Source organism: Cannabis sativa, chromosome 6 (assembly GCF_029168945.1).
Source record: "Cannabis sativa cultivar Pink pepper isolate KNU-18-1 chromosome 6, ASM2916894v1, whole genome shotgun sequence".
Lineage (NCBI taxonomy): Eukaryota > Viridiplantae > Streptophyta > Magnoliopsida > Rosales > Cannabaceae > Cannabis > Cannabis sativa.
Window position 1 is genome coordinate 70,006,687 of NC_083606.1, and position 108,431 is coordinate 70,115,117.

At 34.2% G+C, this 108,431-nt stretch overlaps 4 protein-coding genes and 2 long non-coding RNA genes across 20 annotated transcripts; 5 read left to right on the top strand and 1 right to left on the bottom strand.

The window, feature by feature from the left end:
- The first annotated feature begins 28,708 nt into the window (after positions 1-28,708).
- On the top strand, positions 28,709-29,657 carry LOC133039516 (uncharacterized). Its single transcript, XM_061118415.1, has 3 exons — positions 28,709-29,007; positions 29,096-29,416; positions 29,523-29,657. Exons 1-3 carry the CDS (start codon positions 28,930-28,932, stop codon positions 29,631-29,633), a joined length of 510 nt encoding a protein of 169 aa, XP_060974398.1. The 5' UTR covers positions 28,709-28,929; the 3' UTR covers positions 29,634-29,657.
- Positions 29,658-48,447: 18,790 nt separating this feature from the next.
- Positions 48,448-54,251, top strand: LOC115694831 (transcription factor TFIIIB component B''). Of its 10 annotated transcripts, none has more exons than XM_061117543.1 (10): positions 48,448-48,542; positions 48,687-48,971; positions 49,050-49,116; positions 49,198-49,415; positions 49,498-49,564; positions 49,655-49,881; positions 49,976-50,027; positions 50,126-50,278; positions 50,405-50,481; positions 50,607-50,818. In XM_061117543.1, exons 3-10 carry the CDS (start codon positions 49,059-49,061, stop codon positions 50,670-50,672), a joined length of 918 nt encoding a protein of 305 aa, XP_060973526.1. In that variant the 5' UTR covers positions 48,448-48,542; positions 48,687-48,971; positions 49,050-49,058; the 3' UTR covers positions 50,673-50,818. The 10 variants fall into 10 exon arrangements, with proteins under 10 accessions (XP_060973526.1, XP_060973533.1, XP_060973530.1 ...); XM_061117550.1 differs by having other exon boundaries at positions 50,414-50,481; XM_061117547.1 differs by having other exon boundaries at positions 49,201-49,415.
- Positions 54,252-57,227: 2,976 nt separating this feature from the next.
- On the top strand, positions 57,228-63,024 carry LOC115694738 (phosphatidylinositol/phosphatidylcholine transfer protein SFH8). 4 transcript variants are annotated; one of them, XM_030621831.2, is made up of 15 exons: positions 57,228-57,515; positions 57,601-57,750; positions 58,284-58,587; positions 58,703-58,802; positions 58,886-59,152; positions 59,256-59,333; positions 59,463-59,564; positions 59,667-59,716; positions 59,865-59,964; positions 60,092-60,187; positions 60,292-60,405; positions 60,848-60,977; positions 61,625-62,028; positions 62,528-62,602; positions 62,747-63,024. In XM_030621831.2, exons 2-15 carry the CDS (start codon positions 57,717-57,719, stop codon positions 62,765-62,767), a joined length of 1,875 nt encoding a protein of 624 aa, XP_030477691.1. In that variant the 5' UTR covers positions 57,228-57,515; positions 57,601-57,716; the 3' UTR covers positions 62,768-63,024. The 4 variants fall into 4 exon arrangements, with proteins under 4 accessions (XP_030477691.1, XP_030477690.1, XP_030477689.1 ...); XM_030621830.2 differs by having other exon boundaries at positions 57,252-57,515; positions 60,289-60,405; XM_030621829.2 differs by having other exon boundaries at positions 57,252-57,515; positions 57,635-57,750; positions 60,289-60,405.
- Positions 63,025-63,161: 137 nt separating this feature from the next.
- Positions 63,162-68,623, bottom strand: LOC115694739 (phosphatidylinositol/phosphatidylcholine transfer protein SFH3). 2 transcript variants are annotated; one of them, XM_030621832.2, is made up of 15 exons: positions 68,306-68,623; positions 67,972-68,131; positions 67,046-67,295; positions 66,563-66,662; positions 66,198-66,464; positions 65,425-65,502; positions 65,233-65,334; positions 65,104-65,153; positions 64,912-65,011; positions 64,733-64,825; positions 64,396-64,500; positions 64,184-64,298; positions 63,713-64,095; positions 63,543-63,623; positions 63,162-63,435 (listed from the first exon to the last, which is right to left on the bottom strand). In XM_030621832.2, exons 2-15 carry the CDS (start codon positions 68,015-68,017, stop codon positions 63,418-63,420), a joined length of 1,788 nt encoding a protein of 595 aa, XP_030477692.2. In that variant the 5' UTR covers positions 68,018-68,131; positions 68,306-68,623; the 3' UTR covers positions 63,162-63,417. The 2 variants fall into 2 exon arrangements, with proteins under 2 accessions (XP_030477692.2, XP_030477693.2); XM_030621833.2 differs by having other exon boundaries at positions 63,162-63,456; positions 68,306-68,557.
- A 7,089-nt stretch (positions 68,624-75,712) lies between these two features.
- On the top strand, positions 75,713-78,282 carry LOC115695843 (uncharacterized). 2 transcript variants are annotated; one of them, XR_004007568.2, is made up of 2 exons: positions 75,713-76,306; positions 77,742-78,282. It is a non-coding gene; the product is annotated as an uncharacterized LOC115695843 (long non-coding RNA). The 2 variants fall into 2 exon arrangements; XR_004007569.2 differs by having other exon boundaries at positions 78,090-78,282.
- Positions 78,283-84,239: 5,957 nt separating this feature from the next.
- Positions 84,240-86,260, top strand: LOC133038907 (uncharacterized). Its single transcript, XR_009688501.1, has 2 exons — positions 84,240-84,692; positions 85,280-86,260. It is a non-coding gene; the product is annotated as an uncharacterized LOC133038907 (long non-coding RNA).
- The last annotated feature ends 22,171 nt before the right edge of the window (positions 86,261-108,431 follow it).

Here is a 108,431-nt window from a genome sequence, read left to right on the forward strand (position 1 = left end):
TACACTCTAGGGGTGTTCGCGGTGCGGATGGTACGGTTTTTGACCATTTTTCAAATCAACCCGCACATGTAGTTTTTCTAATTTCCCAAACTGCACCCGCACCGCAAAACTAAAAAATCGCGGAAATCGCACCGCAAAAAATAGTGCGGTGTGATGCGATTTTTGCAGTTTGGACTCTCACCAATAATTAAACTATCACAAATGCAACAAAGCTTGAGGACACACTTATTAAAAATACCATAAGGCTTGAAAATAAATATGAAAAAAAAATTAAGTTTCAATAATACAATAATTAGTGGACTTTGGGTTGAACATTCACATATTGGACCTAAATAAATATAAAAATTAGTATTTTTATAATGTGTGGTGCGGTTTGAACCGCATATTAACAATTCAAAACCGCACCGCACTGCACCGCGCGATTTAGAAACTGCGACTGCAACGTAAAAAATTTCAAACCGTATTTTTTTGCGGTATGATGCGGTACAGGCAGTTTAAGCGGTTTGCTGAACACCCCTAATACACTCATTTTCTCTTTAAGAATTTCTAGATCCAAATCCCCACTTAAGCCAACAACCTCCACCCTGCCCATAATAGAACCCCAATCGTCGACTACCACTAACCAATATGTCGTCGCAGACCCAAACCCCCAAAATGATTGGAGAAGTCCCAAGCCCCAAATAAAATAGCCGAACCCCCAAAACACTGGATTCAGACCCGAAAGAAGAAGATCAAACCACCACCCACTACTAGAGGTCACCAAATCTACACTCACAAAGTCGGACCACTCACAATAGATGGCCACCACCCATAACAGACCAACGCCGACCAACCCCAACTCCACAACCCATCGACCCTAGAAAATGACCTTAAGAACCAGGATCACCATCAGAGGAAAAGGAGAAAGCCAAACCACTCATAAAATTTCTCGACCAGAGCCACACCCAAAGCCAATAATGGCCTGGCTTGGGAGCCTTAGTCGGTGGAAAAGATAAATTTATAATAATCTTATATCTGCCAGGGGTGTTTTCATTAATACGTTTTTCAAACATTTTTAGTATACTTTAAGATTTTTTTTTATTTATGTATAAACTATAACTTTTTTCACAAAAATAAGTTCTCCACTAACAATATCACATTTTAAAAGACATTTCAAAATATATATTATTATTAAACATAATATTATATAATGACATTTACATAAATATTTTTATATATATAACTATAGAAATACAATTATATATATAACTACTATAACATAATAACATAGAAATATGATGAATCTTTTTTATTATCTTCTTTTTTTAAATAAAAACCCTTCATTATTTTGCCAATTAAATAGTAAGCTCGTGATCTCTTTGATCAATGATGATGATGATCACCTTAATTATGAGCATGTTTATCATTTTTATATTAATTAATGATGTGATCAATACTTGATTATGCACCTCATACACAAAACAAAATAAGAAATTGATGTGATCAATGCATGATCAAACACCTCGCAAATAACACAATGCAAAGAACTTGATTAAGACCAGAACTAGCAACTAAAATTAATCAATGCAATAGTGAACAAGAACAGTAAAACCAGTTGCAGAAAACCAGTAACAAGAACTTGAATATGGCAATAATGGACAATCAATTTTAACAGTAAGAGATTTAGAGAAGAGAGATCAAACACAATAGTTTACGAGGTTCGAACAAGTGATCTGTTGATCATTTGCCTACTCCTCGGCCAGAACAGCCCCAAAGGCTTTGAGTCTTTATTAATGCTAGATTGAGAGAGAATTACAAGTTGTTTTACAAAGTGTTCATGACACACATACACTCAAGAAGCCATGCTTCAATAACAACTCATCTCACACAAAATTTCTCTCTATGAAACACTGAACTAGCTCTCTCTAAGTTCCCATAAAACCACAACCCTTCAATGTTGCAGCAGATGGCTATTTATAGCCTTATCCTACAAGGTTCGATCCTAACTGTCATAACAGACGGTTAGGTAAAACCGTTATGTTTAGATGTGTAGGATTTAGACTTAGGTGATGTGTAATGACCGCTTTAGTAATGTGGATTAGAAAAGGCAATTAGCACTAATTTTTATTATTTTATTATTTTATTATTATTTGTGAATTAATTTTGAATGTGGACCCCAATATTTAGAAATAAATATTAGAGTTATAATTTCTCAATTCTGGAGATTTTATTAAACTCTAGGGGTATTATTTAGCTTATATGTGAAATATGTTAATTTTGTAATTTTTGCTCGGCGACAACGGAAAATGCGATGGATGGCTAGATAATCACATGAGTAAGTTTAGAACCCTATTTTATAGTGGGGAATATTTTAGAGAAAATTAATTATCGGGATTGAGCGGGGTTATAGATTTTGACCATTTTACCCCTAGCTTTAGAAATACCCTAGTTTTAAGTCTAAGGGCATTTTGGTCTTTTGTTTATGGTTGAGTGAGGTGGCTGCCCAAGTTATTGACACCTAGCACCTTAATTTTCAGCCAAGGATTAATCAATCCTTTTCCCAATTTGGAAAATCAAAGAAAAGAAAAGAAATTAAAAGAAAACATTTCCTCTTGAACTCTCTCTCTCTCTTTCTATTCAGCTGAGGCAATCAAGGATCAAACCAGAGTTTTTCCTTCCATTTTTGTGAATCTAAGCTAGGATTCAAAGTGGTTTTATCTAAGGTAAGCCCTAGAACTCTTGCTTATGTAATTTTTGAGCTTTTTACTTAGTTTGAGCATGTGATTTTGGGAGTAAGTGGCTGTTAGGTTTCAAAGTGTTTAAGGTTCGAATTTTAGGGTTTAGTTGAGTTGATTCTAAGTCCTAGCTGCTGGTTTTAATGGTGTAGAGGGTTTTTATGCAATTTTAGGTTTAAAGTTCAAAGCTTTACTCATTAATGGCAACTTGAGTTGTAATGGTTTATTCTGTGAATTACTGCCTGGAAATCATTGTGTATACATTGTATAGGTATACTGGAGAGTTTGGTAAAGTTTGGGATTGAATTGAATCAAGGGGGATAATTTTTTGGTTCCCAGCAGCAGAACCGGAATTCCGGTTCTGGGTGGTCTGTACCAACCGGTCGACCGGTTGGTGACCCAGAACCGGGATGACGGTTGGGAACCGGTCTACCTGTTGGGGGAATTTCCAGAACCCTAGTTTTGGCCAATTTTGAGTTATTTAGGGTATTGCCATGAAGTCTATCGATAGGGAAACTTTTAGTTTCAAGTTTTAAGTCCCGAAAAGTGATTTAGCGAGTCACTCATCTGTATTACTATTGTTGTGATTAGGGCATCCATCTAGCACGTGAATTCCGTTCAGGTCGGCCAACACACTTGAATTCGGAAAACAGGTAAGAACTGTGTATAATGTATGATGTGATTATCTGAATGTATGTATATGTGTTTATATATGCATGCTTGAATTATGTTAAACACTACCAACACTTGTATGAATAAGTTATAAAGTGTATTGGTACAGTGATTGTTGTTAATTTGAGTACGATACAGTGATACCAACACAGGCATAGGAAAATGCTAAGGTGTGTGGTACATCACTCAGTGTTACTCAGTGATCGGGATAAACCCTACCAACACTCGTACAGTGAGGTACGATGTGTATGTGGTATAGTGGTTGTACCCTGGTATTGAACGTTCATACTCATCTGTTAAGCTCTGTAAATAGGTGTATGGGCGCCTATTTACAGGTCGGAAATTATATGATATGTTATATGCATTTCTTACTGAGTCTGTTGACTCACAGTTTCTGCTTCCATGTGTAGGTAAAGGAAAGGCGAAGGCTGAACAGGAGTGAACCTGAGCTCGGGTGAGATTGTACATGTCAAGCAGCGCGACCTGGAGTGTTCGGTCTCGGGACATCTGGGAGTTGTATTTTGAAAGTCGCTGTGCGACCTGTAAATCTGTATATTTTGGATTGTATGCTTGAAAAGTAAAGTTTGTAAAGTTTTAAAAATCGGGATCCCGGCACTTGTAAATATTTTATTAAATTACAAAGTTTAGTATTTAATGCAAAAGTTTTAATTTGACACGTTTTTCGAGAAATTTCTTTGATTAGCAAAGATTGCATAATTATTGAAAAAGCACTGTAGCGTGCCTTAGCATTAGGGCGTTACATGATGTGTCATTCTTCTATTAGTGACCAACACAACAATTATCCACCTTGGTCATTAATAGAAAGAAAGATTTGATGATGCTTAGGGACTGAACTGGTCTTGAATCCTTACTCAGCAATTGAGGATGTTTAGCAAATCTAGGCAAAGCCTAAACTTGGCTAAACTAACATATTTTGTCATCATGTCAGCAGGGTTCTCCTTGGTTCCAATTTTCTTCACACAAACCTCCTTTTCAGCAATGATATCTCTGATGAAATGCAGCTTGATATCTATGTGTTTTGATCTTTCATGGAACATGGGGTTTTTCATCAAATACAGTGCACTTTGATTGTCACAGTGCACTGTTATACTTTCAGATTTGAACCCCAGTTCATGTGTGAATCCTTTGAGCCAAATAGCTTCCTTAATGGCTTCAGTAGCAACCATGTATTCTGCTTCAGTTGAAGACAAGGCCACAACCTTTTGCAAATTCGATTTCCAACTGATGCATCCACCTAGAACAGTGAAAGCATAACCAGTTATAGACCTTCTTGTGTCTACACTACCTGCATAATCAGAGTCAACATATCCATTTACTTCAATTCCTTCTTGAAACTTGTTATCATAGACAAGACCAATGTCCATAGATCCTTTTAGGTATCTGAGTATCCATTTTACTGCAGACCAATGTTCCTTTCCAGGGTCTGCTATGAATCTACTAACCATGCTGAGTGCATAGGCTAGATCAGGTCTAGTGCACACCATGTAGTACATCAAACTTCCAACACAAGATGCATAGGGCATGGAATCCATGTACATCTTGTCCTCCTCTGTTTTTGGTGACTGATTTTGAGTCAGTTTGAAATGCTGAGCCAGAGGAGTGCTAACAGATTTAGCCTCATTCATACAGAACTTGTCTATCAATTTCTGAATGTAACTCTTTTGAGATAGTGAAAGTCTTTCAGGTCTGGTTCTTTTGATGTCAATCCCAAGTATTCCCTTGGCTTCACCAAGGTCCTTCATTTCGAATTCATCACTTAGATTTTGCTTCAGCTTGTCAATGGCCTGTCTTTTCTCACCAATTATCAGTATGTCATCCACATACAACAATAACCAGATTGGTTCATTGTTGAAATAGACACATGGATCATAGTTGCTTCTGGTAAACCCAATGCTCATCATGAATTCATGAAATCTCAAGTTCCATTGCCTTGGAGCTTGCTTGAGACCATAAAGAGATTTCTGTAGAAGACAAACCTGATTTGGTTTGTTACTTTTGAATCCATCTGGTTCTTCCATGTAGATTTGTTCTTCAAGTTTGCCATGTAAGAATGCTGTCTTCACATCCATTTGGTCCATTTCTAGGTTGAACTTGGCTACTTTGGTCATCATTATCCTTATTGATGTCTGTCTGACCACAGGGGAAAAAATGTCATTGAAATCAATACCCTCTCTTTGATTGAAGCCCTTTGCAACTAACCTAGCCTTAAATCTGATTTCTTCACCTGGTAGACCTTCCTTTTCTCTAAAAATCCACTTGCAGCCTATCAATTTCTGCCCTGGTGGTCTTGTTACAGTTTTTCAGGTCTTGTTCTTGAGTAGAGAATTCATTTCTTCATTGATTGCAGCAAGCCATTTCCTTTTATTTCTTGAGTTGATAGCTTCCAGGTATGAACTAGGAGTAGTAGTATCAATTTCTTCTGGTGATGCAAGAGCAAAAGCTGTGCAATCAGCAAAGCCAAATCTTTCTGGTGGCTTGATTTGTCTTCTTTCTCTGTCTCTAACCAGCATGTATTCTTGTGAGTCATCAGGTAAGTTCTCTTCCCCAGTTGCATGTTCATCAATTTCTGAATGTGACTGTTCTTGAGTATCCACCTGATCTGTAGTGTCTTCATTTTCCCTGTTGCTTTGAATTTCTAATCCTGCTGTTTCTCTGTCAGTTTGTTTATGATTTGCAGCATCAGTTTTCATGGCCATTTCATGTTCTTTGAAAACTACATCCCTGCTGATAATGCATTTTCTGTGGCCATCTTCTAAACACCACAGTTTGTATCCTTTTACCCCTTCAGGGTAACCAAGGAACAAGCACTTGAGAGCTCTTGGCTCTAGTTTGTCTTGTCTGGTATGTGCAAAGGCTGTACAACCAAACACTTTGAGATGGTCAACACTTGGAACATGTCCAGTCCAGACTTCTTGTGGTGTTTTAAATTTCAGGGCTGTGGATGGACACCTATTAATTAGGTAGCAAGCAGTTTTTAATGCTTCTCCCCAAAATTTCTTGTCAAGTGCAGCACCCTTTAGCATGCACCTTACTCTTTCCAATAGAGTTCTATTCATCCTTTCAGCAAGTCCATTTTGCTGTGGATTCTTCACAACAGTTTTGTGTCTGTCAATCCCTTCTAATTGACAGAATCTATTGAACTCATCAGAATAGAACTCAAGTCCATTATCTGTTCTTAGTTTCTTTATTTTCCTTCCAGTTTGGTTTTCAATGAGCCTTTTCCAAGTGACAAAGGTATTAAAGGCCTCATTCTTGGTTTTGAGTAAGAAAACCCACACTTTTCTGGTATAGTCATCAACTATACTCATGAAATAACTTGCACCTCCTAGTGTTTGAGTTCTTGAAGCCCCCCAGAGATCAGAGTGTATGTAGTCTAGTTTGCCTTTTGTTGTGTGTTTTCCAGGTGAGAATTTTAACTTGCAACATTTGCCATACACACAGTCATCACAGAATTCCAGCTTTTCACCAAGTTTTCCCTTGAGAATACCTTGCTTTTCCAATTCACTCATGCCTCTTTCACTCACATGACCTAATCTTAGGTGCCATAACCTAGTGCTTTCCATGTCAGGCCCTTTAACTACCATGTCATTTTCACCAGTGATTGTCTTTCCCTTGAGATAATAAATCCCATTCTTAAGTTCCCCTTTCATGACAACTAAAGATCCTTTCATGACTTTGAAAGAACTATCAATCTTTATGGTATGACCCTTCTCAATCAATTCACCAATAGAAAGTAAATTTCTTTTTAAATCTGGTACATACCTGACTTCCTGTATGCTTCTCACTTGATCATCATGTAGTTTCAATCTCACTGTTCCAATTCCAGCAACCTTGCATGCTTTGTTGTCTCCTAACAAGACTGATCCACCATCTAATTTCTTGAAAGTTGTGAACAGATCTCTTCTTGGTGTCATGTGAAATGAACACCCTGAGTCAAGAATCCATGAATCACCTGATTCTTGGCAAGATACAACCAAGACATCAGCTGACTCATATCCATCAGTTGCCACACCAGCATCTCCTCTATCTTTACTCTTGTCTCTTTGAAGTTTAGCTTTGAGAGCCCTGCATTCATCCCTGAAATGTCCCTCTTTCTTACAGTAATAGCATTGTTTCCCTGCCTTTGAGTTAGGTTTTGACTTGTGTGATTGACTTGAACCCCTGTACTGTTTGTTTCTGTGATTGGATTTGTGAAATCCACCTTTGTTTTCTCTGGTTTCTGATCTACCTCTGACAAACAAACCTTCACCATAGCCATTTGACTTGTCTTCATTTCTTTTCTGAATTTCCTTGGAATTCAGTGCAGATTTCACTTCTATCATGGACAGAGATTCTTTTCCATAAAGAATTGTGTCCACAAAATGTTCATAACTCTTTGGTAGTGTGCTGAGCAACAGTATTCCTTGATCTTCATCTTCAATCTTGACACCAATATTACTTAGGTCCAAGATTATTCGATTGAACTCATCAAGATGCTTTCTTAAATCCTTTGATTCATCCATTCTCATAGTATACAGTTTCTTCTTCAGGTAGAGCTTGTTGGCCAGTGATTTCTTCAAGTAAATCGATGCCAACCTTTCCCATAACCCTACTGCAGTGTCCTCATTTGACACTTCTCTGAGAACTTCATCTCCCAGACTCAACAGAATGGCACTGTGTGCCTTGTTTTGAATTTCCTTAAGTTTCTTCTTGTCATCTCCTAGAGCAGCAAGCTCATCTCTATCAATTACCTCTGATATTCCTTGATGTACCAGAAATGCCTTCATTTTAATTCTCCATAGACCAAAGTCGTTTGTCCCATTGAATTTGTCAACTTCAAACCTGGTAGAAGCCATAGCAGATTAGTTCTTGGTTCTGTTCTTGAAGTTCTTGATGTCCTTGTTTCAGTTCTTTGATGATCCCTTTCGACTGAGCTCTGATACCATTTGATGTGATCAATGCATGATCAAACACCTCGCAAATAACACAATGCAAAGAACTTGATTAAGACCAGAACTAGCAACTAAAATTAATCAATGCAATAGTGAACAAGAACAGTAAAACCAGTTGCAGAAAACCAGTAACAAGAACTTGAATATGGCAATAATGGACAATCAATTTTAACAGTAAGAGATTTAGAGAAGAGAGATCAAACACAATAGATTTATGAGGTTCGAACAAGTGATCTGTTGATCATTTGCCTACTCCTCGGCCAGAACAGCCCCAAAGGCTTTGAGTCTTTATTAATGCTAGATTGAGAGAGAATTACAAGTTGTTTTACAAAGTGTTCATGACACACATACACTCAAGAAGCCATGCTTCAATAACAACTCATCTCACACAAAATTTCTCTCTATGAAACACTGAACTAGCTCTCTCTAAGTTCCCATAAAACCACCACCCTTCAATGTTGCAGCAGATGGCTATTTATAGCCTTATCCTACAAGGTTCGATCCTAACTGTCATAACAGACAGTTAGGTAAAACCGTTATGTTTAGATGTGTAGGATTTAGACTTAGGTGATGTGTCATTCTTCTATTAGTGACCAACACAACAGAAATCAATCAAGAATAAAGCTAACAAATTTATTTGCAACTTGAATTGATTCAAAAACCAGAGAACAAAAATGAATAAACCATCAACTATAAACCAGATATTAACAATGATTAATGAACAATTATAGACAAGAATATAGAGAGAAAGAATCAAACACAACCAGAATTATGAGGTTCGAACAAGTGATGATGAATCACTTGCCTACTCCTCGGCCAGAACAGCCCCAAAAGTTGAAATCTTTATTGAGCTAGAAGAGAGAATTACAATGTTGATACACAGTGCGTTCTTGACACAATCACTCAAGAAACATAGCTTCATTTACAATCAACTTCACTCAAAACTCTCTTTGTCTTGCACACTAAACTAGCTCTCAAAAATTTTTTGAAAAATTCTCCCAAGATTGCTACTGAAATTGCTGTAGCAATTGGCTATTTATAGCCTTGATGTAATAATCCGATCCTAACTATCATAACTGAGAGTTAGGTAAAACCGTTGGTGGTTATATGGGTTGAGCCAATGATGTCTATTTTCTCTATTAGTGACCAATCACAACAATTAAGAACATTAATGAGTTAGTACAACCGTATAAGGGCTTTTAAAATTCTTATATGACTTGTGATATTACACCATCTCTAATAAGTGGGGTACATTTTGAACTAAATTTGAGTCAAAAATGAGTCTATGATTTATTTGGTTTTATTTTATAATTATATTTTAATATACAATGTATAAATTAACCTAATAGAGTGAAAAAAAAAATCATTAATATATATTGAAAACAATCGTATTAATTAGCAACCCTTTCAACAACTCAATCTCATACAAAAATTATTTTAGCAACCTTTATAACAATCCAATCTTATATATCAACCACATGTTAGAATCTCTTACAACAATCATGTTAGCAACTCAATCTCATATATCAACCACATGTTAGCAACTCTTACAACAACTATGTTATCAATCCTTACACCAGCCCAATCTTTATAATTATGTTAGCAACCCAATATCATATAATAACTATGTTAGCAATTCTCATAGCATTTCAATCTAATACACCAACCATATTAGTAATATTTACAGCTACTCAATATTATACAAGACAACAATCTAAAACTATACAAGACAACAACATTTTAGCAATCCAATCTCATATATAGAAAACATGTTAGCAACTTAATTTCATACAACAACCACGTTAGTAACCCTTAAAGCAATCATGTTAGCAACCCTTATAACAACACAATCTTATAAAACAATATAAAAATTAACCCTTACAACAACCCAATCTTATACAATAAACGTGTTATCAACCTTTACAGCAACTCAATCTCATACAGAATTTGTGTTAACAACCCTTACAGTAATCTAACCTCATACAACAACTGTGATAGCAACCTTTACAGCAATCCATCATCAATTGTATGAGATTGAATTGCTAACATGATTATTGAAGGGTTACTATCATAGTTGATGCCAGGGTTGCTAATATGGTTGTTGTATGAGATTGAGTTGTTATAAAAGTTGATAACATGATTGTTATAACTGTTGCTAACTTGGTTGTGGTATAAGATTGATTTGCTAATATGGTTGTGATATGAGATTAGCTTACTAATATAATTGTTGTAAGGATTGTTAAACTAAATCGGTTGTTTTATGCGATTGAATTGTTGTAATGGTTGTTGCATGAGATTAAATTGTTATAAGAGTTATAAGAGTTGCTAACATGTTTGTCGTGTGAGCTTGAGTAACTAACATGATTGTTGTAAGAATTGCTAATATCAACTAATGATCTTTAGAGGAATATACAATATTTTATACATGTTTCCACATTAAATAGTGTAGTTATTATGAACAGATACAACCTTACTTATCAAATACTTACATTAATATAATCAATCTTAATAGTTATTAGAGCTAAAATATGTGATTATATATGATAATATAAAGTCATATTGGTTTCTTAAAATATCATCACTAAAAATCAAACTATGGCACCAACCAAAAAAGTCACAAACTAAAACATAACTCAAAATATTTGTCAGTAAATTGTAGTATAATCAATTAGTATAATAAAATAGTAAGAGATTTTCCTTTCTAAGAGCATCTCCAATAGTAGCATTTTTTAAAGGTGCTAAATATTTCTAGTAGATGATATAATATTTTATTTTATCTTTCTTTCAAATTATTTTGGCACTCTTACTTCTAAAAATACTCTAATGATATAACACCTTTCAAGAATATTATATTTATGATCTCACACATTATTGTATTATAAATCTTTTTTTTATTAAATTATTATATGTATTGCATCTTTAATTTTTATTTGAAAAATATAGCATCAATATCATTGTGTGGCATCAATATAAATTTCAAGAATAACATTCTTTTATCTTCAATAGTATAGCATCCCTATATTTTGTCACCTGAATTTTCTACCTCATCAAGCATTCTCCAAAATGCTTTTATTGGAGATGCTTTAAGAATCCTCAAAGCACATAAACTGATTACACTTAATAAAATGGAATTTTTTCTCATATAGCTTTATTTTGGAAAAACTTTACTTTTTTACTCTCATATAGGAAATTAAACAAAAAAGAAAAACTCAAAGTATTTTCAAAAATACGGGCTCTACAATGACCTTCCCAAAATAATTTTTTCAAATATTCTAGATCTGAAATTATCCTGAGCTCACCCAAACAATCCAAGATCTACTCCATAATCAATGTAGCTTCTCCAAACAACACCACCAACAATGTAGAAGTTTTTGCCGATCACCATGAATGCCGACGAGAAAGCTTTTACCGATAATTATGGACTCCAGCAAGAAGCTTTTTTCGATCAGCCATGGCAACACGACCAACAATAGAGATCTCCATGAAAAGTTGATAAAGAAGGTCACGATTGAGGCAAATCTCTAATTACTTGCAAAATTTTCTGGGTTTTTCTTAGTAAAAACAAATTTGATGTTGATTAATATGTTTGCTTTAATTATTTTTTAATCAGTTATTATTTAGTTGATTCACATATATTGGTGGTTTTCGTTCATATATTTTCGTATTTTCTGGTATTTTTTGAAAATCTGGAATGAAAACAGTGAATTGAAGTTTTTGGGCAGTATAATGAGAACAGTGAGTGCGTTTTAAAATTTCAAAATAAAACTATGTTGTTTTAACGTTGTTGTCATGTTTTTTTTTTGTTGTTGTCCATGATCATAAAATAAAAGATGTACAAAAAAAATACAATAACAATACAAAAATAATGAGAAAGTGATGTAATTTATTATTAAGAATAATAAATAATGAAACAAAGAAATAATTGTGTTGACCACAAGAGAAAAAGAAAAAAATATATTGTATCATAACATCTTGACTCATCCAATCTAAATATAATTGAATTATTTATTCAGTAGGATTAATCTTTCCATAATTTTCAACATTAAAAATAAAAACTGAAAAGATGAAAGTATAAACATAAATTTCAAAATATATATATAAAAAAAAGAATAAAAAAATTATTTTCATGTTGTTATGAAATTTCGTTTGCGTTGTTTTGAAATATCTTATCTTTAACTTGAAAATACTATGTTAAACCAAGTTATTTTCAAGTTGTAGTAAAGTTTGTTATGAGTTGTTTAATCAAAAAATACAAGCTACCGATATTTTAAATGTAATCCTTCATAACTAGGTTGTTATTTAATGTTTCTGAAGTAAATCAAAGTAAATTCATACTGAAAATTAGTTAATCTGAATAAATTGGTGCAAATAATTCACATTTAAAAAAAATAGTAATACATTTAAGGTCATTTCCTGATTACTGTCATGAATAGTTGTTTATACGTTGTTCTCATGTATTAAAATAGTTGCTTAACAATATTGAAAAATTGATACACTAGTTTCAGGTATGGAACCATTGCAAAATTTGGTACAGAGCAATGGTCATTGGGATAACAACAAGTACTATGTTGCTTACGAATCAATTGGATAAATAATATCAAGAGATTGCACCTTTGCTAAACTAGTGCGGATAATGATGAAGAAACTACAATGCAATCGTGAAATAATTCAAAAACAACTGAAATATCAACTAAAGGAAGGTTATCAACCACTCCAAATCAAGGATGACAAAAGTCTATTATTTTACATAAAGTTATTAACTAAGAAAATTGATTTCAAACGCTATCTATTGTGTGTGAACACATTCAACAATACAGAAACACAATCCTTTTTTGCAGCTACCAAAACAATAGTGAGCAACAATGTGATAATGGCAAAAAGTGACTGTAAAGCCCGCTTAGTTAATTTGGAAATTAGCAGTTATTTATGTTAATCAGGAAATTATTTATAGCTATTTAAATAATTTATCATTAATTTTCATGGAATTCAGATATGCATAATTATGTCATCAGCAGTTTTTATATTTCGCATTTCCGGTGTCCGGTATTTTGGAACGCGGCGTTTGGCTCAGTAGAAATCACAACTTAGTATGTTAGGATTTTGGGGACGGGTTTTAGACATTGGGAATGTCGGGAATGGCCGGGAATTTAGAATGTCCCAAAAATACCCCTTTAGTATGTTTTTAGTGATTTTATGGTGGAGGGGCAAAATGGCCTTTTTGCCCCATTAATGTTTTGTCTTATATGATTTATTAATGGAAAAAAAATAAGTGTTTATTTATTAAATGTTGGCTGAAATGGGTTAGTTAAATGGCATTTTCATTGTAAGTCTTTCATTTTTCAAACACTTAGAAAAAAAAAATTAGAAAATTTCAAAAGAAACTTTCTCTCTTTTCCTCTCATTTTCGGCTGGTGCATGGGACTCTAAGGGTTGGATTTTTGTTCAATTTTCAAGTGGATTCTCCTCCATTCAAAGCATTCTTCAAGCTAGGTTAGCTCCTCTTGTTTTTCCTTCTTTGAATTTATAAAAAAATGATGAAAAAATGGAGAAAATGCATGTTTTGTGGCTGTTCTTGTTGCTGTGTTTGAGTGTTATTTTCTGAGGTTCAAAGCATGATTAGTTGATGTTAAATGAGTTGTTGGAAGCATGAGTAGCTAGGTTGTTCAAGCTTTTAAATTATATGTGAAAATTGGTGATTTTGTGAGAAAATGCTATGTTTATGTTCTGTGTTGTTGCTGTTGTTCTTGTTAGTTTGCAGAGGCTATTTGATGCTTAGTTATGTTGTTTTATGCTAGTGGATTGCTTGTTTAGTTGGTTTTGCTCAAGCTTGAGTTTGGAACTCAAAGCTTGAGCTTCAATGGTGAATTTTGCATGTGGGATTTCTGGGTAGGTTTGATGCTCTAGAATTGTTATTTGGGACCTATAGAGGAGGTCTGGAAAGTTTGGGATCAATTGGGTTCGAATTGGTCAAGTTATGGGAATTTTTGGTTGCTGCCTGCGAGGAACCGGAATTCCGGTTGAGCATCCGGAATTCCGGATGGGGGTTCGTATTTTCCCGAAGCCGGAATTCCGGTTGGGCAACCGGACTTCCGGATGGGGGATTTTTCAGAACCCTAGTTTTCCTCGTTTTTGGGTTTTTAGGGGTATTGCCATGCTTTTTATCGATAGGGAAACTTTTAGTTTCAAGTTTTAGTCCCCGGGAAGTGATTTAGCATGTCGCTTATAGCGTTGTGATTTTTATGGTTTAGGAGCCGATGTCCGCCGTTCGGCTTCGTCGGGTTGACCCAAGACACACGAAATCGGAATCCAGGTAAGATTAGTATAACAGTGTGCATATGTAGAGTACATGTTTAGCGTGCATGTAGGAAGCCTGTTAGATTACATTAGATATGTATTTAGGCTTCGAACCACCCAACCCTGTCACGTCGGTACGAGCCGGAGTATGACCGAAGACGGAGTATGGCCAGGTTCGACCGATCAGCCGACACCGGTTGGTGGTTCGGTGCTATTGACCTATCCCGTCGGTACAGTGGAGTATGACCGAGCGGAGTATGACCGGTTCGACCGATCATGAGGATACTTGTCAATAGTACCGTCCCCTGAACGTTCAAAACTCAGTACCATGTTGGACATGGCAGTAGTGCTCAGTACCATGTTGGACATGGCAGTAGCGGGACTCAGTATCGTGTTGGACACGGCAGTCAGTTTTATGTATGATATTTTTATGCTTTTCTTACTGAGTCTGTCGACTCACAGTTTATGTTCATGTGTAGGTAAAGGCAAGGCAGTTGCTGATGGACCGTGAGCGAGCTTATGGGATTGTACATGTCGGGGCGGTTAGGCCTGGAGCGTACGATCCTCGGGACAGCTGGGCTGGGATTTTTGTAACGGTCATTAGATGACCTTATTTTGATGTAAAAGTTGAATAGTAAAAATGTTTGTAAATATTTTTATAAATCGGGATCCCGAGACTTTTTGATAAAATGGGTTATGAGTTTAATGAAAAAGCAAAATTTTAATTAATCACGTTTTTCCATAAACCTCGTTGATTAGCAACGAGCTGCACAGTACGTTTAAAAATCACGTAATACGCCTAAATTAGTTAGGGTGCTACAACTTGGTATCAGAGCCGCCAGGTTGTCTTCCGAAGATCGTCACGACATGTACAATCATCATCAGCAGTTAGCTCGGTTCACGGTTCAGTAAGCCTTTATTGCTTTAGTAGTTTAATTTATTCAGTTATGAAAAAGAAAAGCCTGTTAGGGAGCATGTTAGTAGCCTGATAGTAGAATAGGCGCATGTTTCATTTCTAATTTCCAAATTAAGCGGCATTAGTAAGCTCGCCTTGAATACGACCTGATATGCCAACTCTTGGTTTCGCAGGCGGTTCTAACTAGATGGACGCCAGGCGGACTACCAGGAGTCGAGGCAACTCAGTGGGGTCGAATCAGGGAGAGGGAGCTCGGTTTCCCCCACCTGCTAGGGGCCGAGGTAGAGGTCCCCGAGGCAGGGCTCGTGGTCGGGGTGATGAGAACCCGCCACAGGCTGCCCAGCTCCCCGGCCGATCGGGGAGCCCCGAATCCGGGAGTTGCGGTTTGCGGAAATGCAAGCCAGGATCGACGAGCAAGACCTCGAGATTCAGAGGTTGAGACAGCAGGGTGCTCCTGCAGCCCAGGTGCCGCAGTTCCGGTGGCACCGCCCTCGCCGCCTGTGCCGAGATGGTAGTGGCGGCCCATAGATTGGAGCCTTTGTATGAGAGGTTCCGGAAACAAGCACCTCCGTATTCTGGGAGGTCCGGATGTGTCGAAAGCCGAGCGGTGGCTTACGGTGATCACCGAATTCGAACTTTATGGGTGTCACCGCAACGACGCAGTGGTGTGCGCCACATTTCAGTTCCAGGAGGATGCCCTGGTATGGTGGGACATGGTGTCTCAGATTCACGATGTCACCACCATGACTTGGGAGAGGTTCCAGGAACTCTTCAACGCGAAGTACTACAACGAGGCGGTTAGAAGCGCCAAGAGAAAGGAATTCGTTCACCTGACCCAGCGGGAGAACATGAGTGTCACTGAGTATACTACTCAGTTTGACCGGTTGGCGAGGTTAGCCTCGGGAATCGTGCCGACCGACTTCAGCAGAAAGGAGAAGTATCTGGACGGGTTGCATCCCAAGATCAGGCATGACCTGATGATTACCACGGACGACAGCACCACCTACGCTCAGATGGTGGAGAAGGCACTGCGAGCTGAGGGCGCAGTGGGGTGCATGTCAGAATCAGCCAGTACTCCGGTTGGTGGCGGAGCTCCTACCCCTCCTGCATCAGGATTTAGCAGGGGGAGTAGTGGTTCGGCCATTGATCAGAGGAAGAGGGCACCCACTACTTCCGGCGGCTCGAGTCAGAACAAGAGGTTCCGGGGGAACCAGAACAGAGGGAGTCGTCCTGGTGGTAATGAGACTCGCTTCTCCTATCCCGAATGCCCTACCTGCAAGAGGCATCATCGGGGAGAGTGCAAGGGGCAGGGATGCTTTCATTGTGGCATGCCCGGACACTTCAAGAGGGAATGTCCCCAGCTCCGGCCAGAGGCACCGAGAGCTCCAGCGGTACCCACTCCAGACCGGGTATTCGCCATCACGCAGGCTGATGCAGATGCCAGCCCATCAGTTGTTACAGGTCAGATTCTTATTAACGACTCGCTTTATTCAGTGCTGTTTGATTCTGGGGCTACACGTTCTTATGTGGCGGCGAGAGTCTTTAGTAAGTTGGGTAGACCCTTTGATAGATATGAATCAGGGTTTGGAACCCTGTTACCTGGCGGAGAATTGGTTATCTCCAATAGGTGGATTAGGTCTATGCCGATCAGGATAGATGGTAGAGAGTTGAGCGCTGATCTGATAGAGATGAGCTTAGTCGAATTTGATATTATTTTAGGAATGGATTTCCTATCTAAGTATTCGGCGAGCATTGATTGCAAGAGGAAGATGGTGGTCTTCCAACCAGAAAGTGAAGAACCGTTCGTATTTGTGGGTTCGGTTCAGGGATCTCGGATCCCGGTGATCTCGGCTATGTCAGCGAGAGAATTATTGCACGGTGGGTGCTTAGGGTTTCTGGCCGTGGTGGTGGACACCACTCGGCCAGACACCATTCGGCCAGAGGACATCAGCGTGGTTCGGGAATTTTTGGACGTTTTTCCCGAAGAACTTCCAGGGTTACCACCTCAGCGGGAGATTGACTTCGTGATTGACTTGGCACCAGGGGTGGATCCGGTTTCTAAAGCCCCGTATAGGATGGCTCCAGCTGAACTTAAGGAATTGAAGATTCAGCTCCAAGGGTTGCTTGACCTAGGGTTCATTCGGCCCAGTGTGTCACCTTGGGGAGCCCCGGTTTTGTTCGTGAAGAAGAAGGATGGATCTATGAGGATGTGCATCGACTACAGAGAGTTGAACAAGCTGACGGTGAAGAACAAATATCCATTACCTAGGATCGATGACTTGTTCGATCAGCTTCAGGGGAAGACGGTCTTCTCTAAGATTGATCTCCGTTCGGGTTATCATCAGTTGAGGATCCGAGAGGAGGACATTCCAAAGACGGCTTTCCGCACTAGGTATGGACACTACGAGTTCCTGGTTATGTCATTCGGACTAACCAATGCTCCTGCAGCATTCATGGACCTGATGAACAGAGTATTCAAGGATTTCCTCGATATCTGCGTGATTGTGTTTATCGACGACATCCTCGTGTACTCTCAGTCAGAAGAGGAGCATGAGTTACATCTTCAGATGGTACTGCAACGACTTCGAGAACATAGACTCTACGCCAAGTTCAAGAAGTGTGAGTTCTGGTTGTCTCAGGTGTCCTTCCTAGGACACATAGTGGGTAAGGATGGGATCAAGGTGGATCCCGGGAAGATCGAATCCGTCAGGGATTGGCCGAGACCGAAGACAGTGACCGAGATCAGAAGCTTTTTGGGATTAGCTGGGTATTACCGTAGGTTCGTGGAGGGGTTCTCCAAAATTTCAATGCCCCTAACCGAGCTTACAAAGAAGAATCAGCGATTTATCTGGACAGATAAATGCGAAGCTAGTTTTCAGGAACTAAAACAGAGATTGATTACTGCACCGGTACTAGCTTTGCCTTCGGACAAGGAGAAGTTCGTGGTCTACTGTGACGCATCCAAACAGGGTTTGGGGTGCGTATTGATGCAAGCCGATCGGGTTATCGCTTATGCCTCCCGTCAGTTAAAGGACTATGAACAGCGATACCCGACTCATGACTTAGAATTGGCCGCAGTGGTTTTTGCACTGAAGATTTGGCGGCATTACTTGTATGGTGAGAAGTGCGAGATCTATACCGACCATAAGAGTCTCAAGTATTTCTTTACTCAGAAAGATTTGAACATGAGACAAAGGCGTTGGTTGGAGCTAGTGAAGGATTATGATTGTGAGATCCTTTATCATCCCGGGAAAGCCAATGTAGTGGCCGATGCCCTGAGCAGAAAGGGTCCCGGGCAGGTAGCTAGCATGGTTCAGATCTCACCTCAGCTAGCAGAGGATATGGTCAGGTCCAGCATTGAGTTTGTGGTAGGTCAGCTACACAACTTAACGCTGCAATCTGATCTGTTAGAAAGAATAAAAGTTGCTCAGACGACAGATCCGGAGTTAGTGAAGATCCGAGACGAGGTATTGGCTGGTCAAGCCAAAGACTTTTCAGTGACAGACAGTGGGATGCTTTTGTATAAAGCCAGGGTTTGCGTCCCGAACAGTGTGGACTTGAGGAACGAGATCTTTGAGGAGGCTCATTCTACTCCATATTCTCTACATCCCGGCACCACCAAGATGTACCAAGACTTGAAACCGTACTTCTGGTGGAACGATATGAAGAAGAATTTGGTAGAATTCGTATCGAGATGCCTCACATGTCAGCAGATCAAGGCTGAACATCAGAGACCAGCAGGGTTGTTGCAGCCTCTAACCCTACCAGAATGGAAATGGGAGGATATTACAATGGATTTTGTGGTCGGGTTACCTAGGACCACGGGTATGTATGACTCCATCTGGGTAGTGGTGGACCGATTTACGAAATCTGCTCATTTTCTGCCGGTCAGAACAACATTTACAGTGGATCAGTTGGCAGAGTTATATGTCAGGGAGATAGTGAGACTTCACGGGGTACCGAAGTCTATAGTTTCGGACAGGGATCCGAAATTCACCTCCAAATTTTGGCAGAGTTTGCAACGGGCAATGGGTACGAAGCTAAAATTCAGTACAGCATTCCATCCTCAGACAGATGGTCAGTCCGAAAGGACAATTCAGATATTGGAGGACATGCTGAGAGCCTGTGTTATGGACTTTGAGGGCTCATGGAATAAATACCTACCGTTAATAGAGTTTTCATACAACAACAGTTACCAGAGTACGATAGGGATGGCACCCTACGAACTGTTGTACGGTAGGAAATGTAGATCCCCTATCCACTGGGATGAGACAGGGGAGAGGAAATACCTAGGTCCAGAGTCAGTTCAGCGGACCAATGAGGCAATAGAAAAGATCAAAGCTAGAATGCTTGCCTCCCAGAGCGCATGGAAGAGTTACGCAGATCCGAAACGTAGGGATGTTGAGTTCCGAGTAGGGGACCATGTGTTTTTGCGAGTATCTCCGATGAAGGGGATTAAACGTTTCGGGAAAAGAGGCAAGTTATGCCCTAGATTTACAGGACCTTTCGAGATTCTCGAGAAGATAGGTCAAGTGGCATATCGGTTAGCATTGCCTCCAGCTTTATCAGCAGTGCACAACGTATTTCATGTCTCAATGTTGAGAAAATACGTTTCAGACCCCTCTCATATACTCAGTTATGAGAGCCTTCGGCTCGGTCGGATATGTCTTATGAGGAACGACGGTGCGGATCTGGATAGAAAGGATAAAGTCCTTCGGAATAAGACCATAGCGTTGGTCAAGGTTCTCTGGAGAAACGGTAAGGTGGAAGAAGCCACACAGGAGCTAGAATACGATATGCGAGCTCAATATCCGAGTTATTCGGAGTTAGATTTCGGGGACGAAATCCTTTTAAGGGGGGGATAGTTGTAAAGCCCGCTTAGTTAATTTGGAAATTAGCAGTTATTTATGTTAATCAGGAAATTATTTATAGCTATTTAAATAATTTATCATTAATTTTCATGGAATTCAGATATGCATAATTATGTCATCAGCAGTTTTTATATTTCGCATTTCCGGTGTCCGGTATTTTGGAACGCGGCGTTTGGCTCAGTAGAAATCACAACTTAGTATGTTAGGATTTTGGGGACGGGTTTTAGACATTGGGAATGTCGGGAATGGCCGGGAATTTAGAATGTCCCAAAAATACCCCTTTAGTATGTTTTTAGTGATTTTATGGTGGAGGGGCAAAATGGCCTTTTTGCCCCATTAATGTTTTGTCTTATATGATTTATTAATGGAAAAAAAAAATAAGTGTTTATTTATTAAATGTTGGCTGAAATGGGTTAGTTAAATGGCATTTTCATTGTAAGTCTTTCATTTTTCAAACACTTAGAAAAAAAAAATTAGAAAATTTCAAAAGAAACTTTCTCTCTTTTCCTCTCATTTTCGGCTGGTGCATGGGACTCTAAGGGTTGGATTTTTGTTCAATTTTCAAGTGGATTCTCCTCCATTCAAAGCATTCTTCAAGCTAGGTTAGCTCCTCTTGTTTTTCCTTCTTTGAATTTATAAAAAAATGATGAAAAAATGGAGAAAATGCATGTTTTGTGGCTGTTCTTGTTGCTGTGTTTGAGTGTTATTTTCTGAGGTTCAAAGCATGATTAGTTGATGTTAAATGAGTTGTTGGAAGCATGAGTAGCTAGGTTGTTCAAGCTTTTAAATTATATGTGAAAATTGGTGATTTTGTGAGAAAATGCTATGTTTATGTTCTGTGTTGTTGCTGTTGTTCTTGTTAGTTTGCAGAGGCTATTTGATGCTTAGTTATGTTGTTTTATGCTAGTGGATTGCTTGTTTAGTTGGTTTTGCTCAAGCTTGAGTTTGGAACTCAAAGCTTGAGCTTCAATGGTGAATTTTGCATGTGGGATTTCTGGGTAGGTTTGATGTCTAGAATTGTTATTTGGGACCTATAGAGGAGGTCTGGAAAGTTTGGGATCAATTGGGTTCGAATTGGTCAAGTTATGGGAATTTTTGGTTGCTGCCTGCGAGGAACCGGAATTCCGGTTGAGCATCCGGAATTCCGGATGGGGGTTCAGATTTTCCCAGAACCGGAATTCGGTTGGGCAACCGGACTTCGGATGGGGGATTTTTCAGAACCCTAGTTTTCCTCGTTTTTGGGTTTTTAGGGGTATTGCCATGCTTTTTATCGATAGGGAAACTTTTAGTTTCAAGTTTTAGTCCCCGGGAAGTGATTTAGCATGTCGCTTATAGCGTTGTGATTTTTATGGTTTAGGAGCCAGTAATCCGCCGTTCAGCTTCAGTTCCAGTCAGGTTGACCGGCACACCTGAAATCGGAATCCAGGTAAGATTAGTATAACAGTGTGCATATGTAGATTACATGTTTAGCGTGCATGTAGGAAGCCTGTTAGATTACATTAGATATGTATTTAGGCTTCGAACCACCCAACCCTGTCACGTCGGTACAGGCTGGAGTATGACCAGCAGCCGGAGTATGACCGGTTCGACCGATCAGCCGACAACCGGTTGGTGGTTCTCTTATTGACCTATCCCGTCGGTACAGGCTGGAGTATGACCAGCAGCCGGAGTATGACCGGTTCGACCGATCAGGAGGATACTTGTCAATAGTACCGTCCCCTGAACGTTCAAAACTCAGTACCATGTTGGACATGGCAGTAGTGCTCAGTACCATGTTGGACATGGCAGTAGCGGGACTCAGTATCGTGTTGGACACGGCAGTCAGTTTTATGTATGATATTTTTATGCTTTTCTTACTGAGTCTGTCGACTCACAGTTTATGTTCATGTGTAGGTAAAGGCAAGGCAGTTGCTGATGGACCGTGAGCGAGCTTATGGGATTGTACATGTCGGGGCGGTTAGGCCTGGAGCGTACGATCCTCGGGACAGCTGGGCTGGGATTTTTGTAACGGTCGTTAGATGACCTTATTTTGATGTAAAAGTTGAATAGTAAAAATGTTTGTAAATATTTTTATAAATCGGGATCCCGAGACTTTTTGGTAAAATGGGTTATGAGTTTAATGAAAAAGCAAAATTTTAATTAATCACGTTTTTCCATAAACCTCGTTGATTAGCAACGAGCTGCACAGTACGTTTAAAAATCACGTAATACGCCTAAATTAGTTAGGGTGTTACAGTGACAATCACTCAGTACAGTCAGATGTGAAGCAACCTGAAAACAACACAACAACAGCAAGTAAACAACTTTTATCTGTTGCATTGTATTATGTTGTTTTGAATCATATTTTTTTTTGAAATATCAAAGTCTTCAAACTTCTCTGAACTCTTAGGAGGGACCTGAAAGTAGGTATAACAATAAAAATCATAAGCGAAAAATTCGAACAACTATTAAATAATTTTCAAGAATATGAAAAATACAAACATAATCTAAGCATCCAGAAAAAAAATCAGAAAAAAAATCAAACAACAACATTATAAAAACACCCAGACATAAACAACCTGAAAATGAACAACTTCCAAGCAACATATTAACAACAATCTGCAAAACATGGAATTACTATAGTAATTGTCAACCGTGAATTAAATTAAACAACACGAAAACTACTGAAAACAAACCTTAAAACAACTGTTTAGAAAAAGCCAATACAACACTAAAAGACCAAATAATGCTACAAACTGTTTAATAGCAGAAACAAAACAAAAAAACAACACAAAAACAACATCAAGATAAATACATAAAGAAATAGTACACACAAAAATGAGACAAAACATAAAACCGTGAATATAAACAAGTAAAACAAAAACAAAATGAAAAACAACAGTTGATTAAAAAATTTCAACTTAAAAAAATAAAAAAAAATCAAGGTAATGATATCTTGGGTTTAACTTTAGGCTTCACTTTCAAATCAGGAACTTCATCCTCGAAGTCAGAATCGGAGTTAACCTAAAACAACAAGGGGGGAAATTTTTGAAACATAAAATAGCAAACGAAAAACACAACAACAAGAAAAAAACTAAAAAAAAAAAAAAAATCGAAAAACAACAGAACCCAACTTACATCATTGACATATTTCGAAGATTTGATTCTTTTTGCCTTACGAGACTCAATCTTACATCCTTAAGTGTGTAATTTAATAATTATAGGATTATATGGAGTGCTTAATTAAGTGTCCAAATTATTCAACTCCTTAAGAACCGATCTAGCAGGTTTGTCGCTGTAAAATTTTGCATTAGCGTCCAAGTTTACAGGCCGATTCCTCTGCTTCAATTTTTCTAGGAATTCGTGTTTGACATATTTTTCTATTGAACTATGATATTTTTTTCTAATTTATATGCATTTTTTCCTTTTAATTTAACACCCCTTATCTCCTGCTTAACCCTTTTATTATATTCAAAACCTCACTTGTTAGCACGACGAGTACAGCTCAACATGATGAAATTCAACATCCAAGATCTTCCCAATGTGTTGCCCTCTTCATTCCACTTCTCACCTTTAGCCTGCATTAGCTAGGCGGCCCTATATATCTTTACTATAAAGAGAGTCTATTGTGAAGACAAGTAAATAAATACATAAAAGTATAGGGTATTTGAACCATGCTCTACTTACTGCTCTAGATTCTTATATACAGTAGAACCTCTATTCAAGAATACACTTGGGCCCATACAAAATATATTCTAATTTAGAGGTTATAACTAAATAGAGGTACATACTAAAAAAACCCAAAATATCAATTGTAACTACAATAATTATAATAAACAATCCTTAATACTTATTATTTGAAAAATATTTCTCTATAGTTGTTTGATACATTGACATGCTCTTGGTAGCATACAAACCATTCATAAAGAGCAGATTCCATGGCTGGGTACTTCACAATCTTTGGATGTTTTGCATTTGGATTGATCAATACATCTTCTTGAAGGAGGTCACTTGAGCGTTTAAGTGTCTTAGATATTGTTGCTTGTATCACTTTGAGACCATGAGTTTTTTCCAACCATTCAGCTAGATCTTTTTGACTCCAAGTGGGATTTGATTTCTTTGTTCGGCATAATTTAACACGAATACTTTCAGTGAGATGAACACGTATTTTGGCTATGGGAGGCATGGTTGAATATTTACAGAGAAAGACTGAATAATATCACTACTGGAAATTGACATCTTAGAGAAGAGATATAGGGTTGGTCCAATTATTTTATAGAAAAAGAAAAGATACAATATTGGTAAATGTAATAGGCACCATGGGAAGAGGAAACGATAGATGTAATAAGCATCATGGGAAGAGGAAACGATACAATATCAATTGATATCTTTTGTCTAAATGTCCAATTTTTTTGTTGGGAATTGTTGAATAATTAATGCTTAATTAATATAGTACTGGCATTTTTTAATGGTATGATTATTGGATTTATACGTACATAACATATGATAATATACTTATTTTTGAATAAATGTAATTATAATTTAGAATAAATTTATAAATTATATATATTTTTTGTTAAGATATGTAATTATTCTTATATAGAGGTATACTTTGTTAATACGGGACTTAGAAAATGTATAACTAATTACAATTTAGAGGTTATTCTTATTTATAATTGGCCCAAATCGGGACTTGATTTTTTTATAACAAATTAGAGGTTATTCTTGAATAGAGTATTCTTGAATAGAGGTTCTACTGTATATACATAGTTGTTGTTCAAGCGAGTAATACCAGAAACATAAACTTATGACTTGTGCTTTACATGCTACAGATGTCACGCCTATGTAATTTTCACTTAAATATCTCACCAAATGATATTTATAAAAAAAAAAACTAACAGAAAATAAAATAAAAATTCAAAAAAAAAAAAAAAAAGAGGAGAAGATGTTGGGGATGGTGTGTAATATGAGAGAAAACTCATGACATAAGCATGCATAGGTATTTTTTGTAATTATCAAACTTTTAAAAATCTAATATTGAAAAACAAATTTTTTATAAATGTTTAAATAACCAAATAATGATAAAAATGTAAAAAAAAAAATGGCAAAATGTGACACCAAGTGTAAAAATCCCTAATAAAATTTGGGTTTTTTTTTTTATTTTTATATTTCAAAGTAGTTTTTTTTTTAAATTTTTACAAAAATTCACATAGCAACCCACATAACAACCAACAAAGCCACCCAAATTCACATAGCAACTAATAGAACAACCCAAACTGTAAAAATAAAGAAAAATAAAAAAATGATATATAAAGTGATTCCCATAAAATTTATATATATACATAGGCCACTATTATATAAATATAGATTAATTATAATTATAAATTTATATATCACATCACATATATAATTATAGATTAACAAGTATGTATCATTCTAATTATTTTAAGCTTATAGTGTAGTGATATCACACATCTCTCCTTAATTTTGACAGAAAATAAATTTAACTTTCAATCTCTCCACACTCTTAAAAGTTAAAATATAGATTATAAATTGATGATGTAATAATAATAATAATAATAATAATAATAATAATAATAATAATAATAATAAAGATTATTATAAACACATTATCAATACACAATATGCAAGATAATAGCAATAGGAATGGATACATAATTATTGAAAATTTCTATAATATACCCAATTAAAAGATTATTTTAATAGACTTCTAGTTTTTTAATCCATTTTTTTTTTATGATCACATAAGTTGTAACTATTTAGGATTATGTGTAAATTTACAGTGCCGAAAAAGTTCAAATAGTTTTCTACCACGCGTATAAGAAAAAATAGTTATATGTGCAACAAAATATTTAAAACTTATTTTCAACACTATAAATTATTCGAAATTTTTTAAAATTTAACAAGTAATTTTATATAGTTGCAACACACGTGATCTTAAAAAAAAAAATAGATTTTTTAAAGGTATACTATAGACATACTTATAATTATTTTACTATGAAAAGAGGAATCCCTTATCTCTAACTTATTTACACTTCAAAATAAACCGGCAAGGTTGACATTAATATTTTTTAAATAATAAGATTTGAATATAGTTTATGATTAAACAAAACATCTTGTTATACTTTGCTTCTTTTATTATTATTTTTTTTTTTTTAAAAAAAAGGTGTAGTGGGAGATCCCTTATATTATCTAAACTATATATAAAGTAGCATATATAATATATTATCTAGTGGTGATTAAAAATAGAGCCTAAAATAATAAGTAGGAATCACTCCCAATTACTTTATTCTTTTCTTCCTCTTCTTCAATTTGGTCAAGATAGCATATATACCATTCTAACATTTCTATTTCTTGATTGATTTTAATTATTAAAAGTCATAAAAATTAAAGTGTTTAGAATGTGAAAATGTGGTTTAATGTCATCACAAAAGTTTTTCGCATTATTAATTATTTAATAGTTGATTATGTTATAAATATTAGTAATTATGTGGATGACTAAATTTTTTATTTATTATTATTAATTGTAATTAATATTTTTTTTAGTTTTTTTTTCTTAGTTTCTTAATATTTGACTCTTGTATGTGTATAAATAGGAGATCACCATTGGAATAAAACACTAAAAATGTAACGCCCTAATGCTAAGGCACGCTACAGTGCTTTTTTAATTTCAGTGCAATCTTCGCTAATCGAAGAGTTTTCTTGAAAAATGTGTCAAATTAAAACTTTTATATTAATTAATAAACTTTATAATATATTAAAATACTTACAAGTGCCGGGATCCCGTTTTTAAATTTTTTAAACTTTATATCCCAAAATACACAATTTACAAGTCGCTCAGCGACTTCAAAATATAACTCCCAGATGTCCCGAGACCGAACACTCCAGGTCACGCCGCTTCGACATGTACAATCTCACCCTAGCTCGAGTTCACTCCTGTTCAGCTTTTGCCTTTCCTTTACCTACACATGAAAGTAGAACTGTGAGTCAACAGACTCAGTAAGAAAAGTATATAACATATTATATAACTTTCGACCTGTAACTAGGCGCCCATACACCTATTTACAATGCTTAAAGATGAGTAAGAACGTTCTAACTAGTTGTATTATTGACCATGATATGACCCACTATCAGCACTATGATCGCACTGCAGGACCGGCGCTATGTTCGTACCGCTATGATAGCATCAATGCACCCAAGAGTACAATTGGCCATGATATCACTCTCACCCAGTACTGTGCCCGTACTGCCGAACCGACACAATTGTTGTGCCGCTATGATAGCGCCAATTAATACTCTTTGGGATGAATATCACTCTTAACCAGTACGATGCCTGTACTGCCAAACCGACACAATTATTGTGCCGCTATGATATCACCCAAAACATATACAATCATACATACAACATGCATATATCTCATATACACTACAAGAATTCCCACCAATAGCGGCGGGCCTATTAGCGGCGGAGCTCCTCCGCCGCTAATAATGGGGCTATTAGCGGCAAAGCCCCTGCTTGGCCGCTATTGAGGGGCAGAATTTATTTTTTTTTTTAAAATATTAATAGCGGCGGGCTGTCTGCCGCTAATGCCCGCCGCTATTACTATTAGCGGCGGGGTCCGCCGCTAATACCCCGCCGCTAATAGGTGGGCGGGAAAAATCCCGCCCATATTGATTCAAAGTATTAGCGGCGGGGTATTAGCGGCGGACCCCGCCGCTAATAGTATTTTATTTAAAAAAATTAAAAAAAATAATTAAATGTTATTAGCGGCGGGGTCCGCCGCTATTACCCCGCCGCTAATAACACTATATATACATCATCAGACCCCTCATCCCCATTTTTCCATTTTCTCTCAAAAAAAACCCTAACCGCCTCTTCCTTCCCCTTCTCCTTTTCTGAAATTTCCACCGCCTCCATCTCCGACGCACCACCACTCCGACGCACCACCACCCCGACGCACCACCACCCCGACGTACCACCACCCCGACGCACCACCGGTTATTTTAGGTAAGTATTGTTTTTTTTTTATTATTTTAGATTTGTTATTATATAGTTTTAGGTTTTAGATTGGTTTATATAATGTATATTTAAATTTTGAATGTTATATATTTTAGGTTTTAAATAATTTTGAGTTTATAAATGTAGGTTTTTATATAGAAAAATCTGTGTGTATATATATTTTTGTATATAAAATTGGGTATATTTATATATAAATATATGTTTATGTATATTTGTGTATATATAATTGGGTATATATATAAGTTTTGATTTACAATTGTTCTGAATATAAATAGTGAATGTATGATTTACTAATAAAATTATTTTTCCCTCGAATATATATAGTTCCACCTCCGGTCAGAAAGGGTCGTGGGGTTGCCGCAAACGCTAATCTCGAAAAAAAAGGAGAGATGCTGGTAAGCCCTTGCCGGTGGAGGTAGATCTTGAAACAGGCAAAGTTGTTGGCGCTGAAGCAAGCAATTATGTTCGATTTCTTGGCCAACAAGTAAGCATGTTGTGCCCGGGTGGTCATCTAAATTTTTTTGATGTACCCCAACAATACAAGGATCAAGTGCTCAATCGAATTAGAGTGAGTGACTTTGAATTATTAAAAGTTGTAATAATTTTATGTCCTCATTTATAAATTAACATTACTTTAAATTACTTTTATTACATAGTACTACTTTGATATCGATGGGAATCCCCATCGAGACCTACTTATGGGGACTTTATATTCGGTGATGGCGGAGGAGTATAGTGAGCGAAAGACACTCAGACACAAGCATTTCAAACAACATTACAAAAAACCAGAAGATTGGGACACAGTTCTCAAATTCCCCCCTGACTACTTGAATACCGAGACTTGGAAACCGGTTTGCGAATTGTTCGTTAGCGAGGCATTTTTGAATCGTTCAACTAAAAATAAATCGAATCGGCAACTAATGAAATATCCAACAACGCAAGGCACAAAATCGTTGGCGTCCATACGCCACGGAATGGTATGTATTAATTCTTTAATTGTTAAATGTTTCATAAAAAATTCTTTAATAGTTAATAATATTTTTTTCTTATAATAAACTAATTTAATTGTTTATATTTGTATAGGGGGGTCCTCCTGGAGAGCATGTAGTTGAAGCATGGAAGGAGATCCATGTGAAAAAACCGTCTGGAACTTTCGTTAATGAATTAGCTGCAAAAGATTATGTAAGTGATTAAAATGATTTATTATTAAAATTTATATTTTATAGTAATTACATATTCTAATAATTTTGATTTAAATAGGAGGAACTAATCAAGGAGCTTGATAGGAAGCGACTGGAACGACAATCCCAGAGCGATACTGGGACTGAATCTGAATCTGATACTGGTTATCAGTTTGACGTTATGGAAACAGTTCTAGGCCAAAGATCTGACTATCAAAGAGGCGTGGGTAAAAGGCTCAAGGGCAAAGGAAAGAAACCAATCCCTCAAACTCAATCAACGGTGCCTCCCCAACCAACTACTGAAATGATGAGCACTGTGGCAGATATATTCTCAGCTATGCGTGCCACTTGGGGGGGTAATTTGACGCCTGAACAACGTGCCCAAATATTTAACTCACGCTTTGACAATTTCATTCAAACGTATAGTCAGTCGCAGTCGCCTGGTGGTTCGTCTTCTCAGAGTCATGCCACTCCTCCGGAACAGCAACAACAACCTCCTTCGCAACCACAATTTCAGCCTTCCTCGCAACAACAATTCCAAAATTTGTCACAGCAGCAATTTGAAAATTTTTTGCAGCAGCAACAACCCCAATCTTTTCCTCAGCAGTTTCCTCAGCAGCAACAACAGTCTGCTCCGCCAATGGGAAATCAGTTCTTATACTGAACACCGTCAGAGTCTCCTCCGCTCGGCTCAAACTTTGCTGATTTTGGATTATTTGGGAGTTCATCGCAGGAGAACCAATTTTTTTCAACTCCCATTTTCAACCAAGCTGAGCTCGGTAATTTAACGCTGGGTTTATCATCAGACCAAGCGTATGTGCCTTCTCCGCCACGGGCTTCGGGGACTCGTACCGAAAATAGTCCAGATCAAGACTTCATAATTAGAGACCTGAATGAAGATGTTAATGAATAATTTATTTATGTTTTGTAATAATTTAGTTTAATTTTGAGACAATATTTTATTAGGATTATTATGTTAAAGTTCATTACTTTGGAGACAATTTTAAATTATTAATAAATTTTATTAAATTGTTTTAATTATATTAATTAGATTTATTTATTAAATATTCGTATATTAATTAATTATTTATTTATATATAAGATTAATATATATTTATTATTATTTATTATTTATAAATATTTATTATTTTTTTTTATTCTGATGGGTAATAGCGGCGGAGCAATAGCGGCGGGACCTGCGCTATTGCCTGTGTCGATCTCGAAACACGAAAGCGACACGGGCGATGGCGGCGGGGTCCGCCGCTATTGCTCCGCCGCTATTAATAGTATTAGCGGCGGACCCTGTTTTTGGTCGCTAATACTATTAATAGCGGCCAAGCAATAGCGGCGGACCAATAGCGGCTGAGGTCCGCCGCTATTGCCCTTTAGCGGCCAGATTGTGGACCAATAGCGGCCGAGGGGCCCGCCGCTATTGGTCCTTAATGTTGTAATGATAACACGCTATATACAGTTCTTACCTGATTTCCGAATTTAAGTGTGCTGGCCGACCTGAACGGAAATTCTCGCGCTAGATGGATGCCTTAATCACATTAATTGTAACACAGATGAGTGACTCACTAAATCACTTTCCGCGGACTTAAACTTGAAACTTAAAGTTTCCCTATCGATAAACAACATGGCAATACCCTAAATATCTCAAAATTGGGAAAAACTAGGGTCCCAAAAATTTCCCCCAATCGGAAGTCCAGTTCTGGGACACCAACCGGTCGACCGGTTGGTACAGGTCCCCCAGAACCGAAATTCCGGTTCTGCGCTGGGAAAACCAAAAATTCTCCCCTTGCTCTCAAAACCAAGCCAAACACTACCAAACTTTCCAGGGTACCTAATATGGGTATAAACAATAAATTCCAGGCAGTAATTCACAGAACAAACCACCAAAACCCAAGTTGCCATTAGAGATCAAAGCTTTGAACTCAAAGCTCAAACTTGCATAAAACTCAAACCAATCAACAATACTAGCTACTAGGAACTTAGATTAACTCAATTGAACCCTAAAATTCGAACCCTAAACAACCCTAACTCTAACAGCCTTCGAAACTCAATTTCACATATTCAATCTAAACTTAAATTTCAAGAATTAGGGCAAGAAGTTGCTAGAGCTTACCTTGGCTTGATTTCTTCTTAAATCCCTTGCTGAAAAACTCAAAAACCAGCAGCTAATCCCCTGCCCTGAGCTGGTTCGAAGAGAGAAAGAAAGGAGGAGAAAGCTTCTTCAATTTGGTGTTATCCTTAATTTTCCTAAATGAGATAATTGATAGGGAAAACAAATTTCCCTTGCTGAATAAATCAGCTTGCTAGGTGTCAAAAAGCTAGATAGCCACCTCAACATACACTTAAGAAAATGACTTAATTGCCCTTTAACCCAAAACCATGATTTTTTTAAAAGCTAGGGGTAAAGTGGTCAAATTCCATAACCCCGCTCAATCCCGATAATTTATTTCCTCTATAATATTTCCCACTAAGAAATAAGGTTCTAAACTTACCCATATGATCAAACTAGCCATCCATCGCGTTTTCCGTTGTCGCCGAGCGAAAATTACAAAAATAGCATATTTCACATATTAGCTAAATAATACCCCTAGAGTTTAATAAAATCTCCGAAATTGAGAAATTATAACTCTAATATTTATTTCTAAATATTGGGGTCCACAAATAAATGAATTCATAAATAATTATAAAATAACAGAAATTAGTGCTAATTGCCTTTTCTAATCCAATTTATTAAGGCGATCATTACAAAAAAAATTCTCATCTCTTCTCTATTTTCTTTCTCTAAATTATAATATTACATAATACGTTATCAGCACGAGCCTCTAACCAAGTAATGGACATTTGTCATCCTATACATGATTCCACAAATAATGGTGATGATATGTGTTTGGTGGATGGCGCAACTACTCATACAATACTTAGAAGTGATAAATATTTTTCAAATTTATCAAGAATAAAGGCAAATATTAATACAATATTAGGCACTGTAAATTTAATTGAAGGCTCCGAAAGAGCCATTATATTGATGCCTAGAGGAATAAAAATTATTATAGATGATGCCTTATTATCCACCAAATCAAAAAGGAATCTGTTGAGTTTCAAAGATATACGTCGTAATAATATCATATTGAGACAATAGATGAAAATAATTTTGAGTATCTTTGCATTACGTCTATTGTTTCAAGAAAAAAATGCATATTAGAAAAATTACCTGGTTTGTCTTCAGGTTTGTATGTTACACGTATAAGTACAATAGAAACTCATGTTATTGTGAACGAGAAGTTCACAAACCAGAAAAATGCAGTTGTTATTTGGCATGACCGGTTAGGCCATCCCGGTTCAATCATGATGCGTAGAATAATAGAGAACTCACATGATCATCCATTGAAGAACCAGAAGATTCTATTATCCAGTGAATTCTCATGTGCTGCTTGTTCTCAAGGAAAGTTAATCATTAAGCCCTCACCGGTAAAGGTTAGAATTGAATCCCTTGGATTTCTTGAACGAATTCAGGGTGACATATGTGGCCCTATATGCCCACCATCTGGACCATTCATATATTTTATGGTATTGATAGATGCATCAACTAGATGGTCACATGTTTGCTTATTATCTACTCGTAATGTAGCATTTGCAAGATTGCTTGCTCAAATAATCCAATTACGAGCACAATTCCCAAACTATGCAATCAAGACAATCTACCTTGATAATGCTAGTGAATTTACATCACAGGCTTTTAATGATTATTGTATGTTAATAGGGATAAATGTAGAACATCCTGTTGCTCATGTACATACACAAAATGGTCTAGCGGAATCCTTTATAAAGCGCCTCCAGTTAATCGCAAGACCATTACTTATGAGAACAAACCTCCCAATTTTAGCTTGGGGACATGCTATTTTACATGCAGCGATACTTGTACGCATTAGGCCAAGATCATATCACAAATTCTCTCCATTACAATTGGCTTTTGGTCAAGAGCCAAATATTTCCCATATAAGAATCTTTGGTTGTACAATATATGTTCCGATTGCTCCACCACAACGAACAAAGATGGGTCCTCAAAGGAGGTTGGGAATATATGTTGGGTATGAATCTCCATCTATCATTAAATATCTCGAACCCACAACTAGAGATATATTTACAGCACGTTTTGCTGATTGTCATTTTGATGAGACAAGTTTCTCAACTTTAGGGGGAGGGAAAAGAAACAGCTAGAAAAAGAAATTATATGGAATGCACAATCATTATCTCAATTTGATCCTCATACAAATAAATGTGAACTTGAAGTTCAAAGAATAATTCATTTACAAAATATTGCAAATCAATTACCAGATGCATTCACTGACCCAAAAAAAATTACAAAGTCACTTATTCCAGCTGAAAATGCTGTAATTCGAATTGAAGTCCCAGAAGAACAATTAACTAATGATTCTAAAGCACGTTTGAAACGTGGAAGACCAGTCGGTTCCAAAGATAAAAATCCTTGAAAAAGAAAGGGAGCAAATAATCAAGATGCATGGCCCTAATGAAGAGGCTGAAAATTTCGAGGAAGATGTTGACATAAACAAATCTCTTGAAGAGATTCAGGTACCTGAAAATATTAGAAATAATGAGATCTCAATAAATTATGTCAATACAGGAAAAGAATGGAACCGACTCGAAGTAATTGTCGATAATATTTTTGCTTATAATGTAGCGCTAGAAATTGTAAATAAAAACGAGGATCTTGAATCTAAATCTATCAAAGAATGTCAAAATAGAAAAGATTGGCCAAAATAGAAAGAAGCAATTCAAGCAGAATTGAATTCACTTGCTAAACGCAAAGTATTTGGACCTATAGTCCAAACACCTGGAGGTGTGAAACCCGTTGGATACAAACAGGTATGTTTACGTAAAAAAATGAGAAAAAGCAAGACTTGTAGCTCAAGGTTTTTCTCAAAGGCCAGGTATTGAGTATGAGGAGACATGTTCTCCTGTGGTGGATGTAATAACATTAAGATATTTGGTTAGCCTAGCTGTGAGTGAAAAACTCGATATGCGATTAATGGATGTAGTCACAGTTTATTTATATGGATCACTAGATAGTGATATTTACATGAAGATCCCTAAAGGATTTAAGTTGCCTGATGCATATAATTCAAGCAATCGAGAAATTTGCTCAATTAAATTACAAAGATCATTGTATGGATTAAAACAATTAGGACGCATGTGGTACAATCGACTTAGTCAATATTTATTAAAAGAAGGATATAAAAAATGATCCTATTTGCCCATGTGTTTTTATAAAAAGTTCAAGTCATGAGTTTGTTATCATTTCTGTTTATGTTGATGATTTGAACATTATTGGAACTCCTGAAAAACTTTCAGAAGCTGTGGAATATCTAAAGAAAGAGTTCGAAATGAAAGATTTAGGAAAAACAAAATTTTGTCTTGGTCTACAAATTGAGCATTTAAAATATGGAATTTTCATTCATCAGTCAACTTATACTGAAAGGATTTTGAGGCGGTTTTATATGGATAAATCACACCCATTGAGTAGCCCAATGGTAGTTAGATCACTTAATGTGGAAAAAGATTCTTTTCGACCTAGAGAAGAATATGTAGAGCTCTTTGGTCCAGAAGTACCATATCTTAGTGCAATAGGAGCATTGATGTATGTTGCTAATTGTACAAGACCTAATATAGCTTTCTCTGTCAATTTGTTAGCAAGATTTAGTTCTGCTCCAACATATAGACATTGGAAAGGTATTAAGCCCATACTCCGCTATGTCCAGGGTACTATTGATAAATGATTGTTCTATTCTAATAATTATGGGTCACAACTTATTGGCTATGCAGATGCAGGCTATTTATCTGATCCACATAAAGCTAGATCTCAAATTGGCTATTTGTTCACTTGCGGTTACACTGCTATATCCTAGCGGTCAACAAAGCAAACTCTAGTTGCTACTTCCTTAAATCATGCTGAGATACTTGCAATTCACGAGGCAAGTCGAGAATGTGTTTGGTTAAGATCAATGACACAACATATTCGAGGAACATGTGGATTAACATCCGATAAAGAAGTACCAACAATTCTCCATGAAGATAATGCTGCTTGCATCACTCAACTTAAAGGAGGGTACATTAAAGGAGATAGAACTAAACACATTTCACCAAAATTCTTCTTTACACACAATCTTGAAGAAAATAGTGATATCGATGTTCAACAAATTCGATCAAGTGATAATCTTGCAGACTTATTCACAAAGTTATTACCAACATCAACTGCACTCTTTTTTCCTTAACCGAGTTTTGTCCCACTTGGTTTTCTCAGCAAGGTTTTTAATGAGGCAGTTATTATGGACATCCAAGGGAGAGTGTTATAAATATTAATAATTATGTGGATGTCCAAATCTTTTATTTATTACCATTAATTGTAATCAACATTCCTTTTTTCTTAGTTTCCCTTTTTCTTAGTTTCTTAATATTTGACTCTTGTATGTGTATAAATAGGAGATCGCCCATTGGAATAAAACACTAAGAAAATTCTTATCTCTTCTCTATTTCTCTAAATTATAATATTACATAATTACATAAAATTTTATAAATTTTCAAAATAAACATACAAATAAAGATACGCGTATATATTAATAGGAAAATTATAACAGTCTAGTAATTTTGACACATACATAGTTATAATTTTATTTTTTTTATGATTATGTAAATTATAATTTTTAGAACAATTTATAAATTAATTTTAAATAGTTTACTTTATATAAATAAATGACTAACTATGATTTTCGCTCCCTGAACTTTGACATATACCAAATCATGCCCTTTGAACTTTGAAGACCGTTAAAAATTCCCCTTAAACTATTGAGATTGTTGGATTTAAGGACTTTTGTCTAATTTTAGTAAGAAAAGTCTAGCCTGGATGAAAGTTCAGGGGGCATGATTTGGCACATGTCAAAGTTTGAGGGACATAATTGGGTAATATCAAAGTCTGGGGAGCATGATTTAGTACATGAATAATTACCGAATTAGTAAAATTGAATGAAATTGGACAAAAGTTCTTAAATCCAACAATCTCAATATAGTTCATGGGAAATTTTTAACGGCCAAAAAAGTTCAGGGGGTAATAATCCTAATTAGCCTAAATAGATATATAAAAGACCACCACTTGAAATATAACTTTAGTTTTTACTTATGGAATTGTTGGCAAATACATCAAAATTGAAGTTAAAATTTTTAGAGTAATTTGTGGTATAAATATTTGAGTTTAATTTTCAGTTGCAAATAAATACTTAAGTTTAATTTTTGGCGGTAATAATACCAAGTTATAATTCTGAAACTTTTATAGGTATCTGGCTGTTAAGTGTTAAAAAATTTTCACGTGTCTATTCTTGATTGGTCCAAGTCATTAAATTTTTATTTTTATTAAAAAAATAATTTAAATATGCCAATAAGAAAATAACACGTGGATAATGACTTAATATTTAATGGTTAGGTACCTACAGAGTTTCAAAAATATAACTTAAGTATTATTACCGTCAAAAATTAAACTTAAGTATTTATTTGCAACTGAGAGTTAAACTTAAGTATTTATACCACAAATTAATTACTCAAACTTTTAATAGGCTTTTTTAACTTTGGTTTGAGCAATAAAAGGTGGAGGGGTATTTTTGTAATATAAAAGGGAGAGAGTCTTAATTACCAAAAAAAAAAATCTAAGTTGCACTTGTTAAACGTATATATTTTATTTTAAAATTTGTATTTTAATATTATTAATTAATTAAATACGAAATAATAAATATGATCCTGAAATAATTATTCCGTAACTATAAAACATAAATTTGTTACTACAGAATAAAATTAGAAAATAAACAGTGTGGAAAAAATAAAAACACACAAAATTTTTGTACGTGATATCAACAATCTATGAGAATTGCTACTAGTTCACGGGGCCACACCAATTTATTAGATAGATCTAAAAAATACAAATTAATTAACTCATGCCTAATAGACCCCCTCTTATTGTATGTCATAAGCTTGATGTATTCCACCTTTTAATCGAATCTTGTTGAAACTTCAAGTGCTTGAACTCCATTCGATCTCCTTGAAGAGTGATTGCTTCCTCATGAGGCAAGACTTGAAAAGCTATCTCCCTAAAGTAGGGGTGTACTTTAGTTAATTTGGTCGGATTATGCTACATTTTATTCAGCCTAATGTTAAGACCGGGTTACAAAAATTTAAGTGCACCCCGCCCAATTAAGAAACAAGAAAATAGTAACCGGCACAATAAAATTGGTCAGTTTGTGTAAAGCCCGCTTAGTTAATTTGGAAATTAGCAGTTATTTATGTTAATCAGGAAATTATTTATAGCCATTTAAATAATTTATCATTGTTAATTATGGAATTCAGATATGCATAATTATGTCATCAGCAGTTTTTATATTTCGCATTTCCGGTGTCCGGTATTTTGGAACTCGGCGTTTGGCTCAGTAGAAATCACAACTTAGTATGTTAGTATTTTGGGGGCGGGTTTTAGACATTGGGAATGTCGGGAATGGCCGGGAATTTAGAATGTCCCAAAAATACCCCTTTAGTATGATTTTCATGATTTTATGGTGGAGGGGCAAAATGGTCTTTTTGCCCCATTAGTGTTTTGTCTTATATGAGTTTATTAAATGAAATAAATGTTTATTTATTTAATTGCTTTTGGCTGAAATGGGTTTAATAAAATGGCATTATTCTTTATTTTCTTTCATTTTCCACACTTAGTCAAAATATTAGAAATTTCAAAATAGAAAACTCTCTCTCTTTTCCTCTCTTTTTTCGGCTGAAACAAGGGGTTCAAAGCTGGGATTTTTGGTGGTGATTCAAGCCCTAGATTGCAACTTTAGTGATCTCTTGTTGTGGTATGTGTTTCCTAGTTCCTTCCTCTTTAAATTTCTTGAAAAAAATGATGAAAAGTGATGAATGCATGCATGAATTTAGTTGATTTTGGCTGCTGTGTTTTTGAGGTTAGTTTGTGTGATTCAAAGCATGTTTATGTGATGAATAATTGAGTTGTTTGAAGCATGCTAGTTAGGTGGAGTAAAGCTTTTAGTTTATATGTTAAAATATGTGATTTTTGAGAGAAAATGCTATGATATGTTTCTGTGTTATTGCTGGATGTTTCTGTTAGTTTGCAGAGGTATTTTTATGCTTAGTTAAGTAGAATTAAGCTTATGGATTGCTTGTTTAAGTGGTTTTGCTCAAGCTTGAGTTTGGAACTCAAAGCTTGAGCTCCAATGGTGAATTTTGCATATGTGTTTTCTGGGTGAATTTGATGCCTTGGAATTGTTATTTGGGGCATATAGAACAGGTCTGGAAAGTTTGGGACCAATTGGGTTTGAATTGGTCAAGTTAGGAGATTTTTAGTTGGCTGCCTGCGAGGAACCGGAATTCTGGCTGAGCATCCGGAATTCCGGATGGGGTCCTGAATTTTCCCAGAACCGGAATTCCGGTTGGGCAACCGGTCTTCCGGTTGGGGGATTTTTCAGAACCCTAGTTTTCCTCGTTTTTGGGTTTTTAGGGGTATTGCCATGCTTTTTATCGATAGGGAAACTTTTAGTTTCAAGTTTTAGTCCCCGGGAAGTGATTTAGCGTGTCACTTATAGCGTTGTGATTTTTATGGTTTAGGAGCCGATGTCCGCCGTTCGGCTTCGGTTCCGGTCGGGTTGACGGCACACTTTGAAATCGGAATCCAGGTAAGATTAGTATAACAGTATGCATATGTAGATTACATGTTTAGCGTGCATGTAGGAAGCCTGTTAGATTACATTAGATATGTATTTAGGCTTCGAACCACCCAACCCTGTCACGTCGGTACGGTGGAGTATGACCGGCGGCGGAGTATGGCCGGTTCGGCCGTCAGTGACCTTTGGTTGGTGGTTCGATCTTATTGACCTATCCCGTCGGTACAGGCTGGAGTATGACCAGCAACCGGAGTATGACCGGTTCGACCGATCAGGAGGATACTTGTCAATAGTACCGTCCCCTGAACGTTCAAAACTCAGTACCATGTTGGACATGGTAGTAGTGCTCAGTACCATGTTGGACATGGCAGTAGCGGGACTCAGTATCGTGTTGGACACGGCAGTCAGTTTTATGTATGATATTATTATGCTTTTCTTACTGAGTCTGTCGACTCACAGTTTACGTTCATGTGTAGGTAAAGGCAAGGCTGTAGCTGATGGACCGTGACCGAGCATATGAGATTGTACATGTCGGGGCGGTTAGGCCTGGAGCGTACGATCCTCGGGACAGCAGGGCTGAGATTTTGTAACTGTCGTTAGACGACTTTATTTTGATGTAAAAGTTGAACAGTAAAAACGTTTGTAAATATTTTTATAAATCGGGATCCCGAGACTTTTTGCAAGATGGTTTATAAGTTTAATGAAAAAGAAAAATTTTAATTAATCACGTTTTTCCATAAACCTCGTTGACTAGCAACGAGCTGCACAGTACGTTTAAAAATCACGTAATACGCCTAAGATAGTTAGGGTGTTACAGTTTGGTCAGGTTAACTCGTCTAAACCGACCACTAATATTTTTTTAATTTTTATTTTATTTTTACATTTTGTAACGTCCCCGCTTCAAGCCTTCATTGGACCTTTGCACCCACGGAATGATGGCTCTTATACACGAGTATGTCACTCTGGCTGCAACCTGGGTTGACAACTGACCCTATAGACCGGTCAGGTTAACCCGTCCAAACCGACCACTAATATTTTTTTTAATTTTTTAATTTTTACATTTTGTAACATCCCCGCTTCAAGCCTCCATTGGGTCTTTGCACTCACAGAATAATGGCTCTTATACACGAGTATGTCACTCTGGCTGCTTCCTAGATTGACGACTGACCCTACATACCAACACGCATATTCCCAGCGTGCTTTGTCCTCACTCACACGCTTCATGGGAAAACTTCCCAGGAGGTCACCCATCCTGAAATTACTCCAGGTCTAGCACGCTTAATTATGGAGTTCTTTTGTGATAGGCTACCAAAAAATAAGATGCACCTTGTTGATATAGGTAATATGTCACTCTGGTTGCTTCCTGGACTAATGACTGACCCTATACAGACCAACACGAGTATTTCCAGCGTGCTTTGTCCTCACTCGCATGCTTCCTGGGAAGTTTTCTCAAGAGGTCACCCATCCTGAAATTACTCTAGGTCAAGCACGCTTAACTATGGAGTTCTTTCGTGACAAGCTACCAGAAAACAAGATGCACCTGGTTGATATAGGTAGTTCTAATCAATCCATTTAAGACATCTTCAACTGTGTAGTCCCATACCTACACAGTCTTAGAATCATCCCACTTGACCTTTCTTAGGTGATGTGGGATTGTATAGCTTATCTGGTATTTCCCTTACGGTTCACGGGACTACTGACTGTCACAATCACCCCCCTTACGGGGTCTGATGTCCTCATCGACCACACTTCCGGCTAGGTCAAGGCTCTGATACCATTTGTAACGTCTCCGCTTCAAGCCTCAATTGAGCCTTCCCCCACAGAATTATGGCTCTTATACACAAGTACGCTATTTTGGTTGCTTCATGGAGTGATGACTGACCCTACAAACCAACATGAGTATTTCTAGTATGTTTTGTCCTCACTCGCACGCTCCTTAAGAAAATTTTCCAAGAGGACACCCATCCTGAAATTACCCCACATCAAGCACACTTAACTTTGGTGTTCTTTCATGATGAGCTACCAAAAAACAAGATGCACCTTGTTGATATAGGTAGTACCAATCAATCCATTTAAGTCTTCTTCAACTATGTAGTTTCATACCTACACAATCTCAGAATCATCACACTTGACCTTTCCCAGGCGATGTGGGATTGCACAACTTACCCGGTATTTCCCCTTATGGATCACGAGACTACTGACTGTCACAATCACCCCCTTACGGGGTTTGACGTCCTCATCGACCACACTTTTGGCTAGGTCGAGGCTTTGATACCATTTGTAACATCCCCGCTTCAAGCCTCCATTGGGTCTTCCCTCACAGATTTATGGCTCTTTAACTGTGGAGTTCTTTCGTGATAGGCTACTAAAAAACAAGATGCACCTTGTTGATATAGGTAATACCAATCAATCCATTCAAGCCCTATTCAACTTTCAACTGTGTAGTTCCATACCTATACAGTCTTAAAATCATCCTACTTGATATTTTTCAGGTGATGTGGGATTGTATAGCTTACCCGGCATTTCCCCTTACAGATCACGGGACTACTAGTTGTCACACATTCAATTATTATATTTTAGTTAATTGTAATAATGAGAAAAATATATATAGACTGAATTTAAAGTTCAAATCAACCACCATAAAAAAACATATTAGTTTCAACTTTATATTTTTTAAATAGTCACATAAAATATATAATAAAAACATATAAATCTATATAAAAAAAACCCTCTTAATCTAGTTGGTTGAATCAGTTCTGATTGATTAGGCGGATTGGTATTATTTTTAACGCCCAATATAAAGATTGGAAGGATTATATTTTTGTCGAGTTTTTCGGTTTGTATTTTTCGTTGTGTTATCTTGATTTAATTTGGGCAGGTTATTCGGATTGGTCAGTTTATAAAAATTTATGTACAATCTTACCCGAAAGCTTGTAGAACCTTCTCCCGATGGTAACACTATTGTTCTTTTTCTTTTATAGACTTGATTACAGACTCAAGACAATACAAAAATATACATAAGCACAGTAAAAGAGATGAACACACTCTTCTCTACAAAATAAAAACTCTCTTTTCTAAAAATATGAGTGAAACACAAAAAGATGTGAAAAAATTACTAAGGTGCACCATTTTTGCTCAATATAATATAAATGTGTATATGTGTTCATTTAGAAAAGAAAAAAAATACTTTTTTTTTCTCTTTCTCTTTCACTCCTTCATAATTAAGATACAATCTTCTTCTTCTTCTTTTTATTTTATTTTTTATATAGCACAATAAAAACGTGACAAATTCCAAAGATGACATTAAAGAGGATTGAAATTTCGTAGAAACATTATTCATTAGATATTAATAATCATTTTTGGTCAGCCAATATAAAATATGATGGTAAAAAAGTTGAACACATCACAAGTTTACATTATATTGAAAAATCATCTACAAAAATATTTAACAATTGTACTCATCATAACTTTTCTTAGTGAAAAAAAAACCATGACTAATCAACTATATAATTAAAAAGATAATTAAGAGAATTGAAATTTCGTCAAAGCATGATTATCTCTATTACATGGTCATAAGATGTAAAAAAGAATTGTTATATTAATTAAGCTAATTATCCATATAAATATATAAATATATTTATATAATTAAGTTAGCCACCTTTGAAAAAGTTTGTGAATTACAACTTTTCTGCCGCCCATTATATATATTATTGGAAATTGCATGGTTTAAGGTCAACATAAGAACACTTAGATATTAGATTTAGACATCATCTATTTTTTTTTTTTTTTGTTATATATATAAGTAGCATAATAGATCACTTGTTTTTGTTTTTTTTTTTTTTATGAAAAATAGATCACTTGTTAATTGTCTTTGTAAATATTAGTTTTATTATTAATTAGAATTTTTAAAAATATATTTTTTAACGTTTTATTTATAATTTTTCAACTTAAAATTTTTAGGCTAATTAGTAATTTTTTCCCCCGAACTTTGACATGCACTAAATCGTGCCCCCTGAACTTTTTTGGCCGTTAAAAATTCCCCTCGAACTATTGAGATTGTTAAATTTAAGGACTTTTGTCTAATTTTAGTAAAAAATTCTAACATGGATGAAAGTTCAAGGGGCATGATTTAGTACATATCAAAGTTTGAGGGGCAAGATTTGGTAGATATCAAAGTCTGGGGAGCATGATTTAGTACATAAACAATCACTGAAACAGTAAAATTGAATGAAATTAAACAAAAGTCCTTAAATTTAACAATCTCAATAGTTCGGGGGGAATTTCTAACGGCCACAAAAATTTAGGGGGCACGATTTATTACATGTCAAAGTTTGAGGGGAAAATTTACAAAAATATATTTTGCTCAACAAAATTGAGAAAACAACCTCACGATAATTATAAATTAACTAAAAAATAACTAAAAATAACCTCATGACAACTATAGCACAAACTATAAAACAAAAAAAAAAAAACAGTTTATAATTTTGTGTTGAAGAAGTATTTTTATAAAAAAAAAAATTAAAGAATAAAAATAAAAATTATTTTATATTGATGTATTTTTGTAATTTTTTTTTTATAAATATTTGGTCTATTAAACTTTTCTATTACTAATGTTTATTATTTTAATAAATTAATAGATTAGAGACCTAAATTGTCTATAATTTACAGCAAATATATTTAAATTAAATAGAAAGGGCTTTGCCGCCATGCATGCATGATTGTAATAAAGTAACATTTAGTAGTGAGACTACTAATAAGTAGTGAACATGTACATTGTATATATATATATGTACCTAATGATATATTAGGTACTCATACATATAAATATTAATTAAAATGACTTGAATTATCTACTTAATTAAAAAAAAAAAAAAAGTTAAGCTTTGGGTTAGAAAAGGGGTGCCTTTGAATTCGACTATTATAATTTTAGAGGTGAAATAAATAAGTTATATATAGACCACTTTTTAGGATTCTTTTTATTTTGAGGGGACAAATTGATTGAAATTTGTATTAAAATTGAATTTTGATGGACTATGTTTATTAGATAACAAATTTGTCCATATTCGAATTGAGTGAGAGAAATCAAAGCTTGTCACTTCTTATTAAATAAATATATAAATATTTGAGAATTTTTTTTTGGTTTGATTCTTCACTATACTAATAATTAAATAATAAAATTAGGATAGATTTGAACTATACAAAATGGACCCACCTTAAAAAAAATGATGAAATGTGTTTCCACGTAAATAAAGGTGAAATATTAGAAGAAATTAAAAAATAAAATGAAATGAAAAGATTCTTAACAAAAATGGTTGGTGGAAAATAAAAAAGAAAAAGGAACCTATATTTGCAAAGAAAATGGACTTTTTTATTCATGAAAAAAAGTGGATTTTAGATTGCTAACAAATTATGTGTTTTACTTTATAATTATTGCAAGTTATTACATATAGATAGCTTATTAGCATAACATCATAATTAACATTATAATTTTGTTTTATTTTTCTCAATAAAAAAAATTACATGAATATAGATTTTAGCTCTCATTTCTTCCACTTTTAACAATTTCAAATACTTATATGTTATCCACATTAATTAAATCATTGACAAACACGACTTAAAAGTTCCCATCCCTAAAGACATATGAACAATGCTACGTGTTCCAACTGAAATAGAGCTCTGAATCCACATGCCGTCCGACAATTGTTTATCAGGCTTACAAGGTTGCTACTCGTAGGCCTAACAAGCGCCATGTGTATCAAAAGCCCCATTTCAATCAAGATTCTGAGCTTTTTTGTAAATGCATATCTCTACAACAAATAAAATTAGAGTTAAACATATTGCTCGCAATAAAGAGGATAATGAGATTCAAACTCTTTATCCAAATAAAAAAAATATTTATTGTTAAAGCATAGTTATATAGTTCTGAGGTAGAACCTCTTTAAATTTATAAGTGGACTCTCTCTTTTAATGATGGGCGCCATCCAAATCCATATTTAACACTTATAAATATAGTGCACGATTCTATCACTTATTATACCATTAGCTAATTACAGTGAGACCAGATCATCACAATCTTCTTCCTAACTTTAAAATAAAATATTAAAAAAAATTAAAACTTTAAAATAAAATATGTATTCTTTATTATTGTAATAAGGTAATAATTTTCTTCCAAAAGGACAATGGTAACTATACAATAAAGTTACAACTTACACTACTCAAGTCAAGCATAGAATTGAGTATAGTTGGTTTGGTACAATGTATTAAAATCTTCTAGAGATATTAAGTTGCAACTTGCATAATAAACCTTCATTGTGAAGTAATAAATAATGGGTGGGGACAAATTTTGAAAGTGATTGATGAAAATGGATCTTATGGTTTTTGTGTTGTGTTGTGATTTTAAATAAAGGAAAGAAAGTAGAGGCTTGGGGGTACTTGAATTGAACACTTTTTTAGACAAATGATTGACTCCCTTTATTTTATTGTGAGAAAAATATATAAATTAAAAAAAATAAAAAATAAATATTGTCTCTCTTTGAAGTTTTAATTGACTCCCTTCATAATTATGTGAAGTCAATTTTTTTAACATAGTGTTTTTTACTTTATTATTACTTTTTGGGACATGAAAATGAAATATAGGGATATGATCATGCTATAATACTTTAACCTCTCTTTCTCAATTGTTGCCAAAATCTTTTGTTTAAAAATAAAAAATAAAAGTGGAAGATTTAAAAGTTGACAAGAGTGGCACAAATTTATATAATGATACACAATTTGATATTAGTATTAAAAACATTTTAGTCATAATATGATAACCACAATAATTAAGTAATTAAACACGTTTAATAATAATTAAATGTTATTTTAATAAAAAATTTAAATTAAAATTATCTGTTACTAAAAATTCCTTAAGTGGACCAAATAAAATAAAAAGATGATTTTTCTTTTATAGAAAATAAAAAAAATGATTTTATATACTTTTAAAGTGAAGTAAAAATAATATTTAGAGTCCTTGTCAAAAAAAATATATTTAAAGTCAACAACAACATTATAAAAAAAAACAAAATTATACACACAAAATTATATATAAAGAGTAATTGTCATGACATACTCAAATTAATTTTATACTTAATCGTACACAATTAAAATTAAAAATAAATGAAATTTTGTAAAATGGATATAGTGTCAAGAGCTTCTTGTTCACTTTTTAGTTTTTACCTTTGCTTTTAAAATGAAATGTATATATAGATTGATGAGTCTAATTCCATGTACTAAACTTTGTATAATCAAAATCAAATCTTGAAATATCTTTTGTTAGCAATTTAAAATTTAAATATTTTGATTTTTACACCTAAAAAATGATTTTGCTTAGTGCTCATGAATGAAGTTTAGCAAGTAATATTCTACAAGAGTTTATACTGTGTATTGTGTTAAGTTTTCACGGTTGTTCCAGTATTGTGTTAACTTTTACCTAAAATCTAGTATTTTTATAAAAAATCCTATTCCCCAATTCTCTCGTTCTAAAGGGAAATTTACACGGTATATTAACTTTTACTACTTTTTTACAAAAATACTGCCAGGCGGTATTTTTTATTTTTTTACTGTATTTTTTTTATAAGTTTCATACTGCAGTATACTGTGTTAATTTTCACTGGTGTTCTACTGGTATTTTTTAGTTGTTCTACTGTTATTTTGAGTTGTTATGCGTTGTGTTTTACTGGTGCTTTATAAAAACACAGTATTTTTGAAAAAATTTCCGTGTAACAGTATTTTTATAAAAATTAACCAAAATTCCAGTATTTTTGTAAATTCCCCCGTTCTAAATACATTAGTTGGCCCATTGGACCCTAATACATTAGTTAGTCAATTGGGGTAAGTTGAAAAATGCCTCTTTTATTCATCAATTAATCAAATTTACCTCTAATTTTATATTTATATGAAACATACCTCTTTTTATATGTATTGTACCTAAAATACCCTTACATAAGAGAATCACATAGAGAGTATCTTGAAGTGACAGGGGCAAAATTGGTACAATGTTTAAAAAAAGAGGTAAAAATGATAGATTTTAAAAAAGAAGGTAAAAATAAAAGAGGACAATATAAAAAAAGTATAGAGTGTAATTTCCTCTAGTCAATTGGTCCATTGGGCTGAATTGAAAGGCACCTCTTACCACAATAACATAAAAGGCCCATAAATATTGGTTTGTGAAGAAATTGTTATGTCATTGTTTTAAAAATGGCTTTCTTTTTTTTTTATTTTTTTAAGAAAAGTGATATAGTATTAGTGTATTTGTAATAAATTTGATATTTACAAAAAATATTTAACATAATATGATAGTTTTCAAAGCTCACTTAAAATTGTGGTGTTTTGGAATAAATTTGGTATTTTCAAAATATTATTTAACATAATATGATAGTTTTAAAAAAAACGATAAAATTATATGTATATTCACTTTTTATTTTGTATTTTAATTTTGAAGTTTTGTTTTTTTATTTTTACACTTCAAAATATATTTTTTTTTTATTTTTACAGAATTCTAAATAGAAACCCTTATTGCGAGTAACTTAAATCGCAACCAAAATCCATATAGCAATCCACATAGAAATAGAAACCACTTTAGAAACCCAAATCGTAAATTTGAAAAAAAAAGTTAAAAAACTAGTAAATAGGATAATTTCCTTTTAATTTTTACTTTTTTTAATTACTCTTTAATTTATACTTAATTTTATTATATTCCTATTATGTGTTAAGAACCCTAATTTTAATAAATTATATTTGTTACTTTGATTATAAAAAAAAATTTATCAAAAAAAAAAAAAAATAAAGTAGGAATACATAAGGTACTATTTTTACATTTAAAGAATGTTTTTTTTTTTAGATTTTTACGATTTTTCAAAAAATAACACGAAAATAACATAAAATCAACAAAAAAAACTACGTAAAAGTAATATGAAAATCAAAATAACATACAAATAACAAAAAATTAATAACAAATTAACAAGATTACAACATAAAAAAAATTATATTTTCTGTAAATAAAATAAAAAAAAATTGTAAAATATTTAAAATTCCAATATTCATCTCAAAATTATTTTTAGTTAATATGTAATAAACTAAAAAGTAGTTCTCCGCCGGTGATTTTCAACCGCACGCTCTTCTCCACCGTCCGACTCCAAAACCAGCAGGTAATCTTTGTACTCACTTTCTTCATTCATTCTCTGTACACAACACTTTCAAATGCTCTCTCTCACTCTCACTTTCGGCTCCAAACTAGGGTTTCTTATCTATTATATGTCTAACATTATATTATTACTTTTCTGCTATTGTAGTTGGATGAAATTGCATCGAATAATTAGTGAGTATATTAGTGAGAAAATTGATCGTGGAAGGAGCTTTAATAAGCTGAATGCAGCATTTGGTCAATTAGGGAGAAAATTGATAATTTCATTAGATCAATGTTAAAACAAATAAAATTTATAGTACCGACATAACTAAATCTAAATCCTCATACTCCTTCAGGCAAAGCTTAACATGTTCCATTCTTGGTTGTTACTTACTCTGTTCAAGAAATTTATGATAGTTTACAGCCTTTCTCTCAAGTTTGAGTAACACAGGTGAATATTTGAATCCTTGAATTTTAATAATGGCAAGGTGATCCTTGATATTGATCAGTATAGTTTTGCTTTCTTTAGGTTGTAACAATGCAGCTTGATGTGGATCTTTTGGATGATTTCCTCTCTGATTCCAAGACAAATAACAGTAAGTATGAACATCAGTTCACTACTACCGTTACGATGATTTGAGTATGCTTTAAGGGCAGGTATAACTTCTTTAATTTAGCAGGTCATAAGTTCCGGCCTAAGATGAAGGCTCAGCCTCGAAAGGGCGGAACTAGAGGAGTTGCGTCCGGTTTTTCAAATTTAATGGACAGAACAGTTTTATGCTCTATCGAGGAGGATCCTTCGCTGTCAGCTGTCCAGGACTCTTTGCAATCAGAGAATGTGGTTACAGATGGAAATGGGGATTGGCAATCTAGCTTGGGGAAATCCTTAGGAGAGGTAAGGAGTAAGAAATTTGAATATTATTGTTTTTTTCCCTATGCTTTTAGAACATTATGTTGATAACTGTTGTCATGTTCAGAATGCAGACATATTTTCTGTGTTGGAATGTCTTGATGATTTTATTACTGAAACTACATGTGATTTAGGTGAGTTCTGAAGAAAAATTCCAATCCTTTTGTGGAGTACATCTTTAGTTTTGGATAAGTAAAGCTTTATTATATTTAGTGTTTTATTAGCAGGGAGTGAGACGAGCAAGCCACAGTCTAAGGTTCATACGAACGAAAATTTGAGTTTTCCTGCTGATCCATCATTTGACTCTTCATCATTTACAATATGTGATGTTGCACCATCTCAAATTTGTTCTGATTATCATTCAACACAAGATCCAGTGTCCTTCAGTAATACTACTGTTTCTGACGAACCAGAGGAAGCTCAGAGTAACGATGGAAGGTCAAAAACAATGGTAAAGTCAGTATAATAAATAAATATTAGTATTATTATGAAGAAATGAAATATTATATTTGATAGATTGATCTATGTTAATTAATGAATTTCAGGTTGCTGAGAACTTGTTTGATTTCGAAGTGTATGAGGGAAATGTTGCATCTGGTATGTAGTAATAAAGTAGCTGCAGCAGCCTGCTATATTTTCTACTGTATTTTATGTGAGTCTCATTTATTTTTTTCCTCTTAAATGTGGACTTTCAGGTCAATGTGCTGGCAAATTTCAACCCAACCCCAAGTTGGGGAAAGGGAAAAAGAAACCTAGTACAAGGGAACCTCAAGCTGAAGTTAGTTCTGGTGTGCCTTATGTCCATAATGTTCCTCAAGTGAACTCTATCTTGGAATTTCCAAGTGAAGGTATTATCTTTTTGATAAAGTTAATCACACCAAGCATAGCATTTGCCCCAAGTGAGGGTATTCTTAATTATTCATCTGCTAGATTTGATGATTCTATTTATTTGGATGCAATCTCTGGTATTTAAGGGGATGCAGAACCAACCAATTTTGCAAAAGCTACCTACTCAGAAGTGGTAGAAGATGACCCTGTAGTGGAAGAAGTGGTAATCTTCTTAACCAAATTTTGATATACAATTACTGTTTGGCCTGTAATATGCTTTTAGTGTAGTCTTCAGCTTACATTTATTAGTTCATGGTGGCAAGAGTATAATAGGAGAAAGTTCTGCAGAGCCAAATGGTCTTAGAAGAAGCCAAAGATCTTCTGCTGCTATGCAGGAAATTGAAGAAGATTTAGGGCAGCTTTTTGAAGAAGAGGATAATGATGAGGAATATAGAGTGGATAATAAATCTAAAAAGAAAAAGGCTGTAAGAAAGTTAGAGGAACCTGCTTCTGGAAAAGAGAAACCTGTTAGAAAGCGCAAAAGATCGAAGCAAGCATCAGAGGAGAAAATTAGAGAACCTCCCAAAAAGTTCTCTCATTCGACTCGTCGTAAAAAAAGGATTGGTAATTACGTAATTTTTTTTTGGTTATTGTTTTTTGATACCTACATAATGTGAGGCATGATGTTCTTTTACTCTCTCTTTTCTAGTGGACCAGGCATTACTTGAAATGCCAGAAGATGAAATTGATCCACAGAGGTTACCTATCAAAGATCTTATTCTTCTTGCCGAGCACAGAGAGCGAGTGGCGGTATACATGCTTTTCTTGTTTATCTTTATGGGAGGACATGATAATTTTTGTTTTTCACTTCATTGCACTTCTTTTTCTATATATGCATAGAAGTTGTAAGTTTGATATTTGATTTGTATGTACTTTTTTCCCCTGGTTTGGAATCTATGTGTGCCAGATTAAAGATGCAGCAAAGCTTAAGACACCACAGACAAATCAAAGGTCCTTGACATTTTTTAGCTGATTCTTTTCTTTTTACTGCCTACTTCAAACCATGCGATACAATACAGTATAATTGAATGGCTACTTTTATTTAGTGAGGACAACACAATTATATGCTGATTTTTTGTTAGTGCTTATATTTGGGCATCTTTATGATATTTATATGTATTTGAAACTAGGATTCCCAATATTTTAGACATGGGTTTTTCCTATTTCTTCCCTGCATCGTTTTTGTTTTTGTTCAATTAACATTATGGAAAACAAAAAACTTTTGTTTGATTACTATTTTCAGCTTGACACAAATAAAATATAATTGATTTGCTAAAGACATCATAAAGAGTGTTGGGGACCAAGTGGGATCATGATCAAGTTCTCAAAGTACTGATATGGAATTTGAAGAAACTTGAAACTTTTACATTTGCTAGATAAGTTTACAATGGGACTGTGATAAATGGTTTTCTTGCACACACACTATCTGTATATTATTGCTTGAGACTGTCAAGTAATCTGCCTGATCTAATATGCAATTCCTTTCAACAGCGCTGATGATTCTTTCCGTCAGGGTGTTTCTCACAATGAAGAGATGTTTCATTCAGAACAGGGCCAAAACTCTGATGACGAGCAACCAACTTACAGTGCCCAGCCAAGCTCCAGTTATGTTAATTATCATTCATTTATGGACAAAACACCCAGTACAAGGTGGTCAAAAAACGACACTGAACTTTTCTATGAGGTAAAGTTATGTGATTGCTTGAGATGATGTATTGGAGTTATAGTGTATCTGCCATAAGTATTGTGAATTTGCTCAAAACTTTTGCATGTTAGTTGCATTTAGTCATTTACCGACTTTGATTGTTCACATTTTGGTAAATATTAATACTATTTTAGTAATCATTTAATTTATACTTACCATGTGGTTCAGGCTGTTCAACAAATTGGGACAGATTTTAGCATTATACAACAACTTTTTCCAAATCGAACACGGAAACAATTGAAGATGAAATTTAAGAAGGAAGAGCGTCAACATCCCTTAAGGCTATCTGATTCCCTGAATAATCGCTCAAAAGGTGAGTGTGAGATCCTTATTTGCTGTGCTTCTCTCCACTTTGAATTAAATGGTGATTCGTTCATTCATTGGTTGGATGAATTGACACACTAAAATGAAAAATCTGAAATTGATTCTTCCTCTCCTCCAATCTTTGCTTAGATTAATGACATTTCACATCAGCTGCATCAGCACCGGCACTTATAAATGCATTATCATGAAATGCTGATCTAATAAATCAACTAGTTTGTTTCTATCATAATTTTCAATTTGATGAGATGCGAAACTTGATTCTAGAAACCAGGACCTGATAAACAGGGGAATTCTGTGTTAGGATCTCACATTGACCAAGTATGGAGTTAGTAGTATCTAACTAATTGGCACCCTCCTCTCTTAGGCTAACTTTTTGAGAGTGAGTTCTACCTAAATGGTTGTATCAAATAGTATTAGAGCCATGCACCCTCAAGTGGGACTGATGTTGTGGATGGGGCGACCTTTGGAATAGGTTTAGAGTGGGCCGCTTTAGAGTGGGACACCGTGAATGTTGGCTCCAAAGGGAGTGTATTGATAGGATCCTCCATTGACCAAGTATGAGATTAACTAGTAGTATGTAACTTGGGCACCCTCCTCTTATGCTAACTTTTGGGAGTAAGTTCTACTTAAGTGATTGTATCATCTTACTCTTCTAGAATTCATCGATTTGCTTCATTAATATGTCTTATAGATTTCTAAATTAAGTAAATTTCAACCTCCTTCATCATTTTCTGGATAGATGCGGTTATATTGCTCAAAGGCACATATGTTCATGTATTGGGAAAAGGATACCAATTTCTTGCTTCTCATATGATTTTCACATGCAAGGGTTATTTTACTTTTTTCTTTTATACAATTTTGCCACGCAGATCATTCCCATTTTGAGTCAGTGATCAAGAGACTACAAGAACTTGCTGCTCAAGCAAAGCAAGAGGCCATTGGGAATGAGTCCAATTGGCACCCAGGGGAGGAAGAAATGGAGGAGCCTACCCATAATGCTAATGTATGTATTTGTCATTTTCTGTTAAGATGTCAATGTATGTACATTTGTCCTTTTATTCTTTTCTGCTAAGATTCTTATATGCTGCCCCATGAAATACCATAATATTATTAGGAGAATTATATTCCATTATTGTCTCCAATTATAATAGACCCCTACAAGTAGTACAAAAGGTACACTAAAAGTCCATAAACACATTATGTATTATAATTTTACAGCTACCCAAATAGGGTTTTTAACACATGGCTTCTGTTTTGGACATAGTTCGACTATGTCACATGTAGACAACTGATCTTGTTTTTTGTCCTTTTCACAAGCTAATGGACTTTGGTGGTAACAACATTCTATGTTACTGTTCTTAGTTTCTCTTGTTTAAAGAACATGGAACTTTTATAATCCATTTAGGGAATTTCATAAATATCACTATAATTCGAATGTGACTTCAGCATTCTTTTTTGGATGAATACTCAACAGGAGAAATTTTATACATGTTTCTCAGTGAATTTCGCTTTAATTACATCTGGCCTGTAAATATCTGATCTTACAGGAAGAACATACAAAATCTGAGTTGGATGTGGTTGTTAAAGATCAAGAACAGAAAATGGAAGTTACCGATCTTCAAAAGAGTCCTTTGAAGTACGATGAAGGCGACGATGACCCAGATAGGTGGAACAATTATGATGATTATTAGTTACCAAACACAATCATTTTTCATCCTAAATCTCTAACCACCAAAAAAAAGAAAAAAAGTTAACTAGTTAGGATCTTGATTCTTTATTTTTTCCATTTGTCTAACTCTTCACATATCATATCATTATGTTGTATTTCAATGTGACAATTTTCCAATTATGCCAATTACATTATTCACATAAGAAAACATTATTTATTATTTGCATTATTTCCTCCCAATGCTGTTTATTCTTAATTTTAAAAATTTAAATTGGTAGTTGTATTTAGGCCAGCTAATTATAAATAATATAGGGTGTGAAAATAAGCTGTCCTGAAGATTAACAACTCTTCTGACTAATTTCTTGCTTATTAATTAATATGAGTATTTAGTATTAGCATTGTACGGTCAATCATTGAATTTCTACTTTTGGTAACATAATGTGTATTTAAGTCATTGAGTTGTTTTGTGAAAAAAATTTCCTATGCTTGAGACCAAGCGTGATAAAAGTCTCACAACCAAAAATGATAACATAGCATACTATCAAATTCAATTATTTATGATAATAATAATTGTTTTTTTCTTTTAATAATACAAATAATTAGTCAAATATTAAAGAAAAAATGGTAGCAGAAAGAAAATTGACTTTTGGGTTTGGATATTTTTTGATAATTGTAATGAAACGCGTGATTAAATGGCAGATTCTTTGTGGGCTCTTAGCTGGTGAGTTGGGTACCAAATGATGAAACATAAACAAATTAAATTAATTTCTCAAAAAAAAAATAAAAAAGAAGAAGAGATAAACTAACATATTATTTTCTTTTTGTATACCAAAACCAGTCAAATATGATAGGGGGTATCAAGTTATGAGTATATTGAGAATGAAAAAGTAAAAGAAATATATTTTAATTGTAGTTTTGTTTTGAAGAGAATATATATGTTGAATTTATTTTTAAAATACTCATATCTACAAAATCAGTGTGAATTATGTTATTTAGTACGGTTAATTTTCTTTTTTTATTTTTTAAAAAATCACAAAAAGTTCGTAATAAACATTTATGTATGTTTGGTAACGGTCGTATTATGTTTAATAAAAATAATATTATGTTTATTTTTTTAAGAAAATTATATTTGGATAGAATTTTATATTTATTAATTATTACGATCATAAATTTTAATGTAGTACAAATTATATTGTTTAATATATAAGAAATAGTTGCTTTCAAAAAAAAAAAAAATATATAAGAAATAGTTCGTATTAACTTGTATTATAATATTTAGAAGCAGTTCGGGGTCAAGGCTTAGTGTCGCGGTCGAATGCAGGGTCAGGGTGCAGGTCCGAAGTTCAAATTTGGGATCAAGGCATGGGTTCAAGGTCGAGTCCAGGGTTTGGAGCCGAGTTCAGCATGTGTGTCTGCGATTGAGGTTTGCATTCGGACCTAAGGGTTCAGCCTGGTCGAATTTGGAATTGGGATCTTGGTTTGGAGTCCGGACAAGATATGATCGAGTTTACGCTACAAATTTATTAATACAAATCTATATTAAATGTAATATTATATTAAAATAATACTATTCAATATAATATAATACAATACAAATATCGTTTATAAGTACTCTAAATAAGTACAAATATATTGTAATTATATTCCAAAAAGAAGCATGGTCAAATATAGGGATTTGAAAAAAGCAAAGGCAAAGCAATAAAGCCATGAATATTGTGCAATATTTGGTGGGCCTTTAAAACACTTTGTGGCCCATTCTTTTATAATATTTGGCCCGTTCTTTCCGCCCATAATTAAGCTCCTACTTTATTGGAGTTGACGTAATCTTGTAAAAGTCGAAATTTACGACAAGTTAAAACTAAAAATCTACTTGATCTTGGTCAATAACAAACAACAAAAACTAATTTTAGAAAAATAAAAGTTTAAGAATATTACCTTTTATTTTGGTATATTTTTATGGATTATGTGTATATATTCAGAATAATTGACTACGTGCAATGTTTGGATTTAGTTAAATTCACAATCGAGAATAATATATATAGAATAATTCAATATTATCTGTTACAATGTATTTGATTGAATACATATTGAAAAAAAATCTTAAATATTATTAACATTGTAAAATGAGAAAAAGGAATCTTTACATTATCTAAATAAATAAATAAATAATTTACTCATAAAAAAAATCGTTTCATAAGGTTTTTTGGTGATTTATTTTATTATATATCTTGGAAAATATTTATGTATAAAAGATATAATCATTTTTACGTTTTTGGGTTTTTTTTTTTCTAAGTATATATATAGAAAAAAAATAGATATTATTTACATTTTTTTTTTGGCTATTTTATTAGATATTGTTGGTTTTTGCTAGTTGAAAATATTATGCTATTAATTATGTTTTTTTTTTAATATCTGATCCGAAGTGTAAGTAAATGCACATCTGGACATTTTTTTTTTTTTTTTAATTTTTTACTTTTTGCTTATGTGGGACAATTGCTATAGCTGTATATATTTAACTTAAACGATTACATATGTTTATTTTTTATGTAATATTTTTTATTTTTTTTTAATTTTTACTGTTTGAATTACTCCAATAATTTTTATAGAAATTGCTATATAAATTTTTATATATAAAAAAAAAAAACTACTTTAAAATATAAATATAAAAAAAATCCCATTTGTATTAAATAAGATACTCTTTAGAATTTCCATGTTACCGACACTTTTGTATTTACCTACTTTAAATAGAAAATTGCAAATTACAAGCATTGAATATTCACTATTTTATTTTTATCTTTTCTAAATTTAAATAAACAAACAAAAAAAAGTACACAGTAAATAAAATACTATTAAAAGATTAATATTTAAAAAAAACAAAACAAAAAAAGAGAGTAAAAAAGTGAGTTGTTGTAAGCTTGTGAAAAAATAAAAATAAAATCCATTTTCCACGTGGATAAAGGGTTAAAGAAAGTTAAAGAGAGAGAGAAAAATAGAGGTCACCGTAAATTACGTAGGCCTTACCACAGTGAACCAAATGATTACATACTCAATTACACGAGAATTTATTTACTACAATCACCGCCGGCAGCTTAAATAATTCGGTGCACTCAGATTCACCGTACACTCGCCACGTGGCAACTCAACCATATTCTGTGGGTCCCATCTACTGAGCTCTCTATCTATCTATTATAGCTATTCATATTCTCAACTATAATTTCTCTCTCTCTCTCTCTACTTGTCTTTTTACTTTCTCTCTCTAACTATCGCCGTCGTCTAGGGCCAATCGGCGTATATATTTATATATATATATATAAATTATTATTATATATTTATTTATATTTTGTATAAATTTTTTCTCTATTTTCCATTGTCGTACACTTTTTTAATGCTCTTTGGTCAATTCCTGGTGATTCGTTAGAGAAGGCTCTGGATCGGATTCTCTCCATTAATGCGCAGCCTATATTCCTCGTGATTCGTGTTAAGAGAAAAAAAACAAGAGGTGATTTTGTATTTTAATGTGTATATATGTATGTATATATATGTGTTTTGTATATCGATGTATGTATCGATCTTTGATTTTCTAGGGTTTTCTGATCGGAATGTGCGGGGTTCTGGTAGGCATTTGTGTTACTTCACCGGAGCTTGGCACTGTTTTTCAGAGAATATTGAAGAATAAGAAGTAGAAGAGCTTTGGAGGAGAATGTCAGGCCCGCTTGACCGGTTTGCAAGACCATGTGAGTGGGCTTTTTTGTTTTAATTTTTTTCTATTTTTGTCTTTGTTTATTTTTAGCTTTTTGTATTCTTCTTCTTGATGGGTTTTGTTCATGATTGTGTGTACTTTTCTGGTTCTAGGGTTTCGGTTTGGTTGTTGGGGGAATGTGATTATGAAACCGGAATGTCTACTCTTTGGTGTATTTTTTTTGTTTTTTTTGGGGGGTTTAGCCTTTTAGGTTTAGAATTGTTTCTGTTCTTTTGGGGGAACAGATCAGAGATATGTTAAGTGTTCATTTTGCCAATTTTTAGTTGTTGAATATTTACACAAATACCTTTTTGAGCCATGTAATTGAAAATGTACCTTACCTGAATATCTGATTGTCTCAATTTGTCCAATGTCAAAATTCAGAGAAAACACTATTTTGACGATTTCTTTGTTGAATTAGGTTCAATTCTTGTCAAGATTATTGCTTTTATTGGTCACTGGAATCTTTGTAGGATTTGTTGTATATAGCCTTCTGTTGTTTAATTTAGCATTATTATTACCTGGCAGGCTTTGAAGGGTTTTCTGGTAGTGACGAGAGAAAAGAAAGGAAGTCTGACTTTGAAAACTCAGAGGATGAAAGAAGAACTAGAATCGGGTCTTTGAAAAAGAAAGCTTTAAATGCTTCCACTAAATTTAAGCATTCCCTCAAGAAAAAAAGCAGTAGACGTAAAAGTGACGGGCGAGTAAGCTCTGTTTCCATTGAGGATGTTCGAGATGCTGAAGAGCTACAGGCTGTCGATCAATTTCGACAATCACTAATGTTGGATGAATTACTACCTGAAAAACATGATGATTATCATATGATGCTGAGGTTTGGAATCTTTTCTTCATTGACTTTGGCCATTCATGCATTCAATTAAGTAAAAGGTGCACCTTCAATTTTTTAGTGCAAGTAGTAATGTACTTTGGGATTATACCATTGGCAGGTTCTTGAAAGCAAGGAAGTTTGATCTTGAGAAAGCAAAGCATATGTGGGCTGAAATGCTTCAGTGGAGAAGGGAATTTGGTGCGGACACTATCAGGGAGGTAATTGCAGCTGACTTCTTTTTCTGAATTTGAAGTTATTGGAAAGTGAAGTGCCCGTGGGCTAATTTCTATATTCCTTTCAGGAGTTTGACTTCAAAGAGAAGAATGAAGTTTTGAAGTATTACCCCCATGGGCATCACGGTGTGGATAAGGAGGGCAGACCGATTTATATTGAAAGATTGGGAAAAGTGGATCCCAATAGACTAATGCAAGTTACAACTATGGACCGGTATGTAAAGTACCATGTTAAGGAATTTGAGGAAACTTTTGCCACAAAGTTTCCAGCTTGTACTATTGCTGCAAAGAAACACATAGATTCAAGCACTACAATATTAGATGTTCAAGGCGTGGTATGTTGCATATAACCATTTGTCTGTGCTACTCATATTTGCTACAATTGAACTACTATATTTATTTATATGCTCTTTCCATTTTTACTTTTCTGTTAATAAGGGTTTGAAGAACTTTACAAAGTCTGCAAGAGAACTAATCATGCGTCTGCAGAAGATTGATGGAGACAACTATCCCGAGGTATGTAACTACAGTCATCTCGATTTTTATCAATGTTGTACTTGGTTCTTATGCTAAATTTAATCATAAGCTTTGGATATTATATTTTTGTATAAATATGAAGTTCCTTTATCATTTTTAATGATACAGACTCTATGCCAAATGTTTATCATCAATGCTGGTCCAGGATTTAGACTGCTGTGGAACACTGTGAAGAGTTTTCTAGATCCCAAAACGACTTCCAAAATTCATGTATGTCAAGTTGCTTGTAATATTTATCTTTGATGTATAGTCTAATCTATCAGCTCGCTTACTTGTGGTACTATTTCTGTGTTCTTTTGGGGGAATTTTTAGGTTCTTGGAAACAAATATCAGAACAAATTGCTTGAAATCATTGATGTCAGGTAATAGGATTGTGATACTCTGTACAGACTCTCCTTTTTTCTCTATCTTTAGTTTTAGTTTTAGAATTCAACATTTTCATTATTTACTGTTACACTTTCTTGCCATTTATATTGCGCCTAATTATCTCTAATGCTGTGAAAATCACAGTGAGTTGCCAGAATTTCTTGGTGGTTCCTGCACCTGTGCTGATGAGGGAGGTTGCCTTCGATCTGATAAGGGTCCGTGGAAGAATCCAGAAATATTGAAGGTTTAAACTGGAATAATAATTTTTTCTATTGTGTAATATTTTTACAAGCTTTAGCTATGAACCTGTTTATGTCCTTGTTAATTAGAAATAGAAACCAATGATTGTTAAAACCCGTCTTTTTTCACAGATGGTTCACAATGGTGAAGCGCGGCGTGCCAGGCAGATTGTCAAGGTTATAACCAGCGAGGGGAAGGTTACCTATATTAAACCACACTACCCAGCGGTAAAACTTCATAAACTATCTTGACTTTGTATTAATGTGGAGCATGCCATTTTTTTTTCTTTTCCTGGTTGTCATATTATTATATTGGCTGCACCTTCTAGCAGGTGAAAGGTAGTGATACATCTACTGCTGAGTCGGGTTCTGAAGCTGAAGATATTGGCTCTCCCAAAACAATAAAGAGCTATTCACATCTTCGGTTGACTCCTGTTCGTGAGGAAGTATGTTGTCATCTTTTATGATAAATCATTAGTACCATATATATATATTATATTTATATGCACTAATGTCAGTCATCTTATAATTAAGACCCTTTTTTGGAATCGGTAATCATTGGATTTAAAACTTCTTGTAGTTTTGACACTTGTATATATCATAACATGCCCAAAAGGGGAGTACAAACAACTGGGAAACTACATAGCAATTGCTGTAGTTTTCTACTCCTAAAATGGTAGATTTAGGTGGGTTGCCAATTTGAGAAAAGAAAACATAGTTTTCTTTCAGGTATAGTCATAACAAGTATACTTAAAATAAATGTGATGCAACATAATATATGTACTTAAAATGGTCTACTCAGAAAAATTGTGCACTTCTATATTTTATTCAGTTTTTTTATTTTGGTGAATGTTGGTTATTTATAATGTTCTTTTTGCAAATATGTAGTCTAAGACTGTCGGAAAAGCAAGCTATGCTGTTAACTTTGCTGGGTACGATGAATATGTACCCATGGTTGACAAAGCCGTTGATGCTGGGTGGAAGAAGCAGTCCCTTCAACGATCACAATCTTGTAAAGGTTGTCACCATCTGTTAGAATTTGTTTTTCCTAGTTCATTTTTATTATTTGCTGCTGCTTTATGTGTATGTTTATGTGTCTGTTTTGCTTGAACCAATTGCTTGTGCTTCGTAAGATATTTTGACTGTAATCTCTCCCTGATGACCTTTGAGTTTCTTGTCATGCTAATTTCATAGGTTATCTTATCAACTAAATCTAGGACCATAAACATTAACAAGAAAAACCATGAGACTTAGAACAATGTCATATAGGTTATCAACAGGGATCATAAAAATATTGAAGCTCCTCCTGAGTGTTTCTGTGACTTTTTGAGGAACCAATAATTCAGTTGTGTAATTGGTGGTAGTTGTAGGAGAGGGGAGATATTACTAACATAAAGTTGGAGAGTTGAGTAGTTTTCAACAATTAAGAGAGCTGTCTAAACTGGGTGGACCTGGATGTATGGGACATACAATTTCGAAGTGCTTTTCCTCTGTTTTTTGAATGCTTGTTTGACATTTGAGCTAAATTGAATTTATAAATCTTAATTTAATTTTTAAACTTCTGATATCTGTGTTTAATTTGTGGGTCATGTTTTTACTTTTTAACTTTGTGTTCTTTCATATCCCTGGTGACTAAATCAAGTGAAATTTTTGTTTCCAATTCAGGAAACCTTTCCCAATCTGATACAACAAAAACTTCAGAAGGAATTCGTTCTCACACTATAATCATGCTTACTGCATTCTTTATGACTCTTATCACCCTTTTACGTTCAATGACATACCGGGTAACTGGAAAGATTCCCAAGACATTGCCTAATTGTGACCAAAATACTTCTGACCTTACTCTTAATGCAACATCCAAGGAAGACTGTCAACCCACTCCTGCGACGCCATCATTTACCGAGGCAGATATTCTCTCCACAGTACTAAAAAGGCTAGGAGAGCTTGAGGAGAAGGTTGACACACTTCAATCAAAGCCATCTGAAATGCCCTCCGAGAAAGCGGAATTGCTTAATGCCGCTGTTTGCCGTGTGGATGCCTTAGAAGCTGAGCTAATTGCTACCAAAAAGGTAATATTCTCCACAATCTATTATTTCAGAAGTAGCATTCATTGGGATATGTTGGAATTAGGAAAGAAATCAGGAATATAATATTACTGATTTAGATTTATGTGAAATATATTGTATAGGAAAACCGATTATTTACTTTCCTTTTTCCAATGTAATTTATCCCTGATTTTTAGGCTTTGTTTTCACCTAGAATATCTTGTAGTTATTAGCAGATTTGTACTAATTTTTTGTATTTGTGTACCTTGTCTATTTATAGGTTGTTTTCATAACTTGGCTAACTTTTACTCTCAACTCTAATTGAATATGTTTGCTTATGCTGTCAATTATTTTTTCTCCAACTCTCTTCTGTTCTAACCAGTCTTTGTCTACTATGTTACATAAAATATTATACTCTTAAAATATGTTGTCTCAATAGAGTAGAGTATAATATTGCCTCAGATTTCTCTTCTCTTTAGGAAGAATCATGCTAATGTTGGTGTTGTGTTTCTCTGTGGTGCAGGCTCTTTATGAAGCTTTAATGAGGCAAGAAGAACTACTCGCGTATATAGACAGACAAGAAGAAGCTAGACTCAGGGTATGTTGATCAGACCTCTTAATAAAAATACATAAATATATAACCCCGTTGATCAGACCTCTTAATAAAAATACATAAATATATAACCCCTATATGTTTTAATGGATGAAATTTAACACACTTTATTTTACTTCTTGCTTTCAGAAAAAGAAATCGTGCTGGTGAAGATGGGGAGAGACTACAAGAGGGATCTCTTAAATGTCAATTTTAGTGTGTTGGATGAACCAAACTTTGATCTTACAAATGAAACATCAATCTTAAATGATGTGATCTTTTTAATCCAAAAATCCAATATGAGAAGGAATCCTAACCTTGTATGTGCATGGGGTTCCCTTTTTTTCTTGAAACAATTTGTGTGCAGTTTGCTTTGTATTTTCTTCTTGCCTTTTAATTTTTGTGAAAGAATGGACTTTGATAAGAAATCAAACACTATACTAATGAGCTCTATTAAAGATACACTATTAAGTTAAAACTTAAAAGTATGATATTAACTTGGCCTTATTTTGGTTTAGATATTTTATAATTTAACTTCATTTTAGGAAATGTGGTAGTCATGCAATGAATGAAAGCTTCAAATCTAGCTAGCTTTGATGCTCACATAACTCAAAATATACATATAAAATAGTAGCTCACTGTTTACAAGATCAATAATGTACAGAATACTTAACATGAAATTAACCAAGGCAAATACATACATACATACACAAATCACTTTGAAATACAATTAGTGGGGCCGAAAAATCAACATCGCCACCGGCTTCAATCAACGGTTCATGAAACCTCTTCTATTAAAAACAGTGTTCACAACATATCACTCACCAGCAAAATGGGTTCTGCAATCAAAAACCAAAGAACTAGAAGGTGAAAAATGACATGTTAGTAAAACAAGTAATATTACAAGTTGGAAATGTGATGATTAGAATATATATTAGTTACTTACAAACTTATTCTTCTTCTTCTTCTTTTTCTTATCAACATAAGACACAAGCTCTTCTTGTTTAACAAGAGCATCTTCAAGTGCCTACACAAACCCAAAAAACACCAATTGTAATTTCCAACATAAAGAAAATAAAAGTATGTGCTTGATGTTGTTGTTGTTGTTGATTTTACCTTCTTGGCTGCTGATAGCTCTTGTTCAAGAGCGCTGACTCGGTTCAAAGCTGCATTCAACATTTCCTCTTTCTCAGCAGGCATGACTACTGGTTTCATGTTTAGAACAGAAACTTTCTCTTCTAACTCAGCCATGCGTTTCATCATGTTCATGTACTCGGTGTTTGAGATGGCTGCAGGCGCAGGCAACTGGCTCCCCTTGATCATGGCGATCTCATCGTAGTACACAGGGCTGCCGTACACTGCTGCTTCAGTAATTTTCTTTGGCATGTCTCTTGTGAGACGGACGACAGTTACAATCCCCATCACAAACGCCATGATTCCCGAAAACAGCTGGTTGCTCGTGCCATTTGCTGCCTTGCAGGCTTCATTAACCGCAAAAGCTTCAAGGGAGAAAAGAAGAATTCTGTTGTGTTAAAACATTGTAGAAATAAATAAGGAAGTAATTACTATTGTGACAGTTCTTTGTACCTTTATTGCTTCCAAATTTGTTGTTTTTGACTGCTTTAGGCCAAGATGCATCCACAACTTTGTCAACCATAGGAGTAAAGTCGTTGAATTTGTAGACTTTGGTTACAAGATCACCCTGCAATTCAATCATTTATTCGATTTTGATGAGAATGATCAGCATATCAAACAAAAAATGTCTAATGAAATTGAAAAAGATTAGTGATGTTACTTACTTCATGAACAGGACTTAATGTTGGATGCTCCAAAAACCTTCTTGAAGAGTGACACTTCAAGTCTGAAGTGTCTTGACTTGTTTCCGAATTGAAAGAATGACATCTCTTCAAATTGTCCCAGCAATAAAGTTAGTTGTATTGAATAGTTTGAAAGAAAACAAGAAAATGTAACCAGTTTTGTCATAACATCAGTTCAGGATCCTATTTGTATAATTTTAAAAAATATAGGGTCCGTTTTATCATTTAACAAAACAGAAGGTCCAATTGGTAACTTTTGCAAAACACAAGGTCCAAAATAGTATTTACCCTTAACTCGTGTTAAGAAGTTTTTTAGTACCTTTGAGCTTGATTTCTCATCCTCAGAGATTCTCTTCTCCTCAATGCCCGAAAGAACTCGTCCGGTGCATTTTCCTTCCCCATTTTGAACCATCTAACTCATCAAAATAAAAAACTCAATCATCTTCAATTCAACACTAACACAAACTTAACAAGAAGAGAATTCGTACTACAAATCACCTTGAATATTTCGGGATCATTCCACGGGCCCTTGTCCGAACGCATGCAGCCTCCCTTGTCAGCACAAGTACAAGAACCACCTAGAAACTCTGGCAATTCACTGGTGTAGAATTGTAAACCAGCAATGTGAGAAAACAGAAAATTTTGAAAAACTCCAAAAAATATTGAAACTAGTCTAAGCTAAAAACTTACTTTGCATCAATTATCTCAAGCAACTTGCTTTGGTACTTGTTACCAAGAACCTGGTTTGCATAGAATACAAAATTGTTTAATCTTCAATAATGTAATATGTAAAACCAAAATGAGAAAGAGGATTCTTACATGGATTTTTGCAGTGGTTTTTGGGTCAAGGAATGACTTAACAGTGCTCCACAATAGCCTAAATCCTGAACCAGCATTGATGATGAACATACGGTTCAATGTCTGTCCATAACAAGAGATTTTTCATTATTAAACAGCATTGAAAACATGATAAGAAAACAAAAATGTAGATTATCACCGTCGATCAAGTACCTCAGGATAATTGTCACCGTCAATCTTTTGAAGGCGCTGGATTAGATCCCTCGCCGCTTTGTTGAAGTTTTTGAGCCCCTACACAAGAATGTAGCATTTTTTTTAGAGTAAGAATGGATCATGGATCAAAGTATTAAAATGTTATCATTTGACAAGTTTGAATTTTAAGTAGGCATCATAGTTTGTTCATTTTAGTATTAAGATTTTTGAACAATCCTAAAAATAACCTTTATGAAATTTTCTATCAGCGAAATAACTTTATAAAAATTTGTATTGACAAAATAATTTTCTATGGTCGTAAAAACAATTATGAATTACACTTGTGCGGCCATTAATGACTATTATGATTGCAAAATGACTATAGATTTACACTGTGCGACTATCATGTTGCATAAAGTAAACTAAGTGAGATTATTTTGTAAATTTTAGTATTTCAAATAGTTTTTTAGGCAAATTTCTCTTGTGAAAAATGGGACTTTCAATAAACGTCATTAAACTTCTGGTAAATAATTAGCAATTTTACTTCCGAAACTTTTACTACTGCCAACCTGTGCTCCTTTTCAATAACGATCATAGTTCGGGGGTAAAATTACTCATAATTTAACGGATGTCCTATATTTCATTAACGATCATAGTTCCGAAAGGAATATTTAGACATGATTTTTTTTGGCCAAAGTTACCCTAAAAAAACTCCAAAATCCTTCTCAAAATTGCTCTATACATGCCTTAAACTTGAAGTGAATAATAATATTGAGATAAAGAGAATGACATACCACTCCTTGGACATCCAAAATGGTAGTACTCTGATCAATGTGCTTCTTTGCTGCAATAGAACATGCAGGTAACTTGACAGCAAAGGTTCTCTCAAATTCTCTAACATGGTACTTCACATACCGATCCATTGTTGTAACTTGCATAAGCTTAGTCGAATCAACCTGTCCGAGTCTTTCGATGTAAACAGGCCTTCCATCCTTATCAACTCCATGATGTCCTTGTGGATAGTAATTCAGAACTTCATCTATCTCATCAAATTCAAATTCCTTTAAAGAAAAAATAGGCAAAAGGAACAAAGTTTAGTAAATGGTTTCATTTCTCCAAACAAAAAGACATGTTTTTGATAAGAAGAATCCATGGCTACCTCCATGATAGTGTCAGCACCAAAATCCTTCCTCCATTGCAGCATATCAGTCCACATTTGCTTGGTCTTTTCAATGTCAAATTTTCTGGCTCTTAAGAATCTGCAATTATCAACTACTCATAAACATTAGATTGCATTTCAATTAAAGAAAAACATAAGATTGCACCTTGAAGTTTACAGAAGTAACTGATCGTACCCTCTGTTATGTTAAATGATAATATGACGTTATAGGTTTTATAATATTTGAAGCCAATTTCTAGATGCAAAATATAATCAGTCTGCTCATAACATCTCTATGCCAAGTTATTATTAAGTTTTCTTTTGACGAAAAGTCAGTGCAGGTTATTATTTTACACCATTTTGAAAAATGTAAGATCTAAATTGTTATTTAACAAAACATAAAGCCTAATTGGTAATTTTAGTAAAATATAGAATCTAAATAATATTTAATCTGAGGATCATTATCATTGAAAATATGATGACCTTAGCATCATGTGATGATCATCATGTTTGGAGGGCAATAGCTCATCCAAGATAAGTGCTTGGCGAAATGCATCCACAGCTAGCAATTCATCAGCATCAATGTCATCATCAAAGGTGACTGACATAACCCTACTATTCCTTCTTCCTCTCTTCGTCAAAGAATTCCTGAACTTGGTCGAGGCATTGATCGCCTTCTTCTTCAACGATCCAAGTCTCGTCTTCTTCTCATCGTCGTAGCTCTCTTCCAAACCTGTGTATTAACACGAAAACTCATCAAGAAAAACTATGAACAAAATTAAGAAACTTAAGGCAAATGGTCAAGATTTTGGACAAAAGTACATTAAACAATAAGATGGCTTTGGACATTTTTCTTAACCAAATTTTCATTTCATCTAATATAGTAATATAGCACCAAAGAATGGGAAGTTCTTGTTGTAAAAGATCCCATAAAAATCATTTTTTTTTTCTTGGTAGATGTAGGAAAAAAAGAAAAGGAAATTTGAAGCTACAAATGTTGGCTACAACTCCTAACCTTATTATTCACAATCTTTTTCAACCTTAATTAAACAATCTAAATAGAATGAATAAAATCTTCCACAACTTAAATCAAGAACAACATTAATATATAGTTAATATTAGTTTTGCTATAGATTAATTTATGATGGCCTAACCATGAATACAATTTTTTTTTGTTGCCTCTAATGTTCACATTTCATTTTTTTTTATTGAATTAGTAAATTCAATAAAAAATTATGAATTAATTCAGAAAATCTATTACTTTTTGTTGTTCATGACATCATTGTGTTGATTGTATTTGTCATTGTATATATAGCTATATATGAGTTCTATATATAAGTGTGTATATATAATCAAATATGAACAATTAAGAATTAAAAAAAAATAAGAGAAAAGTTATGAAATCATACCTGGCTTAATGGGGCGTTCAAGAGGTCCAGACATGGTATCACACATGATTACTTTTCTTGAAATATTGCTCAATGTATTTTGAGATAATAAAAAATAAAGACAAAATAATATATCTTAATACATATACATATATATAGCCCTTAAAAGTTTAAGCTCCACCTAAAATCATACACAAAAAAATTATAAACAAAGTTAGAAAAACCAAAAACCATGCAAAACCCAGAACCCAAAACTCATGAATAAATAGTTATAGAGGATCAAAAAATTGAATAAAACTCAAAAACATAAGAAAAAAAGGGTGAAAATGTAAGAGAAAATATGAAGAGAAAGTACCTTATTGCAAGAATATTTTTAGGGTGGGGAGAAGAGAAAAAACATAAGTAAAGAAGATTATATATTCTCCGAATTAATCTGTAATTATTGCGGCTAAATCCATTAAGGACAACGAGGAGGACATAACTATGTTTAGATAATTATAATAATTAGAAAAAAATTAAAAAAAAAAATCAAGTATGATCTTTTTTCTATTTTTTTTATTGTTGGTGTTGAAAAGGTCTGTAGTGTTGTTTAGCTATAATTTGGTTATTTAAGGAAAAATAATAATAATAGAGTGGTGTTATATTGCGATATGCAAGCCACTCCCTCTATTTATTTATTTATTTTTGTCTTTTTATATATAAATATTTATTAATTTTTCTTACTAAATCTCACCAACCGTTTTACCTACCCTCAAACTAAGGTAACCTTTTCTTTTAAATATATATATATAAAACAACTTTCTTAAACATGTCAACTATATAATATATCTATGCTAAGTAAAATATTTATATCTATATATACATAATTATGTAATATATTGTTTTATAAGCTCCTTATACATTATTATTATTATTATTATTATTATTATTATTATTATTATTATTAATGTGACTTAGGGTGCGTTTGGAAAGTCACAATGTAATTGGATTTGTGTGTAATTGGAGGTAATTACACAATTTGGCATGTTTGTCTGACCATGTAAATACTTGTGTAATTGGAAGTAATTGAGGGGTTCCAATTACACTCTCCAATTATCATGACCCCCATGAGAATTGAATGTAATTACACTGTGTAATTGCTAAAAACTTTCCATATTAAACATTAGCTACTAAAAAATATTATTTTCCTATGTAATTACCACCTCATATCTAAACACATCTTGCATTTTAAAATATAGTGTAATTACTACACTGTGTAATTACCACCCTAGTAATTATTCTACCTAGTAATTACACAGTTACTTCCAAACGCACCCTTATTCTGTAAATTCTGAAAGAGTGAAAAGGATTCATTTGGGTGCTAGAAGGTAGTTGTTGGAGGGAAGGTAGTCATTAATTTCATTTATTTATCTCATTATCTGTGTCTGATTTATTTAAATATAGCTTTATTATTATTATTTTTTATTTATTTATAAGATATTAAAGTCAATTGTTTCTATAAGTGCTCTTCCACTAAAGTTTTTCTTTTTTTAGATGTGTTTATGTGGCCTTTGGCCTGCTGCTACTTAAATAAATAAATAATAAATAAAAATTGGAAAATTAATTTTTAGATTTAGTTAGTTTATGGTGGATAGTAGTGTTTAGTTGTAATTTATTGCTTTATTTTTATCACTATTATTATTTTTTAAAAGTAAAGGCAAATACCTGAATTTTCCTAAATCAATTTATAAATAATAAATCCCTTCTTCTCTATTAAGTCAGAGCTTAATTACATCTTGAAATTTTTTATGTAATATCATTTTAATTTCTAAAAAAAAAAAAGCTTAACAACAAATAGGATTTATTACATTTCTTTGCATATTAGAAACAAAAATCTTCTAAAGGAAAAATAGAATTTTTTCTTCAAATTGGTTTTGTTACCTTTTTCTCAACTCATAAGTTTTTTTTTTTTTTTTTTTTTTTTTTTTTTTTTTTTTGAAAAAAATGCTGAATTCATTAATTACCAAACATCAAAGTACAATAAGGCTTGAAGTTTGGCAGGAACATCATACTCATAAATGCGACAATCGACACAAACACGAGAACTCCTAGCAATATAGTGAGCAATTTAGTTGGCAGATCGTTTAACAAAATGTAAACAAATATTCCTTAAAGAAGATAGTTTTTTTTTTACAATCACAAATTACTAGACCAAAAACCGAGTTCATAAACAATTCAGTAAAAATTGCTAGGACGGTTGTCAATTTCAATCTCCACACTTTGCCATTGTATTTTCTTTACCCAACTAAGAGCTTCTTTCACACTTATGGCTTCAATCACCTCTGCAGCTAACTCCCAGAAAAATAATATGCAGTAACTTTCACAAGAGCACCTATGTCATCTCGAGTAACAATGCCATAACCATAACATCTTTTGCTGTCAAAAATAGCTGCATTAACATTGACTTTGTAAGAATTAGTAGCATGTGTAGACCAAAGCTCAACTCCATCTCCCTTGTACTATAAATCACATGATGGAAGAATGCTTCTGTACTGAGCTTTACTCCATTGTTCCAAGTCACTTTAGCCAAAACAACCACCTCATCAATAGTAAGAGATTCTTTATTCCAATTGAGCTCATTACATATTTTCCAAAAATCCCAACAAAACATTGCAATCTTGCACATTTGCTCTTCAAAGAAAAAAACTGAGCACCAAAAGTTTTTGCACCATTCACCCCCACCCCTATACCACTTCGAGCTCAACATTCTTCAATAAAAGAACAAGTCAATAAAAAATGTGAAGTGGGCTTAGAGTGGGCATTACACAGTGGGCAAACAATAGGAACCTCCACCTTTTCCGCTATCAAATTCAGCCTTGTTGGAAGACAACCCAAGGTTGCCCTCCAAATTAAATTCTTCACCTTTGGCGAAATTTTATTTGCCGAAGTTTTTGCCAAAAATCTTGAGTTATTATCTCCCACCCTTTCCTCAATCTGATCTTGAAGCATCTTATATGTACTCTTAATTAAGAAACTTCTCAAACTTCCACCTTTCTAAGCCCAAAAATCCTCTATAGCTGTAAAACTTACTGGAATCCCCATAATCAAATTAGCATCTCTGTTGTTAAAAATATCTCAAATTAAATCCACATCCCAATCTTTACTCTCAACATGAAACAAAGAACTCACCACTTGATTCGACAAACTAGGATGTCTGGTAAGTGTTGGGGTATCAACCTAGGTCCACATCAGAAGAATATGTAAGAGTTGCCTAGAATATAGGTGTTCCACCTACTCTATTAGCATGAGGCCTTTTGGGAAGGTGCTCAAAAATAAAACTGTGAGAGCTTAGGCCCAAAGCAAAAAATATCATACTAATGTGAAAGTTAAGGTAAGGTGGCAGCCCAACAAGGTAGAATAACGGGGCCCAAGTGGTATTAGAACCAAAGGTTCAAGAATGTTGAGATAGTGAGCTACATTTGCAATGTGTAGGAGAAGCTTTCAATGTGATGACCTCACGATTAAAGATTTATATGGTGCCTTGTATCAAAAGTCTACCTGATAATGTGGTGGTCAAGTGGCATGTCCCGTTAATGATTTCAACAAGAGAAGATGAAGATCAGTGTTTAGGGGAAAGTCTTCCTGACCACAAAGTTGATGATTAAGAGACGAGTTTCATTGGTGATAGTGGCGGCACAAGGTGGTTTCGCTGGAGGGCAGGCTGCGAGTATGTGGTCCTTAGTTTAAGGGAAAGATTGTTGGGGTATCAACCCAAGTCCCACATAGGAAGAATATGCAAGAGTTGCCTAAAATATAAGTGTTCCACCTACTCCATTAGTACGAGACCTTTTGGGAAGGTACCCAAAAATAAAACCGTGAGAGCTTAGGTCCAAGGCGAACAATGTCATACTAATGTGGAAGTTAAGGTAAGGTGGTGGCCCAACAAGGTGGAAGAATGGAACCCAACAGTAAGAACATAAGGCACATTTTTAGGTAGCCAGGGATGATGAAGAATATCCACATGGTCATCAACACCAACGATACGACGCCTTCCTGAGCAAACCAGACCTTGAGAGCTCCATATACTCGCCAAACATAGCTACAATGAGAGCACAATTCAGAAAATAAATTAAGCTCCATATAAATTTTAGAATCCAAAGAATTAGGCTTAGTCAACAACCTCCAGCCTTCTTTAGCTAACATAGCTAAATTAAAATAATGCAAAAACGAAAGCCCAAACCACCAAGATTCTTATCCTTCGCCAATCATTCCCAACTCATCCAAACAATAGCACGACTTCTACTAAAAGAGGTCTTTCACCAAAAATTAGCCATTAATTGTTGGATCTATTGACAAGTACCAAGAAGAATTAAAAAGATACTCATAACATATGTAGGCAAAGATTGAGCAACAATCTTCAACAAGATTTCCTTCCCTGGACGAGATAATAATCGACCATCCCAGGTATCAATTCGATTCTTAATCTTGTTCTTCAAAAAGCCCAAAAATGGTCGACTTATTCTTATCAATAATATTGGGCAGCCCTAAATAATGACTTCCTTTAGTAGCCTCAGACATCCCCAAAGAACTAAAAAATTTAGAACGAACTTCATGATTTATGTTAGGATTAAAAAAGATAGATGAATTATTCAGATTCACCTTTTGATCCAAAGCCTTCTCAAAAGAAGAAAGCAAGCTACTAATACTACCAGCAGAGCCCAACGTAGCCTGACAAAAAAGGTAACTATCATCATTGAAAAACACGCGGAACACCACCGGGGCTCCCTGAGCAACTCTACAACCCCGGATAAGATGAGAAACTTCGAATCTCTTAATGAAAGTAGAGAGACCTCCAGCGTAAATAATAAAAAGATAAGGAGACAAAAGATCTCCCTGCCTTATACCACGGGTAGGAAACATAGGTTCCATAACATGACCATCATGCACCATAGAATATCAGACCAATCAAGGATACACAAGTCAAAACTAGATTGATCCAACGAGTAGCAAAACCCATACGAGTCATAATGGCTCTCAATTAAGATCATTCATAGGCCTTTCTCATATCCAACTTTAGAGCCAAAAATCCCACCTTTCCCCTATTCTTCATCTTCATGTAATGCACCCCTTCAAAAGCTACTATGACATTATCTGAAATAAGTTTACCAAGGATGAATGTACTTTGAGTATCAGAAACCACGTTATACAGTACAAATTTCATTCAATTCGCCAAAACTTTAGAAGCAATTTTTTATACACCAAGCTACACAAGGCAATTGGTCTCACATTACCCATATTAATAGGGTTCTTCTTTTTGGAATAAGAACTAAATTAGTATCATTCAAACTCACTGGAAAAGAGCCATTCACAAAGAAATCTTTCACTACCCTCAAACCATCTCCACCAACAATGTCCCAATACTTTTGATAAAATTCCGGTCCCATTCCGTCTGGACTTGGAGACTTATGTGGATGCATCTAAAACATAGCCCCCTTAATTTCCTCATAAAAAATAGGACGCAATATCTCATCATTTTGATTAGTATCAATATAAGGGAAATTCCATTAACAATGTGATCCCACCCATCTTGTCCAACATGAAACAAATCTTGAAAATAGGAAGTAATAACCCCTTCCAAACCACCAGACCAGTCTACTCACCTCCTGTTAGAATCTTGCAACTTCTGAATATTATTATCAATTTCTAAGAGCTATCCATGGTATGAAAATATTTGGTATTTTTATCACCATCCTGAAGCCAAAATACCTTAGCTTGTTGATGCCAAAAAGACTCTTGTTGAGCCAAAACTTCAAAACATTATCCTGCTCTTTCTAAAAATTTTTAACTGAAAAAGCATCCATTCGACCCTTTAAAGAGCTCAGTCTCTTTTTACATCCAACAATTCTTTTCTTAAAATCCTCAGTTATCTCCTTATGCCAAGTCGATAACTACACACTACACAATTTAATTTTCTCTTATAATGGTAATTAAGAATTTCCTTCCCAAAATTCTTTAAAAATTTGAGCACACATAGGCTCTCTAGATCAGGCATTCTCATATTTGAAACAAGGAGCGACATGTGTACTTTGAACCATGAAAGGTTCAAGAAGAATAGGGGCATCATTAGAAGAGGAGATTTCTAAATTTATAAGAGAAGTACCATTAAAAATTTCCAATCAATTATGAGTCACCAAAGCCTTATCTAACCTGATTTCAACCCATCTGGCCATTTCACGACTTATTTCCCAGGTGAACGGATAGCCGTGCAACTCAAAATCCACAAGATAACAATCACCAAAGACCTCATTAAAGCCATCAATAAGAGATTGGGAGTAAGGTCGACCTCCCCATTTTTTCTTTTGATAACCAATATTGTTCAAATCCTTAATGAGACACTAATGAAGCTGTGACTCCATCTTTAGACTCCTTATCAGAGTTCATGTGTGATCACAATGAGTACAATTTGGTTCTCTATAAAACCCAGTTAGGCGCTAGACTTCCATCCCCATTACACCGGACCTCAAGGTTAATGTGGTGATTTGAGAAACTAAGTAAATGGGTCTCATCTTTATTTTTCCAAAAATAAGCAAACCCACCTTTTTCCCTATAGCATCCACATTGAATAAAGCCTCAAACCCCAAATAGGCCCTAACTCTATCCACAACCTCTTTAGAACATAAAGTTTCACAAGAAAAAACAAATTTGGGCTTCTTTTGAAAGACAGTGTCTATAAAAAATTGTGTAGCCTGTAGATTCCCAAGCCCACGACAATTCCAACTAAGAATACTCATAATTCTAAGTGGGCCTATACAACAGGAACCATCCCATTCATATTTTTTTGAAAACATGACCCAATGACATCCTTGTCCATTAACATGGACATCATTAAGCTCCTCCTCACCATCAAACCCAACTCTACGTCTTTTTAATTTAATAAAAGTCAACCTCCTTTCTTAGACAAAAAGAACTCTTCAACCTTACTTGTATCAACTATACCAGAATCAATACATCCTAAGATGGTGGTATCTTTTTGGATTTTTACATACATGATCTCAGCCTCATTCTCATGCACTAAAGGAGCATTACGTGGCATCCTATAATCACTGCCAAGATTATTCCTCGCCTAGCATTATCGACCAGCTTTGCTTGATCGCAGCCACTGTGATCATATCAACTAATTTGCACATCATGGTTGAGCTTTCATAAAAAGGCAATAAGGCTTTTCAAGTAGGTGAATGGGATGATCAAATATTTTTGAACAAAAATGATCTAAATAGCCCATGATTCCACATAAGGAAAAAACTAGGAACCTTTTCATATTTGAAGTTAGCCCAGAATAAATCTTCACTATAGCTTTTACATATTTTTATTTGTCTCTTTAAAGGAAAATTGATAGGTAAAGTAACACGAACACGAAGATAATCTCACCTAACACCAGTGAAATTGTTTGGATTCAATTCAACAAAATCACCATTCCCAATCTTTTTTAAGAAACTTTCAATCATAAATCTTGTCTACAAGTCATGAATTTGAATCCATAAATCAAGCTTGTTTAGCTTAAAGGCTCTCGAATCACCTCCCTCTGTAGGAATTTCATTCCTAAAATGCCCTACACACAGCAAAAAGTATCTATGAAAACCCAAGGTCAAACCTGACCTTTTACCCCAGTCAAAGAACCCTGTTTGACTCCCTAAACGACAGCTCCTATTTACCCAAACTACAGGTCGTTTTAATTTAAATTTGGAACCCTAAATTGCATCAGACCATATATCTATTCTTTATCTTCTCAAACACAAACTTAGCATCTAAATGAACCTTAGAGCAGCCTCCCTAGCCGAGTCCTCCTTCTTCAATGTTCTTCTCTGAAGAACATGAAGAACACCAGCCAAGAATTAATCACAACCCAGAAATCTCCTAGCCAAGTTCACACTAGACCCCTTAAACTGAGCCACCTTATTCGTGGTTCTTCTCTGAAGAACACGAAGAACACAACCCAACCCGATGAACAAAAACCCAGAAAAAGCAAACAGAAAATAATTAAAACACAACAATAAAAATGCAAAAAAGAGAAGGAAGAAATAACACCGGTTTTTATAGAGGTTCCCCAAAATCGTTCTGGGTACGTCCTCTTCGAGCTTGCCTCGTTCACTATGGATCTTCAATGATCAAATGATTGCAATGGGTTTGGATTCCAAAACACACAGGTATTAATTTTGGTAATCCGAATATTTTACAGTGATTTTCTCCTCTTTGTCTCTCTATTTTTCCTCTCTAAATCAGTACTAACAATGTTGTGTTTCTTCTCTTCTTTTGCATGAACAACACCCTGGCTATTGGATATCTGAACCACCACCTTGGTTGCAAAGCTTACTCCATTGTAAGCCTCCTCCAAGAACCCCTAAATCAATCAGTTTCTTCTCTTTGAAAACTTATATGATTTTTGTTGTATATGGATCTGCCTCTAATTTTCTATGTTGTTATTGTACTAATCTGGTTCTGTGTTGAATTTATTGATCTGATCTGTTATTGTTGTATTTTCTGGCCTTTTATATGTGTTGTAGAGGAGAGCAGAGATAGGAGAGTTAGTTACAAATGTTAACAGACTTGTAACTAAATTAAATACTCTGTCTTGGTTGCTTAGAGGCCGAGGGCCACATTAGTCTTTTCACTGCTTGTAATCTGTGTATTTGTAATCAGAACAGTGTGCAAGAATATGGGGATTTATTTCAACACCCTCCTTAAACCTTTCAAGAAGCAGCTGTTTGCAATCAAAAGTTCATGGACTACCCGTAGAACCCTCTGTATGTCCACTTCATGGTAAACAGGAACAGATATAGATTGTGTCCTATTCTTTCACAATCATACCCCTACTCGGCTTCCATAAATCAACCATAACATGCTGAAAAATCTGAAAATCTAAGACTCTGCCCGTGAGCAGTTTACCCACAAGATACCACCTTGTATCCACCACAAATTCATCTTTGGCTCATCAAACTCCAATATATCCATCCTCCTCTTTCCCCTCCAATAGTATATCAGCCCAACATTCTTCTAACTCTTTGGCTACACCACTATTTGACACCATGATCATTAAAAGAACAAAATAAGAATAAGAGAAAAAAAAATCCCTAAAGCAGAGAGACCACTAACATGTCAAAACACATGACACAATTAAGCTTTTCTCAACTCAAAAGTTAGTGAAACATGAACAGACATCATGAGTGGTGTCTTTTTTTTTTTTTTTTTTTTTGATTTGGCTTGCTTTAGATTTCCATGAGCGGTATGATGAGGCTAATGATAGGGAGGTTTCTCCTTCGATACTTGTTGTTGTTGGTCGGTTAGAGGGGTGGTACCGTGCTAGTCTATTTTTGTTGAGAGAAGTGTTGCTAATTAAATACGATTATTTTGTCTTTAACACTTTATGCAAGTTTTCTTCTTATAAAATATTTTGTCAATCAAAGTGTCAAAGGGGAGATTCTTAATTCTATTTTTGGTATATTTAGATTGAAAAAAATATTTTATAAATTGAATATTAATTTTAGCTGAGTTGTATTTTTACTTCCATAAATTTGTATTTAATTAATTTATTGATTCATATAAGGTATGAAAAATGTCTAGCTTTTCTAAATTTAGAAAGTTGGTCATAAACAAATAAGTTTTATTAACAAATCAATTTCATATCTTTCCAGCCGTGTTAATATGATCCTATATGAGTTTCTTAATTGGTTTGATCAAATTTCTTGTGAGCAAAATAAAGTAAGACTTCATTTTCTATAAAAAAAAAGTCGCACTTACTGCTCATCATTTTGTAGGTACACATAAGTAGAAATTTCTAGGCTGATTGAAGATCTTTTCAGGAAAGTTTTTGTGAGTTGTAGTCTTATTCAGACCGTGTATGCATTGTGTGTATATTGATTATAAATACATGTTATAGCATGTGGGTTTAGTATATTTTTCACATCTTGGTATTTTACTCATATTTTGTAAGAAAGAGAGTCTTTGTTATGTAGAGGAGAGGGTGTTTCTCTTTCTTTGTGTTTATGTACTTTATATTGTATTGAGTCTATAATAAAGACTATAAAAGAAGTAGAACAATAGTGCTACCTTCCGGAGAAGGTTCTACAAATTTTCGGGAGATAACTTTTCAAGTCTTAACTCAGGTTGAAGCAAGCACCCTTCAAGGAAATTGAAGGGAGTTCGAACACTTGAAGTTTCAGTAAGATTCAGTTAGAATGTGGAATACATCAATAATTGAGGCATACAATAAGAGGAAATTTATTTATGCATAAGTCAATTATTTTGTATTTTTGAGACCTATATAATGAATTTTATCTTTGGGCATGGGCCCATAGACTTGTATTTTTATTTTTCTATACTTTTTGTTTTCTAGTTTTATTCTTCAGCTACAGAGTTGTTTTCTGTAGCTACAAAATATCTATTTTAATATTATATTTATTATATCACATTTAATTAATTAATTAAATAAATAATAAATTACTAATATTAATATTCAAAATTTCAAACTACTTTTAGAAAAAGAAAAATAATCTAGTGCAACATCACAGAAATAACTAATTTTTTATTATATAACATTTTAATTTAATCGCTAAATATTTATTTTGTGACTAATACACAAAGTAGCAAAAAGAAAATATTTTTACAATGAATAATATGCGATTGGGAGGCATGAATACCATGTATGAAAAAATATATTAGTTTAAATACGATACGATACAATACTATAAATTAGCAGGACATGACATGAAAAAGATAGACTTAAGTATAGCACGAGATAAAAAATATATGCTTAAACATGACATGACTGTTGGATTAAAATCCTATTGTGGGTACATATATATAATGTATATGCTATTATAAAGTGTGATACAAAATTAAGTGACCAATTATGTTATGGGTATAAAAAATGCATTAAATTGTCATAGAAATAATGTGGAGATACCATAAGTTAATTTATAATTTGTTAAGGGGCCAAATTATAAATATCCAAAACTCATTCTAAGATGAGTCTATAAATAGGTAGCGGTCCTCAAGAAACACTAGGGTTTCTGTATTCTCTCCTTTCCCATCAGAGAAAATACCTAAGAAAATAGTGTATTCTTGGAAGATCAAAACCTTCTCTGCTATCTCCAACAATGGCTTACTCATCTTTTATCATCATTTTCTTCTTTAATTTAGCAAAGGTTTCATAAATTTATGATTTAAGATTTTCTATATTAAAGCACTTTTATATTCTTGTATTTCTTGAGTGTTTTATAAAAGAATGACACCACAAGTCTAAAATATATGACATGTAAGCGACAAGTAATAACTTTTAGTGTGATTAAAATTAATATTTAATTAAAAAAATTATATTATAACTAAAAATTAATATTTTTTTAAAGTGCATATTGCTATTGATATATCAATTATGTAACAAGTTAGTTATATAACACAATTAATTAAAGGATCTGATAAAGCAGATGCACACATTATCCCCTGTCTACCAATGAACTATGGACACCAAATATGCTTATCTTATATTCTACGTAAATTTCTATCTTTTTTTTGCCATAAATAGATAGCATGCAATTAAGGTTTTTATTAAAAATCAAAGCAAAGCAATCTTACAAAAGAGAAAAAAAGGGTTCAAACATCTCTCATAATCACCACTCTTCTTTTAACTAATTACGCCGTGATGACGCCGATCAAACTCTTCGAAGGCTATTCGAGCACCACCGGAGCCTGTCACTCGACCGCAGTGACAGGAGAAAGCAAGATCGAAGGCGTTCAGAGCGAGGTTACTTACACGCTTTGCAAGGGTGTGAAGTCACTGATGACTACAATCGACGTCAAACAATCGCTTGACATCAATGTCAAATTGGGATCAATTAATGAGAAGCTGAAGTTTCTAATGAAGCTGAATACCACTGAGACAACTTTGGCAATCGTTGTGCATGCTCGAAAAGTGGAAGGAAGGGAGGCTCAGACAAGCGCTAAATTGGCATCAGATATTGTTGTTCCGATAAGTGACATAAGAGACTTCTTTTTCCATCATGGTGACGCATATGTTTCCTCCATCACAACTGGAGGGGAATATATTGCAGTGTTGTCATTTCACACAGAAACCGAAAGTGAGAGATACAATTTGGAGTTGGAGCTGAAGGGCAATGGATTATTCACATTCGGCTCGGTCAATTTTGGTTTGCAAGCGAAAGTGAATCGAGTTGTTGAGAGTTTTAAAACAAAGATTTCATTCAACCAAATGATTTTGGGACATGAAAATAGTTATGAGTTGCCCAAATTTGAAGAGATAATTGAGTTTGCGCGCAAGTTTCCGAGCATGAAACTCTCAGCACCCAAGATTCTTGCATTTGAAACGACCGGGTATGAACATGTTGTTGGTGTTGACAACAGTTTTAACCCCATCGCCTCAAATCGAAATAAATTAGTGGGCATGGGATTTAGAGATCCTGGCTTGGCGGGAAAATTCTCCAAAGTATGCCAACTGATCGACCAAATCGAGGAAATACAATCTATCTACGATTTTTATGGTGGATACAATGACCCTAAGCTTAATGAGGTCGCGGTCCTAGCAAAACAAGATTTGGTGACACTTCAGGGAATATTCCACACTTTTCATAGCAATCCAACCAAAGAATTCGTCGTACCGCCGCTGCCATCCCTTTCCATGGGCACACCAAAGATCCAATACAAGATCGATTACTCACAAGAGTTTGGTACACAAGACAAAACCGAATCAAAGTCTACATTTGACTTGTTTACGAGTGTTGATGAGTACATCAAGAATAAGACGAGAATTGTTGGAATTCAGTTGCGAACCCTTTCACGTCTGAGCAATATCACCGTAGATTTCGTGTCTAGCATGGGAAGACGCACAGAGATTTATGGCATAGAGGAAGGGGCTTGTAGTAGGCTGGCATTGGAAGATCAAGATTTTATCAAGAAAATTGTAGTCAAATCCAATCGCGATGTTGATGGCTTAGGTATCTATCTCGATCTCAATAGTAATAGATGGCTTTTCGCTAAGGGCGATGATGATAGTGATAATGGAACAGAGCACACTTTTGAGCTCTGCGATGGTAAGTTCGTGTTGGGATTCAGGGGGTTTCATTCATTCAAAAAATTTGACACGATCCAGGTCATCTATGCGGCGTTCCAGCCAGCCAAATGGCGAAATGGTTCTACTGACGTCGTGAATCCATGAAAAGCGCATCAACCATCTTCTGTCTGTATTGGCCATCCAAGTGTGTCATTTAATTATGTTTGAGTGTTGGTTGTGATGTAATAATTATGGTCATATTATCAGTTGGTTGTGTGGGAGCAAGTACACAAGTCATGCATATAGGCATGCATATAATAATTAATTTACGTCAATCATGATGTATTGCCTAAATAAACTTAAGAGACATAATAGAATAAGTCAAGTTGTGACAACTATAAATGGAAAAAAGAATGAAATGCTACAGATTCTATATATTGTCAAATCAAATGAAATGTTGGTACAAATATTAAGATATTATTTCACTCATTAATAATTAGTTTTGAGATTAATTAAATACTATATGATTCTCGAAGAATCTATTGATACATGATATATTTGTACTAACAGATTAGTATACAGATACTTGCATATTGTAAAAATGAAATCATCACCTTAATCAAATTAATTTAGTATAATTATTACATTTTTTTTTTTTGAAATAAAAAGGCTTTTCAATATATTAACCTACCATTAGGGTTAGAAATAAAGTGATTTGATTAATTAGCTAGGCATATATATATATACTAGGTGATTGTTACGTGCCAAGCCACGTAGTGTTAGTTTTATTTAATATTTTAGTTTTTTATTTTAATTAATAATTAAAATAGTATAATTATTTGAACGATTTGTTTTATAAAAATAAAATATGTGTCAGTATATTTAGTAAGTAAAATATAGTTGTGTTATAATAATGTATGCTATTAATAGTAAAATGTACATTAATCTTCTAATTGAAAAAAGTTCTATTATCTCATTTCATATCTAATAATAGCTACACAACTATATATTTATAGACTTTCACACTCTTTGCAAATTACTAATAAGCACCAATAATATTTTCATATTCTAATATTTTTCAACCTTCTCCTCTTGGTGGTAAAATTAAAAATAAAACTAAAAATAAGCACAAACATATAAGGTAAATACTAATTACAACCCATTTCATCTTTTTTTTTTTTGAGGAAATTACACTTAGTATGGGATTTTAAAAGTTCTTATGATAAATATGACACATTTAAGTTTGGCCAATTTATATGGTATTTTTTTATTTTTAGGTTTTTGTATGGTATTTGATATGCCATATATATGTAATTAGGTTTCTAAATCCCATATTTACTGTTTTTATTTGTTTAGGAAGTTTTATTTGTCATTGATGCCGGAAAAATCACCGGAGTTTGCTGCCGGTGCCGGAAAAGTCACCGGAGTAGCGGTCGGTCCCGGAAAAGTCGTCGGAGTTGCTGCCGGCGCCGGAAAATTCGTCGGAATTGGCATTTTCGCCGGAAAAATCACTGAAAAATCACCAAGAAACCGGTTTCTTAAAGTCTAAGAAACCGGTTTCTTGAAGTCTAAGAAACCGGTTTCTTGGTGATTTTTCCGTTGACAATGCCAATTTTGACGACTTTTCTGACGCTAGCAGCTACTCCGGCGACTTTTCCCAAGACCGACAAGAACTTCGTAAAAGTCATTAGAATTGGCATAGTCGCAAGAAAAATTACCAAGAAACTGGTTTCTGGTTTCTTGATGAAGAAACCGGTTTTTTGGTAATTTTTCCGGTAATTTTTCTGACGACAATGGCTCGACGAATTTTCTAGCGTTGGTAGCAACTCTGACGACTAATACCCCGACAGCTACTCCGGTGACTTTTTCGGTACCAACAAGAACTCTAGGAAATTCGTCAAAATTGTCATTGTCACCGAAAAATTATCGGGCTAATCACCAAGAAAGCTGGTTTTTTTTCGGTTTCTTGATGAAGAAACCCTCTTGGTAATTTTTTTATATTTTTTTCTCTATTTGGTTGATTGATGAAACTGGTTTCAATTATTTTCAGTGTATATCATTTTTGTTTTGTTTTCATAATCTTTATTATTGTTGTGTAACAAAATTAGTTCCTTGATGAAGAAACCACTTTCTTGGTGAAGAAACCAGTTTCTTGATGAAAAAACCACTTTCTTTGTGATTTTTCTAATGATTTTGCTGGCGACAATGCCAGTTCTGACGACTTTTTTTACGCCGGCAATAACTCTGGCGATTTTTCCAACACCAGGAACTACTCCGGCAACTTTTTCGGCACCGACATCAAACTCCAGAATAGTCGTCGGACTTGGCATTGTCACTGGTAAAATTACCGAAAAATCACCAAGAAACCGGTTTCTAACATCAAGAAACTGGTTTCTTGGTGATTTTTCCAGCGACAATGCTAATTCTGACGACTTTTTCGGCGCAAAGAACTCGGCGACTTTTTCGGCAAGGCGGCTACTCCGAGGACTTTTCCGGTGCCAAGAACTCCGGTGACTTTTCCAGCACGAGTAACAACTTCGGCAATCACTATAGTTTTATTTGTTTTATTTTTTTTTAAAAAAATAAATATGAAGGGAATTTTAATATTTTTTATAGTAATTTAATTAAGTTTTTATTTTTTATGAATTTTAAATTCAAATTTCTTTTTAATGTTTTGTATGGTTTTTTTAGAAAAAAACCATATTTTTAGTTTGATTGGTTAGATAATGCCATATTTAGTGGTATTTACTTTTTATGCCATATTTATCATAACCTTAATAATTTTTCCCATATTTTTGAAAATAGCCCTTTTTTTTTATTTATTTTTTTAAGCCCAACCCAAAAATCTCTAAGCCAACACAATCAATAATTGTAATCATTAATGAGTTGATTATTCATCTTTTGATGGTTAAGTAACTTTTCACATATAATGAGTTGAAAGAGAGAAAAAGCAGCAACAAATGAAATAATAATTGTAATCATTAATATTTATCTGATATGAGAGTTTCATTTTCGAATTGATGAAGTTAGGCTGCTGGCAAAGCAAACTACCCAAACAGTAGTAAAAAAGACCCCTTTCGCATTCTAACAGGATTTTGCCAAGCTTCTTTTATTGAATCACTCCAAGAAATTTATTTACTAAAACATTCACCAACACCATTAAAAATAATATGTAAACTACTATTATTGTTGAAATAAATCTCTATATACACTGTCCAAGTCAGGAGTATCTTTTACAACTATAAAAACAAAAAATAAATTAACCTTCAGCCTTAACAGTTTGCTGGCTCTCGGAAGCAAAGTTAGTTGCAAGGTTGGAAATCGTTGCAAATAACTTTAATTAGCTCACTTACGAACAACTCCTATATATACTGAAAGGAAAAAACTAGAAGAAGAGAGATCGAGAAGGAGAAGGAAGAAGCTTACAGTGCTATAAGCTTTGGAGCCCTAGGGCTAGAGATCGGAGGTTCGTTTCCAGAAGTGTACATACAAAAGAAAAAGAAAGAAAGTTAGGGAGTGAGAGAGATAAACATAGAGAGATAAACTCATCATAATAAACTCAGATGACTAGTCAAATTACTTGTGACTTGGAATTTACTTTTTGAAATTGATGATTGTTGAAGATCTGATAATTAAAACGAGTCAGGGCGAGCTCGAAAGAGGAAGTACCCAGCAACATTTTTGGAAACCTCTATAAAATCTGGTATTTTCTCTTCCTTTACTTTTAATAATTGTTTATTGCTTGTGTGTGTGTGGTTTCAGATCGATTTAGATCTAAAGAAATTTGTGTTTGGTTTGATTTAATTTTTAGTTTGAGCAGAGCTTCGAGTTTTTGAAGCTCTGCGAGTGTTTCGCGCTCTTTGATTATGTGTTGCGTATGATGGGGGATTCTCGATTGTTCTTGGGAGTTTTGTGGGGGGATTCTCGATTGTTCTTGGGAGTTTTGTGTTTTGATCAAAACGCTGTAGTTTTGATTGGAGTCAAACATTGTTTTCACTAGGAGTGAAAGGTAAATTGTGACCTTGAATACTTAATTTGGTCTCTGTTAGGTGTAGGGATAGCTTCAGAATTTCTTACTTGACAGGGAAGCTACAATAGAAACTAAGAAGAATTGAATCAAAGAAGGGAAACAAAAAATCAAGAATATTAAGAATTAATAGACCGTGTTCCATATATTTCAGAATTATATATGGATATTTCTAAACCTAACTATTACATTTCTTGATTTAATCATATTACAAAGTACATTGAGTTCCATGAAAATGGATATTGATAAATTTGATGGTTCAGGTGACTATCAAACATGGAGGAAGAAAATTAGAGCCTTACTTGCCCAGAACAAGCTGCTGAAATTCTAAGTGAGCCTATTGAATGGCCAGCATATACAACAAAGGCTTAGAAGGAAGAAATGCTGGAAACAACAACAAGACTAATAATTTTTAGCCTATATCTAATTTAATAACCAGGTTGGTTGATAAGGAGGATACACTAGCTAAAATTTGGAAGAAGCCGGACCAACGATTTTAGAATAATTCTTTAACCAACAAGATTTTCTTGTAGGAAATAATCTTTGGATTCAAGATGAGTCTGGAACAAAACTTAAATGAGTTCTTAAGGATGCACATAGAGTTGGCAAACTTAGGGGAATTTGAAGCTTTGAGTGATGAGAATCAAGCTATAATTATTCTCAATTCACTGCAAGAGTCTTACAAGGAAGTGACGACTGCAATAAAGTATGGGAGAATTGAGATTAATCTTGAAGAAGTAATCTGAGCTCTGAAGTCTAAAGACTTAGAGATGAAGGTGGAGAAACTTAATAGCCTTAATGGAGATCTAAATCTAAGTAGAGGGAGACCAAATTAGAAGAAACCATGGCAAAATCAAGGAAGAAGTAAAAGCAGAGGTCCACACAAGGGAATTAATCAAAATAGAGGAAAATCAAACTCAATAGGACATAAAGACCCTAATGGAAGCTATCATTGTGGAAAGCGACACACTCCAAAAGATAATGTTAATTCTACTAGAGAAGTGGTGGAAAACCTAATTCAGATCATCAAGAAGATTTAAACAAACAAAACAAGAACAAGAATAATTATCATAATACCAATCTCAGTGATAGTTATGATAGTGGGGATGTCTATGTGGCTGCATCATCTTTTAAAGATGATTGAATTATTGATTTTGGGTGTACTCGCTGTGATATTTTGCACACGCAAGTGTACATATCGTTAACAAGTAGTAAACTCACCAAGAGTGAGGTCCATCCCACGAGGATTGTAGTTAAGTACGTTAAAATTAAATTTTTACTTCTACTTGGTTAAATAAAAATTAAGCAAAGGTTAAAACTAGAAAATAATAAAAACAATGAAAGAGTACGCAATTAAACTAATAATGAAATTAATAGTTAATAAAAACTAGGGCTTCGACTTCAATTGTTTCTATTGATTATGACCTAATATGATTATCTCCTTATTATCAATTTCTATGCAGTATTACTAAGGTAATTTATAGTCTTCTCAGATATATAAATCTCAATTACATGCAAACTTTCTACTCTCGTGATAAATTGAAAATGCAACAGGCATTAAACACAGAAATCCTATAGGTACTCTCGTCCTATATCGAAATTCAGTTCTATTTCACTACAGCATAATTGATACTCACTTCTCAGATCTCGCATCAAAATCATAGACAGTTAATTGGTGATCAGGCAATTAAAAGTAGTTAAACACGAATGAAATATAATACATAGAAACTGGGGGAAAAATAAATCATATTAATACCATAAAGCAATATCAAACAATATCCATCTAACCCTAATCAAATGTTTAGCTACACATGTTCATGGAAGCAAAATCACACATATTAACTTTAAGAAAGAGAAGAAGATAGAGAATAAAACAATGCTGAAAACCCTCTGTAGATTGCCTCCAATATTGACTTTGGTCTCTGAAATTCGTATTCCTTTTTCCTCCTAAATTGCTTGACTCAAATCAACTCTAGTGCACCCTTTATATAAGCTTTCAGGGACTAAAAAAATATAAAAACGCACATGTTAAATGCCTATTCGAATTAAGAAACCACTAAAACCCACGTGAGAGAAAAAGACAATTTTTGGGCAGTTTAGGGGGCGGGCCGCGGCCCGTGTTGGAGTTCGACAGTGATTTTTCTGTTACGTCGACTGATAGTATTTTGGCCATAACTCTCTTGATAATGCTTGGAATTGGATGATTTAAGATGTTCCAGAAAGATAAAAGAGAGATATAGAACTTTTATGCATTTACCGTTATCAAAATCTAATAAGAAGATAGTCGAATTCAGGCTTGAAGTTTCAGCTTTATTTTTTGCATAATTTTCTCTATTTCAAATATCATCATTTTGTGAGATATTTTTATCTTTTTTCCCATTTTTTTCCTCTGATATTTTTTTAATCTTCTTTTATTTTTAAATCTGTAAAAATAAAAGATAACAAGCGTAAAAATGCTCCAAACACGATTAAAACTCAATTAAAAATATACTAATCTTAATCTAAAACTAATACTACAAATAACCTAACAAATTTCCCTAAACGAAGGTTTTACTCGTCCTCGAGTAAAACACTAAATACACATTAAACAAGTCAATCTCCAAAACATGAGTAATTTTCAAGTAGCTTCAATAACATGATTATGAAAAATCTTACTACAAATACTACAAATAACCTATCAGTACCTTTCATATGATCACTACAAAAAATTTTACTTTTAGTCACAACAAAATTTTGTGACTAAAAGTGAAAAAGTTGTGACTAATTATAAATCATTATTCCTATGTTGTGACTAAAAAATCCGTGGCTAAAGGTAAAAGGTATTAGTTACAACAATTACAATTTGTTGTAACTAAATGTACTTTTAGTCACAGCACCTGTTGTGACTAAAAATAAATTAATGACAAATTATATCTAAATACTATGTTTTAGTCACAAGTAATATTTTGTTGTGACTAAAAGTCACATTTAGTTACAAAAAAAAATCTATATTGTGACTAAAAAGTTGTCACTAAAAATAGCAATTTTTTGTAGTGGACTAACAATAAATCATTTCTGTTTGATTACACAATTCAAGATGATACGGATCAGCTCATTCTTCTTAGAATCTAAAGGAGGAAAGGTGATCCAAGGGAATGATTAGGCATGTAATATTGAAGGCAACAAGATTGATAATTTTCAGCCTATCTAATTCAATAACCAAGTTGGTTGATAAGGAGGATACACTAGCTAAAATTTGAAAGAAGCCGAGGAAATTTTTTAGAATAAGTCTTTAACTAACAAGATTTTCTTGAAGGAAAGAATCTTTAGATTCAAGATGAGTCTGGAACAAAACTTAGATGAGTTCTTAAGGATGCATAAAGAGTTGGCAAACTCAGGGGAATTTGAAGCTTTGAGTGATGAGAATCAAGCTAAAATTATTCTCAATTCACTACTAGTCTTACAAGGAAGTGATGAGTGCACATTTGTACACTCATTCTTAGTCAATTATTAGATAGATTAGTATTTATTTTTGTATAGATTTGATGTGTTTTCTCCAAGTGTGTAGGTTTGTGCTGAAAAGACATTTTGTGATGGACTGAGATCTTTCTGAAACATGTTAAATCATCTCATTTGGAGTCCGGATGCAAAAGTTATGCATGATTTACTGAGCAAGGTCGAAGTAGAAAAAATTAGTGATGTGCGCTATAGCGCAGGGGGTCTGCGCTATAGCGCCCGGCTGGAAAAAATGATTTTTTACGAAAAAAAGATAATTTCAGCACAGGTTTGAGATTTTTTCTCTTAGGCGCTATAGCGCGGGGTATAGGCACTATAATGCATCACTTATCATTTTTTTTTTTAAAAAAATCCTAATTCTAAGAGGATTTATCTATCTTTGTTGGCCTACATAAAGAAGCATGTAAATTATATTACGACTAGAGAGAGAGAGAGAGAAACAAGCAACTTTGAGATTAGATTACACATTGAAGAGCAAGAGAGAAGAGACTTCACACAATCATCATCAACTATCATCATTAGAGTTCTTTTCTTCTTCTTCTTCTTTAGTCTTTTGATTAGTTATTTAATTATGAACATGATTATTGTGGTTATATTATATTTGTGATTATGAACTAAACACTCATTTTAGAGTGTTGATGGAACTATTTTAGATTATAAATTTAAGTTTTTAGATTATTATTCCCATATTTATTCTTGTTATTTGTTTATGCAATTTTGTGCTAATTATCATCTTCTTAATGCTTGATCACCATTAATTAGTATAGAAATTTTAGGTTTTATACTTGAGAGAGGTAATCTAAAACCGGACTTAGAATTGCATAACATAGGAAAAGTGTGAGATTGAGAGATTCTACTAATTCTATGAGTTTCATTTAAAGAGAATCATATTGCTTTATGAGTGCTTATTTGATTAACATTGAATAGAGATATCGTGTTACTTAATTTAAGTTAAATCTATCAACGCTCAAGAGAGGTTAATAGGTTACATTAGGATTCTTGAAACTACAAATTATACGATAAATTGAAATAATCGCTAAATTGAGATTCATAATTTGAATTAGGGAAATCAATGCTTTAGGTTTTTACTTTCTGATTAAAAATTGTTGTTTGTCTATTTATTTTTCTATTTATCTTATTATGTATTTCTTAATTATAATTTACTTTGTGTTATCTAATTAAAGTATAAAATTAAAAAGTATAATAATTAGTAAAATTTAATAATCAATTCTAGTGGGTTTGACAACCTTTTTAGTATTAAAACTTTGCTATAGCAACACTGTACGCTTGCAGTAAAAATTGTGTATCAAGTTTTTGGTGCTGTTGCCGGGGATTAAAAATTCTTAAATTATTGCTAATATTATTAATAAAAGTTTTTTCTTTAAATTAGATTTTATTTTGTTTCTTATTTTTTTTGTTGCTTTGTGGTTCAATTTATGCAAAGAAATCGAAGTGCTACACCGCTCACACCACTGAATCTTGAGATTGAAAAAACTCTAAAGAAGTTAAAAGCGAAGAAAAAATTAGATTTCACCATGCCAGCTAATAACAACAATGGCCTTAATAATAACCAACCAGCACCTGCTGCAGCTGATGCACTACCACCGGTTGTTCGTGATTATTGCTTACATGTGGTGAATGAAAATCTGGCTGGTATTGCTAATCAAGTCATTGTTGCTAATAATTTTGAATTGAAGCTGCTTTAATCAATATGGCGCAACATAATCAGTTTGGTGGCTTGGCTACTGAAGATCCCAATATCCATCTAGCCATATTTCTGGAGGTATGTGCTACTGTGAAGATGAATGGTGTTACTGATGACGCCATAAGACTATGACTCTTTCCTTTCTCTTTAAGGGATAGAGCAAGAAGTTGGTTACAATCTCTACAGCCAGGGTCTATAACTACATGGGATGAAATGGCCAAAAAGTTCATGGTGAAATTCTTCCCTCCATCAAAGTCTGCACAGTCAAGGAGTGAGATTGGGCAATTCAGACAGCTTGATTCAGAGCAACTTTATGAAGCATGGGAGCTATTCAAAGACTTATTACGTCGCTGCCCACAACATGGCTATGAGAGCTGGAAGCAAGTTTCAATTTTCTACAAAGAGTTGAATGGGCCAACTAGGACTATTATTGATGCTGCTGCTGGAGGAGCGTTATTGTCTAAACCTGCAAATGAAGCCATTAATTTACTGGAGGAGATGACCACTAATAGCTATAATTGGCCTAATGAAAGAAATACTCCAAGAAAGGTGGCCGGGTTATCTGAAGTAGATCCTATGACAAATATAGCAGCTCAAATTTCTACTTTATTTAATCAAGTGGCAGCCTTAGTTAATCGGAAGAATACATCAACTGTAGAAAATGTTGCTGTTGCATCTACATCACAAGGGATTGAGATGAGTATAAAACAAGCATAATATATGGTCAATAAACCTTACAATAACAACTATAGGAAATCCAATGCCTAACTACTATCATCTGGGGTTGAGAAACCATGAGAATCTTTCTTATGGTAATACTAAAAATGCCTTGCAACCACCTCCTGGATTTAATGCCCAACAACAACTTGAAAAGAAATCATTAGAAGATATTTTGAATACTTTTATGATAGAATCAAATAGGAGGTTTAACAAGAATGAAACAAGGTTGGACAACATAGAAACTCATATTTCTAACATAGATGCTTCCATGAAGAACAAAGAGGTGCAAGTGGGACAAATGGCCAATGTTGTGAGTGCTTTGCAGAAAAATAGTAGTTTCCCTAGTGATACAGTTGTCAATCTGAAAGAACAATGTAATGCCATCTCATTGAAGAGTGGTAAAGTACTTGATGGGGGTGTAGAAGCCAAGTCAACTGGTCCTGAGGTTGAACACATAGTAGAAGCCAAAGAAGAGACTCCTGAAGACAAGCCTATTGAAAAGTCTATGAAGAAAGAAGATCTTCCAATGTATAAACCGCCAATTCCTTATCCTTAAAGATTTATGAAGAAGAAACTTGATGAGGACTTTGTCAAGTTCTTGGAAATTTTCAAAAAAATCAACATCAACATTCCTTTCATTGATGCATTAGAGCAGATGCCTAATAATGTTAAGCTTACGAAGGAGGTGTTGACAAAGAAGAAGAAATTTGGGGATTATGATACTGTGAGCTTAATTGAGGAATGTAGTGCCATAATTCAAAAGAAGCTGCCTCAAAAGCTTAAAGATCCAGGTAGCTTTTCAATTCCCTGTGAGATTGGTGGTTTAAAATTTGAGAAGTCTTTATGTGATCTTGGGGCTAGTATAAATTTAATGCCACTTTCGGTATTCAAAACTTTGGGTATTGGTGAAGTAAAGCCCACAACAATTTCGTTACAATTGGCGGATCAATCATTCACTTATCCAAGGGGAATAATAGAAGATGCTCTAATTAAAGTGGGTAAGTTAGAGTTTCCAACTGATTTTGTGGTACTAGACATGGAAGAAGACAAGGATATGCCATTGATCCTTGGGCGCCCTTTCTTAGCAGCTGGTGGTGCACTTATAGATGTTCGAGGATGCCACTTAACCTTGAGTGCTAATGATGAAGAAATCAAGTTTGATATTTATAATTCTTCTAATCAAGCCGATATTGAGAATACATGCAATATGGTTGAGTCTTGTAATTTCAACGAAGATAATCGAAAGACTAATCATAAAGAAAAGACAAAGAAGCCTCGAAATAAAAAGAAACCAAAGGAGGAGTTTTCAATAGTCAACGAGTGTTGGTGATTCATTCAAAATTCAAATCTTTGACAAGTAACGTTATCTCAAGATGGAAAAATCCTTTTAAAGCCAAAGAGTTACTTCCTTGTGGCTTTGTAAGTATTAAAAGTGAGAAATGTGAGATTCTAAAGGTTCACAAGCGTAAACTAAAGGCATGCACTGATGAGCTCCAACGACCATATCAACCACCTGGGGGTCATGATGACGATCCACCTGCTACTAATGGCGGTGATACAACTTTGGACCCGTAGTCCTAGCTGCTCTGGTTTGTTTTCTCTGCTTTAATTTTATTGCATAGTGGGGACACTGTTTATTTTAAGTTTGGGGATGCATGGGAAGACAATTTTCATGTTTTTAAATTTTTTTGTTTTTTTTTTTAATTTATTTTGGTTTTTATGGGTAGATTTAAAGTTTTTTTTATGACTGTATCAACGTTAACTTATGACCTATGGGAATTTGATGATGAACTTATGCTAAACTCTTTGACATTATTTGGTATGTGTGAAAAACTTTTGGATTGTGTGCTTAACCTGTTATGCTTGCTTTTGATATTGCGATATGAATTATGTGTTGTTCTACTTATTCTATATATTGTGATTTTATGTGCTTATGTAGATTTGGTTTGATTTGGTTGATATTGAGATAGCTAGAACTTGTGTAATTAATTTATTGGGGCGAAATCCTAAATCTTTGTTGTGAAGAGATGATTAAGGCTATATTCTTTGAATCGTTTGAGCCAAAAAAACTAATCTTAATACATTATCCTTTGTTGTCCTATTTTGAGCCTAAATTTTTTTTCCAATTTTTATTCTCTATTAAAAACAAAACGCATATTTATCCTTGATTATGAGCCATGAACTTAAATAAATTATCTTGATCCTATTTTGCACCATAAACATTGGTTGTTGTGTACTAAATGAAAAATATAATGTAAGTGGGATGAGAAATTTTTCTAAAAAAATATATTTGGAAAGGGTGTATGTGCATAGAGAGTTATGATCCAAGTACATTATGTTGAAAAGTTCTCTTGTAAGAAAATAAAAAAAAAATAGCAAGAGATAAATTTGATAGGATTATAACTCTAATTATGTGAACAAAGGGGTATCAAATGAGGAAAAATATTATCGGGAGGAAAGGAAATTTATGATGAAGGTTTTGTATTTTTGATTAGATTTGTAAGTTTATGGTGTGAAACTAGCCTAAATGACATTCTTATCTATCATTTACCCAAGCCTAACGTTACATGCCTGTAAAGTCCTTTTAATCTACATGACTTTAGTTTACATTAGTGGAGATAAATTAGTTATATACAACCCTATGGTTATCTTGAATGTTTTGTGGTAAGGAAAGTCATTATGCACATAGATTACATGGGTATAGAGTTAGCATAATTGACAAATACACATTTTTATTAAAAATACAATATTGGAAGTTAAGTTTAAATGGGTTAAAATTCTAGTTCTTTGTTTGAAGTGCATATTGAATGAATAATGGAAAGAGGGTTTGGATTTGGAGATAAATTACCTTTGGTCTAAGTTTCTTGATTTATCATCCAATAATTGACTTGTTATAGCTTTTGTTTCTTTTTAGTTTTTTTTTTTTCATTGCTTGAGGACAAGCAATAGTTTAAGTTTGGGGATGTGATGAGTGCACGTTTGTACTCTCATTCTTAGTCAATTATTAGATAGATTAGTATTTATTTTTGTATAGATATATGATCATTTGATATGGAAATTAAGATCATACAACAAGATGGAATAAATATATAGTCTTGGAGTACCATCATTCTCGCAAATAAAAATTTATATTGTTATTAATGTGTTATATTCATATCTACTTGAAATTTTAAATTTTGGTATGAACAAAGTTGCATACACATATGAATGATACAATTAGTTAGATAAATATTGATGTTCCACAAATTCCTGATCCATAATTTAGAAGTCCACACAATCTGAAAGAGTTATAGAAAATATATGATCTTAGATAATATACGGTGATAATTTAAAAGTGATAACAATAATTTTATGAGATTTATTATTACAAAAATAATTGTGGATCATACGTACATGAGGGGGAGACATATTCATGTTGCACTCTTTTTCCCTTAGTTCAGGTTTTGTCCCACTGGATTTTCCTGACAAGGTTTTTAACGAGGCAACTTGCAAATAGGTATGAATATGAAATTTCTATTGCACTCTTTTTTCCTTAGCTCAAGTTTTGTCCCACAGGGTTATTCTGACAAGGTTTTTAACGAGGTAGCTTTAAATCATGTTAACATACTTATACTTTATGAAGCAAGTACAAAATGTGTGGGAGTGAGATCATTGACATAACATATTCGGGAAAACATAAGGATTACACTCAATAAAGAAGTATCAACACAAGCAGTTTTCTATGAAGATAACGCGAAATACATTGCTCAACTAAAGCTATAATGAAGAAGATAGAGCTAAAGACATTTTCACCTAATTCTTCTTAACTCATGATCTTAAGGAGAATGACTATATTGATGTTCAACAAATTCAATCAAGTATCAATCTTACAGACTTATTCACAAAGTCATTACCAACATCAACATTTGAGAAGATAGCTCACAAGATTAGAATTCATTGATTAAAAGATCTCCACGACTACTTGAATGAGGGGGAGTTAGTTTACAATGCACTCTTTTTTCTTTTGACCAAGTTTTTTCAGCAAGATTTTTAATGAGATAGTTTTTATGGATATCCAAGGGGGGGGGGCGTTATGAAGTATTATTTATGGATGTCCAAATCACCATATTAATTATCACCATTAATGCTTGATTGTATTTTCCTTTATTACATTAATTTAGTTTCTCATTCCTTTTGTCAATATTTTTGTATAAATAGGGGTTCACCCTATTGGAATAAACAACTGAAAAATTCTCATTCAGTTTCTCTTTTGCTCTTCATCATCTTCTTCTTTTCTTCTAACCTATTTTATATTATATAACAAATATTGATTTTAGCTGAGTTGTATTTTTTACTTCCATAAATTTGTATTTAATTGATTGATTCATATAAGGTATGATAAATGTCTAGTTTTTCTAAATTTAGAAAGTTGGTTATAAGCGATAAGTTTTATTAATAAATCAATTTCGTATCTTTCCAGCCATGTTAATATGATCCTATATGAGTTTCTTAATTGGTTTGATCAAATTTTTTGTGAGCAAAATGAAGTAAGACCTCCTTTTCTATATATATAAAAAAAAAAAGTTGCACTTACTGCTCATAATTTTGTAGGTACATAAGTAAAAATTCCTAGCTAGGTTGATTGAAGATTTTTTCAGGAAAGTTTGTGAGTTGTGGTCTTGTTCAGACCGTTAATGTGTTGTCTATAACGTGTATATTGATAATAAATACATGTTATAACAGTTTAATTTAGTATCTCTTTCACATCTTTGTATTTCACTCATATTTTGTAAGAAAGAGAGTCTTTGTTGTGTAGAGGAGAGGGTGTTCATCTCTTCCTCTGTGTTTATGTATTTTGTATTGTCTTGAGTCTGTAATCAAGTCTACAAAAGAAGTAGAACAATAAGGCTACCTTCACGAGAATGTTCTACAAACTTTCAGAAGATAACTTTTCAAGTCTTGCCTTTGGAGGAAGCAAGCACTCTTCAAGGAGATTGAAGGGAGTTCAAGCACTTGAAGTTTTAATAAGATTCAGTTAGAATGTGAAATACATCAAGCTTGAGGCATACAATAAGAGAGAGTTTATTTATGCATAAGTTAATTATTTTGTATTTTTGAGACCTATATAACGTATCTTATCTCTGGGCATGGTCCCGTAAGCTTGTATTTTTATTTTTTTTATACTGTTTGTTTTCTAGTTTTATTCTCACATACAGTGTTGTGTTCTATAGTTATAAAATAACTATTTTAATTCCATATTTATTATTTCGTATTTAATTAATTGATTAATTAAATAATAAATTGGTAATATTAAAATACAGAATTTCAAACTACTTTTGAAAAAGAAAAATAATCTAGTGCAACATTAGATAAATAATTAATTTTTTATTATATATCATTTTAATTTAATTGCAAAATATTTATTTTGTGACTAATACACTAAATAGCAAATACAAAATATTTTTACAATGAGTAATATGCGGTTGGAGGCATGAATACGATCATGTATGAAAAAACATATTAGTTTGAACACGATACGATATGATGCTACAAATTAGCGGACACAACATAAAAAAAAAATTAAGTACGACACGAGATGAAAAATATATGTTTAAGCACGACATGACACCACAAGTCCAAAAATTATGACATGTAAGCGACAAGTAACTTTTAGTGCGACTAAAATTAATATTTAATTAAAAAAAATTATATTATAACTAAAAATTAATATTTTTTAGTCATTGTTCTTGCCGTAATTAAAGTGCATATTGCTATTGATATATTAATTATGTAACAAGTTAGTTATATAACACAATTTGTTGAAGGATCTGATAAAGCATATGTACACATTTTAAAACATAATTAAAGTACTATTCCCTGTCCACCAATGAACTATGGACACCAAATATGCTTATATTATATTCTACGTAAATTTCTATCTTTCTTCTGCCATAAATAGATAGCTAGCATGCAATTAAGGTTTTTATTAAAAATCAAAGCAAAACAATCTTACAAAAGTGAAAAAAAGGGTTCAAACATCTCTCATAATCACCACTCTTCTTTTAATTAATTACGTCGTGATGACGCCGATCAAACTCTTCCAAGGCTATTCGAGCACCACCGGAGCCTATCACTCGACCGCAGTGATAGGAGAAAGCAAGATCGAAGGCGCTCAGAGGGAGGTTACTTACACGCTTTGCAAGGGTTTGAAGTCACTGATGACTACAATCGACGTCAAGCAATCGCTTGACATAGATGTCATCGCTTTGGGATCAATTAATGAGAAGCTGAAGTTTCTAATGAAGCTGAATACCACTGAGACAACTTTGGCAATCGTTGTGCATGCTCGAAAAGTTGAAGGAAGGGAGGCTCAGACAAACGTTAGATTGGCATCAAATATTGTTGTTCCGATAAGTGACATACGAGACTTCTTTTTCCATCATGGTGACGCATATGTTTCCTCCATCACAACCGGAGGGGAATATATTGCAGTGTTGTCATTTCACACAGAAACCGAAAGTGAGAGAACTAATTTGGAGTTGGAGCTTAAGGGATTAATCATGTTCGGCTTAGCCAATTTTGGTTTGCAAGCGAAAGTGGATCGAGTTGTTGAGAGTTTTCAGACAAAGATTTCATTCAACCAAATGATTTTGGGACTTGAAGATAGTTATGAGTTGCCCAAATTTGAAGAGATAATTGAGTTTGCGCGCAAGTTTCCGAGCATGAAACTCACATCACCCAAGATTCTTGCATTTGAAACGACTGGGTATGAACATGTTGTTGGTGTTCACAACGGTTTTAACCCTATTGCCTCAAATCGGAATAAATTAGTGGGCATGGGATTTAGAGATCTTGGCTTGGTGGGAAAATTCTCCAAAGTATGCCAACTGATCGACCAAATCAAGGAAATACAATCTATCTACGATTTTTATGGCGGATACAATGACCCTAAGCTTAATGAGGTCGCGGTCCTAGCAACAAAAGATTTGGTGACACTTCAGAGAATACTCCACACTTTTCATAGCAATCCAACCATAGAAGTCATCATACCGCCGTTGCCATCCCTTTCCAAGGGCACACCACAAATCCAATACAAGATTGATTACTCACCAGAGTTTGGTACACGAGGCAAAATCGAACCCAAGTCTACATTTGACTTGTTCACGGGTGTTGATGAGTACATTAAGAATAAGACGAGAATTGTTGGGATTCAGTTGCGAACCCTTTCACGTCTGAGCAATATGACTGTCGATTTTGTGTCTAGCGTGGGAAGACGCACAGAGATTTATGGCGTAGAGGAAGGGGCTTGGCATAGTAGGCTGGCGTTGGGAGATCAAGATTTTATCAAGAAAATTGTAGTCAAATCCAATCGTGATGTTGATGGCCTAGGCATCTTTGTTGATTTCAATAGATGGATTTTTGCTGAGGGCGATGATGACAGTGATAATGGAACAGAGCACACTTTTCATCTCTGGGATGGTATGTTCGTGTTGGGATTCAGGGGGTTTCATTCATTCAAAAAATTTGACACGATCCAGGTCATCCATGCGGCGTTCCAGCCGGCCAAATGGCAAAATGGTTCTACTGACGTCGTGAATCCATGAATTGCGCATTGACCATCTTCTGTCTGTATTGGCCATCCAAGTGTGTCATTTAGTTATGTTGAGTGTTGGTTCTGATGTAATAATTATGGTCATATTATCAATTGGTCGTGTGGGAGCAAGTACACAACATAGGCATGCATATATAATAATTAATTTACGTCACTCATGTTGTATTGCCTAAATAAACTTAAGAGACATAATATAATAAGTCAAGTGGTGACAACATTATAACTATAAATGGAAAAAAAGAATGAAATGCTACAGATTCCATATATTGTCAAATAAAATGAATTGTTGGTACAAATATTAAGATATGCTTTTTACAAAGTATTAGAGAATATTATCCATGAATTAAATATTGTAAAAATATTGAACCATATATAAGAATATGAGTTACTCCACTAATTATCAATTGGTTTTGAAATGAAACCCCGTGATTCTTAACATGGTATCAGGGCCATATTTCCTTAGTAGGCTTTCGATCTACACTTATATCTAGATAGTTAGTCAGCCGCATGAGATCCAGATGGTACAACACGTTTGAGATTTGAACAAAAATAAGATTCAAATGGTGCAATTAGACGCTTGAAATCTGAACAATAATAAAAGCGAGTAAAATGGCACAACTTGTTATAAGGTGATTTAAAATTGGTGCACAAAAATAACTACCATCTTGAGGAGAGATATTAGAGAACATTGTCCTATATAGATTAAATATAAATGTATTAAGTCATATATAAAAACATGAACTACTTCACTCATTTTCTTATTGGTTTTGAGATAGAATTCTATAATTCTCAACACCCAAAGTATTAGAATCTAATGATACATGATAATTTGTACTAACAGATTAATATACACATACTTGCATATTGTAAAGATGAAATCATCACCTTAATCTAATTTAGTACATTTATTACATTTTTTTTTGAAAAAAAAAACAGAGGCTTTTCAATATATATATTAACCTACCATCAGGGTTAGAAATAAAGTGATTTGATTAATTAGCTTGGCATACATAAATATACACTATATATATATCTTAATGGGTATTACCCATGAATAAGTAAAATTATAAAATTTTGAGTTTTTATGCTTAATTTTTATATCTAATTAAAAAAATCTCTCATTTTTATATCATATGAGCTGAGATTGTTCAATCGGTAAAATTTTTTTTTAAAAAAATGGTTTTTTAGCAAGAGAAATAAGAAAAGAAAAAGTTGAGTTTGAGTTAAATATTTTTGTATGAACATATTTTTGATATAGTTTAAAAAGAGATATTTTTTTAATGTTTTTTTTAATTAAGTAGTTAAATTAAGCATAGAAATTCAAATTTGTGATTTCATTATTCGTTATTAGATCAAAATTCGATGGTTTGATATATTTAAAATTAATATTTATAGTTAAATTTGTTTAGTAACTATTCATGGGTAATACCCATTAAGAAGTGTTCCATATATATACATATATATTTATAGGACAAGTGAAGTCATCTTCAAGATTTATCTTTTGATGGTTAAGTAACTTTTCACATATAATGAGTTGAAAGATAGAAAAAGCAGCAACACCATATCATGAAATAAAAATTGTAATCATTAAGGGTTCGTTTGGTATATGTCGATTACACCGTATTGTATTGTACAATATTATATTAAATTTTATTTTATGCAATATTTTTATGTAAAACTATGTCTGGTATTAAGTTTTATGAATACCTAAATATATAATATTTTAGTATGAATTAAAGTTTAACATAGTATTATATAAAAACATGATATATAATCAAATTTAATATAATAATATAATATAATACGACCTAATACGATGTTCCAAACGAGCCCTAAGATATTTACCTGAGATGAGAGTTTCATTTTCGAATTGATGAAGTTAGGCTGCTGGCAAAGCAAACTACCCAAATAGTAAAAAAGGGGTTTCAAGAACGACATTTATCATTCCTAAAAGACCCCGTTAGCATTCTAACAGGATTTTGCCAAGCTTCTTTTATTGAATCACTCCAAGAAATTTATTTAATAAAACATTCACCAACATCATTAAAAATAACAAATAAATCCCTATGTACACTGTCCAAGTCAAGAGTATCTTTTACAACTATAAAAACAAAAAATAAAGTGGCCTTAACAGTTTGCTGGCTCTCGGAACCAAAGTTAGTTGCAAGGTTGGAAATTGTTGCAAATAACTTCAGCTCACTTATAAATTCTCAACTCCTATATATACTGAAAGGAAAAAACTAGAAGAAGAGAGATCGAGAAGGAGAAGGAAGAAGCTTACAGTGCTGAGCTTTGGAGCCCTAAGACTAGAGATCGGAGGTCCATTTCCAGAAGTGTACATACAAAAGAAAAGAAAGAAAGTTAGAGAGTGAGATGTTAGACTATAATATAGTATATGAAATACAGCATATAAATAAACGATATGTAATGCAGAAAAACTATAACCATATCGATAATATATGCAATTAAAGATCGATATACCTCCAGCTATTGATCTTTGAGCTTCAATCCCACAAAAGCTTTGATCTGTGAAGAAAACTGATTGATGTGGGTAATCGAGCTTCCTCGCTCTCTCAACTCTCTTTAGATAGAATTTGCTGAATGAAATCAGAATGAGTGAGGAGCTCACGGGGACTGAGACCCTATATTTATAGGTGAGATACTCCATCACTATCTGCGCCACATTAATTGTCAGAATATTTTGACAATTAATTCAGAAAATCAAATCGGGTAATGAATATAAAAATCTGACCATGCATAGAATATTACATAATTGATTTTGTCCAGATTCAATGAATATAAAATATTCATTTATCAGAAAATCAATTATTTATTTATTTCCTTAAATAGAAATTTATTTCTTTAAATAGAAATAAATTTCCTTAAATAAAAATATTCTTATATGAGAGAGATAAACATGGAGAGGGAAATGCATTGTAATAAACTCAGATGACTAGTCAAATTACTTGTGATTAATTGGAATCTGCTTTTTGTAATTGATGATCATTGAAAATCTGATAGTGAAAACGAGCCAAGGCGAGCTCGAAAGAGGAAGGACGTAGCAACATGTCGGAGAACCTCTATAAAATCTGGTATTTTCTCTTCCTTTTACTTTCAATAATTGTTTATTGCTTGTGTGTGTTATTTCAGATCGATTTAGATCTGTAGGGATTTGTGTTTGGTTTGATTTAATTTTTGGTTTGAGCAGAGCTTTGAGTTTCTCGAAGCTCTGCAAGGGTTTCGAGTTCTTTGATTATGTGTTGCGTATTGTGGGGGATCCTCGATTGTTCTTGGGAGTTTTGTGTTTTGATCAAAACGTTGTAGTTTTGATTGGAGGCAAACGTTGTTTTGACTAGGAGTGAAAGGTAAATTGTGACCTTGAATACCTAATTTGATTTCTGTTAGGTGTAGGGATAGCTTCAGAATTTCCTACTTGGCAGGGAAGTACAACATAAACTAAGAAGAATTGAATCAGGGAAGGGAAAGGAAAAATCAAGAATATTAAGAATAGATTGTGTTCCATATATTTCAGAATTATATCTGGATATTTCTAAACCTAACTATTACCTTTCTTGATTTAATCATATTACACAGTACATTGAGTTCCATGAAAATGGATATTAATAGATTTGATGGTTCAGGTGACTATCGAATTTGGAAAAAGAAAATTAGAGCCTTACTTGCCCAGAACAAGATGCTGAAAATTCTAAGTGAGCCTATTGAATGGCCAACATATACAATAAAGGCTTAGAAAGAAGAATGCTGAAAACAGCAACAAGATTGATAATTTTCAGCCTATCTAATTCAATAACCAAGTTGGTTGATAAGAAGGATACACTAGCTAAAATTTGGAAGAAGTCGAGGAACAATTTCAGAATAAGTCTTTAACCAACAAGATTTTCTTGAAGGAATCTTTATATTCAAGATGGGTCTGGAACAAAACTTAGATGAGTTCTTAAGGATGCACATAGAGTTGGCAAACTCAGGGGAATTTGAAGCTTTGAGTGATGAGAATCCAGCTATAATTATTCTCAATTCACTGCTAGAGTCTTACAGGGAAGTGAAGACTGCAATAAAATATGGGAGAATCGAGATTACTCTTGAAGAAGTAATCTGAGCTCTGAAGTCTAAAGATTTAGAGATGAAGGTGAAGAAACCTGTCAACTTTAATGGAGATCTAAATCTAAGCAGAGGGAGACAAAATCAGAAGAAACCATGGCAAAATTGAGGAAGAAGTAAAGGGAAATAATCATAATAGAGGAAGATTAAACTCAATAGGACCTAAACACCCTAATGGAAGCTATCATTGTGGAAAGTGACACACTTCAAACGAGAATGTTATTTCTACAAGAGAAGTGGTAGAAAACCTAATTCAGATCATCAAGAAGATTTAAATAAACAAAACAAGAACAAGAATAATTATCATAATGCCAATCTCAGTGATGGTTATAATAGTGGGGATGTCTATGTGGCTGCATCACACCATCCACCTCTTTAAGTTTACATTTGACCATCCACCTCTTCATCGACTAAGTTTATAGCGCCCTAATGCTAAGGCACGCTACAGTGCTTTTTCAATTATTGTGCAATCTTTGCTAATTAAAGAAATTTCTCGAAAAACGTGTCAAATTAAAACTTTTGCTTTAAATATTAAACTTTGCAATATAATATAATAATTACAAATTCCGGGATCCCGTTTTTAAACTTTGTAAAATTTACTTTTCAAACTATACATTCAAAATACACAAGTTCTAGGTCGCACAGCGACTTTCAAAATATAACTCCCAGATGTCCCGAGACCGAACACTCCAGGTCGCGCTGCTTGACATGTACAATCTCATCCGAGCTCAGGTTCACTCCTGTTCAGCCTTCGCCTTTCCTTTACCTACACATAGAAGAAGAAACTGTGAGTCAACGGACTCAGTAAGAAATGCATATAACATACCATATAATTTCCGACCTGTAAATAGGCGCCCATACACCTATTTACAGAGCTTAACAGATGAGTATGAACGTTCAATACCAGGGTACAACCACTATACCACATACACATCGTACCTCACTGTACGAGTGTTGGTAGGGTTTACCCCGATCATTGAGTAACACTAAGTGATGTACCACACACCTTAGCATTTTCCCATGCTTATGTTGGTATCACTGTATCGTACTCACAATCACAATAATCACTATACCAATGCACTCTATAACTTATTCATACAAGTGTTGGTAGTGCTTAACATAATTCAAGCATGCATATATAAACACATATACACACATTCAGATAATCACATCATACATTATACACAGTTCTTACCTGTTTTTCGAATTCAAGTGTGCTGGCCGACCTGAACGGAATTCACGTGCTAGATGGACGCCCTAATCACAATAATTGCAACACAGATGAGTAACTCACTAAATCACTTTCCGGGACTTTAAACTTGAAACTAAAAGTTTCCCTATCGATAAACCTCATGGCAATACCCTAAATATCTCAAAATTGGCCAAAACTAGTAATCTGGAATTTCCCAAACACGAAGACCGGTTCCCAACCGGCAATCCGGTTCTGGGTCACCAACCGGTCGACCAGGTATCGGTCTCCCGTAACCGAATTCCGTTCGCCGGGAACCAAAAATCATCCCCCTTGATTCAATTCAATCCCAAACCTTACCAAACTCTCCAGTATACCTATACAATGCATAAACAATAGAATCCAAGCAGTAATTCACATAACAAACCAATAAATCCAATTATGCCATTAAAGCTCAAAGCTTTGAACTTTAAACCTAAAATTGCATAAAAACCATCTACACCCATTAAAACCAGCAGCTAGGACTTAGAATCAACTTAACTAAACCCTAAAATTTGAACCCTAGGCACCTAAAGCCTTAACAGCCCCTAACTTACAATTTCACAAACTCAAATCAAAGAAAAAACTTAAAATCATATCTTTAAAAGTTCTAGGGCTTTACCTTAGTTGAAACCTCTTTGAATTCTAGCTAAATCCCAGAAAAATGGAATGAATATGTTGATCCTTGCCCTGGTTTGCTTCAGCCGAAGGAAAGAGAGAGAGAGAATTCAAGAACAAAGCATTTTTTTCTAATTTTTCCTTTTCTTAATTTTCCACAAAAGACAAGAGTTTTTCCCCAAAACTCTTTGCTGAAAAACAACTTAGATTAGGTGTCAAACACCTAGGCAGCCACCTCACTCACCTTAAACAAAAGACTAAAATGCCCTTTAGACTTAAAACTAGGGTATTTCTAAAGCTAGGGGTAAAATGGTCAAAATCCATAACCCCGCTCAATCCCGATAATTTAATTTCTCTAAAATATTTCCCACTATGAAATAAGGTTCTAAACTTACCCATGTGATCAATCTAGCCATCCATCGCATTTTCCGTTGTCGCCGAGCAAAAATTACAAAAATAGCATATTACACATATAGGCTAAATAATACCCCTAGAGTTTAATAAAATCTCCGAAATTGAGAAATTATAAATCTAATATTTATTTCTAAATATTGGGGTTCACAATTAAATTAATTCACAAATAATAATAAAATAATAAAAATTAGTGCTAATTGCCTTTACTAATCCAAATTACTAGAGCGGTCATTACAATTATCCCCCCGTTAATAGGATTTCGTCCCCGAAATCTAACCTGAATAGCTCTGGATGTTGAGTCCTCTTATCCGACTCCAATTCCCAGGTGGCTTCTTCCACCTTACTGTTCCTCCAAAGCACCTTAACCAGTGCAATAGTCTTGTTCCGAAGAACTTTTTCTTTTCTATCCAATATCTGGACAGGTTGCTCTTCATAGGATAAGTCTGGTTGTAGTTCAAGGGCTTCATAACTCAAGACATGAGTCGGGTCCGACACGTATTTCCTTAACATAGAGATATGAAATACGTCATGAACAACTGATAATGCTGGTGGTAAGGCTAGCCGATACGCTACCTGCCCGACCTTCTCGAGTATCTGAAATGGCCCAATGAACCTAGGACTTAACTTACCCTTCTTCCCGAAGCGCCTAATACCCTTCATTGGTGAAACCCGCAGGAAAACATGTTCCCCTGCCTGAAATGTAACATCTCTGCGCTTCGGATCAGCATAACTTTTCTGCCTGCTTTGAGAAGCAAGCATCCGAGCCTTGATCTTATCAATAGCTTCATTGGTCCTCTACACTAACTCTGGACCCAAGTACTTCCTTTCTCCTGTCTCGTCCCAATGAATAGGAGAACGACATTTTCTACCATATAACATCTCATAGAGAGCCATCCCTATTGTACTTTGGTAGCTGTTGTTGTAGGAGAATTCAATTAAAGGCAAGTACTTACTCCATGAACCCTCAAAGTCCATAACACAGGCTCGCAGTAGGTCTTCTAAAATCTGGATAGTTCTTTCTGACTGACCATCAGTCTGAGGGTGAAAGGCTGTGCTAAACTTTAACTTGGTACCCATAGCCTTCTGAAGACTCACCCAAAACTTCGATGTGAACTTTGGATCCCTATCTGACACAATAGATTTAGGGGCTTCGTATAGACGAACTATCTCCTTCACATACAATTCAGCATACTGATCCACTGAATATGTAACTTTCACTGGTAGGAAGTGAGCTGACTTTGTGAATCTATCCACGATGACCCATACTGAATCATACATCCCCGTAGTTCTAGGCAAACCAGTTACAAAGTCCATTGCGATGTCCTCCCACTTCCATTCTGGAAGGACTAAAGGTTGCAATAACCCTGCCGGCCTCTGATGTTCAAATTTTTAATCCGCCGGGCAAAAGTTAAACACTTGGACACGTAGTCCACCACATCTCTTTTCATCCCATACCACCAGAAGTAGGGTTTCAAATCCTGATACATCTTGGTGGTTCCCGGATGCAACGAATAAGGCGTGGTGTGAGCTTCATCCAGTATTTCTTTCTTAAGCTCATCAACATTAGGAACACAAACTCGAGCTTTATATAACAACATTCCACTGCTCGAGACTGAAAAGCCTTTAGGCCAACCAGCCACTACTTCGTCTCGAACTTTAACTAGTTCGGGATCTTCCAGTTGTGCCTTTCTGGTTCTCTCCAACAGATCAGATTGGAGTGTTAAATTATGTAATTTCCCGACCACGAACTCAATCCCTGCACTAACCATTTCCGAGGCTAGTTGAGGGGCTATCATAACCGTAGTATACACTTGACCGGGACCTTTTCTGCTTAAAGCATCGGCCACAACATTGGCTTTCCCGGGGTGATACAGTATTTCACAATCGTAGTCTTTAACTAACTCCAACCACCTTCTCTGCCTCATATTCAGATCCTTCTGGGTGAAAAAGTATTTGAGACTTTTATGATCAGTATAAATCTCACACTTTTCACCATAAAGATAATGTCGCCATATCTTTAAAGCAAAAACCACAGCAGCGAGCTCTAAATCATGAGTTGGGTAACGCTGCTCATAATCCTTCAATTGACGAGAGGCATAGGCTATGACTCTGTCAGCTTGCATCAAAACACATCCCAGACCCTGTCTGGATGCATCACAATAAACAACGAATTTCTCTTGATCTGATGGCAAAGCTAACACCGGAGCTGTTATCAAACGTTGCATCAACTCCTCAAAGCTTGACTCACACTTATCTGACCACACAAATCTCTGATTTTTCTTGGTCAATTCGGTTAGGGGCATAGAAAGTTTAGAAAATCCTTCGACGAAACGTCGATAATACCCTGCTAACCCGAGAAAACTTCGAACTTCCGTCACAGACTTGGGCCTCGGTCAATTCTTCACTGATTCCACCTTGTTTGGATCGACCATAATTCCATTCTTCCCAACAATATAACCCAGAAAGGACACCTCGGACAACCAGAATTCACACTTTTTGAATTTGGCATACAGCTTATGATCCCTAAGTCGCTGTAACACCATTCGAAGATGATGCTCGTGCTCCTCTTCTGACTGAGAGTATACAAGAATGTCATCGATAAATACTATAACGCAGTTATCGAGGAAATCCTTGAATACCCTATTCATGAGATCCATAAAGGCTGCAGGAGCATTAGTCAATCCAAATGACATTACCAGAAACTCATAGTGCCCATATCTGGTTCTAAAAGCAGTCTTCGGTATGTCCTCCTCCCGAATTCTGAGTTGATGATAACCAGACCATAAATCAATCTTTGAAAACACTGTCTTTCCCTGAAGCTGATCGAACAGATCATCGATCCTGGGCAACGGGTACTTGTTCTTAATCGTCAGCTTGTTTAGTTCCCGATAATCAATACACATTCTGAGGAAACCATCTTTCTTTTTCACAAAAAGAACCGGAGCTCCCCAGGTGTTAGGCTATTTTTAGCCTATGTTTTGGATCTAATTTATGTGCGTTTTTCGCTGTGTTGGGACGGAATTACGCTTGTTTTCTATGTTTTCAGGTTCTTTGGAATAAAAGAGGTCTCGGGTGCAGAAATTCGATAAAAGACGTGCTGAGCCGAAGAAAACACAATTTCTGAGTAATTGTGCATATCTGGCCGAGGCTAAACACAACTTGGCCGCGGCTAGATCTCGAAGTGTTTCAAGGTCACAGTCGCCGCGGCGATGAAGAGTCTCGCCGCGGCCATTTAAGAGATACAGAAAGACCCCTAATTTTCTATTATCTCGCCGCGGCGAGAAGAAGCTTAGCCGCGGCGAGATCCCGTACGGACCAGGGGCATTTTCGTCCATCGAACCCTAAATTTTAGTTATAAATAGAAAACTGCGATTGGAAGTCTGGGGAAGCAATTCGGAACCCTAAAAGACAGCAGAGAGCGGCAGGAAGAGCACAGAGATTGAAGTGAAGATCCAGAATTCATCCACCAACAGTTCTTTTCTTTATTCCTCTTTAATTTATTTATGTTGAATATTGCTATAGGAA

Coding starts and splice junctions, on each gene's coding strand:
- LOC133039516 (XM_061118415.1), top strand. CDS start 28,930: ATGTTGTGCCCGGGTGGTCATCTAAATTTTTTTGATGTACCCCAACAA. Junction 29,008..29,095: donor AAGTGCTCAATCGAATTAGA/GTGAGTGACTTT, acceptor TTTATTACATAG/TACTACTTTGATATCGATGG. Junction 29,417..29,522: donor CGTCCATACGCCACGGAATG/GTATGTATTAAT, acceptor ATATTTGTATAG/GGGGGTCCTCCTGGAGAGCA.
- LOC115694831 (XM_061117542.1), top strand. CDS start 50,648: ATGCAGGAAATTGAAGAAGATTTAGGGCAGCTTTTTGAAGAAGAGGAT. Junction 52,003..52,191: donor ACACTGAACTTTTCTATGAG/GTAAAGTTATGT, acceptor CATGTGGTTCAG/GCTGTTCAACAAATTGGGAC. Junction 53,351..53,894: donor AGCCTACCCATAATGCTAAT/GTATGTATTTGT, acceptor CTGATCTTACAG/GAAGAACATACAAAATCTGA.
- LOC115694738 (XM_030621830.2), top strand. CDS start 57,717: ATGTCAGGCCCGCTTGACCGGTTTGCAAGACCAT. Junction 58,588..58,702: donor GATTATCATATGATGCTGAG/GTTTGGAATCTT, acceptor TACCATTGGCAG/GTTCTTGAAAGCAAGGAAGT. Junction 60,188..60,288: donor TTAAACCACACTACCCAGCG/GTAAAACTTCAT, acceptor TGCACCTTCTAG/CAGGTGAAAGGTAGTGATAC.
- LOC115694739 (XM_030621832.2), bottom strand. CDS start 68,017: ATGTGTGATACCATGTCTGGACCTCTTGAACGCCCCATTAAGCCAG. Junction 65,503..66,197: donor TTTTGGATGTCCAAGGAGTG/GTATGTCATTCT, acceptor ATTCTTGTGTAG/GGGCTCAAAAACTTCAACAA. Junction 63,624..63,712: donor AGCTATCAGCAGCCAAGAAG/GTAAAATCAACA, acceptor GGGTTTGTGTAG/GCACTTGAAGATGCTCTTGT.